At 33.5% G+C, this 142,164-nt stretch overlaps 14 protein-coding genes and 2 non-coding genes across 25 annotated transcripts; 6 read left to right on the plus strand and 10 right to left on the minus strand.

Moving 5' to 3' along the window:
* Window positions 1-6,104: 6,104 nt before the first annotated feature.
* Window positions 6,105-9,141, minus strand: LOC115992842 (proline dehydrogenase 2, mitochondrial-like). Its single transcript, XM_031117077.1, has 4 exons — window positions 8,458-9,141; window positions 6,766-7,411; window positions 6,430-6,670; window positions 6,105-6,316 (listed from the first exon to the last, which is right to left on the minus strand). Exons 1-4 carry the CDS (start codon window positions 9,052-9,054, stop codon window positions 6,277-6,279), a joined length of 1,524 nt encoding a protein of 507 aa, XP_030972937.1. The 5' UTR covers window positions 9,055-9,141; the 3' UTR covers window positions 6,105-6,276.
* An 8,041-nt stretch (window positions 9,142-17,182) lies between these two features.
* Window positions 17,183-19,879, minus strand: LOC115992113 (DNA oxidative demethylase ALKBH2). Its single transcript, XM_031116176.1, has 4 exons — window positions 19,531-19,879; window positions 18,311-18,427; window positions 18,010-18,199; window positions 17,183-17,678 (listed from the first exon to the last, which is right to left on the minus strand). Exons 1-4 carry the CDS (start codon window positions 19,768-19,770, stop codon window positions 17,479-17,481), a joined length of 747 nt encoding a protein of 248 aa, XP_030972036.1. The 5' UTR covers window positions 19,771-19,879; the 3' UTR covers window positions 17,183-17,478.
* Window positions 19,880-21,268: 1,389 nt separating this feature from the next.
* Window positions 21,269-24,888, minus strand: LOC115991813 (protein C2-DOMAIN ABA-RELATED 11). 2 transcript variants are annotated; one of them, XM_031115750.1, is made up of 4 exons: window positions 24,572-24,888; window positions 23,772-23,927; window positions 23,044-23,139; window positions 21,269-21,832 (listed from the first exon to the last, which is right to left on the minus strand). In XM_031115750.1, exons 2-4 carry the CDS (start codon window positions 23,880-23,882, stop codon window positions 21,536-21,538), a joined length of 504 nt encoding a protein of 167 aa, XP_030971610.1. In that variant the 5' UTR covers window positions 23,883-23,927; window positions 24,572-24,888; the 3' UTR covers window positions 21,269-21,535. The 2 variants fall into 2 exon arrangements, with proteins under 2 accessions (XP_030971610.1, XP_030971611.1); XM_031115751.1 differs by lacking the exon at window positions 24,572-24,888 and adding an exon at window positions 24,200-24,539.
* A 1,035-nt stretch (window positions 24,889-25,923) lies between these two features.
* Window positions 25,924-43,956, minus strand: LOC115991812 (sister chromatid cohesion protein PDS5 homolog A). Of its 4 annotated transcripts, none has more exons than XM_031115749.1 (33): window positions 43,568-43,956; window positions 39,954-40,157; window positions 39,652-39,833; window positions 38,647-38,773; window positions 38,284-38,502; window positions 37,975-38,191; window positions 37,710-37,855; window positions 37,469-37,614; window positions 36,707-36,856; window positions 36,519-36,567; window positions 36,244-36,435; window positions 35,145-35,327; window positions 34,892-35,058; window positions 34,672-34,798; window positions 34,364-34,513; window positions 34,181-34,240; window positions 33,828-33,964; window positions 33,569-33,686; window positions 33,299-33,424; window positions 32,967-33,163; window positions 31,998-32,160; window positions 31,488-31,634; window positions 30,711-30,791; window positions 29,950-30,615; window positions 29,732-29,842; window positions 29,039-29,118; window positions 28,693-28,744; window positions 28,456-28,542; window positions 28,306-28,343; window positions 28,054-28,116; window positions 27,814-27,965; window positions 26,578-26,999; window positions 25,924-26,488 (listed from the first exon to the last, which is right to left on the minus strand). In XM_031115749.1, exons 1-33 carry the CDS (start codon window positions 43,658-43,660, stop codon window positions 26,438-26,440), a joined length of 5,103 nt encoding a protein of 1,700 aa, XP_030971609.1. In that variant the 5' UTR covers window positions 43,661-43,956; the 3' UTR covers window positions 25,924-26,437. The 4 variants fall into 4 exon arrangements, with proteins under 4 accessions (XP_030971609.1, XP_030971608.1, XP_030971606.1 ...); XM_031115748.1 differs by having other exon boundaries at window positions 29,950-30,618; XM_031115746.1 differs by having other exon boundaries at window positions 28,306-28,349; window positions 29,950-30,618.
* Window positions 43,957-49,931: 5,975 nt separating this feature from the next.
* On the minus strand, window positions 49,932-57,937 carry LOC115990994 (SNF2 domain-containing protein CLASSY 3-like). Its single transcript, XM_031114752.1, has 4 exons — window positions 57,803-57,937; window positions 53,295-54,206; window positions 52,002-52,145; window positions 49,932-51,701 (listed from the first exon to the last, which is right to left on the minus strand). Exons 1-4 carry the CDS (start codon window positions 57,935-57,937, stop codon window positions 49,932-49,934), a joined length of 2,961 nt encoding a protein of 986 aa, XP_030970612.1.
* Window positions 57,938-62,757: 4,820 nt separating this feature from the next.
* Window positions 62,758-65,865, plus strand: LOC115988741 (tRNA (guanine(9)-N1)-methyltransferase). The gene is made up of 3 exons (XM_031112359.1): window positions 62,758-63,290; window positions 64,325-64,684; window positions 65,437-65,865. The coding sequence occupies exons 1-3, from the start codon at window positions 62,772-62,774 to the stop codon at window positions 65,755-65,757; spliced, it is 1,200 nt and encodes a 399-aa protein (XP_030968219.1). The 5' UTR covers window positions 62,758-62,771; the 3' UTR covers window positions 65,758-65,865.
* Window positions 65,054-65,135, plus strand: LOC115993433. The gene has a single exon (XR_004092973.1). It is a non-coding gene; the product is annotated as a small nucleolar RNA R32/R81/Z41 (small nucleolar RNA).
* A 1,453-nt stretch (window positions 65,866-67,318) lies between the features above and the next one.
* On the plus strand, window positions 67,319-67,390 carry TRNAT-CGU. Its single transcript has one exon. It is a non-coding gene; the product is annotated as a tRNA-Thr (tRNA).
* A 609-nt stretch (window positions 67,391-67,999) lies between these two features.
* On the minus strand, window positions 68,000-71,606 carry LOC115992918 (nuclear transcription factor Y subunit B-1). Its single transcript, XM_031117165.1, has 2 exons — window positions 71,501-71,606; window positions 68,000-68,787 (listed from the first exon to the last, which is right to left on the minus strand). Exons 1-2 carry the CDS (start codon window positions 71,550-71,552, stop codon window positions 68,168-68,170), a joined length of 672 nt encoding a protein of 223 aa, XP_030973025.1. The 5' UTR covers window positions 71,553-71,606; the 3' UTR covers window positions 68,000-68,167.
* Window positions 71,607-78,871: 7,265 nt separating this feature from the next.
* LOC115988786 (trihelix transcription factor GTL1) lies at window positions 78,872-81,232 on the minus strand. The gene is made up of 2 exons (XM_031112400.1): window positions 80,683-81,232; window positions 78,872-79,866 (listed from the first exon to the last, which is right to left on the minus strand). Exons 1-2 carry the CDS (start codon window positions 81,111-81,113, stop codon window positions 79,119-79,121), a joined length of 1,179 nt encoding a protein of 392 aa, XP_030968260.1. The 5' UTR covers window positions 81,114-81,232; the 3' UTR covers window positions 78,872-79,118.
* A 5,320-nt stretch (window positions 81,233-86,552) lies between these two features.
* LOC115992515 (nudix hydrolase 2) lies at window positions 86,553-90,967 on the plus strand. 2 transcript variants are annotated; one of them, XM_031116722.1, is made up of 9 exons: window positions 86,553-86,916; window positions 87,163-87,404; window positions 88,015-88,080; window positions 88,220-88,357; window positions 89,197-89,274; window positions 89,370-89,420; window positions 89,555-89,589; window positions 90,025-90,133; window positions 90,490-90,967. In XM_031116722.1, the coding sequence occupies exons 1-9, from the start codon at window positions 86,760-86,762 to the stop codon at window positions 90,700-90,702; spliced, it is 1,089 nt and encodes a 362-aa protein (XP_030972582.1). In that variant the 5' UTR covers window positions 86,553-86,759; the 3' UTR covers window positions 90,703-90,967. The 2 variants fall into 2 exon arrangements, with proteins under 2 accessions (XP_030972582.1, XP_030972583.1); XM_031116723.1 differs by having other exon boundaries at window positions 86,554-86,916; window positions 87,141-87,404.
* A 4,114-nt stretch (window positions 90,968-95,081) lies between these two features.
* On the minus strand, window positions 95,082-96,227 carry LOC115988619 (nuclear transcription factor Y subunit B-3). The gene has a single exon (XM_031112187.1). The coding sequence runs from the start codon at window positions 95,911-95,913 to the stop codon at window positions 95,323-95,325; it is 591 nt and encodes a 196-aa protein (XP_030968047.1). The 5' UTR covers window positions 95,914-96,227; the 3' UTR covers window positions 95,082-95,322.
* A 13,985-nt stretch (window positions 96,228-110,212) lies between these two features.
* LOC115992243 lies at window positions 110,213-112,778 on the plus strand. The gene is made up of 2 exons (XM_031116339.1): window positions 110,213-110,498; window positions 112,129-112,778. The coding sequence occupies exons 1-2, from the start codon at window positions 110,219-110,221 to the stop codon at window positions 112,467-112,469; spliced, it is 621 nt and encodes a 206-aa protein (XP_030972199.1). The 5' UTR covers window positions 110,213-110,218; the 3' UTR covers window positions 112,470-112,778.
* LOC115992244 (acyl carrier protein 3, mitochondrial) lies at window positions 112,660-115,340 on the minus strand. 4 transcript variants are annotated; one of them, XM_031116343.1, is made up of 4 exons: window positions 115,119-115,301; window positions 113,614-113,624; window positions 113,322-113,530; window positions 112,728-113,104 (listed from the first exon to the last, which is right to left on the minus strand). In XM_031116343.1, the coding sequence occupies exons 3-4, from the start codon at window positions 113,517-113,519 to the stop codon at window positions 112,913-112,915; spliced, it is 390 nt and encodes a 129-aa protein (XP_030972203.1). In that variant the 5' UTR covers window positions 113,520-113,530; window positions 113,614-113,624; window positions 115,119-115,301; the 3' UTR covers window positions 112,728-112,912. The 4 variants fall into 4 exon arrangements, with proteins under 4 accessions (XP_030972200.1, XP_030972203.1, XP_030972202.1 ...); XM_031116342.1 differs by having other exon boundaries at window positions 113,614-113,695; window positions 115,119-115,300; XM_031116340.1 differs by lacking the exon at window positions 113,614-113,624 and having other exon boundaries at window positions 112,660-113,104; window positions 115,119-115,340.
* Window positions 115,341-125,822: 10,482 nt separating this feature from the next.
* On the plus strand, window positions 125,823-130,216 carry LOC115992914 (SNF1-related protein kinase regulatory subunit beta-2). Its single transcript, XM_031117162.1, has 4 exons — window positions 125,823-126,087; window positions 127,924-128,102; window positions 128,208-128,370; window positions 129,695-130,216. Exons 1-4 carry the CDS (start codon window positions 125,860-125,862, stop codon window positions 130,019-130,021), a joined length of 897 nt encoding a protein of 298 aa, XP_030973022.1. The 5' UTR covers window positions 125,823-125,859; the 3' UTR covers window positions 130,022-130,216.
* Window positions 130,217-133,958: 3,742 nt separating this feature from the next.
* LOC115989806 (oligopeptide transporter 3) lies at window positions 133,959-138,565 on the minus strand. 2 transcript variants are annotated; one of them, XM_031113686.1, is made up of 7 exons: window positions 138,463-138,565; window positions 137,738-138,272; window positions 137,297-137,394; window positions 136,064-136,633; window positions 135,276-135,531; window positions 134,946-135,128; window positions 133,959-134,856 (listed from the first exon to the last, which is right to left on the minus strand). In XM_031113686.1, the coding sequence occupies exons 2-7, from the start codon at window positions 138,251-138,253 to the stop codon at window positions 134,242-134,244; spliced, it is 2,238 nt and encodes a 745-aa protein (XP_030969546.1). In that variant the 5' UTR covers window positions 138,254-138,272; window positions 138,463-138,565; the 3' UTR covers window positions 133,959-134,241. The 2 variants fall into 2 exon arrangements, with proteins under 2 accessions (XP_030969546.1, XP_030969545.1); XM_031113685.1 differs by having other exon boundaries at window positions 138,370-138,562.
* Between the last annotated feature and the right edge of the window lie 3,599 nt (window positions 138,566-142,164).

The raw sequence follows: 142,164 nt of genomic DNA on the forward strand, positions 1-142,164 counted from the left end.
TTTTAGTCTTATTTTTAATGTTGCACTTGATTTTGCATGTTGCCAATTAGGGGGTATGTAGCCAACCCACCAAAACCGACCCAACCTAACCCACCGGGTTGGGTCGGTTTTTAGGGCTTGGTGGGTTGGTTGGGTTACAAAATTTTTTTTTGATAATGGGTCAGGTTGGGTTCAAGTCATAAAATTTCAAACCCGCTAAACCCAACCCAACCCACACATAATTTAATATATGTTTAAAATATATTATATAATTAATAAATTTTTTAATTAATCAGTTCTCCCTATCTTATATAAAAGTCAATTAGTTCATACAAACCCTAGATCATTTTCTCTTAATGTGTTGCCTCCCACTCCCCTCTCCCACTTCACTCCCTTTTGAACCCTAACCCTCTCTCCCTCTACTGAGCCACTGTCATCCATCAGCTATCATTACTGCCTCGGCGATGGTTCTTGTTGGAAAAACATAGTTTGTAATGCATACAAAACATACGCAACGGAAAATTAATGAATCTACTTCATTCGCAATTGATAATATATACTATGTAAATTTCAGAATATAAGAACAAGAGAGTGAACCTTGGTGCGGTGAAATTCAAAATTAAAGATTAGAAGTACTTGGGTACACTTTTAATCTTCACTTCAATTCCACTTATGCCCAAGAAATATGGTCTCTCAATCAATTTATATGTATGTGTTCAAAAGAGAATAAGAGAGTGACTTACACTCACATACACACCATTTCATTCTCTTATAAAATTCTGTATGTTTCTCTCCTTATATATAACTGATTATCTAACTGGGCTAGCCTTTTGGGCCATTCCAATTGGGTTTTAATATGTGGCTTGGAGCAAGACCAAAATGGAACAAATTAGACACTAGCTCCAATGGGTTTTGGGTCTTTCTGCCAACTCTTGACAAGCCCAAAATTACCATGAATTATATTTAATACCACTATATAAATATAATTGCACTCTAGGCCTTATTAATAAATTATATCCCAAAGACTTTATTATACATACAACCCTTCATTAAAATATTCGTAGTAATATAAAGTTATGAATGTTGACTGTCACTTTGAAGATTATTACATCTTAATCATTGAATACCTGGTTTAATTCTTTAAGTTATTCATCATATATTTATGAAATTTAATGTCATAAATATATACTTTAGTAACTTCTTACTAAAGTGGTTAGGCCTAACATTCTGAATAACTAAACCCATTAAACTTATCTCAATAGAATATTTTATATCTCCGTTAAGAGATTATGAATTCCATCTTAAGAATATATGTTCCTTCAACACTAAATGTGGATGCCCAACATACTGAGGTTTTGATCGTGACTTTAGATCTCACTCCTGATATATCAAAGCAACCTACACTTCATGATTAAGTTCATTATTCTTTCAGGATTAAGAGTTGATGTAAATAGAAGTCGTAAGATTTATTATTCATTTGACAGTCATTAGTAGAATAATAAATCTCACAACAATCCAGTTCAATATGTCTTAACACCTAAAACATATCAACATATCAACTAAAAGTCTCCACCTCTATAATCAAGACAAATCATCTTAGTTGATATGTTATAGTCTTCATAAATGAAATGCTAAATTTCATCACAGACTTCGAACTAAAATTCTGTGTTTACAAAGAATTTATGATTTATATCTTCTGTGACTAAATTACATACTATGCATCTCATGAACTCTATGATAATGTTCAAATATTCATGTTACCATTATTTTAAATAATAATAAAACAACTTTATTAATCATAACATAATGTCATACATAGCATCATACAATAAGATTTAAAGTGCACATTGTGGTGGGCCTTTTTTGGTTAAAGTGGGCTAGGCTACCTCCAGTAGTATTGGACCCAAGTATTCTGAGTAAAGGATTTGAGACCGGTCCAACTGCAACTCAATTTGATCCGGCTTGTGCACAAACTATGCCTCATCTACCAAGAGCACACTTACGGCGAGCAAAACTATTTCAGATGGGTTGCGGCAGGCAAATATGATAATAACAAGATAAAATAAAGTACTTTGACATCTTTATTAAGGTAAACAGATAATCCCTACTTAAGAAAAGATAATCACAGTTTAACAACAATTATTTTACAAGAAAAGTAAGGGAAACAAGTAGCTAATATATGAGTTGATTGAAAGAGAAAATAAATCAAATTAAATCTGGTCCGCAGAACCAAAACCAGAGAGGGAAGAACACCTCTTCTCAAAATAAATAATCTCTCAGGGAGATCCTGCCGTGAAAATTAATTACTTTGAAGAAAGTAGACCTGAATGGTTGGTACACAAGATCACTCTTTGTTTCCAGCAAGAGAGCAAGATTTTGAGAGGGGGAAAGGGAATCAACCTATTGATGCATGCCTGTCGTTCTAATTCTCTATCTTTTTCTTTCCTTCTCTTCTAATGTTCCCCTTTCTTATTTTTTTCTTTCTATTTCTTTTTCTTAATACTTGTTTTCTATTTCCTGGTTTTCAAATTTCTAATCCCATGGTGCTTGTCGTCCCCCCTTTTCCTGTACATGGCAATGGCCTCTTTATAGTGCCTGCTGTGACTGGATTTTACTATTTTAGGCCTTAACCACCTTTGTCTGGTCTAGGTGTACCTGCCGACCACCACCGATCCGTCTGTGTGACACCCTTTCCTGCTATGGTGTGGGTGTCTTCTCTCTCCCTATCCCTCATGGCATGCACCTAGTGGTTCCAGCTCAGCTTTGCTCCTTTGAGTGGTATGTCATCCCAACAGGACACTTCCCCCAAAAGAGTCCTAGCAGGAACCTCAAAATATGTTTTCCCCTCTCCTCACCACTAAACCATACCCTCTCACCTCTGACCCATGACCTCACCATGTCCTCTATTGGCTAGGTACATACTAGTGAGGTCTGGACCTTACACGTGCTTTTCTTTCATGTATGTCCAAAATCTGCCTGCTGCTCATGCGTTTGCCGTGGCTGGCCTGCACAGTCTGTTGTTTGTTTTGCCTCAATCTAACTGGGCCTCTTTGGGCCTGCTGTTTATTCTTCTCCCAATGGCCCAGTACAGCCATTAGTTCTTTTATTATATTACTGGCGGGCTCCTGTGTTCCATTTGTTTTCCCTTGCGCGTTCCGAGCCCGATTTCTTTCCTTGGGCATCCTCGGCCCTTTTCTTAACTTTGCATTACCATGGGCTTTTACTGAATTCTTTGGGCTTCCTCGGCCCAATTACATTATCCCTCATCCTTAGGGTTCATAGGCTTGCCATCAACCCCTTACTTTGGGCCTGTCGTGGCCCAATCTCACTTTTCCACATCATATACTGCCCATGGTTTGTTTTTTCTCTCTTTCCGAACTCCTTTAAGCCTATTTACTCCCTCAAGGCCCATTTGTTCATCTCATGGGCCTATGATCCATTATTCCTGCTGCTTGGGCTTAATGGGTTTTCTATCCGTTTGCCAACTCTTTTCTGTCCGTGTTGTTGGACCTCTCCCTTCCCCTTGGGCTTCCAAAATGGCCATCAACACACATATCCTAATAGTTCTATCTTTCTGGTGGTAGCTCTCTCTTCCACTATTAGGTGAAGTTTCTCAATGTTTTCTCTCTCTCTCTCTCTCTCTCTCTCTCTCTCTCTCTCTCTCTCTCTATGTTTATCTCTCTTACCGTGGTGGATCAGTATTTATTTTTTTCTTTGTTGATTTTCTTAGTTTTCTTTCTACTGATTTTTAAATGATTTTGTGTTGTCTCAACCACAGGTCTCTTTCTTACTCTGGTGATTCTCTCTTCCGATGTTAGGTGCAGGTACTTGGGTTTCTTTCTCTTGCTCTATTTCTCTTTTTTTGGTTTCTCTTTCTCACTCTATCTACTTATCTCTCTTGTCGTGGTGGATCAATGTTTAACTTTTGCTTTGTTTATTTCTTAGTTTTCTTTTGGTTGAATTTTAAATATTTTTGCTTTGTCTCAACTTACAGGTCTATTTCTTACTCTACAATATTTTCTCTTGCCAACTTGTTGTGTCTCTTTCTCTCTATCTTGATTTGCAGGTTTGTCTCTATCTGGCCCTCTCCCTGTTGTTTTTACTATTGTTGTTTAGTCATTAGTGTTGTTTGCCTTCAAGAAGTTACATTGATACTAATCTTTGGGTTTTTTTAATATATTTATATTTATATTTTTTCTGCTCAATTTAATAATAATAGTAATAAAAAATATTGTCCAACCCATGGGTTCAACTCGACCTAACCCAACCCATATGGGTTGGGTTGGGTTGGGTTGGGTTGAATTTTTTTTTAACCCACCATGGTAGGTTAGATCAAAAAATCCCCTTAACCCATCCCAACCTGACCCATGCACACTCTTATTGCCAATTGTCTCCCAAAACAGTATAGTTTTGAAATGCCAAATGACCCAAATAAGTTTGCCACCACAAATTTGAAATAAAATTTAAATTGGGTTAGTTCAAGTGATCAACTCAAATTAAATTTTTTTTGGTCTACTTTTTTTTTTATAAAAAATTATTTTTAAAAAAAAAATTGATATTGGAATTCTGAAGGGATTTCTGATACTTTGTAGACTGTTTTGTAGTTAATGACTTGCTTATAGGAATTCTATAGATTTGGGCCAACCAAGCCTCTATATTTTGAAACAGCTTTGTGGAACCATGATCTTTTACATCTTCTATATAAAGAGCCTTTTCTGATGCTGAACCATATGGTGCCTAAATTCTGCTATTCAGATGAAAATTCAAACCAAGGTTTACCTACTCATAACAACCAATAGCAATATGTCACTTAAGATTTTTTGTAAAAGTATTGTAAAAATGTTGTATATATAACATTTCTCATATTCTAATGAAGCAAAACAGATTAAAATGAGTTAATGAGATACAAGATATTGTTACTTTAAAATCACTAATAAATCATGTTGACCGGATATTGTTTTGTCAAATGCATTTCTTAGCCTGCCGAAGTTTTTCAATTATTAGTATAGAGTAAACAAATCTCACAATTGTTGATGTGGCCAAGTGTGGCAACTTATTAATGGATAATGACAATGTGCCAACTCAAAAGTTGTGAAATTTGTCAAGCATTACTCGAAGTTTTGCATGGCACTAATTAGAACTTAATACAGGGCTATTGCACAACCCAATAGAGCAAACATAATTGACGAATATGCGAGTGAGGAGGTGGGCAAGCCGCCATTGTCTCTCCTGAGGAAGAGACCTTGGTAAACAGGCAGGTTGATTAAAACCAGCAGACCACATAAAAGAATCTGCAATAATGTAAATGATTCTGAAACCGAAGTTTGCACATCCGTAATCACCCTCTTCATTCCTCCAACAATACAGAATGTGTTTAGCAATGCAAGTGTTGCTAAAATGATTAAATGACAAACTTTGGAGAAGTACCACACTCCATGATCTCTTGCTCCATGATTCGAAAAAAGATTACTAAATTCGATGTTTTGTTTATTTGGCAATCACTGAGGTTTGCACGGCTGCTTGTTTCAAACATTCATGGAGTATGGAACTCATTCGACATTGGAAAGCGCAATACACATCTGTCCACGTGGCCATGGGGCCCAACTTTCTCTGTCATTATAACTATGTGATTTTTTTTTTTTTAATTATAGTAAATATCATTATCCATATCGGTATTTTTGAATTTTTGTAATTGATAAAATGCATTAAACCTTTACTATAATGAATGAAAAGTACTCCCTCAAGAAAAATTATAATAATGAATGAAAGCACTGTGCTTTAGAGAGAGAGACAGAGAGAGAGAGAGAGAAAGCCTCTAAGCACACGTTAATGTTAATAGAACTAGCATGTAGTCTTATGCATATCTATAGTTAATAAATATGATTGATGTCACATTATAAACATAATATTAAACAAATTTTTGAATTAACTTTTTTTTTTTTTTTTTGGTTAAAAACTGACACAGAAATTTGTAAGGCTTATGTAACATAAAATCTATAGTAGTTATAGTATCACTCAAAAAAATGGTTATTTATTGTGTTGCTGACACAACATCAATCATATGAATTGTTATATCATACAATACGAATTTCATGATAACAAATATAACTAGAAACACACACGAGATTGCTATTGAGAAGTGTCAGCTAAATATAACTAGAAACACACACTAGAGATATCATACAATGCGAATTTCATTAATGCAAATAAGTCAACGTCCATGATAACAATATTTGAAATTTGTACAAAATTGGCGACAAGTTGAGCTCGATCTTGTTCAAAGCCATCTTGTACACCTTAAATAACTGCTGCTTTTAGTCTCCTCTTCAATTCTTTCCTGCATGCAAAAAATAAAATAAAATAAAAATCAAACTCACCGTAATTAACATCATGATCAATTTATATATCCAACTTTTTGGCCATAAAATTTTATAGAGTACTAAAATTTACCTCATGAGTTGCCTGTCAAGGGATGAAGCTGATAAAAGCCCTCTATTCTCTTCAGCCCTCCTTAGAAGGTATGGTATAACTATCTCCACAGGGCCAAATGGCATGTACTTACTAACTTGAAATCCTGCATTTCTCAAACCAAAGGAAAGTGGTTCTGACATTCCGTATAATTGTGCGAATTCTAGCTTTTGGCTTACCCTTCCAATACCTAAATCATGTGCTTTTGCCACTGCTATTTTCCCTATTTATCATCAAAACTTAAATTAGATATAATGTGCCAAACAAACAGTGCATTATATTACAAATTCTTAAAAATTAAAAGTGAAAATTCTTCACCTGATTCCACATTATGAGTTGCAAGAACAAGTGCACCAGGACCATTGGCAATCTTATCAATCATAAAAGAAGCACATTCATTATAGCATGCATGTGTTTCTTGTATGCTATTGTGGATAGGAGATTCAAAACCTAAGGAAGAAGCTAGTTTTCTTTCACTTGACATATAAGCTCCTCTGACCAATTTGAAACCCATTGGGATTCCTATGTTGTCTGCAGCCTTTGATGCCAGCAACAATCTTTCTTTTGCATCTTTCAAGTAAGCTTGAATTGTCCCGTACATGACAATGTTATCATATTTGTTGTACATGATCGCTGAAGAGTATGTCAAATAATCAATGGCTGGTTGAACTGACGTATGTTCGGCGTCAATTGTCAAAGGGACATTGGCATCTAGACACTTTTGGCATATTTTAAGTAATCTCTGGTGCCCTAGTTGGAGATCATGTTCTTCTTCTAATGTTAACGGTTCTGGCCTTTTGAGGGTGTGATACGTAGGGCTAATATCAGAGAAAATGGGGAGGGTATCTAGCTTCCATGGTAGATTGAAAGAAGAGTCTTTGTATTGCCATCTCAACAAGTCACTAACCCGTTCAAGCAGCTTCATGGGACAAATAGCAGATAGTTTCACAATTATAAAACTCACCTGTTGAATGGGAAGAAAAAAAAAGGTCAATTAATCATATCAAACTTCACAAGAAAGTGACAAAGAAAGTAATGAAAAACACAAATCCCACTAGCCTTTTGGCAAGTCATCAATGAAAGTTTCTATAACACCCAAACCCAATGATTGCCTTAGTGCATCAAAGTAAAGCCTTTTAGAGACAAGTTCATAAATGTTTATAGTTTGAATTGAAAAGTAGTAAAATTTAAAAATATTGACTTCAAAATATCCTATGTATGTACAAAATTTAATCTTCAAATAGACTTCTAGTAGTAATCATAGATACGTCCACACTTAGCTTACTTTTCAACACATTCATCTATAACAAAGGATGGAAACATTACAATCCATATATACCCTAGTTCACTATTGTCAGATCATATTTGCAATTATTATTGACTTATTTCTAAGTAGACTAACAATTGCGGTTAATCTTTGTTACTGTCACTGCATCACAAGTTGAAAACTGGTACCACAGGTCCACGAGTGCTAAAGATTGGCTTTTTCCAGACATAGAAGTACTTGGGCACATATATTCATGACAAACATGTCCCAACCTCATCTCATATCATGTATCCTAAACTTATTTGCTTATTCGGTTTTATCTACTTGTGTTACGTCCTTCTCTTTGTTCAAGAGTGGATTACAATTTCTCCTTACCTAACCAAATTATAAATTCCAAAAACAAATTATGGTTAATGGGAAAAAAGAAAAGTAAGATCTTTGATATTTCAATTTCTACCATCTTTCTCTTCACATACTCATTAAAGTAATATCTCAAGCAGTGAAACAATTCCACGAAAAAAAAGGTATAAATCAATTATTAAAAAAATTAGAAAATTCTTTCAGATTATCTCACGCATATACAATTCACATACACATCATCAATCTCGTGTTAATTGTGAACTCATTCTTAAAAATACAAACACAGGTTGTGAAAATATAGATATTGTGTAAAAAGAGTGCACGTACATCAACATGTGTGAATCAATAATTTCCCATAAAAATAACCAAGAGAAATAGCTTACAGAAGATGGTGGAAGAGACTTGGCTATCTCAACGGTGTCAAGGAAGGCTTCCAAGTTTCGATCACAGGACTGATTGTCACTGGCATATTCCACAGCATAAACCAGCATGGCTCTAAGTCCAGCGCCACCACTGTTCAGGCTCCGCACGGTGTTTTCAGTAGCCAAAGCGTTCTCTCCTGCACAAAAATGCTCGTAAAACGTGTGCTTCACAAAAGCCAACACGATATCTCTGAAAACCTCCATGTCCATGAGCTTGGAGTTCATGACCCACATTCCCAAATCCACAATGGGTTCCATGGACGCCAAGTGCAGGTTGGCTGTGGCTCGTAGGAGCTTTGTGGTTGACACAGATGAGAATAGCTTCTCAGCATCGTGGAGGTTGATGTAGGAGGAGTTGTTTGTGTTTGCGTTTGTGTTTGCGGATAATGCAGCAAGTTGGTTTTGGAGAATGGATTCGGGCTTCTCTGTGAGGTTGATGGAGATGGAAGAAGAGGCTGAGGGTGAAGCGGAAGCGGCGGTGTTGAGAGGCTTAGGGGAGAAGTAGCGGAGAGAGAGGCTTTTTAGGAGTTTCTTTTGAGACAAGGCACGGATTGCCATCAAATTCCACAGTTCTCTCTTCTCTGGTTTGTTTTTCGTTACGCTACCAAGAATAGGAAGGAATGAGAATTTGAAGGAATCAAGAGAATCTCCACTGGGTCTATGGCTTTGGATGGGACTTGGAGAGTGGTTATATAGAGAATTATATGGTAAAACACTTTTAACTTCTTTCACTACTTTACTAGATGTCAAGTTATGAGTGGTGAAACATTATTCTCATTTCATCTTTGTGGTTATTATTAAACTTATTAATCAGTCAAAGATAATAAAAATTAAATTAAATTAAAATTAAGAAAAAAAAGGGGGTTACTTCTTCTTTTGTGTGTGTTAGGTGGGATAAGTGTGTAGGAGACATAATATGATTCAATTGAATAGTAGTTATTTTTATGGTTCATAGTTTGATGCTCTCTTTTTTTCAAAAAAATAATTCACTTTTCCTTTTTAGAAGATCTAAAAATGATTGTTAGAAGGGAAAAAAAAATGCTATTTTCGCATAGAAACTATAGTGGCAAGGTATTATTATTTTTTTTTTTTTTTTTTTTGATGTGATAGTGGCAAGGTAATTAGTTTAGTGCAAGTGAGTAATTTTATTTTAATTTTTTTTAACCTTGTAGGAAACTCTAGAATTAAATTTTGGGGGGAGTTATTAGTGTCAATGTGTCATGAGGGTTGGGTGTACCGAATAATATTTGCTTGCTTATGGAGTAGTAATTAGATGGAATCAGAGAAGTATGAAGTGGCAATTGTGGGACCACAAAAAAATTGTCAAAAGATAGAAAATTCAGGGTGGAACTTGCTAGATTTATGGGGTTATTGACCAGGTAACACAGGAGAATGGTGAACATGTTGGAATTAAATTAGAGAAAAGGGTCGGATACACACTACAGGCTTCATGTGAGCGTGATGTCCTAGTCTCCAGCCTGTCTTAAAGAGTGGATCAGTGGAAGATTATGTGGCTCCACGCGGTCTTAGATGCTAATCATTCTCGCTTAATAAAGTATGCCTAAAAGTGTGAGGTACTAGAATTATTCCACAATAAAACAATTAGATGGAATCTGAATCTCACACTTATTCTAGTAACTGAAAATAGGAATCTAACAATCCTAGTAGTTAGGAGGAATCTGTGTGTATGCTCCACCAAGAAAGCAACCAGCAAGTGAGGCTCTGGTTGGGACCAGTTGGCAGTGTGGTTATATGGGGAATTAATCAAGGTAAACAGTAAACTTAATTAAAGGGTGAACATGGTAAATTAGTCGAGGTTGAAGGTTAATTGTATGCCCATTAATTTGGTTAGGGCTTTTTGGGTCAAAATCACGTTGACTATTTGAAAACATGACTATATATAGGATAATTGGTAAAATTTTGAAATCGTGTAATTTTTAGCCTCATAAATATGAAAATGTGATTTTTTGCATTTTATTTTTTGAGCAACAATTATAAATCTTCACTTTTTTTTTTAAATCAAAAAGCAAAAAGCTTAACCAAACTCACTTTTGGCCATGTGTCAAGATGAGATTCTCCATACAATAGTCTAACTCGTTAGAAGCGAGAACTAACTACCAACCATTTTCGGGTCTTTATAAATCAAAATACAACAGAAGTAAGTATTTGTCGTTGTTTCACTCAACTCTAAATAAATAAATAAATAATCCAACCTTTGTTTTTAGATCAAACCTTTCGAAACCTTACTAAAGTCATCTATGCCAGAAAATTGGATAGACATTGAGTCTTAAGATATTGCTTTAATATCTTGACAAAGTAATCTAATATGTCATGGATAACTAATATTTTGTAAAACTGTGAAGAGTGTTTCATTGTCAAATTCCACTATATGGTGTTCGACCAATGAGGCGTGTTAGAAAACTAGAAGCTTACTTCTCGTGTATCTTGAATTTCGAATCTTATTATGTCATCAATGAATCTTTTTTTTTTTTTTTTTTTTTTTTTTTTGCTATTCAGCTAAATTTGAAAGCTAAACTAAAATTATGATGATATTAATATTAAATGGAAGCAAAAATTTAAGATCCTATTTAAGAGCCATCATATAGGATCTCGCTTCTCATCTACATTATGATACCATTTTTCTTGCGGCTACATAGAACTCCCTACTAGTCCAGACACAATGCAACCATTACGTCCCGACCTAGTCCAACTTACTTAAACAACCTAAAAGCTTGGCCCGGTCTTAGGGTGTATCTCACGCATTATACTACGTGGTTTTAGACTTTGAATAAAAGCTAACCCTTCCTCTCTTCTCCCCACTTGCTCTTCACGTCTCCATCGTTCCTCTCTCTCACAATAGCCTTTCTCCAACTCCCTTATCTTGGAGCATATAGAATATAGAGTATAAGTTGGCATATTGTAGCATCTATCTTAATCCACGTTGATGTTTGTGTAGCTCAATCAAGAAAAAAAAAAAAAAAGATCTTAGTTCAAACTTTACAAAAAATTTATTCAAGTTCCTACAAGATATAAGGTGCACTCGTTATTAGTTTCTTTCAATATTTTAATAATTTTTCTGACAAAAAATTGTAATATTTAATATTTTATTTTATAGACAAAATAGACGTAGTTTAGTGATTTGATCATACTATATTGTTTAAAATTTTAAAAATTGCAAAATATATTGATTGATATATAGGCATGTTTCATGCCTACTCAAGAATGTAAATATCATTTTGATAAAATAAAAATGATATTCTTCAAAAACAATATACATTTTGATTGTGTCATTATTTTTTTTTTCTCTCTCTCTCTCTCTCTTTTGTTGGACTTTGTTTCAACTATTGCAAGCAACTAAATTTGAGCAAGAATATAATATTTCAAATTAATTTTTTCTCATATAAATCTTAGAAAAATAATAACAAAATTTCATTATACTTAAATAATTAATGAATCACATAAAATAAGTAATATAACAAAATAAATGTATTTATCCTAATAATAATCTTTTTAACTACATAAAGTAAATACTACAATTTTGGTTTTATATATATATATATATATATATATTACATGTCACTTAAAGAAGTTAGGAAATTTAAATGGTTAAGATTAATTTTAGTAAATTCATAATTTTTTTAAACTTTTGTGTCAATTGTTGTCAAAACAACTAAACATGGGAAGAATGTTATATTCTAAATCTATTTTTATTATTAGGAGTAATTACACTCTCCTCCCTTTAGGTTTGGGAGAACGACACTCCACCCTAAATCTAAAGAGAAAAAAATTCCCCTCCCTTGAAATTTAAAGAAATTAACACTTTCCCCCCATTGATTTATATTAGTGATGAAATATTCTAAATTTTTATAAGAATTGTTTTACAAAAGTTTAACCATAGTTAGTAAAAAAAAAAATAATAACTAATAAATTTATAATAAAAATGCAAAATTTATCAAATATCAAAACATTTACATCGGAAAATCTCTTCATGATTTGTTGAAAAAAGAAAAAAAATATAAAAAGCAAAATTCAAACTTAATATTTTAAATTACACTATAGTTAAAATTTTAAAACAATGAATTTTAATTATGAATTAAGATAATTTTGAAAACCTGACCTTAAGCAAAAAGGTAGGTCAGTACACAACATTTTTAATATTAATTTAACAAAGTTTGGCTAATAGGTTGTCAAGAGAGGAGATCAAATTTGGGATGGAGTGTCATTTTTTAACATAAATAATTAATGCACAACTATAAATAGTTAATAGGATAAATTACAAATTACACCTCTGAAGTTTGAGATTGATTGGATTTTACACTCCAAAGTTCCAAAAACTTGATTTTACACTATAAAATTTGGTTCCATTAGCAATTCACCCCCTCTAATTAGTTTTTGGTGTTAAATGACACATCATCATGCTGATATTTTATCTTAATTTGCCAAATCAGCCTCAAAACCATGTCATTTCAGTGATAACTAGGTGAATAGTTAGCACAATCAAAACTACGTCGTTTTAGGCCTGAACTTAAAACACAAACGGTAGCTTAAGGCAAACCACAAATGAGGTTGTGCGTGCAAGATCTTCATTCACGAAATCACTGGGCCACAAACAAAAATGACCTCCACCTTTGTTGGTTAGCTTCTATACAGTGATGAAACTATATCATCCAAAAATGGGATTCTGGGGTATATTTACTTGGTACTATGAGTCTATGACTGAAAACCTTGATCCACTTGCTATTTATTCCATGCGCCAATGAAATGAGATTTGGGTTTGGCTTTCATTGAAACTTAAAACCGGGCTATAAAAAAAGGGCTCGTTGTTGTAATCGGCGAGTGCGAACTACAAAGCAAGGCTGTGTGTGCAAGCATAATAGCATCCTTATTTCGTCACTACTGGTCAAGTATAGCACAGAGATCTCCAGATTCCCAAAAAAAAAAATTAAGCATTTTCATAAATTCAATGAACATAGTCATAGATCAACTCCATTCACAATTCATGAATTTTGATTTGACGGAATAGCCCCTTTGTGAGCACAAATTATACATATGGTGGTCTGAGGTGAGCCTGGAGCCTTCACTACCTGCCAAGGTTCATGAGACGAGCTGATGGGTTTGGGTTAGAGAGGCCTGGGTTCGTGGGGTTTGGGTTAGGGAGGTATGAGGTCTTCCTTCTTTGTGGTTTTTGCTTTTAATTTTAGAGTTTGGCCTGCCGTTGAAGCTACAGTTTGTGTTTTAAGTTTAGGCCTGAAACGACGTAGTTTTGATTGTGCCAGCTATTCACTTGGTCATTATTGAAATGACGTAGTTTTGAGGTTGATTTGACAAAAATAAAACACATCAGCATGATATTGTGTCACTTAATAGCAAAAACTAACTGTGGGGGGGTAAATTGTTAATTGAACCAAACTTCAGGGTGTAAAATCAAGTTTCTGAAACTTTAGGGTATAAAATCCAATCAACCCCAAATTTCAGGAGTGTAATTTGCAATTTACCCTAATTAATATATGTATTTACTTCACTAGCTAATTCAATGAATCAATTAATACTTTGATATGAATGCAAACTTTGTTAAGAAGGAAGCCTAAATAATAAAAATTTCAAAAAAATAAAATAAAATAAGTACCACATGACAGAACCTCACTCCACACATCAATCTATGCACCTCTATCATCACTACTGTATAATGGCATTTCAGAATATATATATATATATATATATATATGTTAGGAATCCAATGATTCCTAATGGGGATAGATAGGAATTATAGGGAAATTGACTTAATTCAAAGTAGTTACCCTCCATAGAGAAAGAAAGAGATTAAGAGAGAGAGATGCACTAATGCACTTAAGCAATGAGTTGGTTTATTCTTCAGTCATGGAAATGTGATTACAAGTAGGTATTTATATAACCATAAAACTTTTCTATTGGCCCACATGGCCTTAACCTAATAGTCTTATTATTCTCCATGTACATTAATAATTCCAACATGTGTTAATGTGATTTAACATGTTTGGAATTGTAACTAACTAACCAACTAACTAAATACAACATCACAACAATTATTATCTGTATGCTTATAGCATTCCTAAAATTTCCTTCCCCTTGAAAACACCTTGCCCACAAGGTGTTGTTGTAATCTTCATGAGGGGTGATTGGCCACCACACCAATACCAATACCTCAAGACATTTTGACCGTTGAACACACCAACAACACCAAAGCAATTAATCACAGCTCAAAATTTGAGTAAACAGGCTTCATTTCAAATTAGACCAACAAATGGACACTCCCAGCAGGACCTTGACCCTTGATTTGTTGAATGATCGAAGTCATGCACAACAATCCCAACAGGGAAGTTTGCTAGTACACCTTCACATATGGGAGTGTGTCCCTCTAGACCAATAAGACCGAATTCTATCATTCTTTGTTGTCTGCAGTATACAGCAACTTCTTTTTCTGCGTAGACCATAGCCAAAGCACCAAGGAACTTGGAACATTCTATACCTTTCCACGTAGCCAATATTTCCTTGTCCTTAGAAACAAATTCACTCCATTTTGTAATTACAAAAGCCAACTTCTCAGAAACTTCATACCCACACATCATTCTCAATGCCAAGGGATGTTCAAATGAATGGTTAGTGAATGGGAAGTACATATCAATCCAAAACATTTCCATTGTACCAACTATATCGCAAGGTTCAAAATTTCTCACCTTTGGACAAATCTCCTTCCCATATAGACCAAAAGCACCCGATGTGATTTTGATCTCTAAGTGATCCGCATTGACAAAGAATGTTGGAGTTATACCAAAATGATAACCCATGAAGGAACTATTATTCAATTTTCTTTGTTCACTAAATGCAGTCAATTTACTATTCTCAAGAACCACTATTTGTTCTTTGAGCTTCTCAGGACTTTTGCTTAATGAACAACAAAGATTATCACATGGATGTTCAAAATCATGGGCAAGTTCAGTTGATTTAGGAAGCTTTAACTTGTTGCTTGTACCTTCAAGAAGCTATAACTCTTCTTCGGACATATTCTCAAGATCCTCCTGCACTCTTGAAAGTTCTTCCTTCATGGCCATGTTAGATTCAACCAAGTCCTTGACCTTCTCTAAAACGGCATTGTGAGATTCATACAAAGCCTTGAAATCCTCTAAAACTTTGTTCACATTTGCCGTAATTCTTTCCAAAATTCTCTTCGGTCACATTCATCCGTCTCAAGATCTACGACTTTGATACCACTTGTTAGGAATCACATGGTTCCTAACGGGGATAGATAGGAATTATAGAGAAATTGACTTAATTCGAGGTAGTCACCCTCCATAGAGAAAGAAAGAGATTAAGGGTCTGTTTGGATAGAATTTATTTCGCTAAAATTGAAAATTGAAAATACTATAGCAAAATAATTTTTAAATGTATGAATAGTACCGTGAGACCCTTTTTTAATAAAATAATTACTGAAAAGTGAAATTTATGGGTCCATGAACAGTGCACGGGTGCACTGTTCACCGTGGAAAAGTCAACAAATGCGAGCTAAAAAAAAAAGGAAAAACGCAGAAGAAGCAAAACATGGACGTGATAAGTTGGATCCAAACACATACTAAGAGTGAGAGATGCACTAATACACTTAAGCAATGAGTTAGCTTATTCTTCAATCATGGAAATGTGATTACAAGTAGGTATTTATAGAACCATAAAACTATCCTATTGGCTCACATGGTCTTATCCTAAAAGTCCTATTATTTCCCATGTGCATTAATAATTCCAACATGTGTTAAATGTGATTAACATGCTTGAAATTGTAACTAATTAATTAACTAACTAACTAAATGCAACATTACAACAATTAGTATCTATATGTTTATAGCATTCCTAACAAAATACAATTATTATATATGCCAGAGCTCCAACACCATAATTGTCATACCAAATGTGGTCTGCACTCATCAACCTATGCACATTTATCAAGTCATCAGCCTATAAACCTCTATCATCGCCACTGTCTAATGGCATTTCAGTCTTTTCAGACTATAGAAGCTCCATTCTGCATTGTTATTTTTGGCATAATTTGATCTTCCGCATTAATTTTTGCCATCGGGGACTGTGATTCAACAAACCTACACAATTATTGTTCATTGGATTGTATGGCAAATAAAAGCACTCAGACTGTATGATGTTTCCAATGCATGATTTCAGAGCCTTCTTCAAGAACCTAAAAGAGGTTCACTTACCCTGGTGGGCTAGACGGTTTATAAGGTATAGGAGTTCCCTGGAACACTGCTAGTAGACCAGCATTACAAGTTACTTGTGTAGACCCAGAAGAATTGTTAAATGCTAAACCATAATAACGTAAAAGGGCGACAAAATTCATTAGCAGCATAGACAGATGGGAGTAGTGGAGAAATGGAGAAAGGATAGGCAATTGGGAACAATAGAAGGGGATTGGTTAAGGGAACAAGAGTAATAGTGATCTGGTGGCAACAAATGGAACAACAGGAGGCATGTCCTGTGGCTAATGTGTGTTGCTGTATTGCTGAAAATTGAGCACTTTAGTATAAACCATGGCAACCAGCAGGGGAAGTAGAATAGATGAAAGCATGAATGTCGAATTCACTAAAATTAGCAATTGCATCATATGAGAGACATTTCAAGCCATTATCCATAAAGCCAACTTAGCAACACTAGCCACAGATTATTCGTGATGTTTACGGAGATGAATATCACAAAACCAAAAGCTACAAGCATCTTCGACCTTTTAGACTTTTAGTGATGCCTTTACAGAGATGCATGTCGCAATACCAAAAGCTAAAAGCATTCTGAACCTTTAATGTTCATATCAAGTTCTTTTAGACTATACGTTTTATCTCCTAACAGAATACAAGGCACCTTGTAACAGAAGTTTCTGCAAAAGCTGGCCAGAAATCAATACAACAAATAAAGCCCAAAGAAAAACCATACTCTTGGTAACATAATTAATCAAAGAACATGTCTGAAAGTGAGGTTAATACGAGTTGTGTCTACTTTTGCACGCTTAGGCACTGAGTGGATCCAATCCCGTTGAGTGTTGCCTCTCATCACCAACAGTGATCCATGCTTAAGTTTGAAAGTGTACTGATCAGCATGGCAGCTCTTCTTCAATCGCTTGCTTGCAGGTTCTTCATCATGCCTTTTTGACACTAGAACCAAAGGACAGTTGTAAACATAAAACTATAAGTTCAATAGAAAATTATTGCAAGATTAGTATAATGCAAAAAAATGAATTAACAGCATCCAGGTCTGTACTTCAGAGGAACAAGTAAACTTGATGCAAACATATGGCTATCATCAAGTTTGTAAGAAATATACAGTACAAACAGTAGTATATATCCTTGCTTAAAATAAATAAAACCAACAGTTAGTTGATGCAACAATATATAAGAGCATCCATGAAGTGCGAAGTCCAGACCCTCCAGAAGAAGGAAATGAACACATATAAAACACTTGCAAGAAGTGAAAAGACAATCATACCATTTGATGTCTTGCAGGGTTTCTTCTTCAAGAAGAAATCACGATCACATCCGAAGGATACTGAAGCAATCTCTGGAGTCAAACCATAAAGCTTCTCATCATCAGAATGCCAACCGACATAGTCATTACCACCTTTATACCTATTTAAGAGTAAGCTATTGAAATAACTCCCAGGAAGGGCTTTATGTACCTTCATAAATAAGTGAAGGCATCAGCTTCCAATACAAATACAACTGTATTGCACAAATAAAGATATCTTGTAGTACTGATTATAAGAAAATTTAGACGAAATTATCCTTACCGCATCCAAGATGTCCTTAAGTGGAGGATAATCATCCCAAGAATAGGCATGTGGCTGATATCCACTGTAAATCAACTCTGGCAATCCTGGACTTGCAACATAACATGTGTCTCTAGGCTACAGAAACAAATATAACATAAGAACCCACAATTGAGCAAAGATGTCCCAGTATAGCAAGAACCCACAATTGAGGAAGAAGAAGAAGCATTGCTTCTTACCTCACATCATACATGATCAATTCAGTAAGTCCTACTAAGTATGATTAAATCAAATTATTCAGCCAAGAAATGCGCATCCCATTATGGCATTACATATAAAACCAGAAAATTCATCCTGATAAGAAGATCAGCCCACACTGTACCACTAGGATGTCACATAACAATTTGAGGCACAACTCCAAACAAAAACATCCTTGAATTCACAACAATGGCATACACATTACAAGTCATACATTCCACAAGCTCCAATGCCTTTAATTGAATCACTCACTAAGTATGGTAAACATGTTCTAAAACTTCACAACGTGTACTTTAATCACATGACCCATTAAGTTATTTAAACAAGTCACATCACACACCTAAGGATTATTGAAATTCTTGCTCCTATTGGACTGTTTGTATATACATGCATTAGGATCTTGATTCATGGAACTTCCAATTCAAGAAATAGAGATACAAAGATCAAAACAATTCTTTCAGCATCATTTCCAAATCTAATAAATGTTGATTGGTATATTTTATTCTAGTTCTATAAATGTTGCAATCAGATCTATTCACTACATAGATCGATTCAACATTGTTATATTCAATTTGAATCAAATTTCAAATCAACTTATATCAATTGACTGCCTCCAATTCCATTATGCAGCACAAGATTAAAGATTTCAAGTCCCTTTTTTTTTTTTTTCAAACATTGCCACATAGTGGGTTGTACAAATTTTCCTCCAAACCATTTGGGACAAACTTATGTCCATTACAAAAAAATCTCCCTCTTCCACCTTACAAAGAAAATTGTTAACTTTTCTTGATTATAATTTTTTACATAAAAGGTTAGAACTTAATTGATTAAGTTGACCTCATTACTAACATGCTTGCATTACCAATTACAAATTTTCACAACCTGAAATAGAATTTCTGTGTGGGTGTATTAAATTTATCATTCAAATCACTAATTAACTAAATGGGACATGTTAAAAAAAAATAAAAGAGAATTGGGAGTACCTGAAGACAAGAGCGACCAAAGACACGAACGGTGGGTCTGGTCCAAGGAATGTGATTGTTAAGAAAATGGAACCATTTCCAGGATTGGTCGTAGGTGAAGAACCTTTGTATGTACAGGACTTCGCTTCCATTCCTTAAATCCACTATCTCTCTCTTTATTGTGTTTTCATTGTTGGGCTTACTGTTGGGGCTTTTCGGATCGGTGTCTGAGTCTGACACCGCTTTAAACTTCAAACTCATCGACTCAAAGGACCAGAGACCAGACACTAGTTACGCGCCAATACCAGGTTTTTATGCTTTTACGAATGAACAAAACTGGAGGCCCCAACCCAAGTCAATAAGTTATATAGAGTCACAGCAAAAAATAAAAATAAAAAATAAGTACAAATTACAAAAATTGTAGGAGGTGGCATGCTTATAATAACCTATCAATTCTACTCACTATTGCATTACTTGACGGAAGGTGACTTCCTAATTGGTGAAGCCAATAAGTTTAGGGTCAAGCCAAAATTAACTACAAATTACAACAAAAAAAAAAAATGTATGAGGTGGCAAAGTTACTAATGTGGATAATAAATTAATTAATACTAATAATATAGTGTCTATGATTTGCTTATAAAAGAATTAATAATAACCTATCTATCAACTCAAAGATTATAAAATTTGTTGTGAAAATTGTTACATTAGTAGCACTATCATTTGTTGATTTGATTTTTTTTTTTTTATCACATTATCAATAATTTTCATAATTAATAGGAGTACTTAGGAGATGATTTAATGTTGGTACAATTTTTGTAACTATATGGTTAGATAGGGTTACTTAATTTAGGTTACTTTTTTTTTAATGTGGTCAATGCAATTTTTATAACTATATTTTGGATTGGATTGCATTACTTAATTTAGGTTAGGCATAAATAAATGCTCCATCTCATTAATTTACATGTCAACTAAAATTTAATGATTGGATTTGAGGGATGCCCCTTCAATTCTGATGGACGAACTTATAAGACGAGGACATATTTAAATGATGTGTTATCACACTTAGGTCAATACCAAGCATATTTGATTCCAATACCTTTTGTAGTTCAAATCCCACCAACCCCTCTCCATCTATTTACCTAAATAATGCCAATTTTTTACATCTCTTTATGTTTTTCATTTTTTTTCTCAAAAGAAAAAATGATTTCATAAACCATGTCTACAATCAATTGCTCCTAAAAGTTGCTAAAGCAAATAATGCTAGGGATACCCAAAAAAAAAAAAAAAAAAAGTCTGTAATTTTTGCCACAACTCGTCACATGGAAAGCTGTAAGTGGTGAAAATATAAACCCACTATTTTACTCACAGTTCACCACGTGACGATTCACGAGTGGCAAAAATTATGGACTTTTTTGTGACCCTAGCATTTTCCAGTGCTAAATGTTGACTAAGGAATGCAAAGACTCCAAGCGTGTATTCGCAAAGTGGCATTAACTACCAGCTATCATAGACTTGTTTTTATATCAAGCCCGTCCATTCAATTGCTTGTTAAATTCTTAAATTGCAAGTCATGTTTATATATATATATATATATATATATGATTATTAGATAGTTTAGGATGAGGGATTTAAACTCTAGAAATCTCTATTGAAAACACCAAGAAGTGTTAGTTAAGTTACAAGACTCTTAGCAAAAATATATATTATATAAATAACTTTATAATATATATATATATATATATTATATAAAGATATATAATTAAAATGCAAAGACCACTGATAAAATTCATATCAAACCCCTGCAAACACTTGGCCTCCTATTTCAACATGCTTGAAAACATATAGAAAAAAAAAATTACACAAGCAAGGTTCCACTTGAGCCAACTCACAATTATACTAATTCTACACTGAGAATGCCTTTAACATCTCTAAAGGGGTTACATGAGACTGGACTAAACTACACACATATTGGACCTCATCCCCCCATTGTTAGAAATCTAAGCCTATGCAAAACATAGATTCTCCACTACTTCGAGGGAGTTTCAAGAGGATCAATGAACTTTATCTTTAGTTCGATCTCCCCAGACTCAACTCCACCAAGCCTTAACCAAACGCTCTGCACAACTTCACCATTTACACAACAAATAGAGCTCTCTCCAACAAGACAGTTGTCACCATCTGGGACTACCTTCCTTAATGTTGTCTCTCCAGAAGAAACCCCCAGAATCTTTCTCAACCTAGCGGCAGAGACTATTGGCTGAAGGCTGAGGTGAGCATTCCCCATCTTGTCATCTGCCTTGAAACGATCTTTATCAAACACTTCCTACAGAAAAATGCACTTTGGTCACATTCCAAAATCCAAAAGTATCATTAGCTTCACTAAGATTACTTTAGGAGCTAAATAATCAAACGACAACTACACAGTAAGATTTCTTATTTTAAGAGAAGATATTAGAATAAAATTGTATTTAAAATTGTATTTACAAAAATATGATGGGACAGATAAACAGGCCAAAACCAATAAATGAAAACCTTCTTTGTTTTGTAAGTAACAAACAAAAGAAAAATAACAGAATATTCCAATCATTAAAAGGTTGGAGATAAGTCAAAACAAAAGGTAAGGAAGCAATGCAAAATACTACAACAGAACCTTTCAGCCTTCTGAAGTCCTCAAAACCCTTTTTCCCCACATTGCCCAATAATTTTCAGACAAACAAGAAGCACAATACCAAGAATCCAAAAAATGAAGGAAAAGACGAAAAGTCAGCAAACAGCAGCTGATTTAGACAATAGTCTACAGACCATGGTCAAATGAGTACCAGACTACTCTTGCAAATAACAAAAGATTAGGGGTTATCTACCTACTTCCAGAAAATTACCAAAAGATTACAAGAATCAAATTTGCACCAACATAGGAAACCAAAATACTGAAGGTAGAATAATGAATCAATTAAATACTGAGCAGGGCATATTAAAACAGAAAAGAAGAAAAAATTTTAAAAGGTGTTGAATTTCCATCAAGCAAGCCCACTCTTTAAGGTTTTGATATGCAAAGCTCAATTATGTACTCTCACTACAGAACAAAGAATGTTGACTTTCATCTTATATTGCAAACAGCTGTTAGTTACGTGAAGGATATTATATGGTATAAACCCATCACTTAATAGTTACAAAAAGGTTTCAATCATCTCAAGGAGAGGAGTTTGAAAAAGGCTTTTTGAATTCACAAGTTGAATGTAGGAGTTGAAGAAAACTAAGAGACACACAATCAGGAACAACAAGAAATGATAATTCAAAGTAAGGATAAGCAAGAAGTTAGGCAAATTTGACAATTCAAATTACAGAATGAAACAAAACAATCTGCTGAGCACAGAATAAACTGTGTTTTTCACCTTTACTAAACACAATTGGAGATCATAGATCATTTTAGGTATGCATGCCACTGAACCAATTTGCAACTTGACAAAGGCAAGATTGAAGGGAAAAAATGTGCATATTTAAGAAACTAATAAATTCAAAATTTTAGGAACTTACAAAATTTAAAACTCCAACAGGTTCTGTGAGGGAGAAACTTAGTTCTTCATTCCAAACAGGATTAAGGCAACTATTGATAACCTTGGTCTTTGCAGTCTGATACAGATAACACAAATAAGTTAATTTAAAAACATAGGAGAGACAAACAACAGAATGCAATATGAAGGAAGTCATTAACAAGCCCAGTGCCCTAAGCATTCAAATAGGTGCCTAAAAGAAGTTATCAAGTGATATTCTATGATTCTTTCAAAAAATTTCAAACCAGAGAAATTAACTATTGACAACAGAATACTTGGGGAAAAAAATTATAGAAACAAACTAAGTAAAAAATCCTGGCAGATAAATATAAGTCCAATCTTGGTTTATAAATAATTCACAAAAACTCTGCTTGCTTCATTGTTTTTATTCGAACCATTAACTCAACCCATTAGATCTATCAATTCAATAGCTTCATCTCTCATACATTGATTAAGGAAACATACATGCGCTTTGAAATCATATGGTGTATACATTGCATAATAAGTGACAGCAAAGAATGTGTATCATCACTGATAATGAATCAAGTGAAAAGATAATATACTACTGAATATCAATAAACAAGCTTAGAGATCAGCAACGTAATTTCCGATAAGAGTAAAGTTAGAAATGCAAGTGCTATCAGATGAATATGATTGAATTCACTGCAGCTCAGATTTTCATGCTGCACATATACAAGAGCCTAGAATCACCTGATTGCCTAACTTGACTATCACATAAGGATCGCTACTCTTGAAATCCCGGATTACCAATCTTTTTCCTTGCACAACCATCACTTTTAGCTGCCCAAGCGGCTCCCCCATAATTGGCTTCTAAGGATTTGTCAACTTCACAAACACGCCCAACCACTGCAAAGCATTGAACCAAAATGAGTTTCAACTCTAAAATACAATAATCATACATCATATACTACATACATACACAGGCAATTTTATACACTAATGAGTTAGATAACTCAAGAGGTACTTAAAATACGCCTTTAACTCTAAAAAAATACCATTCTTTATACAAATCCCAACAAAACTATTTAGCTCCCGCACATACATACATACATTCATACGCATACATCTATACAATGCATACATATACTACAGAAAGGAAGGACCTTGTGAGATCTTACATGAGGAAGAGATAGCTTTAGATTAGAGAGAGGCTGTGAGATCTTTGTGAAAACGAAAAGAAATGAACAAACTTTGCATTAAAGTTAACAAATTTAGAAAGTGACAAACACCCCCCCCAAAAAAAAAAGCATGTTCTATTCATATAGTACACGCTTCAAAGCAAAATCCCAAGAAAAACAGAACCCAGAAAACGAAAAAAGACAAAAGAAAAACCACAAGTAACCACCGACAAACAGAACCCATATAAAATCACTAAAACTAAAACTATAGAGCAAACTGAAATAACTACCAGCAAGCATGTGTATCTCTAAAAGCAAATAAATAAACAGAAACCCAACAAAGAAAAGCAGAAGTAGCTGAAACAGACTTACCAAAAAAGACAAAGATTTAGGGGCTCTCAGGAGAGCTTTGGTTGCTGATCTGTTTGTTGGTTACTTTTTCTTCTTTTTCTTTTTTCTTTTTCTTTTTCTTTTTTTTTTTGCAGTTTCTTGATACTCACACAGCCAGATCAGTACATAGTTTATAACACCGGCAACTACAGGTCGTTGAGATCTTTAAGGCTTTTTTCGCTATTGAATTTGCGGGCTTTTGTTTCCGCGTGTCTATGTTATATAGTGTAACGGAGGAATTGGCAGATGTCAGTCTGCGAGTACATTGACGAGACTAGGTCTTTACTCGTTTCTAAAGTGAAGCAGTAGTACTAGTAATCCGGTCCTTGGCTCCTTTATGACTCTGACCGATCTGCTTTTTTGTTGAAACAATAATTTGTCAAAATTTTTATAAAAATAAATTATAAAAAAAAAATCCAATTTCTTTGGATTCTTTTTTTTCTATCACCATCACTCACTCATGACTCATATATAATACTAATTTATTTAATTAGACTAATTCAGCCAAATTAAAAATTAGTTAATAGTCTAACATATAATTTTATATAATTCATCAACCTTCTTTAGCTTGGTGATTAAGATATGTGTTTTGCTATCCCCCAAAGATCAAATGCAAATTTCTGATTTTATCAATGAAAACTTTTTATTAAAAATAATAATAATTAATTATACAGTAGGTGAAACAAAAAATGGTAATGGGAGACTGATGCTTTTGTCAAAGATTTTATGCTTAAATTTTTATACCCCTTGTAATTTGTTATTATTCAGAGGTAAGATTTCAATTCAAAACATATGAGACAACACTGCCCGGTCAAAGCTTTTTGATGTATATGTCTAAAGACAACATCAAGTATGCGCTTCTATCAAGGAGCTATTGATGGTGATGTGATTGTAATAATCAAATGTGGCCCTTGAAACGTAAGTTCGATAAAGAAAGAAACTAAAAACAAATAGAAAAGATTTATACTTTTTAAATTTTAATTGCAGTGGAAGCCCGTTCAGCTAAAAGATTGTAGCGAAGCCTAACATTTAATGAATATTGATGCAGTCCAAGGGAAAAGAGATTTGATTCTTAGACACGGTCATCCCAAGTTGCCTTTGACCCTCTCTGCTTGACCTTGACGGGAAATTTGGGCTGCGAGAAGGCTCTTGTTTAGGGTCTAACCAATATCTATTGAAATGACCACGTGTAATAATAAGTCTGGACACAATTTATCATAATCTTTTTTCACAATTACTAAGGTTGTATGTTTTGATTGATGTTAATAAAAAGTGATAAGTGAGTGTCAAAGTAATGTTGCTGCAATTACCACCTGCCACATCAACAATTGTGGTTAAAGAAAATAGAGAAGTGAGGAATACAAATTACAGAAAAAACTGTAGACAGAGTAGCAGTCAGATTATAACTTGTAAAGGTTTTGTTAGGAATCAAACATGAATATACTAACATACATCTATCCCCACGTATAAACTGTACATGTGGCCCATCAATTTATCAATCTGAGAGATCAAAAAAGATGCGCACCACACCTCATGATAAAATTATGTGCCAAACCTACTACCACCTAGCCACTAACACGGTCATCTGTTGGATCATCACCCCCACTTTCTAACACTGCACTGGTTACCTAAACGTGGGAACTTCTACTGTTATTTTACATTCTACACATGGCTGCCCACCCGGCAAACTACTCTGTACGCTTATTAGTCTTGTTTACACGATTGAATGGCATTCATCTTCTTTCACTCTTGGCGCCTATAACTAGACAGAAAGCACCGACATTGAACCTGCCACAGCACCACAGCTTAGTGAAGTATTGTACGTCACCGCTACTACAGCTACTTACCCTACCGTCTTGAGCCACTTTTCCTTTTCCCCGCTCGCCGCTTCCACTTCATCTGCATTTAATAAGAGTTGAACTTTTATAATGCAAGCTAACATAACTTAATACAAATCTATACTAAATGCAAAGGGTGGAGATTAGTACAAGAGGCTCATCATCAGAAATTTCAGCATCAAGGGCATCAGAAGGATCTAATGACCCTCTTCTAGGCTTCTTCTGTTTTGTGGGACTGCTTTCATTGGTTTCTTGATTCTCTTCTGAATCGGATTTGTCTTCTTCATTAGATACCTCTTTCAAGGTGCTGCTTGATTCATCTGCTTCTTTATCTTCTGAATGAGATTTCTCTTCAGGACCATTTTGACTATCTCCTGGGACAGTCTCAATATCTTCAGCACTTATCCCTTCAGAATCGGGATTTTCTTCTCCATCAGATTCATCCGCAAGATCTGGGGTCTTCTCCGTGTCTTCCAACTGTTTTGTTTTTGAAACTGGCTTCACTTCCTTCTCAGGTTCCTCACTATCTGTTAGGTTCTCGTCCATTTCAGCTTGTTCCCCTTCTGAATCATCTGGAAAGAAAAACAAATGAATTAAATACTAAGAAACATATATATTATCATCTACATGATGACTGCGCAAGTTTATACATCAGTAATGAAAACAAAGAACTAGAAATGAAAGAATTCAGTGATGTGACCACTCTCTCTCTCACTTATATTTAAAGGCAAAACACCTCACAACTACATATATAAGGAAAGCATTGGCCCCCATAGACTAGTGTGATATATATCATCAGATAAGATGAGTTGAATTTGAAGGTAAACTTGGCATGCCATGTTTTAGAGTTCAATTACCATTCTGCAACACAAGTGCAAAACTATACCAGACAATCTCCACAGCCAGCACCTGTGATGTTTGTCTACCAAAACACAAGTAAAAAGCGACCATCTTTCATTCAAAGAACATATGCCTGGGGCCAATTATGTAAATAAATATTGAACTTGTACATATTTTTGTTTCATAAGATGACAACATTTTACACAATCCTGTAATGGTCAGCATTCCTCATCTAAATGAATGATTAAATGGTTTTTAAAATATTAGAATTGATACATGTATGATACTGGGATAACATTCATTCAAATGCCACCACCAGCACCACCAACAAAAACCACCTTTTAACTCCCTAGCACATTGCATTGCGTAAATAAAGCAAACATAATTGGACATTCTTTTACAAGCAGTGAATACACAACTCACAACATGGGATTGACCCATGATATCACCATCCACTCCTGTATGCGGAGAGGATGCCAATTGGTCCAAAGTCCAACGACTATTGGCATATATTAATAACCTATAGAAATAGATGAGACACTTCACCTGAGTTCATTTCATCTGCTTTGGATGATGTAGTGGGTTCAGGATTTGGCATGTCAAAATTCCCTTTGTCTTCAGCTTCACCCAAGTCACTTTTTAATACACCCTTCCGTCCATGCTTCGGATTTCTTTTTGGAGTTCTTTTTCCTTTAACACTAGAAAATAATGATTACTTAATTAATTCCTACCTAAGAAGTAAACTGAAACTAAAAAATTGCACCTGAAATGCTTATTTTAACTCACTTCTTAACTGATTCCTTATTCCGATGAGAACCACCTGAATTTTTATTTTTCTTCCCAGGTGACCTGTAAAACAATGAAAGAGATGAATAAAAGAAGATGGCATACCAGTGCAGAACCATGTAATGAAGATGATAGAGATACACACAGATATTGCTGTAAAGCCAAACAGTACAAATTCTCATTTCAAAAAATATGAGTTGACCATTGGAGTATGAGGATACCTACATACGGTATCAGAAAGGCAGTACTTACACTTCTTTCGACGGGGTGCCCTTTGATGAATTTAACTTCTGTTTCTGGTGAAAGAAAAGGGTCAGAAATAAGTCACAACTCATTGCTCCGCTAAAAACAAATAATGGAATTTCTTCAGCTAGAGGAAGAATGCTAATGAAAATCTTAAACCTTTGAAGGCTTGCGACCATTGTCAACAAGCTCCCAGCGCTCCTTTTCTAAACGGAGAACTTCCACATCCCCATCTTCGTATAATACCTTCCATATGAAATTTATGAAACTTATGTGATAGATATCATGTAAAATAATCAAGACTAAAAGGTATTATTTGGTAGAAATTAAGTGTGAAAAGACTGTCAACTAATCTCAAGAATGTAACTGAGAGGGAGAGAACAAGGTGCAGCTTACCACATGCTTTCCTTTTAGAGGATCATAAGACTTAACCGTGCCTTGATAAAATCTGGGAATTTTGGCAAAAAGACATCAGGGAGAATATTTGAGCTAAAATTAAAAGGACAAAAGTTTGTCCCTTGAGAAGAATAAGGCACAGAATGGAAAATAAAAATACTGTTTTCAGCAAGCAAGTAGGGCCTTTACAAACAATGGCACAGGGTGGATATGTTAAAAGGTTTTCTGAAATCTCAATCTCATAGCAAGTATGATTGATCATGTGTGTTTGTGACAAAAAATGTATGGCCTCAAGCTTTCTTTTGCTTTCCTTGCTCTGCCTAATATAGATGGAAAGAGGACTCACTTCTTATCCATAGGCCACCAAACTTTTATTCTGCAACCACTCAGATCTTCGATATCTAGTCCACCAGCCTTTGATGTGCACTGTGGAGGAAAAAAACATCAGGTCATATAATGACATGTTCTAAGGGAAGTAATTGATTCTGTATACAGAGTACACCATGAAACCTCAATACAAGAAAAAAAAAACAAAGGGGTCAATGAGCTCTAACTCAAATGGCACCTCCTCCTGTGAGAATAAGATGGAGGATTATATGTGTGCGTGTTGTTGTTTGGGAGGGAGGGGGGCGCACAGACATGAGCACAAAAGACTGTTCATTATAGTTTGGTATATCATGGCACCTTTTAAAAATGCTAAAAATAGGAGATATAAGTTAGCTGCCAAGACATATTAAGAGAATCTATAATCAGAGATCATTTAATTACTGTCCTAGCTCTGATGTGTCCTTTGTATCATTCTGCTACACAATCACGATCACTATTATGACTGGAAAAATACTTTAAATTTTGCAATCACACCAATAGAAACATTTAACTTATAAACCTCATTATATTTGCATACTAAAAGGTTCTAGGAAGGCATCACTCCTTTTTGGAGTTGCTGGAAGTACAAATAAAAGCAGACTCATATATAGCAAGATGTGCATTAAAAGAACAACACTATAATATTGATCAGAAAGAATGTGGAAATATTGACCTTCGCCAATCCTGCAATGCTTCTCCTCTTCCGCTTCCTGCTAGACCCCATTGGAGACTTGACATTACTATTTATGTTAATTTTATCAGTCTCTGTCAGCACATTAGGCTTCTGCAAAGAGAAGTAAGAAAAGAAGTAAATATCTTCAATTTTAGACCACCAGGAGAATATTAGGTCTAAGTAACTCTTAAAGCATATTGACAAGTAGCAGAGCTCACCTCCACATCATGGTCATTGGCTTCTCCCACTTCATTTTCCTCATCATTATGGCCCCGGTCAGACAACTTGCCCTTTTGTTTTGATGAGGAGCTTTTGTTCTTTTGAATGGAAGATACCAACAAGTCTGTCTCAGCACCTTCAGCCTTTTTCTTCTGCGTAGATATTTTGTCTTTTACATCAAAGCCACTGTCTTGATCCATTTCAATGGATTGAAGTGAGGAAAGTCTGCTTCTATCTAATTCATCCCTAGAAACTCTTGAACGGGCCTTTGAAGTACTTGTTGGTGATCTGAAAGCACTGTGAGCTGGTGATGATCTCCGGCGTTTCGGTACTTGAACAGATGCTGTATCACTAGCGATTCTTTTTTTACCTTTTTCATGTTTAGGATCAACTTTTGCTTTCTTACTTGGAAAATGTTCATGACCATTGCTTGATTCAAACTTAGTGGAAACCCCCAAGTTATCAATATTAATTTCCCTCACCATTTTCAAGATATCAACATCATTTTCAGCCTTTTTTGCTTCAGCTGGTGAAGACTTGTTCTTTTTCACCTGTTTAGCCTTGGCCCCCTTAGATTTTAAGTGTTTTAACATTTTCCCTATGGGCATTTCATTTCCATCTACTTCACCATGTTTCTCTTCACCCTGAGCTCCTTCAGAAAAAACCTGCTATTATAAAAGTGGCACTATTTTAGTAAAGATGCATAAAATATCACCTAACATTACCATGTAGCTGAAAGCTATTGATCAAGAGAACTTACCTTTTCATCAGTTTCTAACTTAAGTGATTCAAAGTGAGTCAAGATGTTCTCATCGGCCAACCATGTTTGCCCCACATTGGCCTGTTGAATAGAAGAAAGGGAATTAATGGAAAAGATATAAAAAAAAAAAATATATATATATATATATATATATAAGCACGAATTAATGTAGCTGACTCCAAGAAGGGTCAAAATTGGGGTGATAAACATCAGTCCAAGTCATAACATATCTGTAGGTGCTAATTCTTTTTCCTCAAATTATCCTCATCATTTTGTTTATAGTAATGAAAACTAAAACAATCAAAACTTTCCTGCAAAATGAACACCAAGTCCATAAACTAAGCAAAGCTACATCTACAACCGACTTCAACTATGACATGCTATTATCCACCCACCCACAAATACACACACAAAGATCTGCCATCACTGCCTAATTGAAGTGATGAGACTTCGCACACAATGGAGCATCACACAAAAACTCACTGAACAGAATCATCAACTAATATAGATTACAGATTCAAGTAGTGAAGTAGTTGTAAGTCAAAATTGCCACATAAACCACCTTCTTAAATAATTATGATTACAAAATTACATATCAATAAATAAATTTAAATTAAAAATAAGTAATTAGGTAAGGTGTTGCATGAGCATCCCAACAATATTATATACAGTTTACTAAACAATATAGTGAAGAATCAGCAAGTTTTTCTTCTTCAGTTGTTCAACCCAATACATGATACGATAAACCAATGCAAATGAATTCTTTGCAGAACTTACCACAGAGTCATCCCCTTCTTGCTTTTCAAACGATTTATACACCATAGAGGGCAAAGGGATTGATGCAGTAAACCCCTGTAAGTCATCCTCCTTTGCGGCTAAACGCTTGGTGATTGACAACCCAAGGTCACAAATAGCATGCGAATTCTGACAATTTCAAATGATGATACAGATAAGATAGGAGTTATGCATCTATTTATCCAAAAAAAATAAAAGATAGGAGTTAATGCATCTCTTTTCATTGTTCTAAAATCTCTTGCTTTGGTTTTGATGAATTATACTCTAAGAGCCTATTTGGCATCTACTTCAGCTTTTAGCTTTTAGTTTTTATGTACAGCTTTTTAAAACCTCAAGTTTTTCCCCACATTTTCTCAAATTTTCAAATTTTTCTCAAAGTACAAGTATACTTTAGCACATTTTCAACAAAAGATTTTCAGCAAAAAGCTAGATAAGTTGTTCCCAAATGGACACTAACAATAACTGAAACAGCCAAGAATATGAGATAAGAACCTTTGATTTTGCTGCATCAACCACATCCTCGGAGCACTTGATACTATGAAAGATAGAGTTAATAACAGAAATAACTTCTTTCTCCTTTTCCTTGTTCGTACTAGCTTCTGACTTGGCATCTTCATCTCTATGCACCAGCATAGAAATAATTAAGTGCAATTGCCTGAAAAACATATAGTGTAAAGGTCAGCAAGAATGAGCATTCACAATACATACCAGATACAACACAATTATTTCAAGCTACAGTTAACATCCTTAAATTCAGAATAGTTCACCCTTATTTGCATTGAAACAATCAGTCATGTTTCAAAGCTATGCTGCACACATATATCCATTGATGAAAAAGGAAGAATCACTGACACAAAAGTAGAGACGCATAAGAAAAAACCATAGATAGAGTTTGCTCAAGGAAATTACTAAACAGAGTAGATAAAGTCTTCCGAAAATGCACATATTCAGTATACAAAAAATCTCCACATAATTTTGTAGCATATAAATTAAAAGAGGTTTTTTTTTATAGGTAGTATAAATTAACAGACTTTTTTCAAAATAAGTTTTGGCCAAGGACACTCAAGCCAGTGACTTCCTCTTTTATGAGACTTGGTCCCTAATCAATTGCACTACCCCTTGGGGTCTCATAAATTAGCAAACATGTTACGATGCCTGGGTTTAGTTTTCTTCTTTCTGCTGCTCTAAAAAATTATAGCACCCATTACATACAAAACTTCCTCATATGAAACAGTATTCAGAAATTCATCTAAGAAAATATAAAATGTGAAATAGCCAATGAACTCTAGCTCAAACTGGCACCTCCTCCCCCCCATAAAAATAGGCAGTGGATGAGGTTGTATAGGTTCAAAACCCACCGCGGGGGGCAGGGTGGGGTGGGGGGGTGTAAAGAAGGTAGTCCCAGTGCACAAGGATCCTGATTTTGTGAGTGTGTAACTTATTAAATATGTGCGTATATACCTGTATATTAGTTCAAATGCTTTGACATCCTTACATTCATCAATATTGGGACATGAATGATGAGCAAGAGCATGAACCAGGAATGGGAGAATGTATTCAGGATAATTTGTCAAGGAATTTCCATCAGATTGCACAGAGTGTTGTCGAGCCTTTGCTTGATGATACATTTGAATAATGTCAGCAAGGTTCTGTTTATCCTGCAAAGCAAACAAAACACAAGATTCACCCAACCATATCTCATAATCATAAATATAACCATTATGGCATACTTATATCTGGACTTGACTAGAACATGGAAACTAACATGAATCAATCAAGTTTAGCGTAGTTACCTCTTCAATCTCTAGCGGCTTGGATCCAATTAAGAATGCACAAGCATATTTTGCATCCAAATGTCGATCCTTTATATACTGATGGACTTTGCTCAGGAATAGTTTTTTAGCTTGAGGGAAACTAATCTACAAGATCAGTAGCAAGCAAAAGAAAGGCAATACTTTCAGATCTATGTGAAAACTTAACATCTTAAGTTTTCTGTTATTGAAAAAACAAAATAACAACAAAAGCATATATAGTAAAACAAGCATTAAAGGAAAGGAGTCCACCTCTGAGGTCCTCAAGGTTAAGTAGAAGATATCAACAGGAATCTTCTCATCCCAATGCTTTGACAGACGAAGAATCCCCTTTGCAGAAGCAAGCCTCAAATGGGCCTTATCAACTGAGCTGTATGATGCCAAAAACTTGTATGTATAATTTCAAATTTTATCGAACAAGCTAAACATTTAAAGTAAATGATAACACAAAAATCAACTGAGTATTTGATTATAGTGATGTTTGAAAATGATCCCATGTGGCAGATATTACCTTGATTCTACGTCTTTTGATATCTCTCCCAAAGAAAGTATGTTTCTGAGGATATCCAGAAGACCATTGATGCCAGGACGAACATGAGCATCTTTAACAGGCAAATAGCTTTTAACCAAAGTCTTGATGCCAAAAATCTGCCACACCCCAAAAAAAAAAATGGTAAACCAATCATTAAGTTACCGCATTACTGAAAATATCAGAAGATAACAATCCTGGACATACTGTCAAGGCAATACCATCAAAGTATTTTTTTTATAGATAATACTATCAAAGAATTTTTATCAATGCTGCTTTTATTATCACAAAACAAATAAAAGAATAGAAATACAATTCCCCCCAAAATAACCAACCTTTAACAAACAAAGTTCACTTCTGTCATCCCAAGATGTTTTTGAATCATCTTCTGCTTTCTGAAACAGTAAAACATTAATATACATCAAATGTCAGTGAAGCGCACATAAATGAAAGCTAAAAATGATTAAAGTCAAAATAGGAAATAATTGCACAAGTCCGGTGGATCTTGGAAGCCATACGTTACTGCACTTCAGAATCTTGTTTATTATGAAATCTTCAATTTCACTCTCTCTGGTTTCAAAAACTGGCATTGCAGTCTGTGCTATACACCCTAGAGATTGTAGTACAGCAGGCAAATGTGTCTTCTCCTCCAACATATCCACAAGCCTCTGCAAATTGAGGAAGAACTCAGCTTTCGCAAACATTATATACAGACATTGAATTTGCTAGGGGCTAAGGAGATCTACCAGTTATGTATGAGAAAGTATCAATTGCCTAATAAAAAACTAATTGCACCAGTGTTTCCACAGCCAAATAAGAAACAAACCTTATATAAAACAGAAAGTGACTTAAGTCCATCATCCTTTGTTATGGCAGCCAAGGCATGTACAGCGTACTTGGCCTGTCTTCGACTCCCTTCTAAACATAGCCTCTCCAATATAAGGTCTATGGAACTGCAAGTAATCAATAGTGAGATAACAAACATAATACTAACATTAATATATGAGGGACTTGGCATCACAAGTCAAAAAATTCAAGAGTTGCACCTCAATGAATCAGCCAGGGAATCTGCCAGTTGTTCTCGGATGGTACCACCAGCCCTTGCTAGAACATGCAAGACACCTTCTTTTATTATTTCATCATCATCTTTAAGAAAATTCAATAATTCCCCTTCAGAACCACTGAGCAGCAATGGACAGAAGCGTGCAAGGATCTGAAATTGTGAAGAAAAGAACTAAAATTAAGTTACTCTTAAGGAATCTCTGTACAGGAATAAATGTAGGAATGACATGCTTCTACCACTAGTATATTCATGCATGATTGAGTATATTGTGTATTCCCAGCGGATTTTTGTGTGGCAGCCTCCAAAATTATTTCTTTCACATGCTCCTTGTTGAAAAGTAAATAAGAACACTTCACGGAGAGATTGCTCAGAAAGTCATAGAGTCGATGTTTCTCACCAAGTATTCTAAGCAAATCATCCTACAAGGAAGGAAAATATCATATGAAAACCAGCACATAAAAAATTAGAACATGCAGTATCCCACTGCTATTAATAAAGAAATATAAAGGTGCATTACGTTCACAAGATTGAAATTATTCCTTGCATAGAATTTGAATTTGAAGATCCTGAAAAAAGTATTTAAAGTTCAAACTTTAAATGATCATCAGAATTCCAATTCTTCTTAAAATTGAACAAAAGTCTGATTCTGGAACTATACAACCAACAAGTTTACAATGGATGTGCAGGTGTTGAGGATGTGATTCTGATAGAGGCAACAAAATGGCACCTTGAGTGGCAGAATGGTAGCACCATATTGCTGAAGCTCGAGCTAATATTAGTGGTAGTGTTCACAGTTTTCTGAGGTAATTGTGGGGTCTGTGCCTACAAAAGTGATGGCAATGGTGCTGATGAATGTAAATATGAAGCCTTTGGGCCTTTGGTGGTGATAAGGGTTTCCAAGTATGCATAACATTGGTATTAAGAAAGTTGTTAAAGACAGCACAGGTTTTTACAATTACTATAGTGTCTGTAGGGGAGGTAATATGCAGGTGGTGGTGATGAACAGTCAATAAGATTATGACAAGCTAATGTAGGTGATCATGGTAGAAAGAGCAGCATAACTTATTAAGTGTTAAAAAACATTATTAAAAAACTACTCTCAAAGTTTATATTCACAGAATTTGAAATCAACACCTAAATTCACATTTGTGAATCCCAACGCATTATGGATTTTCCGCTCTTATATTTTAGGTGATATATCAAGTTCAATCAAAACCCAAACTTTGGAGTTGAAACAAAGAAACCCCAAATCACTGACTTACCTATTTCCTTCCAACATGTGATCTAAACAAAACCAATTTTAAAATTAGATGGCATTAATCAGTAAATTCCTACCCGAAAAGTGTAAGCTTGATGGAAGTTAGTGTTTGGATCAACAAGATTTGTCAAAATCTTCCAGATATTAGCATCTTTCAATTGATCAAGAATCAGAAAATTCTCTTCAGCCTTTGTAGGGTCAGCAAACGAGCGAGACATAATTCGGAAGCAGAAAATCACTTTTTTTTGGATCTCAGGAGCATCACCATCCTGTGTTTGAATGGAAATCAATCTCTTTGATTTTGATAATTCTCATAATAGTTCAATATGTGTAACTTTCAACATCTGCAAACCTGATTCATTTGCCTAAGAGATAGGTATCTCTGCATCTCTTGTTGTAACCTGCAGCCCCAGAAGACATCCCCCAAAATCAATCCACAAATCATCACATATCAAAAACTGAAAGATTGGGAGATTCATAAAAATCCAAAAGTCAAATGGAAATGCCTGGTGCTAAAACACCAAACGGTTATAAGCATACCTTTGCTTCTGCTCCAGTATCCTCTCAAGGGCCTTCACCTCAACTTTATCAAATCCTGAGAAAACTCTTACCCAATGCTTAACTATATCTTTGACCGAGGACTCAATTGGGAACAAGGACCCACACAGAATAGATTCAATTGTATCTGATCTGCATAGTTAAAGTAATTAAGAACATGAACACTCAGCAAAAAGAACCAAAATTTACAAAATCAAAGTGCAGTATTATTACTGGAGTTGGGCCAAACTAAATGCAACCAAATAACAGACTCCAATGAATATCAGCTGCATCTGTTTTAGTACAAATTCCTATATTCATCTGGAGAAGTTTAGTTTATTGTCAGTATGTAACAAATATCATACTAGACTTTTCTCTGGAATTAGCTATAATTGTTAGAGACCCATGAAATGATATTATTGTTTTAAGTTTTCCTGCTTCCATTAGACTTTTAAAACTGCAGGGCTTTTTTTTTTTTTTAAATAGAAGCAAATTATGCAAGCCACTGCCAACTCAAGTTTTTTTTTTTCATTGTTGAACAGCTCAACTCATATACAACTAGTTAAGTTTCTTAACAGGTCAGCTATACAACCCATCATCTTTGAATAATAAAAAAAGGTATGAGGCTGCCATGCAGTGCTTCATTCAAATCATCTGTAAAAATGGCAAACCTAATGCCTTTCGCTTTGCTTGAAGTCAAATACCATGAAAAGGCATAAGCCAAAATATAATTAAATCTTGTGCAGCATGGATTAAAATTTTTACCGGAAATCTTTATCATAAAAACATCTTAAAATCTTCCCAGGAATCCAGTCAAAATCATCGGACATAATTGAGCCATCAGAGCACTTCAAGCAATACACCCTGTATATCTCAGCCAATCTCTCCATGGTATATTTTTTAACAAGGAGCTGGAAATTCAGAGCAGAACAGATATTAGAACAGAATCACCGGCTGGTTAATGAAACAAATAAGCACAAACAGAGAGAAAGGGAATCATATGTACAGATTTGTCCCGAACGCGCTCAGCTACAAGCTTTACTGTTTCAAGAGGGATAGCATTTAGAGCCCGACATGCCACATCGCAGATTACAGCAACAACTTGTTTTCGTACATTTTCGTCAAAGTCCAACAGCCGGTCACAAAGTGCATCTATAAAATGTAGACCAATATCAATATCAGTAGATGTTACATCAATGGTATTTGTCTGGTACATTACATTAGTAAATGTTACAGAAATTTATATTTGTATATCAATTTCATTTGCTTACCAATTATTTGAGCAGCTTCAGCTCTTAACGGATTAGAGAGCAGACAGCTCTTGACATGTTCAAGAACACACATTCGAACCTCAACAACTCTGTCAGTCAACCTCTTCAAAAACTCTGAAAAGATAGGCTGAAAGGCTTCAGGGATAGCAGTGCCTGGCAGAGAAAATAGGTCTCCAACTAACCCCACTGCTTTCAACCGAGTATCTAGCTGATCAGTCTGCAGATGAAGAAACCGAGAAGCCTTTTATCATCATTAAATACCATTCAAAAGGGGAAGCAAAAAAAAGAAGTCGCTGAATCAGTAATTACCAGTAGCTCTCCTGTCAGGTATGGGGCTACTCCTAATAGGATCTGAGGAGCACAGCGATATATATCAAAAATAACTTCATGGTGGTCAATTTGGCTATTCAGTGACCTATTATCTCCTGAAATTGATGATACAAGGAACTGTTTTATGCCAGCTTCAAGTTTTCCCGCACAGTGCTCTACGACATTCATCGCAAGCCTCCTTGCAGCCATAGTAATATCCTGGAATTCAAGTTTTATAAAGTCAGTTCCCTTGTAAAGTAGTATAAGATAAACTTAATGTTAATGCAGCTAAATACATGTTACTTTTACTCAAAAAAACGTTTTAATCAATTGCAGATGCCAGCATTAAGAAGATATACTTACACTTCTATTACGACCCAGTATAGACAATATAACAAACAAAAGATCCTCCCTGACATCCTCACTCTCCTCTAAGAGTACAACCATAATTGTTTGCATTGATGACAGAACACTTTCTGAATGATCATCACTGCAGACATGACAAAATTTAGAATAGCAGTTATTAATTCTGCAAACCAAAAAATAATCCTTCCTTCAGTCAACAAATTGAAAGGAAATAATAAGTAGGGAAAAGCTAACAAACAGTGCACAAATACCCACTAAAACTCTATGCAGAACATGTTAGCCAGCTATTGCATAAAAACTTTAACTCATAAGGGAGCTCATAATAAAATTTCAGTTTCAAGTTTTAGCAAATTACTAACAAATAACCTCTTTTTTTTGGCTACAGATAAGCAGGACCGATGCCTTAAATAGAACCCAGTCACACCCATGTGGGGCGAGCTGGAGATGCCATCCCAACTAAAGGTCAGGTGGTTACTGACAAATGACTAATTCATAGCAGTGATAATTCAGTGTTGTAGCCTATCAATGAGCTCCCAGTCAAAACTATATCATTTAATTCATAAGAACAATTTATTGACTATATTAGTACATGAACATACAACATGCCAAGTCTAGTAGAGAGAATGAAATATAGCTCTTTTCTGGGCCTTGTCATGACTTAACAGAGTTTCACATCTCCCATTCCAACTGTAACAGAGTTATAAAGTTTCTAGGTTACTTTTCATTATGTGGGACCAAAAATGAAGATCAAAATTGCAAACTACACAACCATATTGATAATGCCCAACATTTGCACTGATCTGCAGATTTTATTTCGGGAATAAAGCTTAAAATAGATAATAAAGATGAAGTGACAGAATAAAAGCTTACAGCCTCAAAATAATAGGAACAGAAATTACTATATTTGTAAAACTGACTTTCAGAAATAAGGATTGTAATACTATCAATATAAGCACATTCATCAAAACTAATTTGAAATTTAAAAAATTGACGAAATCAAACCTGGCAACAGCAAAAAATGTACTGAACATTTCATTCACCAGATCATCACATTCAAGATCCAACATCACAACACATGACCTATATTTTGCAAGAGTCTCCAAAATGACCACTCTCCTACCAAATGATGGACCACTAGTATCACTTAACCCACTAAAAGTGCTCACAATCAAACGAAAGATATCCTGCAAACAGATCCAACAACGACCAGGTTTGAGTACAAGTACACAGAAAAATAAATAAAGTTTATTTGGAAATGCACAACCAACTTTGTTAAAACAGTATCCCTGATAAAAGATATGCACCTTTAGAACATCATCACTGTATGGAGCTTCGGGTGCAGTAATGCGGGTTATCTCACAAATACATGTTGCTACTAGAAGCTTGACATCCCTATCTTGATGCCTCAGCAATTCAGGCTTGACGATTGCATTAAGAAAAGGCTGCATTGACTCCATGATTGAAGCCGATGGTGATTGATCCAACTCAGAGAGACATGTTGCAGCTTGCTGCAGGTTGATAGGAAAAATTGCTTAATATTACTAACAAGAAATTTAACTTTTAAACATAATTTTACAGGCTTCAGCATCTAACAGCATCAATTGAATATTGGATAATGATTACGTTTTTTAAGGTTTTCTTAAATAAAATACATACTTGGAAAGTGTTTCAGTACTAACGGTTCAACATTAAAAAATAAAAATTAAAAAAAAAAAAAAATCTATTGACAACATTGATAATAATATAGTGCAGGTAATAATGATAAAAACGATGGCGATTGCTTCTAAGAGGCACAAATAGGAACAAAAGAATTAAATAAAAAAGGGTAAGCATGTGGAAAAGAGGCAATCTTGATATATGTGGTTTACGTGCAACTAGTAGGTCTTAGTTCAACATGTCAGATCAACAGAAGTTCAGACAGCTTTCAGACACTAATTTAGTTAATTGTAAGATTCAGTTGTTCAAGTTAAAAAATAAGAACTTTAATTCTGCGTGTGAGTATGAAACATCTTGTAATCATCCGATAACTATCCATGGTTAAAGACAGGATGTAATTCTGCATATTTTGCACTTGTTAATCTGAATTTTTTACATCATCACTTTTGCTCTTAGCTATCACATCTTGTTTGTCAATATAATGATCTCAATTGGGAAATTCAAACCAGTAGCATTTTCCTTTTTATTATGGATCTCTATTATATCTTTCAACCATCATTCTGGTATTCGAAAACAACGAATTCCTCAATCAGAAAAGATATGGTTAAGATCACAGATTATTTAGCTTTTAAATCCAACAAATAAATCTAGAAAACACACACACGCACAAAACAAACAAACTGAAAAATTGATATTGCAATCGAGACTAAGAACCGATGAGATCAGTAGGACATCCACATAAACCCCAGCCAACTCAAGCAATCCAATAAAGTAAAAATCAAAGCAGAACTATCACAAAATGTCACTAATCTATTCCCAAATTAATTGATATTAGAGAAACAGTAACCCACTGGCCCTGCTCCTACTTCAACCAGAAATACCGAAAATCCAATAAAAAAATTACAACTTTCTAACCCCAAACAAAAGCCAGAGTTTTTTTATGCCTTACCCTGAAGAAAACAAAAAACTTCCATTCAGCCTACCCCAGTACAACTATTACCCTTCTGGGCTACTTTGAGTTGAGCACCTCAGCCCTTGGAAACCAAAACAATGTATCACATAACACTCACAGTTCTCTATTTTTCTTTTGTTTTTTTTCTTGACACTCTACCCAATTAAACTAAAAACGCAAAATTTTACACCACAGAATTCAAAAAAAGGAAACAATTCATCTACAAGATTGAAAACTAAGTGTGAATTAAGCCCTAATTTAACCAAATTATCCTCAAAATTTGACCAAAGCAATGAATTTCTCGACATTTCCAATTCTAAAACTCCCATACCACTCTGTTTAAGCTAAACATCTATAAACAAATTCAAAATCTCAAATTCGTTGCCAAATTAGCCCTAACCATAACTAATTCCCACACTTCAGCTTAAGCTAATTCAGGTTTTTTTTTTTTCCTTAAAGAGAAAAAATAAAAAGTCCACACGAGAGTCAAATTTGTAACTTTCTTTTGTCTTCATCTTTCCTTAAGCTTTCTCAGCAACCAAACAAAGCCAAACTTTCACAAAACAAAAACATTTCCCGACACTATCAACTCTAAAACTCACAAACCACTCCGCTTAACCTAAAAATATAAAAACAAATTCAAAATCTCAAATTGTCGCCAAAACTAACCCTAACCATAACTTATTCCCTCACTTGAGCTGGCTAATTCAGTTTTTTGTTTCACATGAGAATCAAATTTGAAAATTTCTTTCCTTAAGCTTTCTCGGCAACCAACCAGTCACCAAAGCAACAAATTTCTAGACACTACCAGCTCTAAAACTCACAAACCACTCCGTTTAACCTAACATATAAAAAAAAATTCAAAGCCTCAAATTCATCGCCAAATTAGCCTAACCATAATTAGTTCCCTCACCTGAGCTAGCTAATTCAGCTTTTTTTTTCACATGAGAGTAAAATTTGTAACTTTCTTTCCTTGAGCTTTCTCGGCAACTAAACAGTCACCAAAGCAACGAATTCCTCGACACTACCAGCTCCAAAACTCACAAACCACTTCATTTAACCTAAACATACAAAAACAAATTCAAAACCTTAAATTGTGGCCAAATTAGGCCAAACCATAACTAATTCCCTCACTTAAGCAGGATAATTCAGTTTTTAGTTTCACATGAGTCAAATTTGAAACTTTCTTTCCTTAAGCTTTCTCAGCAACCAAACAGTAACCAAAGCAATGAATTTCCCAACCCTACCACCTCTAAAACTCACAAACCACTCTTTTTAACCCAAACATACAAAAACAAATTCAAAATCTCAAATTTTCGCCAAATGAGCCCTAACCATAACTAATTCCCTCACTTGAGCTAGCTAATTCCACAAGAGAGTCAAATTTGAAACTTTCTTTCCTTAAGCTTTCTTGGCAACCAAACAGTCACCAAAGCAACAAAGTCCCCGACCCTACCACCTCTAAAACTCACAAACCACTCTTTTTAACCTAAACATACAAAAACAATTCAAAATCTCAAATTTTTGCAAAATTAGCCCTAACCATAACTAATTACCTCACTGGAGCTAGCTAATTCCACAAGAGAGTCAAATTTGAAACTTTCTTTCCGTAAGCTTTCTCTGCAACCAAACAGCCACCAAAGCAACAAATTCCCCGACCCTACCACCTCTAAAACTCACAAACCACTCTTTTTTACCTAGACATACAAAAACAAATTCAAAATCTCAAATTTTCGCCGAATTAGCCCTAACCAAAACTAACTCCCTCACTCGAGCTAGCTAATTCCACAAAAGAGTCAAATTTGAAACTTTCTTTCCTAAAGCTTTCTCGGCAACCAAACAGTCACCAAAGCAACAAATTCCCCGACACTACCAACTTTAAACCTCACAAACCACTCCGTTTAACCTAAACACACAAAAACAAATTCAAAACCTCAAATTGTCGCCAAATTAGTCCTAACCAAAACTAACTCCCTCACTCGAGCTAGCTAATTCCACAAAAGAGTCAAATTTGAAACTTTCTTTCCTTAAGCTTTCTCGGCCACCAAACAGTCACCAAAGCAACAAATTCCCCGACACTAGCAGCTCTAAACCTCACAAAACACTCCGTCTAACCTAAACACACAAAAACAAATTCAAAACCTCAAATTGTCGCCAAATTAGCCCTAACCAAAACTAATCCCCTCACTCAAGCTGGCTAATTCCACAAGCTTTTTCTCGGGAACCAAACAGAGAGAGCAAACCGAAAACTGAAAAAACAGAAGCAGTTTGAAAGAAAAAAAGGCAAAAGAGGAATGTAGGTAAAAGGACCTTCAAGAGCTTGACGAGAGAGTCTTTGGTAGAAGGAGGAGTCTCGAGCTTGGATCCGACCTCCTTCAGCTGAAGCTGAAGCTTCTGAGCCATTCCTTCCTTCTTTCAAAACGGCGTCGTGTTTTTTTTTTTCTCAAAGCTCTTCTTCGTCTTCGAGCTCTTCTCTCATCAGCCTCTCTCTCAACAACAATATTGAAAATCCAAAGGGTTTTCGGGTTTTTCTCTCTCTTTCTCTCTCTTTTTTTCTTTCTCTCTCTCTCTCTCTATCTAAAGCTTATTTTTTTAATGGGTTTTGTCCGAACAAGTGAGCGAAATAAACTCTTGAAATGAAACCGAAGAAGTGTGTGTTTGTGTTTTTTTTTTCTTTGCCCGAATTGCTGACTTCACAAGGCTGTGCCTACTATGTAAGAAATGTCTCTCTCTCTATAGATGCTATGACCTTTATATATTATTTTGTTTTCCCCTTTTAGGCTAATGTTTGTTGATTCTTATAAACAAATACTATAAAGACACCTGTTAATCAAATTTTAATTTTTTTTTAATGATGCATCCAAGAATTGTTATTGTTGTACTTGTGAGACTTTAATGAGCTAATAAACCCAAGTTTAAGTTCCATTATAGATAATAAATACAAGAAATTTGCATAACTAATTAGGTTGATAATGTCCACTTTATGATAATTATGTAGAGTAATGTTACAGTTACAAATTATTTTACAATATTTTTACAAACTATTGATATAGCTAGTTTCTTATTGGTTTTCATCTAAACCCGCCATTAGCATTACTTTTTCATTTACCAATAACTACTCACCATATCAACAATTTATGAATTTTTTTGTAAAAAAGTTTGTATCTCTAACATTACTCAATTATGTATGCCTAGAACATTTGAATAAAATCATTAATGACTTCTAGGTCAAATGATATTTTTTGGTATTTTTAATGGTAACGTTTAGGTTTGTACTCTCTTTTCCTACTTAAAATGTATTAATAAAACACTTAGAGAAAATATATGTTTCATTACATTGCTCTAATTGGCTCTTTGTCTTCGAGCTTGATAACCACTTCTCTTATTAGCATCAACAATATTGAAAAACCAAAGGGGTTTTTTCACTCTCTCTCTCTCTCTCTCTCTCTCTCTCTCTCAAGCTTATTTTTGATCTGTTGGGGCGGTTTTGTTTAAATAAGTAAGCGAAATAAACTCTTAAATGTAACCGAAGTTTTTTTCTTCCAAATTGCTGACTTCACAAATTGTGCCTATTGTGTAATTGATATCTATCTCTCGATAGATGCTATGGGCTTTTTATATGATTTGTTTTTTTTTTGGTGATGCTCGTGTAGGTTGGATAACTTTTAGGGAAAAGTTAACTAATGTATTAAAACCATTGGTTTAAGAAATATTTTTTTTTTTAATTTTATTAAAAGAATTTTTTTTTACTTTTTTTTATTTCTCATGTAAGTAATATCAAAATTTTCTTAAAATGATCTATTAACAAATGCTCTAAAGGCATCCATTAACTGACCCCTAATTTTTTTAGGGAAATGCTAACGAGTACCCTTAGGGCATTAATTAATAATTCATTTAAATAAAATTTTTATGGAAAATGAAAAAAATGTAATTAATACTTTGACAGTTTTTTTCATTTTCTATAAAAGTAGTATCAAAACTTTCCTAAAATGGATTATTAATGGGTGCCCTAAGGGCACTAGTTAGCATGACCTATTTTTTTATGATGCACCCAAAAATTATTGTATTTATGAGACTTTAATGAACTAGTAAAGCCAAGTTCAAGTTGCAATGTAAATAATAAATACAACAAATTTGCCTAACTAATTAGAACAATAATGTCCACTTTACGATTATTTATGTATAACTAACACATTTGAGTAAAATCATTAATGACTTTGACTCAATTGATATTTTTTAGTATTTTTAGTAAAAACATTAGGTTTTAATCATTTTATCTCACTTAAAATGTATTAAAAAAAAAACACTTAGAGAAAAAAAATTATTTCATTACAATTCTCTAATTGACTTTGGTCTACGCTTTGTACGTTTTCCTCATGTTTGTTACTTTACAAATGTCTCATCCCAAATTTGCCACTTGTCATATTGCTGGCAAGATAGAATTTTTTAATTTTGTGACCAACATATTATGCTATGAAATTTCCCTAGTTCATTAAGCCCTAGTGCCCTACAAGGTTTAGGTTTTTTTTTTTTTTTTTTTTTTCTTCATCTCAAAAGAGGATATACAACTATTTTAAATCACACATTATTTTTTGCCTCACTCATTTTTTTAAAGTAAAATAAATCAGTGAATTAACTATATCAAACAAAAACATATCTCATATTTAATCTATATAATGAGATGATGAGTTAGCACTAAATCATAGATCATTAGAAGAAAGAGGAACAAATTTAACTCATAAGAAAAGAAAAGGGAGGATGGTGGCATAAGAGCATTTGCAGCAGTGGAGCTAAAAAGCTATAATGCTATTTTAGCTCTACCAATATACCAAAAAAGCCTTGTAGCAGTGGAGGCAAAGTCATAATTTTTAGCTGATTTACTACAGTGCACATCTATAGATGTGTAGTAGACATCTAAAAAAAAATTTATTTTTTATTCAACCTCCGATTAAAATAATGCAACTTCCTTTATTTTTTTTCATTTCTTTTATTCTATCTCACCGTGCTCTCTCTCATCATCACTCTCAAGCTCTCATCAGTTCTCTCATCAAGCTCTTATCTCTCTCATCTGTCAAGCTCTCATCTCTCTCATCTCCCAGCCCACGCCTCAGCCCACGCCATCCTAGCCAATCCACTTCAGATTAGTGCTCTCTCTTCTTTTGTAGTGAATTTTTTCATCTGGGTGTTTGTTGTTTTGGCTTAATTTTTATGGGTTTAGTGTTTTTTTTTTTTTTTATAGGGGGTTTAGTGTTATTTTGTGGTGAAAAATGGTGTTGTTGCTATGTTGTTTTGGGCAAATGATGTTATTTTTTTGCTGTTTTTGCTGGGGATAACAACAAACACCCAAAAAAAAAAGACCAATGAAACAAGATTCCACAATCCACAAGCAAGCAAGAAAGATTCCAACTAATGCAGCAATTTTTTTTTTTTTTTAATTTTATAAATCACATACCCATGGTATGCAATGGTAACCTCACTAAATGTTGGGTATACAAGTGTGAGTGAGTCTCACATAAAAAAATTAATGATAAGAGTAAATGGTTATTATAATATAGTTAAGCCCAAAGTCATAGGTTTAAGAATTTGGGTTGAATAGTGTCCATATGTGTTATATTAAATACTTAATCTGAATCTCAGCAAGGTGCTATTCCCTTAACAAGTTGTATAACCTTGCTCATGGTCACGATGGCACCCACCAAAAAACAAATCATAAAGGGTGATATCCGATTTGAGATAGAGATTCAAAGATAGAGTTTTGAGAGAGAATTATAGAAGAAAGAGAGCATTGGATTTCAAATCTTGATTTATTTATAGGTAAAATATTTTTTTTCTTAAATTTTACAAAAAGTTTGTTTTCGTCTCTAAACTTAAATTTTTTATTTTTCATCTCTAAACTTTGTAAAATGATTTTTTCAATAGTTTATAGACAAAAATATAGACAAAAAAGGAACTTCTTTTAATAGTTTAAGGGTGAAGAATATAATTTTTAAAATTTAAAGACAAAAACTGAAAATTTTTCAATAGTTTAAAGATGGAAAATGAACCTTTTAAAGTTGAGATTAAATTATGTAAGGATGCGATATAAAACTCATATTTTACCCCTCTAATGCCACATCATTTTATCACATATTTAAGAATAAGTCAATTTTAATACTCATATATAAATCTAACCAAATTAGGAGTTTATTGAGATGTTATTAGGTGTAGTAGGATGTATTGAATTTTATGTAAAATACTTATATGGCAATTTCAATTTCTCATTGGATGGTGTAAAACATGGGTATTACACCCTATCCTTACCAAATTCAGACTCTTTAAAGTTTAGAAACGAAAAACAAATTTTTGATAAAGTTTAGGGACCAAAATAATATTTTAGCCTTTATTTATTTATAATACTATGTTTTATTTTATTCTATGTTTGTAGTGATGAAAGTGATAAGATGGGTAACGAATGCATAACAAGTTGATGATGCTGAAAAAGTCATTAGTGAGCCACAGGTACTTGCACACTCGAAAGGGCACCTGCACAACACAAAAGAGAAGACCTTGCAGAGAGCACCGGTGTGGTGCCGGTCAAGTACCCTCCGAAGGTCAAGTTAGAACTTCTTCCAATTTTAGAGTGCTAGAGAGGAGTGAATTATGCGTACCTTGGCTAGTGAGGGTATTGAGACTTTTATAGTAGCAAAGGGTTGACATCTCTTCCTTGGTGCGGAAGTCTTTTCCTTATAGGAGTCTTCTTGGACATATCTGGCGGAATCCTTTTCTTATAGGGATCCTTTGAGTAGCATCAAAAGTGAAGGATAAGGCATTTCCTTATATATGCAATCATGGGCAGCAAGTAAACTTGCATCAGGGTCGTCAGCTTATCTTATTTCCTTCAGTCTTACTGGCGTCAATTTGTTGATGTCGTCAGCCTTTAGGTGTGCCTTGCGGACTCCCCTCATTGCCCCAATTTAGAACATCGTTCATTGACTCCTACAAGAGGAAGCTGACGGTTGTAACTGTACTCGTCAGCTTGTGCCCGATGGCTTTATTTAAAACCATCAGCTTTATGTCTTATATGAGTAAGTACTATTTTTATCCTTATCACAGGTCTTAGGTAGGAAAAGTAACAGTTTTTAAACCATGAGTATATCCAAACCACGAGTGGATAAAGTATAGTTAATCTTATTTAAAATTTAACCTAGTACCTAGTTCATAGTTCATACTAGTGCCTCAATAATAACTTTTTATTGTCCTTCTCAAAAAAAAAAAAAAAAAAAAAAAACTTCTTATTGCCATTGTACATGTTGCCAAATAATATTTGTTTCTAAAATAAAAATATTTGTAAAAAATAGAAATGTTTTTTTTTTTTTGGGAGAAAAAAATAGTAATGTTTAAAAGTTATTTAACAAGATAATTGTATTCGTATATCATTTATTATAGAGATGAGCTCAACACAGAAGTTCCACCTCTATGCTAGACACCATGTCCATGTTGGCGAACGATTACATAAAACTCATCTTTAAGAAATATCAGTTTATGCTTTGAGTGGAACTCGTCTTTTAGGAAAGACGGCTACACTTGGGCTCTCTTATCTAGTCAGTCACGAGTTTACAAGAAATGCTGAGGAATTTGGTAAGGGTATTTAAATAACAGTTTTCATTGTTTAAACAATACAACATGTATTTGTACAATACTTTTTCACTTACACATATTTTTAAAAAATTTAAACAACGTTATTAGAATAATCTTACTGATTAGACTATTTTCTTAAATAATTTTTACAACGTTGCAAATTCAGAAAATAATTTTTTTTTAAATGTATTATTTAACAAAAATATCTGCACATTTGGGTTAAATTGCCATGAAACTGGAGGAGGAGGCTGATTTGTTTGGGACATCAGTATGGCTAATTTTATAAATTTTACTCTGTAAAAGTAAAACGGAATATTTTAATTTTTAGGGTCACACTCATATGGCATGCACACGACTGATGGGTGTATTTGTTGTCTCTAACGAATAAATTGAGGGTACTTTCGTTGAAAAGGGAATCACAATTCATGTTGTCATTGAAAGACAAATTTCATATTTTAAGGCTTTTTTTGTCAAATAACTTTCAACAATTGTTAATTTGACACCCAAAAAAAAAAAAATTAATGGTGAATTGGTACTTTATAAGCAAAAAAGCAAAAATGGCCCACATTTCATAATACATTTTATGAAAAATATATTACATTTTTTTGGTTATTGAGAATACTTTTAACTTTAGCAAGTCAATTTTCAAACTTGTGCACACAGCACTGCAGTGACGGAACCAAAGCTTGTTCAAGCGGGCCCAGATAAATATATAAATAATTTTTAAATCCACAAAATAACACTTTTTTTTTTTTTTTTTAAGAATCCACAAAATAACACTTATACATTGTTCATAAAAAAAATAAAAAATAAACCACAAATTCTGAAATCCAATCAATGAAAATAAATAAACAAAACTCACAATTACTAATTGCAAACTGAAACATCCGAACCATAAATTCTGAAATTCAAATAATAATAATTACTCAAGAAAAAGAACTCAAAAAGTCAAATTAAGTACTATGCACACTACATACCATTTAAGTATCTAATGCAACTAGACTTTTTCAACCAAAAAACAAGTTGATTTCATATTACTAGTTGCTTCTCCAACAAGCTAATAGTCAGTCGATCCAGACTTCTTTTGGTGTCTTATCTCTTTAAACATATATTTAAGTTTCTTACATTCTACCAATCCATCCAGAATCTTATCTTCTAAGACTTTAGGTGAGATTTTCTGCTGATCATCACTCTGACTCGAAGAAGAGAATAGTAACTCAGACAACATGTCTTTCTCAAATTGTAGATTATACTTTTCCTCTTCCTCTGCCCCGGACGCAATAAGATGATAGATGTACACAACTTTTTTCTGCCCAAGCCTATATGCACGACATACTGCCTGCCTTTCCACTGCTGGATTCCATACCACATCCAGTAAAACAACCCTTGAAGCCCCAACCAGATTTATACCTTCAGAGCAAGCCCTTGTTGATGCAAATAATACCTTTGCTTCACTGATTGGATCATTGAAAACGTTAATTGAAGATTGCCGCTGCATAATTTCCATCTTTCCATCCATATACAATACCTCATTCCCTTCAGTCCAACCAAAGTGAGATTGAAGTTGGTCCATTATTAACGATAATGGCTCAAGATGTTGACTAAAAACCAAAACTTTTTCTTTCAAAGCCATAGAAAGCCGGATGAATTCAATTAAAAATTTTGTTTTGACTCCAACCTCAGCGTTCAATCTAAGTCTTTCTAACTTCTTATGCTTGTTAGAAGGAAACTCTTCTTTACCACACTTGAGCAACAGTGAAGGATGGACAGAGATTAGAGATTTATAATGATCATATTTTAAGTGGTTCTTTGTAGTACCATAATCATTCTTGAGATCCTGCAAGAGACTCTTCTGCAGCTGGGTTGGGTGTAATATAACCAAAGAGTCCCTCGATCCAGGAAGTTTTTCTTGTAGTATGGAACCTTTGTGCACATGCACGAATGGGTCAATCATATCTCTTACCCTCTTCAGCTTCTCTTTTTTCACATTTTCATTAGTGATGTTGGTGAAAGAACTTGTAAGAGCATCCCATTTACCTTTTTCGCGTGCAAACTTTGGCCTTGCCAGGCAGAGTGAATTATATAGCTCCTCAAAATTATTTTGGAAAGGAGTTCCAGAAAGGATGATGCGCTTCTCTGTTTTGATATTTGACAAAACCTGAAAGATAAGACTGTTCTCATTGCGAGGGATGTGACCTTCATCAAGGACTACAAGACCAGGATCATCAAGAAGTATTTTCCTGAAATTGTAGTCACGTGCTGTAAGTTCTTCATATAGTGTGTAACTCATCCACAAGATGCTTTTTTCATGTTTCCAAGAATTCATCATTGACTTACGAATATCATCTTTGCCAGACAGCTTAGGGTGACTCAGATTGTGAAATGGTATATCAAACTCCCATTTCTTAAACTCATTTTCCCAGGTTTGGAACATGTTACAAGGAGCAATAATGAGTGGTCTGCATGTAGGGTATAGTTTCAAATATGTTTGAAGAAAAGAAATGGTTAAACGAGTTTTTCCTGTCCCAGGAGCATGTGATATAATGCATCCACTTCCGCCAGCATATGTTGTTTGGTTTTTTAACTTTTCAAGATGGATTCCTCCAGCTATATTTTTCCAAATAAACTCAAAACCTTCACATTGATGTGGATACATATAGGTCTTTAAATTAGGAATGATGTCCCACACAGTGCCTTCAGCAGGAACCTCAGGATCACAACCAGAATTGAAAGCATATCCCGAATCTTGAGACTTTAACTCATCAGAGTGGGAGCGGTTCATTTCACGTGAGTCTCTCCAGCCCAATTTTCTAAGACAAAAATTACTCTGCAATATGCAAAACCAAGTTTAAAGAAAAGAAAAAACAGATGATAGTTTATACAAAACTCCTCCATTATCAAATTAATTGGTATGGATTTCCAGAACTGAGAGATGTGTAAAAAAGTAGACTATGATCTTAAAACAGTAAAATTAAATAAGCAACTAAACTCAACTAAGCCTTAACCAAAATTTGGTTTGACATAAATCACCAACCGTTCAGCTAAGTGGAAGAGAGAGATAGAAAGAAAGTAACATAAAAAATGTCGATTAATTTAAATGGGAATAAGACAAAGTTGCATGACTTACAGAAGGTAATGTGATATCCTTAATCTCTTGTGCCACATAATTGCAATATCTACATATACGTCCGATTTGTTCATCAAGAATTAAGTCATGATCCCCTCTGGATGGACAAAGGGTAGCTCTGTCAACTTTCTCATTGTCTTCAACCTATTGATCAACATTAAACAATAAAGTTTCACCAAAAACAAGTGCACACACATAAGTAATAAGTTGCTAACTATGTGAGGCAGATGTGTTAACAATACCTTAAAGAAATTAAAATACATTGAATGCATCCAATCCATTTTGTTCACCAAAAGACCTTACAAACGGGTAATTATTGGATACTCCCAGAGTATTATAAATGCATACTCCTTCCTCTCACATAACTGTGAGTCCCACTAATTAAATTTATGGTGGGATCCACAATTCATATGAAAGAGGGGAGTATGCATTTATGGTACTCCCGGAGAATTTAATAATTTTCCCTTACAATAACAACTCTAAATTTAAAGAAACTTGCAATTTTAGGTTTTATAGTTAATGCTTAATACACATATTTATATACATGTCATGCACATATAAGACAGCAAGTTACTGCTCTCCTCTGTGAGTACTTGAAACCAATATGTTCAAAACTGCAAGATTTGAATTAATTATGTACCACCGTCCAAGTTCAATGATCGAAAATACAAGCAAAATGATATTTAAACAGACATTAAGCAAAAATATAGGCTAAAATTTGCTCTAAAGATAATAAAAAATTAATGGATCAATTTGCAATTAATCAATACATGAATTTAATTGCATCCCCCTTCTTTCAATTAGAAACTATTACATGCATAATAAATGCTATAAACATATTTCTTCAAACTCATTGAATTATGTAAAACAATTATTCCAATTTTGATATAAAAAAACCTAATAATTGAAACTCGGCTATTTATTAAGTGTGGTTTAATTATTGTCCATCAAATTTATAAGACATTTGGTTATTAGAATTTAGAACTTGATAGGCAAGTTTTATTCCGATATATTTCAACAAAACACTACAAACTTATAGTCTTTGACTTTTGGGCTCCTCAAAGCAACAAAGTTAAGCAAGAGCACAATCAAAATGGGATACTCAAATTTACAATTTCAGCAAAACTGAAGATTCTTTTACAGATAATACTTGACAATTCCAGTTTCTAAAATATGTAAATTTTCAAAAATTGATCATAAGATAAATTTTAAGGCAAAATAGACAGAAAACAGAAGTCACTGTACGTGGCTCACTCACAGCTTTGAAGCATGAAAAGCTTTAAACCAACATACCTTATCAGGATCATCTGAATCAATTTCAGTCAATCTAAGACAATAATCAAGCTCATCCCACAGTCTATCCAGTTCTTTCTCCTCTTCCGTTTTCTCTGGTGGCTCTGGCTCTTCTTCGACGCCAAAGGTGAACTTCAAAGGCAGAGTCATCTCAGCAGCCGGTGGATTGCTGTCAGCATCTCTAGAAGGAGCTGACTCTTGAATAGGATTCTCTCCCTTATCATCAATCTTTTCCGCTCGCTTTCCTTTGCTTTTGTTTGTCTTTAATTTCTTTCCAGTTGAAACCACTTTGAAATCACCAACATCATCACTAATATCATCACCTTCATCACTATTATTTTCCTTAGATGCTTCCTCGTCATCAACAATAATTGGACAACTTAAAGTTCCCCACTTCGTTTCCTTCTTATCCCATTTTGAATGAAAATGTGAGCGAGTTCTTTGTGATACACATCTAAGATTTGCATTGTCATCAACAAAATCTAAGTTAATCCACATGTCCAATCCGTCTATCCTCCTTTTCACTCCAAATACAGCTCCTTTTGGTCTACCACTTCCTCTATTCATATCCACATTTTCCACATCTTCTCGCCCACCATCATGAACATTCTTAGCTTCTTCTCCCAAATCAGCCACCGCATCCGAATCATCACAAAGAAGTTTGTCACCTCTATCAGAATTCAGAACACAGCTTTCCTTCAAATCTTTCTCATCACTCAAATCATCTTTTTCATTACCATCAATACAAATAAAATTTGTGTCACTACTCTCCGCCCCCAATCTCAGCACTTTATATTTTTTCCTATTCCTACCAGCCCAGTCAACCCCATTAATCTCCTTCCTTTTCTTCCTCTCGCTTGCTTTTGCCTGGTTCTGCTTGCTATGGTGTCCATTACTCGTCCAAGTCCCAATCTAAAAAAAAGACAGAGAAATAAAAAAAAACCAGTACACAAAAAAACACACACATATACATATAACAATACAGAAAACATTCTAAAAAAACACGTACCAAAAGTAGTCCTAATCTTTCTAAAAAAAGACAAAGAAATAAATAAATAAAAAAACCAGTAAAAAAAACACACACACGTATAGAGACTGCTTCAGAGACAAAAAATAGGTAGCATTCAATATTGAATGCGAGTTGCTTCACTAACTTATATAGCGAGAGGAAGGAAAGAGAAAAGTGACGAAACTGCTTTTGCTGCAGGTATTTATTGTAGGTAAAGGAGAAGAGGAAAACAATCAGAGTATTTTTCTTAATCTTCTAGTTGTTTAGGATTCAGTCTGTCTACTAGTTAGATCTTTTTGGTTTTTGCTCTACTTCTGATAACCAAGATTACCGACTTCGTAGTTCGAATAAAATAATATTAAAAAAAAAATAATTGAAATACTTATCATGAAAGATATGCATGGAAGGTATAATTTTTTTTTTTTTAAATGTTAGAGATATATTAGCTCATTAGCATAGTCCAAACTTAATTATACTTTGTGTGCAAGTCAAGTCTCCTATTTATATTAGAAGTCTATTAGTTTAGGGTTTAGTCTTATATATATATTAAAGATTTAGCCCTTTAGAGTTTTCTCCGTAGACGTAGGTTGTAAGACAAAACCAGGTAACTCTCATGTTCTTGTATTCCTGTTTAAAAGTTACATTAGTTATACTTCCAATCTAATTATATATACTCAGTCATATATATACTTCTTCTAACCTAAACTAATCAGTAATGTTTTAGGGAGTTAGGGACCCTATTTTTTATTTTCGATGCCCACAGAATGTGACATCTGAGGGTTTATGAAAAATAATGTACAACTTTTACTACATGGAGCTTACAAATTAATATGTTACCAATTACCATAAATATTACCATATTAGTTTGCAAGCCTTGTATAGTACAATTTGTAGTAACTTAATGGTGAAATGTTTACAAGTTGATGTAAATTTAGGGTTTTGTGTCATTCGCTTTAATTTCAGTTATGATTTTTATTTGTGCTATATGTTTTGTTGCATAGTAAGCATAGGATGTGGATGAGCAGAACTAACGTCGATGGAAAGTTGCAAAACTAACAACCCAATGAATACCACTTTTTCATAAATACCACAATTTAAATAAATAAATAAAAAAGTTCTCTCAGTCATTCTACTCTTTTCACCTTATAAAAAATATAGAAACATTGAAAGGCACTATAGCCAATTGGTAAGCTTGGTAAGCTTGATTAGTTTGAATTACAATGCACTTTTACATGTTTGAAATCTTGAATTTTATCTCAACACAAAAATTTGTTATCTGTTGCGTATGTAACAATCTCGAATTCTACCTTAACACCTAAATAACAATTTTTTTTTTTTTGAGAACAGATAGAATTTTATTGATTGTAAGTGTAACCGTATACAACAAGGTAAAAAACAAGCCAACTATGCTTGTTTCAGAGAGACAGTAGCAAGCTCATAAAACGCAAGAAACAAAAACAGAGGATGCACATTTCAAACTGCTTCTTGAGTTGCAGAGACCCGCTTGTAAGTTTCGTGTTCGTGTTTCGTATATGGCCATCGCCCCTTCCAAAATCACCTTTGGATGTGTTTGGAGTTTCTCAAAGTAGAACTTATTTTTTGCATTCCAAATTGACCACGACAGCACTGCCCATTGCTCAAGCTCCATCTAATTAACAAAACCTTAACACCTAAAAATTTGTTATTGGACTACTTCACGATGAGTTTAGACAACCAAATATAGATTAGTTAACAATATGTAATTAAGAAATTATAATTATTTTAATTTATTGAGAAATGCATGTCTACAAAATTTACATAACTCACAACAAATCTTAGGCAATAGATTATTGTGGGAGGAGTAAGATCCGAGCACAGAATAGAGCCCGTGGACCTTGTCTAAGGAGAGGGAAGGACCCACCCGCATGTCAGTCTTGGTCCGACACGTAGATGAGAATCGAAGGAGGAAAGGTGAAGAGGCCGATCCCTCCCTCGGGGAGCCCGAAGACCGAGCGTTTCTTGGGAAGGGTCGAGCAGGCTACTTGCACCAAAAGACAAAGTACTAAATAAGAAGGTAGATATGTGCAAGCAAAGAATAAAGGAAATGTCCAGATAAATTACTCATGACCTTCGCATTCAATGCACTGCATCAACTCAATTGGCCGCATTAATGGTGGAATGACTCTGAACAGTACCCTCATAGCTTTTAACACCTTCAGCAGAGCCCTAATGGGACAAGTATCTAAAGAAAAATCAGTAACTGTACAAATGGAGGGTTGGGATGTAATTCAGCTGGATATATAAAGAGAGGAAACCCCTCTAGAGTGGGGGACAAAAAAGGGAAAAAAGGAATACTGAAATTGTACAGCACTATCCTGTGATTAAGACTTGAACAATATATGAACAACTGCTCTTTGGTCAAGCCCGAGAAAGTGTTAATTCCAAAAATTTGTTCTTCTCTCTCGAATTATCTAACTTTTTCCCATCCATTAAGATTAAATCATATTAGTACATTAAAGTTGACATTGGAAGCCCACCCTCTAACAAATTAATTGTATTGGGCCATCTAACCTAAATCTACTATTCTAAGTGGGCTTAGCCTATTGGACCCACTTACAATTATTATTGACTAACTGCTATTAGTTAAAAAAGTAATTTCAGTAGTGAATTTAAATTTGAACTAATAACAACTTATCACCTAGGATTTTTTTTTTTTTTTTGTGAAAATACACTTTTCCAATTCATTAGCTATGTTAGAATTTAAACATGAATTTTCAATGAGTTAAAAGGTAAAATTCAACTCACCAGAAGTAGAATTTATCGTCAAAGACAAACAATATATTTTAAAAAATAAACCATTACTTATACCAATCCAAACTTTTTTTAATAATCCAAACTAATTTATTAGGCATTATGCATTCGCTATATAAGAATTTATTCATGAATTTTAAATGAAAATCTATAATTATGATAGTCATTATTAGGCATTTATTATGATTGTATTTGTATATGGATTATATATTCTAAAATTAAAATAAAATATGATATGCCAAGATTTTAATGGAGATTTAAAATATAAAATGAAATTTAAATTCAGTTAATATATATATTGTGGGGTCCCATTTCTAAACAAAGTGAATGCAACTAATTAAAATTAGGCACATGTAATAGTAAAGAGCCATGCATGGTGACACATGTTCAGTACATTAATACTACACAACTCCTTGAACATTTACAACCACAGGGTTCTCTATAAAAGGGGGAGAGACCATTTGGAAAAGAAGATGCTCTCTCATTCTTTTTAATTCTCTTAGAGTTTTGAACCTTTGAGGGATTATCTCCCTTTGGCTAAGGAGATTTTCCGGAACACTTTCTCAGGCCCTCTCAACTTCAGCATTCCTGTGAAACTCTTCTAATAATAGAACCTCTTCCTTTCGTACTTCATTGTGAGATTTTCCGGAACACTTTCTCAGGCCCTCTCAACTTCAGCATTCCTGTGAAACTCTTCTAATAATAGAACCTCTTCCTTTCGTACTTCATTGTTTGAAGAGGATGCCCCTGCTTGCATTTCTTTGCCCTTAGCATCGACGCAGGCATACCACTCTTTTAAAAGCTGCTTCTTGTCTTCCCTGGTAGTATTAGCATCACTCAACATTTCTCTCATCAATTTGACTGGGTAATGGCGTTTGAGTTTCTGAAACTTGTGTGTATCTTGAGGTCGAAAAAATTCTCCGAAACAACAATTATCTTTGCAAGTACTCTCTTTGACTTGGTTGAGGTGCATCAAGCTGAGGACTCCCAATCTTTGCCCCCAATCTCATCTCATTCTCACTAACAAGCCCTTTATATTTCTTCTTATTCCTACCAGCCCTATCAACCCCTTTAGTCTCCTTCCTTTTAGTCTCCTTCCTTTTCTTCCTCTTATCCTCCTCAACCACAAGAAACTCATTTTTTCAAAACTTGATGTTTCGGGTTTTGATGTTTCGGGTTTGGTGGAAATCGGCAACCATAGTGCTTGCCTTTGCTTAGTTCTGCTTGCTATGGTGTCCATCAGTCCCAATCTTTCTAAAAAAAAACACAAAGAAATAAAAACTAGTACAAAAAAAAAGTACCAAAAGTTAGAGACGGCTTCAGAGACAAAAATAGTTAGCATTCAATATTGAACACTGGTTGAGTTGCTGCACTAATTTAGAGACAAAAATAGTTAGCATTCAATATTGAACACTGGTTGAGTTTCTACACTAACATATATTGCGAGAGAAAGGAAAGACAAAAGTGATGAGACTGCTTTTTAGGTGTTTATGTAGGCAAAGGAGAAGAGGAACAACGACCAAAGTATTTCTCTTAATCTCTATTACGTATGTAGGTTTATCAAATTCTAGTTGTATTAGGATTCCAGTTAGTTGTAACTTGCTGCTAGCTAGCTCTTTTTGGTTTTCTGCTCTACTTCGGATAATTATTAGATATTTCTCCAACCAAATAAAAGTCATTTAGTCTAAACTCTTTTTGGTATCTAATCTCTTTAAACATATGATTAAGTTTCTTATGTTAAATTCATCTAAAATCTTATCTTCTAAAACAGATTTTATGCTAATCACCCTATACATCCTTCTTAACTTGTCAATTATACTTTTCCTCTTTTACTAATCATAGATGTACATGATCAATTATATTCAAAATCTTGAGTACCAATATTGGAATTAGATTCTGAATGTTGATGCTTTAACTTAGGAGCTCTCCAGCTTGTTTTTTTGAGACGAAAACTACTATGCAATATTGAGAACCAAGTTTAAAGAAAATAAAAAACAAATACTAGATAGTTTATACAAGCGTACTCTATTATCAAATTAATTAGTACTATTTTAGTTCTCGCACGGGGTGAGGTGCATTTTGTTGTTAGTTTCCTCCAATATTTCAATAATTTTCCTTGTAAAAAATCTTAATATTTAGTGCTCTATTTTATAGACATAGAAAGACCATAAGAGTGGTGTAGAGATTTGATCTTACTATATGTGTTTACAATTTGAAATTTGCATGATATAATTACTGATATAAATAGGCATATTTCATACCTACTCAAGAATGCAAATATTGTTTTGATGGTGTGTTATTAAATTTATTTATTTTTCTTTTGTTAGACTTTGTTTTAACTATTGCAAAAACAACTAATTTGAGCAAAAATACCATATTTCAAATCAATTTTTTCGCATATAAATCTTAACAAGAAGACATCAAAATTTCATTATATTTAAATAATTAAGGCATCACTTAAAATAAAATAAAAAATCTAATAAAATGAATGTATTTATTCTATTAGTAATCTTTTTAATTAAGTGAATTCATTTTTATATATATCACAGTATAAATTATAGATTATAGATTATTATAGATGATATATTATGACATGATGTGTTAATTTTTTTAATAAAAAATCGAAATACGAACTTTTGATGTATGATGTCAAGAGCTTTGTAATTCAACTAGTTGACACATTCTGGTATTTTCAAATGAAAACATCCAGTGTTCATATAAATTTTAAATTTCTTGATAGTTTTGTTTATGGGAGGCAAAATCCGACATGACCTATGAACATTACACGACATGACACGAAGTTAGCAAATAAAAGGTTGAGGCTTAATGAGTTTGTATCATATTTGGGTTGATATGACTGACTTATTTAATAAATGTCTCGTTTTTGAATGTTAATTATTATTATTATTTTTTAAAACCATTGTACACATAAAATACATGCAATGAAACTCTTTTTTTTTTTAATAATAATTCATAGTTTTTTGAGTTGAAATAATTGGATAGTTACAATGCAATGAAGTTAGTCTACTTCATAATGAAAGTAAAAATCTTTGTTTGGGGGGGGGGGGGGGGAGGGAGAGAACTAGGAATGACAATGGGTCGGGTTCAGGTCAAGTATTTTGATACTCAGACCCGACCCGCGGGCCCTCCCCTATTACCTGAATCTGACCCGTTTAATAAAAGGGTCTTTTTTTTAGCCCCAAACTCGGCCCTTCAGGTCTCTGCGGGCCCCGTCCAGCCCCTTTTAGGCCTAATCCGTGGCCCAATTCGACCCAATCTTATTAAAAAAACAAAAACAAAAACAAAAACTCAAACACAAACAGCAACACAAATCAATCAACATTGTTATCAGTCTTGTTGAAATGAGATTCTTAGACAGAAAATAAATAATAAATAAACACAAAAAATAGAAGAAACAAAACTTCATTTATCATTTATGGACCGATAATCACAAAACTTCGATCATCACATCTCTAATCATCACAAAACTTCGATCATCACATCTCCGATCATCACAAAACTCCAATCACAAAACTCCTCTATTATCAAATTAATTAGTACTATTTTAGTTCTTGCACGGGGTGAGGTGCATGTAAAATATCTTAATATATAGTTCTCTATTTTATTGACATAGAAAGACAATAAGAGAGGTGTAGAGATTTGATCTTACTACATGTGTTTGCAATTTGAAATTTGCATGATATAATTATTGAAATAAATATGTATGTTTCATACCCACTCAAAAATGCAAATATCATTTTGATGGTGTGTTATTAAATTTATTTATTTTTCTTTTGCTAGACTTTGTTTCAACTATTGCAAAAATAACTAATTTGAGCAAAAATACCATATTTCAAATCAATTTTTTATTGTATAAATCTTAACAAAATAACATCAAAATTTCGTTATATTTAAATAATTAAGGCATCGCTTAAAATAAAAAATATAACAAAATGAATGTATTTATTCTATTAGTCATCTTTTTAATTAAGTGAATTCATTTTTATATATATCACAGTATAAATTATAGATTATAGATTATTATAGATGATTGATGTGTTAATTGTTTTTTAAAATTGAAATAAAAACTTTTGATGCATGATGTCAAGAGCCTTGTAACTTAACTGGTTGATACATTTTGGTATTTTCAAATGAAAACATTTAGTGTTCATATAAATTTTAAATTTCTTGATAGTTTTGTTTAGGGGTAGCTAAATTTGACACGACCAATGAACATTACACGACACAACACGAAGTTAGCAGTTAATAGGTTGAGGCTTAACAAGTTTGTATCATATTCGGGTCGATATGACTGACTTATTTAATAAACGTGTCATTTTTGAATGTTAATTAATATTTTTTTTAAAACCATTGTACACTCAAAATACATGCAATGAAACTCTTATTTTTTTTAAAATAATAATAATTTAATAATTTTTTAAGTTGAAATAATTCGATAGTTATAATGCAATGAAGTTAGTCTACTTCATAATGAAAGTAAAATCTTTATTGTATCTTTAACAGGGTTGAGTTTGTAGGCCCAAAGGCCAATTGGGAGAGCCTGATAAATAAAGGCCTGACCAATTTGAGTAGAGTAGGTCCGACCTTGAAGAACCTCGAAGACACACCAAGGGGGAAAGAGATAAAGGCATAATGATCTAAAGGTCGACCACTCTCGACGAATCTCAAAGGATCACCTTATCCTTTGTTGCATGTCAAGAATCCCCCCCCCCTCCCCCTTCACGATAGCAACAAGAAGGCAGACAAAGGATTGTATGAGTTAAATAGTGAACAAATCTAGAGGCCTAAAGAAAAAAACATTTGAGCTAAGCAACCATCCCCTCCACATTAAATGCGATCCACCCACTAGCAAAGCTATATTTATTATTGAATGATCATCAGAACAGGGCCAGACACCCCATTTTCCACCTAGTTTTACCTTAAAAGAATGGGGGAGGGAAGTAGGGAATGAGACAAGTATCTACCCTACGCCATATACACCCTATAGGTGGATGGTAAATGATGAATAGATCCTAGTATAAATAGGGGCAAACTCCCTGTGAACAAGGGCCCGAAAATTTTGAGTAAAAAAATGTTAAGTGTAATATCAAGTGAGAGGGAAAAGTTGTATTGATCATATTCATATCCATTCTCGGGACTTCCAAGGGTATATTTTTTAACCAAATATTAGTCTTTTTCATCATTTCTATCGTATATTTTGTCTCAATCCATTGAGCTTTCTTTTACTGGTTAAACTCTTAACCCATACTTACTAAATTAATTCTAACGGTTATTTAAGTAATTCTTCCTAAAAGGTATTTTTTTGACCTACACATTTATTTATTGAAAAATTATATGGTAGCTCTCTGTTATATATTTTTAAGTGATTTAAGCTCCATTATTTCTTATCATTGATTATATAAATAAGGATAAAGTTTAGTTATAAAATTGATTGTAGTTTTAAACTACAACTTTACTCAATAAAATAAAAATTAATATAAATAATTAGTTTAGCAATTAGTTTACTTCTCAAAAAAAAAAAAATTGTAGTTAAATTTTATCCTATAAATAAAAGGAATTTATTTTTATTAAAAAAATTAAAACATTAATATAAATAAACGAGAACAATAGTAATGGATCCAAATTTGGTCTTAAGAAAAGGGAGGAAAAAAAAGCGCATGAGGACGACGTCGTTCCACTCTTTTCCTTGTCATTCGATTTCCCAAAGAAACGTTAGTGCCCTAACCCCAAACACACTCGCGCTCAAATACAGAGAAAAGAGAATAACACTAATCAGAGCAACAATGGAGGCCACGCAAAATGACGAAAATGCCCTCTCACAACCACAACCACAAACTCTCTCGAAGAACGCTCAGAAGAAGCTGCTGAAGCAGCAGAGGTACGAAGCGAAGAAGGCGGAGAAGAAAGCGCAAGAGAAGCGGCAGAAGAAGGAAGACGCCGAGCGGAAGAGGAAGGAGTGGGAGGAGACTCTGGCGAGCGTCACGGAGGAGGAGCGAGCGAAGCTGATAGAGTCGCGGCGGAGCTTGAGGAAAGAGAGGATGGAGAAGCGGTCGGAGGAGAAGGAGAAGAAGATGGAGAGGCTGAACAAAGCGATGCAGTGCGGACACAAGATCGTCGTCGACCTCGACTTCGCTCACCTCATGACTCCCTCTGAGATTCAAAGCCTCGTTCAACAGGTCCCTCTCTCTCTCTAATACGCTGTCGTTTTTAGCAGTAGGTTTTATAATTCGCTGTCGTTTCATTTTTTGCTGTGTTTATTCATGAGACGTAATGCTAAAGTTATCACCAATTGTAAAAAGTTTACAAATTGCTTTTTGTGTGTGTGTGTGTGTGTTTAAAAAATGAACACGTTAGTTTGTACTGCTTGTGTAGTAAAAATCATATTTGTAATTTTGTAGAATGAGGGGTGCATTTGGTTAGTTTCCAAGGCTTATGAATTTTATTTTATTAATCATTTGTTACCTAGATATGAATTTTTCATGTGATTTTCTAGCTCAAAACAATTTCTTTTAATTGCTGTTTATCGTGTTCACTATCGTTATTTGAAGTTCCTTATATTTGTTTTTATTTTTATTTTTATTTTTTATTTTATTTAAATTTTGGTTCATCATTGAAATTTAGTGCAGGTTTGATTTCTATCCTTTAAATTTAAAAAGGTGCAATTTTTTTATTAAAAAAGAAAAATAGAACTTGTTAATTTTTCTCACATAATGAAAGGTATGTTAGTGATGGGTCTATGTGGAAGTAATGTTTCATGCCAACTCTAGTTTTCTCACATAAGCAATTCCTTTAATGACGATAAATGAAAGGGCGAAAATTGCATCTTTTCAATTTTACAAGGATGAGAATTGCGGCTTTTTAAGGAACAGAAATTGAAACTGGACGAAATTTAGTTTTGGTTGAATCTTTGTTCAAAATTAATAATCTTACATAAGGGTCTCTAATAGTTGAGGTCCAACCTTATCTCTTGGATGTCTTACATATACTGATATCATGGCGCAGAGGGTCACTCCTTTTGTAATTGAATCCTTGCAACTTAGAATTGATATTTGTACTGATCTCATTGTCAGTCTCTGTTCATAAATCAGTGCATTCTTCTTTAATGTTATTGGTCCTGTTAATGGGTGATTTGTTTTGTTGGAACAGTTCAATATTATTATGTTTTTTTTGGTAATTTATGGAATAACTTTATTATTGATGAAACCTGCAGATTATGTATTGTTATGCAGTGAATGGAAGATGTACTAGCCCTTGTCATCTCTGGTTGACTGGATGCGAGGGAGAAATGGGAAGCCAATTGAAAAGACTCCCAGGGTTTGATAATTGGATAATTCAGAAAGAAAATCGACCATATATTGAAGCATTGCAAGAGCAAAAGGAAAATCTGGTATATCTCACAGCAGATGCAGAAACTGTTCTGGAGGAACTTGAACTGAAGAAAATATATATTGTTGGTGGATTGGTGGACCGTAATAGGTGGAAAGGGATTACCATGAAGAAAGCAAAAGAGCAAGGAATCCAAACGGCGAAGCTTCCAATTGGGAATTACTTGAAGATGTCAAGTTCCCAGGTATAGTTAGTCTCAAACTCTCAATACTTGCTTTTTCATTCTCTTGGAAGGTTGACTACCATAGCACTAGCGCTTGTTATAATAGAAATATAATTTGCAAGGATTAAGTTTCAGTCAATCTGGAATTGGCATATTGACAGCAAACATTTGTTACTGTTCCAGTTTCTATGGGGGAATATATTCATAATTTGAGAAGTACTCTCTGTCTCAATTTATGGTCATTACTTAGCTATGAAATTAGGAAATATGCATTGGCAGATATGTTCATCCAAAACTGCATATTTGGTTCTTATAGGAGTTATTCAAATACTCTCTTTCTCTCTCTCTCTCTCTCTCTCTTGTGGTGTGTGTAAAATCTGATGTGTTGAATTATGAACATGATGAGAGTAATGCATGAGTGATGATCTACATCATGTGATTACGATCTTGCTACTTTCTTTCTGATTCTTGTTTCTGAATATTTTTAATTGTTTCCTTTTATTTTATTAAATTGTTAAACTTATAAGAAAAGGGAGTAATTCAAATTATGGTGTATCATTTAGCTGAAGTGACCTTTGTCTCAACCTTACAATTAAACTGGGGTTTATCATGTTCTCTTTCAAATTTATTTGTAGTAGAACTTATGAAATATTGCCATTACATAATGTTTGGCTACAACCTGTTGGTCAATTCTTATGTTGCCTCTAGCAAGTTTGTGATTGTTTTCCTTCTCTCAAATCTCAACACTTCACATCTTGTTTATTTGAGTGCAGGTCCTTACTGTGAACCAAGTGATGGAGATACTCCTCAAGTTTATTGAAACAAAGGATTGGAAAGTTTCTTTCTTTCAAGTGATTCCTCAAAGGAAAAGACCTGAAGCTGATCCAGAAGGATGTCAAGTAGAAGGGGAAGAAAATGAAGGGATAGATGATCAATTGGATAGCAAAAAGAAGTGTGTTGAAGTACCTTCTCAAAGGAAAAGACCTGAAGCTGATCCAGAAGGATGTCAAGAAGTAGAAGGGGAAGAAAATGAAGGGAAAGATGATCAATTGGATAGAAAAAAGAAGTGTATCGAAGTCCCTTCCCATGGATAGAACTTGAATGGGTCCAAGTTCCCATTAATGTGTTGAATTTGTAAAAGGTAAAAGAAAAATTTTGTCACATAATTGATTTTTCAACCAGAGCTTCACACTTTGCATGCACATACCATATCTTTTGCACTTTTACTGTAATCACGAGTGCTAGAAGCAGTAGACAGTAGCTTGTTGGTTTTAGTTGCCTTTGTTTGAATGCGCATGCACACCAACGCTGTTTTGTTGTACAGTCCTTGTGCAAGAAAACAACTAATCATGTGCATCAAGCACTGGAAGTTTGAGGCCCTTATATCATTCTTAATGATATTGGCCTATTGCTGCTCCTGCTTAAACCAGGGATCTCTACGCCTCCACCCTATTAGTCTATTACACTAACATCTCCTAGGCTAATGCCCTTTATCAGAGGTAATTTGCAGGCTAGCATAGAGAGGGGAAAGAATATAATAAGTTAACGGGCATTTGGAAGAATTTTGCAAACTAGCATCTCGAGTTTTGTAGACTTGATTTCAGTCAACAACTCGAGGCCTAAAAACTCAATTCCCACTTGCTGAGTTGGAAGTATGATGCCACATAGATCTTGAGTCTTATAGACTCAAGTTCTAAAAGCAAAACCGAGTCTTTGAGACTCGATTTTTGTCAGGGAAGAACAGATCTGAAGACTTGAAGAAGAACGAAGGAAGAGGGAAAATTATCTGAAACGATTTGGAACTCCGAAGAACAAAGGAAGGCAATTTGGTTGGAGAAGAACAGACTCTAGGTGGACGATCTGCAGCGCCAAAGAAGAACAAGGAGATGTTGGGTGGGTGCTAGCTGGAGAGGAACTCTGGGTGGACGAAGAAGAACGAACAAACATGAGGAAGAAGATGGGAAATAAAATGGTGGAACTCGAGTCTTAAAAACTCGAGTTCCATGTGGAATTTTTTCCACATCAGCTGTCATCACTTACTAATCGAGACTTAAAAACTTGAGTTTTATCTTAGAACTCGAGTTTAAACACTCGAGATGCTAGTTTTTTAGATTGTTTTGAAACATGACAACTAACGAAATTGTTTGATATTTAAAGTTAAGTGGAAAAAAAATTCCCCTTTATTATCTCAGTGTGAAGGCATGCTAGATGGCTGTGTGGAACCTCCCCTATTTACAAATAGTTTTCTGCATTTCAGTTTACTCGTTTTCTCTAAAGTTAAGCCAAATTATCCACTCATGAGATTGGTTCTGTAATTTTAGCTGGCATTCGGGATATCAACCTATTGATGAAAAGCAATAATGTTAGCTTATCATAGCTGATTCACTATAAACATAAAGAACTGGTGCTTCTTGTAGAATTTGAGTGTTGTTAAGGAAAAAAGAAAAAAAAAAGAAAAAAAGACGAGGAATCTTGTTTGGATGTTGGCCAAAAAGTTTCAAATTTCAATTATAGCACACTCTAAAGTTTGTACAACAATTAACAATTACCAACAGTGTACAAGATGTGAGAGAGAAGGTACAGTTGTAGTCCTTGCATTGGGTAAGAATCTAAAAGTGTTAAATAATAATTGTCTCCAGGACCACCAACAGCGTGGCTTCCATAGCATAGTGGTAGTGCGTTCGCTTCGTAAGCGAAAGGTCGCGAGTTCGATCCTCGCTGGGAGCTCACCATAACTTTCCTTTACTCGATTGTCGTTTTTCATAGGCCCTTCAATAGTAGTCGTCTACTGATACCATTTGTCGTTTTAGGCAACATTTTCAGTATGTATTAATTTCACCGATTCTATCCTTGCTGATGTTGCCATTTCCATTTCAGAATTCTAGTCAATTTATTTATCATAAAAAAATCCAATTGGCTTTGTTACCTCAAAAATTTAGTTTATTCCAATCCATTAATTCTTGTTAGGTTGGCATTTTTCCTTTCTTTCCTTATTCATACATTTTTTTTAAGAGAATTTTAATCTTTGATGTCAGTTTTTGATAATAATTCTTTATCATCAGATCAAAAGGTTAATCATTTTTTGTGTAAGTAGAGATTGAATCTCAGATCTCTTATTTAATCATTAAAGATTTTACCATTTAAGCTAACTGGAACTCACTTTTTAATACATCTATAATGACTTTACAATTTTTTCCTAGTTCTTTAAAAAACACATGGATATTATTATATTTTCTTTTTCTTAGAAATTAAGCACCTGAAAATTGCAAACTAAAATTAAGCAATACCTCAATATAGAAACCATGTTATTCACTTTTATTCCACTGCATGATAGATTCAAAGTTTCAAACCCCCAAATGTCTCTACGTTAGTGCATTACATAATCATAATTATCAGCATTCCATAGCATATATATATGCATCGATCCATGCACACACACACACACACACACACACACACATATATATATATATATATATATATTAAACTTCGGGTGATCTTATCTCACTTATACTGCCCAAGTGGTTCACCACTGGCCACAGCAGCCTGAGCGGAAGGTCCAGCCACATTTCCATTAGGTGCATCCTTCAAGTTCCACCCACCCATTGCAGCACCAAAAAACCCATGGTGATGCCCCATATGAAAAGCTGGTGCAAATGCAGCAACCCCAAGTGCCCCAAAATCAACACTGCCACCGCTACCCCTTTTTCCTAGCGGTTCACCTCTAATGGAGCCACGGTCACCTTCCATCTCGCGGTAGCGGTGGAGGTACAATGTGAGTGGCTCAATGTAGTCATCGAACCCGAGCTTGCTCATGGCCCAAAGCACATCCTCGGCAGTGATAGTCTTGCGTTGCTCGCGCTGGCAGCGCTCGTTGGCTTCCCCAGTGATGAAGCTGATGTACTCGGACACACATTCTTGGATGGTCTCTTTGGCATCATCAGAGATCTTGGCGTGTGGAGGGAGGATCTTGCGCATGATCCTTATCACGTTCGCGATCGGCATGAACCTGTCTTGTTCTCTCACCGTGCATTCGTTGTCATCCGTGGTGGTTGTGGCGGTGGTGATGGTGGTGTGGTTCATCTCTGCTAGCTGCCTCATGCTGATGTTTGTTAGCTTCAGGCCTGGGACAATGTTAGAAAAGCAACAATATAGCTTATGTTACAACTGTTGGAAATTTTTTTTTTTTAAGCAAATAAATAAGTTTTGAGAGATCGTGGTTTGTTTGATAATATTATTCTAGTAAAGTTGTTTGTATTTTTTGAAAATATGTATAGATAAAAAACATATAGAAATACGTGTAATATTGTTTAAACACTAAAAATTATTATTCAAAATATGTTATCAAATAGCATCTAACACTAGCTTAAGAAATATATATGTTTAAAGTGCGTGCAAGAAAAATGTTAAAACTGTTATCAATTTTATTACAAAAATACTGTGACATTACAAAAAAGGCACATTATAATGCAGTGAGGCGAGCATCTCAAACCGATCAACAGAAAAGTTAAGGTGATGACATGAGCATCCTCTTTATTTAAATTTGAGAATGGCAATGTGCACAATTTAGGCATGGCAAATGGAAACTCAATATTTTAATTTAATTGAATGTGCTGTGTAACTGTGTAAGGTGTGAACTACATTATTGTGTGGAAACTATAGCTTCAATGGGCCCCCCCGCATAAGAAATATGACACGCAAGGTTGGGCATAAATGTGATGTGGCTTTTTCAGAGGGCGACCAAGTGGCCCTTTTATTCTCCGCATAAGAATATATGAATGAACAACAAATCTAATATTTAATTGGACGACTCTGCAAATAATAATAAATAAATAAAAATATTATTTATTTTTTTAATAAAAAAAAATCTAATATCTAATAAACTACATTATTCATGTTTTTTTTTTGTATTCATCTATCATAACTTAAAACGCACCTCGAGAGCTTTTGTAGGTCTTCTGAGCAAACGAGTTAAGAGCATCTTAACTCTGCTAGCTCAGCTCCTAACTAAATCTAAAATTTATGAGATAACTAGTTTAAACAATTAACGATACTATATTTTAAGAAAATGATATATCTACAATATTTTTACAATCTTTTTATAATAAATCTTAAGTGGTAGATTGTTATTAGTTATTATTGGTGGGAAAAAAAAATTAAGTTGTAGATTCAAATTAAAACTAATAATAATTTATCATTTATGATTTGTTGTAAAAATTAATACTATGAATGTAGCATTTCTCATGTTTAAAGTAATTTTTATCGATCACAACTTAATATGTTAATAAGTTGGAAAAAAAGAAGAAGAACTTTTTTGTGTCTCTTAATTTTGACTCAAGTCTAAACTATCTCTAAATGAAACATAATTGATTAATTGGAGACCTAAGAGCAAAAAGAGTATGAGTGTTGGTATTAATTGTTACGTGAAAATTTTAAATTAATTCCTAATTTTATTAAAAAGATTTACAAATTGATGTGATAATAAATATAATTGTATTATTTTTTTAAAACAATGTTTAAAATTTGAAATTTGAAATATTTTGCAATGGGTAACACGTTGGTTTATAAAAAGTATGCAGAAAAGTTATAACATCCCTAGCATATTCATTGAAGGTTGCAGTAGGTGGAGAATAAAGTGGGGGTCCCACTTATGCTTGCTTATGCATGAAAGACACATGGTGTTGTGGGGTCCTAGATTGCATGCATGATACATGCCACTTGTACAACAAACCCTATTTCAAAGTTTCATCAGCTGTTACCTTTCCACCAACATCTTATAGTCCACAACACTCAGATGACAAATACTAAGTCACGTCTGTATAATAGTGTGTGTAAAGCATTGTGTGCAATATATTTCCCCCTATTATTATTGAAGTGTAAGGTATCAAAGCAACAGATCAATCAAATAATAATAAGTATCTTTGTTGCAGATGATCAGATATATTTAGCCCACTGTAAGTGAATAGATAGTCGGAACATCCTGCAGAATTTAATAATGGAGAGAGAGAGAGAGAGAGCAAGAAACAGTTTATCTGCATATTACTGTAGAGAACTAAAACTTTCCCAAAAGCAAAAAAGAGTTACACAAGCAAATATAGTTGCATGAATTGAAAGATCAATAGAGAAACCCATTGAAGTGAAAATAGAGAGAAAAATTATGCTAAAATATCAAATAATTAAAGAGCTTGAGGGTTATTAAGCTTGAAGGTCCTTGCTTTAAGGTCTGTTTAGATTGAAGTGGAGGGAGGGAGAGTGAAGGAGGGAAGAGTATAAAGTTGGCTTAAATTAGACCAATTCTATTCTACTTCTCCTCCTTCTCCCTCAATCCAAATGGACTTTTAGGGATTTGTGTTCAAATCATTGTGCCAATTAGGGGTTTGTATTCAAATCGTGGTGCCAAGAATTTGTCACATGAAAAGGTCGATCTGGATTTGAAAGCTTAAACTGCAGCTAACCTATTACTTTGCTAGCTAGCTAAGAGGGGCTAAGCTTGATGATACATTCCTTTGTAATATTCATCAAAAATGATTTAATTAAAAAAAAAAAAAGAAGAAGAAGAAGAAGGAAAGGAAGAAAGAAAAATACATTTGCATGCAAGAGAAGATGAACATTAAGATAATTGCTTTCATGCAAGAATAAAAAGTAAGATCTTCGAGAAAGAGAAGGTCAAAAAAGATCACAGATAACAGAAAATGTAAGCATATTATAAAATGTACACAACACACACACACATATATATAAAATGTACAACACATATAGCTATAGCAAGAATATATATATAAGAAAAATAAAAATTACAGTGACAAGTAGTTGTGTTCGTGTAAATATTGAGTTTACCAGAGTTTGTGTTGGGGATCTTGCGGTAGCCATGGAAGCCTCCACGTTCCATTTCTGATATCCCCACTAAAGCTAGCTCCTTCTCTCTCTGAAAAATTTTGATCAATCTGTGGTAGCTAGTGGCGTGAGAGTGAAGTTGAAGCTAATAGTACTTGGCAAGTGTCAAGTTATATAGTGCCAAATTAAGTATATAAAACGTCTATCAAAAAAAAAAAAAATTAAGTATATAAAACGTGCCAGAGGCGACGTGAACGAGGAACCCCCTTGTAACCGGTCGCATTAACAAGACAGCACTCAGTAGTCAGTAGAGGCAAGTTGATATGACCGGCACTCGCAGGTTGCTCCCTCATCCTCAACCTACACTTGCACAACCCCACAATTCAGTCACGTGTGTGAGGCTCACATACATAGAAGCAGGCCTTTCAACTTGGACCACCCCATCTTATGGGGCCGTGGGCTCGTGTCAAAAGTGGGGACTCCAAATTCTAGAAAAAAGTGTTTGAATAATTAAAAAAGCAATATGTTTTTGTCAACAAATTCTAAAATTCTAAAAAAAAAAATACCTTTCGTATATGTTCTCCTCTGTCATAGTTAGTGGGTTTTATTAAAAAGTGAGATCTATCAATATTTTAGTCAATAAAGTCTAAAATTCATAAAAATATACCCTCCATCAGGTATGTATTTCTTTTCTCATAGCTTGTGGATCCCATTGAGAAGTGAGGCTCACCAACTATGAGTGAGGAGTAATGTATACTCGATGCAGGTTATACATTCTTCTAAAATTCACCCACATATCAGGTTATGTATAATTGTATAAAAATATATGCTTATTATAGTAATTGTGTAAATTTATATTGACATTATTTATAAAATAATGTCATTTAAAGGGGTTATTTTACATTTAGTTATTTTAATTCAGCCATTTAAAGGGTTTTTTTTTTAAAAAAAAAAAAAAAATCTTTTCTAATATAGTCATTTTTCATTCACTTCACATTATTAAATTTATCAAAATGATGTTGTTTTGAAAATAAGATTCGTTAAAATTAATAGTGAGATTGAATGAAATTGGATAGAATAACTAGATAAAAAATATACTAAAATTAAACGAAGGAAGTGGAAAAATAAAAACTGAAGTATTGAATTAAAAATAGGTTAATGTTAGATAGTGTGGTTTGTAAATGTATCCAAAATGCTATTATTTTTTAATTCTCATTTACTCTAAAAGAGTAATGATGGAGACAAAAACTTTTACTTTTGTTAAGGTGATAAGTTTTGATTGGAAGTTATTTTTACATGGCTCCATTATTGACATAATTTTTTTCCTTGATAAAATTGACACCAATTTTATTATGTTTTGTTAAAAAAAATATAATCATCATAACAAGTCATTTTTGTAGCTCTAAAATTTTTTGTCACTAGAAATTATTGTAGACTAAAATTCACTTTATACCCTCCATATAAGTTTAGAGTCACTTCTAAATCGATTTCTCAACTTTCAAACTTACAATTTACACTATCTAAAATTACAATGAAGTCAATGCACCTCTTTCGTAATGGTTTGTCACATTTTCTTTGTTAACCTGACTAAAAGCAACTCTTTTTTTTTTGGTCTAAGAAAATATTGTTTTTGTGTGGATTAATGATGAGATTCTAACAAATTTTGACATAAGGGCACATTTTATATTAATGTAATTGTAATAGTTGACCATTTAAATTGTAAAAGTTGACCGTTTAAATTGTAAAAGTTGATGCATCAATTTAGAAGTGACCCTAATATATAAATAATTATATATATTTTACAAGTACATTTTTTTTTTGGCAAGTCAAGTTATTCATATGAACACTGTGAACTCAACATAAAGCCGCCCATGAATCTAACAAACACATTATAAAATTCTCATTATTTTGCCTCTTTTTATTTTTATTTTTTATTTTTATTAATCATGTTTAGAAAATCTATGTTTTTAAGGGACATTATTAAATGCCTTATCCTATACCTAAAAATGGAAAAACTTTTCAAAAACTTACCAAAATAAATCTAATGAAAATGGTTTTTTTTTTTTTAAAAAAAAAAATGAAGAAAAAGCTAGGAAAGTCATTGATATTTTGTGGATGATTTTTTTTTCTTCTAAAAAGACGATATTTTAAGACACTTTAAAAAAATGGAATCAAATAATCAATAAAATGGACTGAATAAATTAACAATATTTTCTATTTGTACAATGCACCATCCTTTAAATTAAAAAAAAAAAAAAAAAAAAAAAACCTAGAACGGGCCTTTGATTTATTTATTTTATATAGCAATATTATTCATGTCTTTTATAAAAATTAAAAAAAAATAAAAAATATTCATGTCTTGTTAGCGTCAAACCTTTGTTGTTTTGATACATGTTCCGAACCCCATGGAATTAGCATATCTGTCCCATATGATATATAATCTCAATTCAAAAGTAAAACTTTGGCCGAAACGTCATGTTGGTACAATTTCAAAAACTTAGCATATATGCAAACTAAGCCAACCGTTGTGACCCCCTGCCAAGCAACACCATGCAAACTATTTGTATATATATATATTCATACGCCCAAAGATTGCCTAAATCTGCATGTGACTCCCCCACACATTTTCACACAACCCATTTTGCTAAACTTATTGACATTAACCGTTCTAATATTCAAGGTTTTGTGAGGGACTGAACAAGAAGTTTTGATCAAGATGGAAGAGTTTGGTTGGGGCATTGGTTCGATAGTGGCGATGTTGGTGGTGGCCGCGGTGATTTTCTTTTTCCCATTGGTGATGGGTCCATTGCATCCGCCTTCTGCTTCTGTACTCCTTATCTTCCCCGTCGTGTTGGTCGCGGTTTTCATTTTCCTTCGTCAAGCCTCTAAGTGATGCATGTCTTTTTTATTTTTGTTCTTTTTAATTAGTGTGTTTTCACTGTTTTGTGGTTAATTAATTAATTAATTTTGTGATACACATTTTCTGTTTTTTGTTTGATGAGAAGAGTGTGTAATGTAACATTTGGAATAGATTGTGTCCCTTTATTATGAAATGTACTTGAAGCCCTTTATATATAATCATAATTAAATTCTTTTTTTTTTGAATATTAACTACTTTTTCTAATGTTCGGTTTCTTTTTTTTCTTTTTCTTTTTTCTTAAATTTATTCTTTCATTTGAATATTTTTGTCAATATTAACTGTTTTCTATGTTCTGTTTATCTGATTCTTTGTTTGATTAAGGCTTATTGGAGTATTGTAAATTATTGAAATAAATAATCGTAGTGGACTTACGATGTTAAATCTACAACCCAAAAAGAAAAGGTCCGTGTGGATTTTAGATACATCTGGTGGTTAATTTAATTCAATAATATGATACTTGCGATCTTTAATTATTGGACAATGAAATTTTACATGTTTGTTAGGTTTACATGAATGAATACTTTTATGTACAAATTGTGAAAAACTGAATGCAAATCAATTTCAATGAGCATTCAAGACTTTTGAATTATAATAAGACATGGTGTACTTTGAGTAGCTCTTTTTTTTTTGGTGAGAAAAAGGTTTTCTGTACATCAATTAGTTATTGCAAATATGTTACCCAAAGAATTTGTAGAGGCAAAAATAAATGTGTTTGTATAATGTACGTACATACAATTTTTTTTTTCCCCCTTATAAAACTATAAAAGAGGTTATTGAAGTGTCTTGCTTAGGGACGGCTTGATGTATTTGGGGTCTAAGGCAAAAACTAAATTGAGGTATTTATATTTAATGACTTAAAAAAAAAACTAAATATTTCTTAAACTCTATAATCTTATTTTAGATGCAAATTACTAATTAAACATGAACCACAAAATTTTATTTTAGAAAATTTAGACAAAAAATTTGATAAAATTTTTCACATTTGTGGATGTGGCAGATTGATAATAGTAAGTAAAAAAGTGATATTAGTAGTGAGACCTAGATAAGAACTAGTAAAAGTTTGCCAACTTAATTGTTGTTAAAAATTGTTGTGAATTTTTTTGTATTTTGATCTTTTTTTTAGAAGTGTTATATTTACAATATTTTCACAACAAATCTTAGATTTTAAGTTGTTATTGGTTTTAATTTGAACTTACCACTGAAATTACTTTTTTTGCTCGCCAATAACAACTAGCTAGTAATAATCTACTACTTAGAATTTATTATGAAAATGTTGTGGAAAAATGTTTTAGAGGTAACATTTCTTTCTTTATATTTTTCTTGCTTTTCATTTGATAAAAAAACGTTATTTTATTTATTGGCTATTACTAATTTGAGTTTAATTAATACTATTACAATAGAAGAAATAACTCTATTAGTTAAAATTTGAGAATCTTTTTTTACTTGAAGCCTTATATGACTGTCTCATTTGCCTATACTACAGAGCCAACCCTAGTCTTGCTAGAAGACCTTACCAAAAGTTTTGTAAAGTTGGTTGTGTCGATTTAATAACAGAAAATGTTGACACGGTCTTTTATTTGGTAAAACTCCACCTTCAATTTAGCACACTGTTCATAAAAATTTATTCTTCTTCTTTTTCCTTTTTTATTAAAAAAAAAAAAAATTTAATCACAATTTTTAATAATTACAAGGTGAACAACAATGGTGATTTTTGTTCAATGTTTTTCCATGTAAAACTCATGATATTGTTCTAAATCTAACCATTACACCGATTGTTTGGCACATGTCTTATTATAAAAAGCTATGTAATCTCTGATAATGTTTATAATGTGCGGTGCATGTATGTCATCTTAAACAAGCAACTGACTTCTAATCGAATGCACTTGTAAAATGTTAATACCATTGGTCAAATCACTTGATAAATGCAGAAACATAAAAGTAAATAAACATATTTTGGTGTGCTGTATTTAGGTCAACTAATAAAAGATGGTAGATTTGAATCTATCTTATATCAAAAAGAAACCAGTGGATATTCATGATAATCACGACTTAAAGTATCTAATACCCATTAATTAACAGTATGTCGTAAAAGAATTATTATTTTTTATTAATATTAAATTATAAATAATAAATTAAACACAGTAGACCAGTGATAAGAGTATCTGCATTGGATTGGGCAATTTTGAGCCAAATTTAACTTTAAAAAGTCATTTTTTCTGTTTTGTCTAGTACATTTCATATTTCTACTAGCATTAAACTATCTATCTTTTTTACTAGTCTATTTAAATATTATTTATCATTTATATTTTATTCACACACAAAAAAATTGGACAACATATATCTTGCGCATGATTTGATAGCCCAAGACCAAGATCGATCACTCAATGGCCAAGATATGACACCCCACGACCAACTCGACCCATTCATGCCCAACTGGACACCCAACAATGAACTTGCTCCCACCAGAGTTAGGATTAGTCACTTACAACCTAGATCAATAACTCAATGGCTAAGATTGGCCATCTCACAATAGATCAATCCAAAGGAATTGATTGACAATTGTAAGGGAATCGACTTGATTTGAGATAGTTATCATTCAAAGATTTAAGAGGGAAAAACATTAAATCAATCTAAAGGAATTGATTGAGAATTGTAAGGAAATCGACTTGATTCGAGATAGTTACCATTCAAAGATTTAAGAGAGAAAAACATAGAAAGAATTAGCTAGAATAGTGAGATTTAACCTACATTTAGATTGCATTGAAAATATTTTAGTGCCTGCTGTTGGTGTTTTTAGTGAGTCTTGTGTACTGTTTACGGGACCTGTAAATATTTTTTTCACTAAAAACAACTTTAAAATTGGGTCCTATGGCATTATTCACACATTTAAAAATTATTTTCATTACAAGTGTTTTCAATTTTCAGCAATAAACGATATCCAAATAGACCCTAGTATGCATAACGTACACTAGCAAAGCCATAAAAGAGGCTATCAAAGTACAAGTACTAAACTCTTCTTAAAATGAAAGAAAGCTAAACACGTGTTTTAATTCAAAAAAACGTTTGACTTTGAATTCTTATAAGCCTGCGTCATTACACACAGTTCAACAGAAGGAAACTTCAACCCAGCAAAAGAAAACAGAAGGAAACTTCAGGGAGTTACGTCAACTTCCAAGTTCTCTTGAATTTAGTGTCTATTTTTGCCCGCGCTTTAAATGCAAAATTCATGCACTTGGAACATATTTTTGCTCATACATTGCATGTACCAATCAATCTTAAAATAGAATTGCAAACTGAATTTTATGAATACATTTTACTTAATTTGACTTTCCGATTTCTCAAAAAAAAAAAATTGACTTTCGGCATCATCAATATATTTAGTGAAAACCCAATGCTCTCTCCATTCCATGTTCTACCCTCATTCTTCTGAGAATAGGATGAGCAGAGACGGTGAAAATAAAAGTTGTGCTTCGCTCTTCATGGGGTTGCTCCTGATATCATCGTTGCTTATGTTCCCATACTACATGAAGCCTGAGCCACCTCTTGTACCGTTATTGTTATTTTCAGCCATCCCTATCTTCATCTTTGTCTATTTCCTCATTTTAGCTGTGTTTAAATGGTGATGACGAGTTGCAATTCATGCTTTTTTATGTTGAATGTAGCTCTAGACACCTTAGCAGATCCTCTGCTTCTGCAGGCCCGAGCTTAGAGGGTAAAGTGCCACGATAGTCACGCTCAGGTGGAAGATGCCTACTCAAGTCGTTCCCTCTCTACCCATTTTTTTTCCATAAAAAAAAGAGACCTCAGCTGATCAACTTTAGTCCATGTACAAATCGGACCAACTTTCCCTTCTACTTATTATTTTTTTGTATTATTGATATTATTTTATTGTGTTGAGAGTTAAAATAAAATCACTGATGTTGGATGGTTTGTAAAGTGAGAAGGTAAAATAAATAAAGTAGCTTTTAGTAGAGCCAAATAGCTAAAATTATGGCTCACCAATGTAGATGCCCTTACATGAGCCCAATGGAAAGAGCAACTTTGTGGCTAACCACATAAAAAATTGTACACTAGTTTATGCTGGAATTGCCAGCAGCAGTTGTGAGAAAAAAATTTTGAACGTTTTTTTGATAATCAAGAAAAAATTTAGAACATCTTCATATTGTACCTAATCTAACTATGAAAAGCAAAAATAGAATAAAGAATCAAGCCCTCACATAATATTAATGAGAACTCTTGTTCGGCAATTCTTGCTGACAAAACTGCACACTTGGTATAGGCACTAAATTCAGCATCCACCAAACCCAAATAAATCTGAAGATGATTTAAACATCTTTGAGCTAGCATGCCAAATCATATTGTCAATTGCCTACAAAAACAAGAATGATAAATATGTACTGTGGGCGAAGGATAAGAGAAGACATGAGGAAGCATAAAATGGAACACCAACTTCAGATCAGCACTGGACTTCAGCCTAACTGCATCCCTTCATCTGTTTCAGTTGGACAAGAAACAGCATAAAACACTGCCCTCATACAACCAAATTAAAAACAATATCATAGGCATATATCTAAAAGTTCAATGCTAATATATACAAGAAAGCTCCACTGAAAACATTGACAAAAAAGGGTATCAAGGCCCATAATATTTAGCTCTCAGCTGCTTCTTCAAAGTCTAAATAAAAAGCTTTTCCAACATTTACTACTTTTCACTCTTGGCCTCATTCTCAGTAACATTATTTCCTGGATTAATGATTCCATTTCCATACAGGATGTTCAAGTCATGAAAATATTGGCATGCCTTACCATTTGCAGCATGCTTCTTCCCACTTTCCATTGACCTTCTGAAGTACTTGTTCATGTTATCCCATTTCTCTTTACACTTCTTTGCAGATCGGTTGTAGCCCATATTGTACAACTCAACAGATATCTCCTCCCATATAGATCCTCTGGAGCCTGTTGGGCGAAACTTATGTTCCAAAGTAGTTCGAAGTGCTATCAGTGCTTGTACTTCAGCTTCTAGCCATTTTTTATTATTTGGATCGCACTTGACCTCATTCTGCATGCCAATTTCACCTCCATCTTCTTCCTTGCATCGGGTAATTAATGGTTGGGGAACTTGAATTTCGTCACCCAAAATATTCTGTATCAAGGAAATGAGGGCTAGGCTACGAGACATCTCTTGGGTTCTTACCTCCTCTTCCCTTTTCATTCTTTCCATCTCCTGCTGCCTCCAAGCTTCTTCTCTGGTTCTTCTCTCCTGCTCCCTCTTTTCTATTACCTCCATCAACTCCTTATGCATCCGTTCTTGCCTCTCCATTACTTTACCTACCAAACTTTCCAGAAAACCCTTAAGTTTTTTACTTGGTTTTCTCTTTCTCTTCCGGTTTATAGGTTCATTGATGTTTGCCGATGTATAATCATCATCGTCATCCTCATCCGAAGAAGTGCTGACAGCAGAAAGGAATCCATTAAATTGGTTAAACATGTCATACAAGTTTCAATGTCCTAATATCCAAAGACTATGACTTGAAACACAAAAAAATCAGCCACCTATAGTTGATGGGATGATGTTACTTCAAATAAAACACTTCAATAAAGCTATTGAATAGTGCATAAACAAACCAAAAGGGTCCAATTACAAAATCCAAATGTGTCCCTTCTGACCCTACACATAACAACAACAACAAAAGTAGTTAACACTTTTAATCTACATCACCTGCCTATGCCCTTATCACACCACAAGAACCCTTCTCAACCCCAAACCTAATTCCACCAGCCATTATTATCCCAAAAAGTCCCATCACCACCAACATCCAAGATCCCCCATTACAACAAAATTGCAAACTCATCATGCACATACATTATTATAGTTCACTACAACCCAAAAAACAAAAAAACTAATACAAACTCATACAACCATTGCCATTTCAAACACAACCACACATACCCATCTAACAATTTCATCTTAAATTTTCATCACATTTCTACTACACCAAAAGTCCAACATTCCCCACCTCATAGTGTGAAAGAAAAACCATAGAATTCAGCCTATTTTCTCCATATGTAAAAAAAATTTAACAGTCTAATTTATTATTTGGGTGCAAAACTTAACTTTTTCCAATAAACAATACCAAAGGGACCCTCACAATAATTGTAAATCCAAATTGAATAGTGAAAACCAACAACAACAAAAAAACTCATTTTTTATAACAAAAGAAAGCTTTTTTAAGAGAAAAATTATATAAAAAGCATCAAAAGCTCACCTAAATTCTGCTTCAAGTTCATCCAAAACCCGAACCTCATCATTCGGACCCCAGCAACAAGTCCCCGACCCGACCCGCTTCGGAGTCTCAAAACACTCGCCATCGCCGTCGCCGACCACTCTATTAACAGCACAAACCTCCTTACCGACGACCAGAAACCCCGAGTCCTCCTCTTCCGCCGAGCAAGTCGCTAGGGTTCCGGCGAGCGTCGGTTCCGGAAGCTCGGAACTATCTGGCGGAGACCGCCTGATCGGGCGGAGCTTCTGCGGCGGAAGGCTATGGCGTTGAGGGATCAACTCTACGGGAGAAAAGTTAATCGCAGGCGGCGGATTGGCGTAAATCAGTTCGGCGGTGTCCGGAAATGGCGCCACGTGGCCATGGAAAGGCTCCTCCGGACTCGGAATTTCACCGTCGCCGGTGAAACCCTCCATTAGAGTAGAAAGAAAAAGCGTTTAAAAGTAAAAGGTAAAAAATAAACGAATGAAATTTATGCGGCGGGGAAGTGAGGGTTCGTTTCTTTCTTTCTTCTTTTTTTTTTTTTTCTTTTCTTTTTTAAGTTTGGTGAAATGGGGTTAGTAAATAAGAGTAAAAACTTACAAAACTACAAAAGAGTTTAAAAAGTCCCAAATAGGTTTTTTTCTTTGCACATATTTACCTTCCTGTCCTCCTAGCTGATGTGTCACTTTGTCACCATGCCATATTTCCCTTTTTTTATTATTATTATTATTTTTAGATATTTATTTCCTCATTCTCTGGTGTATAGTATAGGGTTTTTTCTTGCACTCAAAAAAAAAATTTTAATTTTTTTTTTAAAGGGTTTTCAAAGCAAAATATTTTAACCGCGTGCATTTCATGCAAGCTACGCCTTCTCGCAATGCTTCTTATGCATGGGCACGATGTTGTTGAAAGAGGTTCTAATCAAAGAATTTTCATTAATAATAAAAAGGACGAATTTTTCATATTGGAGAATAGGTAAAGTTAAGATATGGCATGATAGGTGGATTCCCAAATTTTGTCATGTCTCCATGCAAGATTTTGCCGAACGATGCTCAATCGATGCTCAATCAATGCTCTTATTGATCCATGAAATCATTTTAGGAAATTTTTTTATTCCTCATGATTCATGAGACATGAATGATTAGTGGTATCCCTTTAAGTTCTAGGGCAACAAAAAATGTTTTCATTTTGGTTGGGATGAAGTTTGGCCAATTTGTGTTGAGGAGTGCTTACTACATGTTGATAAAGGTTTTGGGATTAAAATATATTGAGACAAACTCTCACACACGTGCGTCAAAAAAAAAATTCAATATTTTCTATCAAAACTATGCTTCATAACTGTGGGTGTCCGAGGATCAAAGAGGGATCTGAAGGGTTGCAATATTACTATGAGGATGTCACAGTCCATAGGCCCAAGGAGGAAAGATGCCCGAGGAAGAAAGGAGATGAACTAAAGTATTCTAAGGGGTTCCAAGTGGGTACGAGGTTCTGGAGAGAGAGAGAAAGAGAATCAGTGGCTATAGGGGAAGTTTCTAACTTGGGGTAGATTGTCTCCTCCGCATTAAATGGTGGGTAACAGTTTTAGTAGTTGCATTGATGAGTGATCTGAACAGTGCAAGTCACAGCTAAGCAAGTTCCTTCCACCATCTTCTTCAAATGTAGAAAAAGACAAGTGTCAGGAGAGGAAGCTAGTTAGGTAGGAATGGACGGTTGAGATAGAAAGAAGGGAGACGTATATAAGGAAAGGGGGTGTTGATAAAAAGAGGGATCAAGACACAAGTACCAAAAAAGAAAAGAATAGAGATAAAAAGAAGACAAAGAGAAAAGAGTAAAGGGTGCCATTTTTTCTGTGTAATATTGCCTTCCTCGGGCCAACTTAGAAGAGGAGATCGGTTTATCCATTGAATAAGATTAGTCCTTTCCCCTTATTTTTCATCCTCAGGCTAAGCTCCCCTCTTATTGTTTGTTTCTCTCTCTTACAAAATTCATTGATTTGGGCCAATGTTGGACTGTACAACTCACTAATCAAAGTGGGCTTGGGCTTTTGGTTATTTCGGTCCTTACAATAACAATTTTTCATAAAATAAAATTCATCTTTAACCATTTTAATAGTGAAATTTTTAAAATTTTCATTTTCAATATAAATTACCAAATTGTTTACCAAAGTGAGTAAATTTTTTTAATTAATCTAAATAAAGTGTCTTCTCTATAACTATTAAACCAATTAACCAATTCTTCTTTTAAAAGCATCATTGGACAAACTCAAATTTTTTGGGGGTGGGGAGGATTCCTATTTTTGTAGACTAAAATTTTCAAATGTTAAATATTTGGAAAAAAGGGGGGGGGGGGGGGTGTTGTGAATTGTGTGGTGAGGAAGTTGAAATGGCCTCTTATGTCTTTGGGAGGTGTCAATATTCTATTGATGTTTCGAGTGCTTCGATAGTGCATTTTCCTACTATCATGGATATTGCAAAGGAGTTTAAAGATGTTGTAGCTTAAGTTCAGGATGAACATGCTGGGATGGATAAAGCCATTTTCTGTACAACTGCGTGGTTGATTTGGTGGAGTCGAAATGATCTCTAGTTGATGTGGGAGTTTAAGGAGTTGTAGACTATTCAAAATAAAATAATTTTTTTAATTAAAAAATAAAAATAATAAAATTGGCACCAACCTTGGAATCCTTTCTCCAATCATTTCCAATTTTCCATGGGGCAGGAATTTGGTGGTTGCGGAGATTGATTGTCAATTGGGGATACGGATGGCTTTCAACAATGGGGAAGCCGACGAGATGTCACTTGTCAGCTTGCTGATTAGGCATTTCCATGGGTGAGTCATGAGTGAGTTTGCCAATTGTGTTTGCTGATCAAGGGTAGAGGGTTCTGGTGGGATATGTGGGTTTAGGCCATGCTTAATGGCAGTACAGGTCTTGATTTTGTTGACAACATGACATTTTGGGTGAATTGCTTTTTTTTAAAAAAAAAAAATAAATTATATATTTAAATTTTATTGTATTGAATTTGTGATTCAATTATGATGTTTTGGTGTTTGTTGTAACATTGATTTTGTTTCGTGGTGATTTAGGCTTGAAAATTGGCATTTCGTTTCTTTGGTAAATCAAGTGTTTATCAAAATGTCTATACCCATTTGTAAGCAAAATAATTTTAGTTATTAAAAGTTTTTATAACATCAATTTTTTAAAAATTGTTTTTGATTCATATCATACCAATCACATTATTTATTTGAAAACAACAGCTATATTTTTGTTTTGAATCTTCAAAACAAGTTTTTTTATGCTTTTAAAAACAATTTTGAAAATGCAAATTAAAGTTGTGTGTGGATTGTGTTGGAGGGGTTTTTCAATCCAATCCAAGCTTGTTGGGTTGAGGAATATCCCATCTATCATTTGCTTATAGGAACAGAGGCAGAACTTAGAGTTAAGGAGAGCGGCTTTGTTGCCAGTTGTGTATAGTGACTTCAATCGTCCTTGACTTTGCTGCTGCTTAGCTACTAAGAGGGTTTTTTTTTTTTTTTTTTTTTTAAATTTATTTATTGGTAATTTTTTTGGGCTTGTATATTTTGTTTTAGATTTTAGATCTATAATTTTTTTTTTTGTGGTCTTTAAAATAAGGAAAATGGTAGAGCTACAAATTTTTTTACAAATTGCTGATGTGATGAACGATTATTGGTAAGTAAAAAAATAATGTAAGTAGTAGGCCCAAATGCGAACTAATAAGAATTTGCTACCTTAATAGTTCATATAAATATTGCAGAAAAATTTGTGACTATATAATAATATATTTGGACAAAAGTGTAATTTTATAAAACAAAATTACTAAAATTAGTAACAATATATATAATAGTATTTAAAAAAAAAAATTGGGGGGCAAGTCCAACCATTCCTCTGTCCATGCTTGCGTAGAAAACCTGCCCAACCCAATTGGTATATATGTTAGGTTGAGTTAGATTAAATTGAATTTGTGATTCAATTATGATGTTATAGAGTTGTTGTAACTTTGATTTTGTTTCGTTGGTAATTTGGGCATGTACACACTCATTTTTTTATTTTTTTTATTTTTTGGTCAATCTGATTGTTTATCAAAATGTCCGCACCCATCTATCTGTAAGCAAAATAATTTTGGTCATCAAAAGGTTTTTTTTTTTTTTAAATCGTTTTTTTATTTATATCATACAAAAAAAAAATTTATTTGAAAAGAAAATTTTTATTTTATTTGAATCTTAAAACAAGCTTTTTATGCTTTTAAAAACAATTTTGAAAACACAAATTAGAGGCGGGGGGGTCTTTCAATCCAACCTGAACTTATTGGGTTGGGAAATTCCCAACCCATTACTTGTGTAGAAAGTAGAAACCAACCCAATTGTAGGGTTAACATGGGTTGAATTGGGTTAGGTTGGGAAATTCCCAACCCATTACTTGTGTAGAAAATAGAAACCAACCCAATTGTAGGGTTAGACATGGGTTGAATTGAGTTAGTTTTTTCATAGAGGAAAAGAACACAAAATGTGAAGTAATGGCGAAGACTTACTTAGATAGAGACTCTGAGAAAGAATCTGTATTTTTTTTTTTTTTAAAACCAGTTTGAATATTTTTTAGAAGATTTTAATCTACGACGTCCATTTTTGACGATGCTCTTTATTATCAGACCAAGATACCAATTGATTTTTAGTATAGATGGGAATTGAAACCCAGATATTTTATTCAACTATCAGAGACTTTACTAATTGAGTTAACTGGAGCCCATGATATCAGTTGAATTGGGTTAGTGAGATGTGCTTGTATGTCTTATGTTTTAAAATTAGACTTTCATTAATCATATAACTATTTTTAAATAAAATTATTACAATTTACACAATATTTCTAAATTATACAGTAAATTTTTTCAAATTCAATAAATCAAAAATAAACTTGGTGACTCAACCCACCAGCTCAAGAATAATGCTAATCTCGTAACAAAATCCATATCTTTTGCTATAGTTTGGTCTATAATTCTACTATTCACAATTTGTCAAATAATGACAAAAGTTGTGCGCTTCCATGTGTTTCTATTTATTCCCAACTCAAGCATCAGACTGGGTCGAATTGAACCGGTTTCTCACGCTGAAGAGACCAGATCCATGCATGTTTCTCACGCGGTAACATTGGCTAGAGTCTTCCACAAGTAACAACCTGAGACTGAGAAAGCATGACTTACTCTAAATCATATATTTTTTTGCAACTTTTTATTTTATAATAATTTACCCTGTTTCTTTTTCTTGTTTAATTTATACTTTTGTTTCGATAATAATATAAAAAATCACCATCATTCTCTTTGCTTCAAACTGTATCTTTCATTTTTTCAACTATATGGTCAAAGGTTTAATTTTTTTCTTTTACAAATTATTGAAATTAAAAGGTCAACCAGCTTATTCGATGTATGGTTACAATAGTTTTCAATATTTAAACACTGAAAATTATAGTTCAGAAAAAGAAAAAAATAATGCGTTTAGTAAGAGTTTTTTTAAAGAATGTTTGAGTTAAATTGCTCATTTTAGGATGCTTAAACGTTGAATTTAGAAAACCCTTCTTATTAATTTTCAATTTTCAAATAAGGTTACTCCATGACACTTTTGTATAAGTTGAAAACTATGAGCCACTTGATTAAATGACATATAAAACTTCATTTTTCAATTCCAATCATGGGCCCACTTGTCAATTTTTTTTTAAAAAACACACACATATTAAACACACAATTATTTTATTTCACACGTTGAAATATTTTATTAAAAATACGGTACCAAACACTTTTTTTTTTTTTTTTTTTTCCTCATAAAAACGTGTTTTCACACTTCATTTTAAACCACAATTTTCTCGTTATTTTAGACAATATACTAAAAATCTCCAACTAAACGGCCAGATTCCCCCCTGAATCTAATAGGTGAGACTGTGTGTTGAAACGAAATTATGAATTACGTTGTTCAAATCAAACGGTCTTAGGCTCTTAGCGAAGAATCAAAGTCACAGTCAGTCATACACAGCCCCTGAACCCACGGTGTGTATCTGTCACCGTTTAAAGGAAAATGCAATGATAATTTCACCTTCTTATTCGACTCCCATTTTGAAGGGTATAAAAATGATCAGAATCAGATGGTTTTCCAAGCATTGCGGATACCTTCTCTTACTGTCTACAACCCCAAATCGCTCTTATTTTGCAAACCCCATTTCTTTTTTACCTTCAAAAGGTACATATTACTATAAAATTTTTAAGATTTTTTTTTTTTTTTTTTGGGTGGGGTTGTGATAAAGTTTTGTTTTTTGTGTTGTGGGTATTATTAACCATTAATATTAAGGCTGGTGTTGCTACTAATGTTGTTAAATGTTAATTTTGTTATGTGGGATTTTGGGAAAGTTTTGTGTTTTGTGTTGCACTAATAAGGTTGTTAATTTTTGTGGGATATTTGTGAAGTTTGTTTTTGTGGGTGTTGTAGATATTAAGGTTAGAGGAGCAGGTTGTTTGAGCGTGAGAGCAGCCATGTCAGCATCTGGGATAGCTTCATCACAAGCCGTTGAGCGAGTTGTTGTTGGCAATGAAGAAGGGCAACGGGGAGTTGAGATATTAAGGTCGGTTAATGATGAACATGAAGGTGTCATTGTGGAACTGGTTGAGCCTATGGACGCTGCTGTGTATGGTTCCTCACTAAGAGCTTCCATTTCTCATTGGAGGCAACAGGTATTCAATCATTGTTCTTATCAACTTCTAACTAAATATTTGTTTTGCTTATCAAAAAAAAAAAAACTAAATATTTGTTTTGTTTTCATAGTTGAAAGATCAGGCTTCATGGTTGTGTAACTTGTGTTGTTCTGTAATTGTTCATTATGGGTTTTGAACCGATCTTGGTGTGATTTAGTATGGTTATTACAAGATGGGAATAGTAATCATGGGTATAAGGTGTTTGTATATATGATTCTGGTTGATTGTGTTTTGTCATTAATTGGTGGGTTTATTTTTTTTATTTTTGGTGCTCAATTGGTGCTTTCTAGTATCCATGAGTGTGCATTTCCTACTTGAGCTAATTGCAAGGAAGCTTGACTTGAATGTATTTGTCAATTTGAGCATGTTTGGTAAACTGGAACCTGTACATGCTTCTTCTTGTTCTTCTACTTGTTCTCTCTCTAAGGAGAATTCGAGTATTCCATTTGACTTGGGATCACACCCTTATACACGCTCATTTATTTTTTGCTTACTTGTTTACATTGGTTAATGTACAAAGTTCTATGTCTAAAAAAAAAAAGGTACAAAGTTCTGCTTATTTTATTTGATTTTAAATAAACGCCTGCAGGGTAAGAGGGGAGTTTGGATCAAGTTACCTATTGAATTAGTCAATCTTGTTGAAGCTACTGTTCAGGTGATTTTTTTTCTTTTTTTTTTTTGGGTTCAATTTTGTTTTATTGACTCCTCAGGAAGCTCATGTTTAAGAAAAAAATTGAAGTCTGGCTGGTTATATATTGCCCATTGACCTTATCCTCTGTTATATGCTTGTGCAGCAAGGCTTTTGGTACCACCATGCAGAGCCAAATTACTTGATGCTTGTATATTGGATTCCTGAAGTTGAACATACTCTTCCTGCAAATGCCACACACCGAGTGGGTATTGGTGCATTTGTCATGAATGAGAAAAGAGAGGTATTTCCCTGCAATGTATCATTAGAATGCCATCCTCTCTTTATAACTGGTTTTGCCTTGCTTTTTGATATAATCCTCATAATCTAATTAATAGCCATCTTTAGGCTTGATCTCTCCAATGCTTGCCAGCATTCTATGATAGCCACCCCATCCCCTACCCTGAAAAAAAAAATGTTCGGGAAAACTTCCATAGGAAAGTGAAGCCTGCTATGCCCTTTAACTATGCTTTGGTATTGGGAGACAATGTGCATTTAAAACGTCTATGCAAAGTTGCAAACATACTCCAAATTCATACTGCTGCTTCTTCTATCAAAATTTTTGGTTCACACCTGTCCTTCCTAGAGTGTGTTCTAGATCTTGTCAAATTGAACTTTATGATATAGGCTTGTGTCACTCTAACTGTCAGGACTCAGGAGATCCTTTGCTATGATTTTAGTTATTTTACATAGCATATACTCATTCATCCAACTGTTCTGGATGTTTTTCTTTTACTTTGTTATACCTATGGCAGGAATGAAGGGACCGTCGCAGTTATTCTAACCATTCAGATTTATCCTTCTTTTTTGTGTGTGTGTGTGTGATCTATTCTAAATCCAATCATATATTACTGAACTTTTTCATTTGACAAATTTAAGTGCTACTCTCTCTCTCTCTCTCTCCTTCATGAATCTATTATTTCTTGACGGTAGTTTTCACATTTTAGCAAGCACTTATGCTTCTTGCTTCTGAAGTAATGCAACAGACCCGGGTTCATTATATTGCGTACTCAAATTGAGAGAATTACATTCTATGACTCTGGAGTCATGTATTATAGTTCTTGTTTTCAATTTTTTTTTTAGGTGTTAGTGGTCCAAGAAAACAGTGGAATTTTCCGGGGAACAGGTGTCTGGAAGTTCCCTACGGGAGTTATTGAAGAGGTAAGTGCATAAAGCTGAGCTCCTCTTGTTATTTGTAAATTGTAGAACGATGTATTGTGTATATTCTCTGCTTATTGAACTTTATCATCTCCAAGGGGGAAGATATCTTTGATGCTGCAGTAAGAGAAGTTAAAGAAGAGACAGGAGTAAGTGACAATTGCATGAATTTGATATTCAATTCATTTCTAGTTATTACAAATATCAGATGCTTAAGCCTTGTGAATACTAGTTTATTGGTATAATTTTATTTCTAATGTTTCTGGGATTTCTGCTGCTTCAGGTGGACTCAAAATTTGTGGAAGTACTAGCATTTAGGTATGGAATTTGCTTAAAATCAGATAATTTTGTGTTTGTTCATTTTACGGTAATATATTCTATGTGTCTAGGTGGTAAGTTGTCCTTGCTAGAATCCCCGAACTTGGCCAAACTTCTGCCTCTATCTCCTCATAGCCAGGCCACGGTCTTTATTGTAGTCATGTGCGTCATGTCTGTATAGGTTTGGATAACAGAACACTACACTAATGCTCCTCCATCTTAAAGGAAACTATGTGCTCTCTTTGCCCTTCATACTTGCTACAAAGTACTAATTAGTAAACATCCATGACGTTCCCAAAGTTCCTGTGTTCAAGACAAGGATATTAATCTTGTTCTTCATCTCTGTCTTATTGTTTTTTTTTTTTTTTTTTTTTTTTTTTTTTTTTGCGTCATATTTTTTTTCATTAATTAATCACTCTTTGACATGATTTACAGACAAAGCCACCAGGCATTCTTTCAGAAGTCGGATTTATTTTTTGTGTGCATGCTGCAACCTCTTTCTTTTGACATCCAGAAACAGGATTCAGAGATAGCGGCAGCTCAGGTAATTTTTAATCAAAGTAGAAGACAAGAAAAAAATATTTTTCACTCGACATGGGTATGGAAGCATCCATTCTCAAAGAAAAGAAATGCTTGCTTCCCCCCCGCTAATCGTAGTATAATACCATGTTATCATGGCATCAACTAACATGCCCACCTCTTAACTCTATATTCTATTCCCCTTTGATAAAGATTTTCTGTACTACACATCAAAGATAACGTACCTGAAGCCTGAAACTAGTCCAATATATCAAATATTTTCGATTTTAGTGTTGCGTAAATTTAACATAGAAAAGAATTAAATTCAAAACCTAGCATCTGCTCTAACTGACAAACACTACTCACACGTTTTGCCTGCAGTGGATGCCAATCACGGAGTACGTAGCACAACCATTTGTCCAAAACCATGAACTCACAAAGTATCTTATTGAAATATGCTTGGCGAAGATTGATGGGGTGTATCCTGGGCTTTCTCCAGTGCCAACTGCAACTCCTATGCCAAGAACATCAAGTTCTTCTGATAAAAAAAGGGCCTATTTGTACTTGAGTAGGCCAGGCCTCAATAGGGACTAAGATGTTTGTCAGCCCCTGGAATTTTTCTCTTACAGGGATTTAATTCTATAATTCTATTTCTAGAAGTCTACATGTATTATTTATTCATTATGTGAATGATGCTGCTCTACATGAGGGGAAGCCAAACATTAAAACAAATAATTTGTTGCTTATCATCTTTCTTTCAAAAATGTGAAAAGATGATAGCTTCAAGCTGAATTTTGGTTGTTATACAATATAGAAGTGATGATAATAAAGTTGCATTGGATTTTGTAGTTGTTTCAAAGTTGATTTCTTATTCCATCCATGGACAGTAGAATTAACAAATACCGAAAAAGTGGGTTTCAGTTAGCTCAACTGGTAAAGTTTCTGATGGTTGTATAAGAGATCTGAGATTCAATCCGTGCCTACACCAAAAACTGATTGGTGTTTTGGTCTGATGATAAAGAGCTATAATCAGGAGCGGACGCCATAAGTTGAAACTCTCTCTCTAAAAAAAAAAAATATATATATATATATATATATATCGAAGGAGAAACTGTCATTGTTGAGGGGCTTTGTTATATACATTTCATTGCAATCCTACTAAAGCTTTGTTTGGATAGCGTCTCTCATGCCCACGTTTCGCCTTTTTTTTTACTAGCGCTTAATGCATTGTTCATGAGACATGAACAGTGTATTTAGGCCAATGAACAGTGCTGAACAGTAGTGAACAATAATAAATAGTAACTAGAAATTATTTTTTTATTATTTTCAGTTTTTAACAAAATAAGCGGTATCCAAATGTACACTAAGAATATCCATTAAGTTGCCTGCAACTATAAACCAAATCTCCATATGCTATTTGAATAAGGGTGCGGCTTGTGTCTAATGGTAGTTACCATGTTGGATTTCGGACATGTGTCCACAGTGGCAACTGCCACTGTATACAAACCCTTCCCTTTGAATAAAAGAAATGAAAGCTGGAACCCAGTTCAATGTTGGGTTCAAGTAGCAGCTAACTGCCACTGGACACATGTCCTTCTCTTTGAATAAAAGAAATGAAAGCTGGAACCCAATTCAATATTGGGTTCAAGTAGCAGCTAGAGCATTGAATATATTGGGCAATATTTTTCCTTTTGGAGTTGGCTATACCTATATGTAAAATATCTTTGGTATACATTGAAGTAAATTTATTTTATCAACTGAATCTAGTAGGCTGGTTTCTGATAAGAATACCGTGGCAAGTTATGCATCACTAGGCGGATGGACTCAAGCTTAACCACATGAATGATTCTAACTCTATATTCTCTGTAGTCACTGGTCGTTCTCAACCATTAATGAGACCCAAAAAGTTGTTTACTACACATCTATGTCAAGTTGTCAACGATCTCACTTGGCTTATTAAAATGCAGCAGTAGCGTATTTTGAATGAGATATTTTTGTAAAAATGAAAATGCTATTACAGCTTTTGACAAGCTAATGAATTTGAAAAATAACATTGCTATAACTCACAACTATTTTCTTTATTTTTTTTTGAGAGAGTTTTAACTTATGACATCTATTCCTGATGATAGTTCTTTATTATCAGACCAAGATACCAATCAGTTTTTGGTGTAGGCGGAGATTGAACTCTAGATCTCTTATACAACCATAAAAAATTTTACCAGTTGAGTTAACTGGAATCCACAACTATTTTCTTTATTTTTTAAAGCAATAATTAAGTTGTGATTGGTATAATATTGTTTTCATGGCATTTCATTCCAGTTATGTACACCAATTATACTTTATTATCTCAACAATGGTGAAATAAGTCCTGAATTTTTTTTTTTTTTGGTCGCTTTGAATTGTAGTTTGAAAAATCTCCTACTTGAGAAACTTTATCAATTACCTATGGCATACGATTAAAACCACCGACTTTTGATGTAGACAACGCCAGGCCATGAAACACCTAAAGGCTAAAGCTAAAAGCTGTCAACACATCATTATCACCTCCCTTTTTCCTCAAGGACAGTGCAAACTGTATCTGCCTCCTGCTAGCTGCAGCACTCTTGCCATGTAGAAAGGAGTTAAGAGTGTCATTTGAAAAGCATCCAATGATATACAACCATTTATCCTTAGTATTTTCAGTTACTTTTTGTTACCGATAATTGCACACACTACTGAGGGAAAATCTTGTTAAACACTTGTTATTGTACATTCTATATACACTTTCTTTGAAATTGTGTTTTTAAAAAACGATTTTAATTAGAGTATATACGTAGTGTACAATAACAAATGTATGATAATCATTACTTTGCACCTGATTAGTCTTGAACTCACAAACTAAATCTATATTTGCTCTTACTTGGAGTGGATGCGTGGTTTTATCTAGAGCTTCATTAGCAAGATATTCTCACACACACACATAATGAGGAAAAGATCAGTTAGTGGTAAGAGCAACTGCAAATGTGGGCGTTTTATTTTGATAAAGCCTAGCACCAAACCTTAACTCTTGATTGCAGGCTTGAACTCGCAGGATGAGTAGCTAGCAAGATAGCCATTAAAGGCACCGTGTGTAACTAACACTGTATCTTTTTCAGTAGCTATTAAAAATATTTAACAAAACCAGTGGGTAGGGGGAAGGCTAAGGATTAAGCTAGCTAGCTATCATGGACTTTTAGAGCACTAATGAATGCTGTTCTTCTTTTTAATTCAAATTCCTCATCCATTATGACAAAGTTTGAGCCAAAAGATTTTTTGAACCTTTGGGTTGCTATAAGGAGTAACGACTAATGACCATATATTTGCCACAGTTTTATGATAGATATCATATAAATGTTGAAAGTTTGTAACTCTCTTCTCAAAAAAAAGAAAAAAAAAAAAGAAGAAGAAAGTTTGTAACTCTGGACCTTAATATTCAAAGTACCACACCGCCCCTTGATTCTCTGCAAAAGGCCCGACCTCCCAATACTAAACAACAAAGCCAATTGGAGCATTGACAGCAATATTGTTCTTTTATATGCTAATCATTTTTATCAATTATACATTGAACTCTGACCAGGGGTTATGGACAAACCTGTTTCGTACATTTTGTCAACCACTCAAAAAGTTGACAATTGGGCATTTTATTTTGAAATGAAAAGGCAGAAATGATTGCAATTATCCCTAATTTATAGGTCCGAAACAAAGAGATCATCTTCATACTTGAAATAAAGAGGATACGTTGCAAAGTTAAGATTTTCAACGGTGTACATGATATGAATTCATTTAAATTTTTGAATGATATAAGTCATATAACACTAATTGCACTTTTAGATTTTCAATAAGTCTAATGACACAACAAATTTTACAATATTTTTTCATAATTATTAATTTGATAAATTGTGATTAATGTACAATAAATTTATGTTAATAGTCCAATGGAAGAGATATCGCATTGAACACAATTTCTTATCTCAATAACTTGTAAAAAAAGTTGTAAATATTTATTGTGTTTATAGTATTATTATTATTAGAGTTTTAATATCAAAGCTATATCATGAAAGTGATATATTTCAAATGGAGGCAATCTTTTTCTAAAGAAAAATAAATAGAGGAGAGGTAAAGGAGGAGGACTCCTCTCCCCACCCCCCCATCTACCTTATCCAAGTATAGGGTAATTAGGATTAAACTGATACAAATATATAGAGACAACTGTTTTTTTGGTAACTACATATATGGAGACAATTATTCATAGAGAAAAAGTAGTGAAAACTATTAAGTTGGAACTAGCCAAATTCAAATGGAAATAAAGATGCTTCGTCGATCTCTTTTCCTATGAGGGGTAATCGCTAGATATATAAACAAAGCAGTCGACAAGTATAGTAGCAAAATAGGATCTACATTACTCACTCAAACAACTAACTCTAACCGGTCCTTCTATCCATTTCTTGTGTACTGATCACCGACCCCATAAATAGGCTTTGTTATGATAGATTTTGCTGAACTGCATATCTGTATTCTCAAGCCAAAAGGTGTTATACTATATATATATTCTACCTTAAATTTGAATTATGAAGTTTGAAAATAATAAACAAAACCTATATATATATATACACATACATACATATATATATATATATATATGAATTATGAACTAAACCATCACTTGCTTATCTAAAAAAGAAAATCACTTTGCTAGGAATTATATATAGCAAAGAAAACTATTAAAATTTACCACAAATATGATTGATATGGAGTCATTGCAATTTACAATGCTCAATGGGAAGATCTAACAAGAGTGACAATATCCTAGTGTTAATGTGGTTAGGCATTTTATCTATCTTTCTTAATTCTTCCCCCAAAAACTCCTGCATTAGCTTCACACAAGCAATCTCCTAATTAAAGGCACAGTGAGAAAACAAAACAAATTATATAGAAAAAAGAAAAGAAAACAAGCATACCATCATAATCATCCACAATCCACACTATAAAGCAAATAGAATCAACAACACCATTCCATTATACAAACCAAGAAAACAACAAAATCATATTCTTCAAACACTTATGGTTTGTTTGGTTTGAGGGGAGGGAGGAGGAATAGATTTAACACCAAATTAACTTATTTTTAACCAATTCTATTCTACTCCCCTCCACTCTCTTTCCTTCCCCTCTCCATCCAAATAGACCATTAACAAAAACCTACCTTGGCCTTCCAGAAGAGGCTCCACTAGCACTACCAGATCCATACATATGGCCCTGATGATAATTGTTCTGATGATAGTTATGCTGCTGCTGATGATGATTATGGCCCATCATCATCATAGTTGACTGTACCCCACCATACAATATCCCACCCCCAGAATTCCCACTATTCCCAACAACAGTAGTACTACCATCTCCAATACCATCTCTACTATCTCCAGGTCTTCCTCCCATGGCAGCTGTACTTCTCTCTCCTTCCATTTCTCTAAACTTCTGCAGATAAATCTTCAAAGGCTCAACATACTCTTCAAACCCAAGTGTAGTCATGGCCCACAGAAGATCATCACCGTTGATTGTCTTCCTCTTCTCTCTCTGACACTTATCAGAAGCCTCCCCAGTGATGAAGCTAATGAACTCAGACACACACTCTTGTACAGTCTCTTTAGCTTCCTTTGAGATCTTTGCGTTGGCTGGTAAGGCTTTCTTCATGATCCTACTCACGTTTGCTATTGGCAAAAACCTGTCTTGCTCTCTCGGTGACAAGTTTGTGTTGTTTTGCCCTCCAGAATCATTGTCTGAGTCAGCCATATATGAACACTTTCACACACACCCAACTAGCTAGTAGTGGTTAGCCCAGAATATATATATCAAACAAATACAAACTTCTTGAGGTTGATTCTATATATACACAAAACTAATAAGTTGGGCCTAAATGTCACCAAAAAGCAAAAGAGAAAGAGAAAGAAAGAGAGAAACTGTACTGCATGAATAGAATATATATGTGTGACTGAGTGTTTAGATTATAGTTTGGTTTAGGGTTTTAGTGAGAAAGCTGAACTGGGAATGTTGAATATAGGTGGATTTTTTTAAGGGTGGGCTGTAGTGGATTTGTGACTTTGTAGGTATAGGGGGGATATTTTAAGTTTAATTATGGTATTAATGTTGGATTAAATATTAAATCCAATTTGACAGGTGGGATGGTATTGGACCGTTCATTTTTATGATAAGATTATGACACGTGGACATGGGATGTGCCGTTGGATGGAGATGGAGGAGAGGATATCTGGTTCTGTTTGAGGTTTTAGCACGTGATCCAGGCCTTTAGTTTGGTTGGCTCAGCTTGGCTCTGGCCTCTACCTAGACTATCTTTTAAGCCAAAGCTGGTTGCATGGAAAAAAAAAAAAAAAAAAGAAAAAGAAAAAGAAAAATAGAATATAATTCCTAATGGTGCAATTGCAAATCATAATTGTTAATCATTCCCTAATCAATTAATTATTTTAAAAAGGTACGTAAGAGTTCATTTATATTGGACGAAAAATGAGGTATAAAGTTTTATAATGACAAGTTACCATGATTAGTTTTATTAACTTAATAGTTAGGCGAAGTTTGTGATATTTATGCAATGATTTAGTGAAATTAAAGCACTTAATTATGGAAAAGAATACTTATTGAATTTCTTAGCTTCACTAGTGATAAATATATTGTTTCTTTACTGAACAAGTTATACCGGTGATTTCGTTGCTCAGCTTAGAGAATCCAAAATCATATGATATCTATCATGCATTTACAAAACTCCCCAAATAAAAAATAATAATAGACCAACGTTCCTTAAGCTTAATAACACTATCTTGAACCAAAGACTTTATAATTGAATTGATACATCCCTATATACAAAGTGTTTGGGGGTCTAAGGAGAAAATTGTTTGAACTGCGGAACTAGCAGCATGTTGTAATTATCTCTAAAAAAATAATAATAATAACACTATCTTGTAATTAGTAACAATACTTTTTGGAAGCAAAAACACTGTCTTATAAGTTATAATTTTGTCTAATGACATTTATTCTTCCCTGCATATGAGGTGATAAGATTGTGAGTTCGAATCACAATGAGTGCATAAATATATGAGGTGATAACTAAGATTGAGTTCAAAAACTAGAATGCATATCCTTTGCACTCCACTTAGCCAAAAATATTATACGTAACAGTATGAGAGAAAGGACTAACCTATAAAATGCGTATTGGAAGTTCTCATTTATTTTTGAGCTTTGTCTATAAGAATCCTTCTATTAAAGAGAAATTTTGGGATTTCACTTCTTCTTCTAGAAGAGGTGGATTGGAACTATATGGAAGCAATGTATATTACTTCTTTTTTTTTTTTTTTTATATAGAAAAAAGAAAAAGAAAAAGTGGGTTTTCGACGTGGATCGAGTCGTCAATACGCCTGATGATGACAATAGATAATACCACATGTACTATCGAGACATTAATAATACTATTATTATGGATACAACATATCCGTTGAAACATCACTATTCACATAACTCAACTATCATGTGAATTAGTACGAAAACTCCTGCCTGGAAGCTGCAACCACATATGACATATTGTGAGGGCTCAACCTTCTCAAGCCAGTGTTGTTGGCAAGCTGCCATGTTATCCAGTGAACTTATTTCGTCATCCTTACAAATTGATGATGTCTAATTGGTTAATTCATTGTGGGACCTTCTGTCAAATCCTAGACTTAGGATCAAATATTCGATAGAAAATAACCTATATGATCATCCAATGGCCTGAATAGTCTAGGACTTTTTTACTTAATTGTCCACTTTGGCCGGTTCTGATCTTAAGCAATAAGCAATGAATTTGTGGGGTCCTCCCCTTGATGTTAAAACATGCTACGTGGGCTCATTGATGATTAGGATTGGGGCCACTTCATCACTTTGCTTAATTAAGGGTGCACCACCTCATTAATTCATAATTTAATGGTTTTTACAATGATTCTATTGGCCATGTTCCGATGTTGGAAGCACGCAGGGGTTCCACTTTACAAAGTGGTGTGTTTTATCTGCAACAACCAACAGTGATTCAGTTTAGCAAAAGATATAAAGAACTAATTATTTGTCAAAAAGTTCATTATTTCATTACTTTGTGTCAAAATTTACAAAAGAATATTTAAATATTTATTTATTTATTATATTGTTGACTATTAGCTCTAATACTATATGTTATCCTAAAATATATATGGAAGATGAAGTATAAATAAAGTAAAACAAAAATATAAAGAGTTACATAGTTCAGTCTGATGGCTTATGTCCATGGAAGAAACACTAACCATATACCAACAATGATTAACAGATTTCTAATACAAGTGGGAGACTTAGCTTACACAAAAAGTAAGACTAAGCTTGAACTTATACTATTGAGTTAATATATCTCTAACGGAAAATTATATAAAGGACATGCATTATCATGTTAGTTTATGAATATTTTTTAACAAAATTGATAGTAATTTAAACATTTTTTTCCCCATGTTTTTAAGGTCATGTTTCAGTACAAGACAAGTGGCCAATGTCTAAAACTCTTTTCCTATATTTTAGGCCTTCCCAATATGCATTCTGTTTGTTAAAGTATCTGTTAGATCACAAAGAAAGAAGAAACAAAAAGGTGTAAAGTTATAGAGGCAGGGTTCTAAGATAATTTAGATGATTAGAGATAACAAAAAGAAGCTATAGGTTGGAATCTTATTATTAAGAGACTTAATGCCTGTGGTAAAGCAAATTTATAGTAAAGAAAAAGGCTTAAGTTGGTAGAGCCCCTACTGACATTGCTTGAGCATCACTGGGTGTGGTGGGTCGCACCACTTTCTATTTGACTGGAGATCACCCCGTAGCACCGTATGGTGGTCACTGCACTGGTCATTACCAACTCACCTTTTCTAACCTTTATATCCAATAATTAATATTGGCATAGCCCCACGTTTGGGCCTGCAACTCAACTGATGTATTATTTAGTAGGACATAGAGCAACAAAGTTGTTCTTTTTTGTTTTTTGGTCTTCCCCTTCTTGTTGGTATAAGGTTTCAACTATCGTATAGAACATTAGAACCCCTAATCCAAACAATCCATAGATAGATGCATGGGTGTATATGAGTCGGTTTGAGAGATTTTCACAATCCAAACCCAACCTAATCCACCATGGTTGGATTGGAAAAAAAAAACCCAACCCAATTCACATGGATCAAGTTGGAGTTGGACCCATGAATTAGATAGTTTACTTTTAAAAAAAAAAGAATTAAGTATTATATTAGAACAACCTATTTATAAGATTATCAACATAAGGAATAGTAGATTTATAATTTTATTAATGTTTGTTAATCAAACCTGAACATAGCATCAAACTAACATAAACTATTTTATTAGTGCATTAAACCAACACAAATAACAATAAATTTATAAAATTTTAAATATGTATTAAATATATGTGGGTTGGATCAAGTAAGCAGATTTGTGAATCTCTTGACTTGTACTAGACTCAAAACCGTTATAAATTTTTTTTTTTTTTGGCAATTCAACCCAACCTATTGTAAAAAAAAAATAATAATAAAAAAATTGGCAACCCAACCCAACCCATCAACCCTCTAAAAACCAACCCAACCCAATCCCTTGAGTTAGATTGAATTGGATTGGTTTTAGCGGAATGGTGGGTTAGCTGCACTCCCCAAAGTACCCTTCTATGCTGCTTTCAATGTGTTTGGGATATCAGTGTATAATATAAACAAAAGGGATTTGGGTAATGTTTGGATAGAAATGTTGCGTTTGCTGCGTTGCGTTTATTTGTTTTCTCCTTTTTTTTTTTTTTTCCACGCGTTTTCTCCCTCACAAGCGGCTACTGTTCATGTACTGTACATGAACAGTAGCCGCAACATTTGACCAGTATTTCATGAACAGTGCATCCGTGCACTGTTCATGAACCCACAAATTTTATTTTTTATCAATTTTTTCATTAAAAATGGGTCTCACGATACTATTCACACATTTAAAAATTATTTTGCTACAGTGTTTTCAGTTTTCAATTTTTAGTTTCAGCAAAATAAGTTCTATCCAAACACACCCTTGACATGAGTTATTAGCGAATTGATTTTTGATAGGTAGTTATTAGCCAATTTGAAAAAATTGTTATCATGTAGGACTGTGTATAATATGTCTATGGCAAAACCTATTATTGAATTTGACGTAGACACTATTTATTTTATATAAAAAAATTCGAAAACTTTGGAGTTATTGTTTATGAGCTTGAATTGAATTGCTAACCATTATTACAAATTAAAGCTGCTATCGTGTGTAACTCTGTTACTAGCATAAGTAAAAGTACCATATTATAAAATTTTTTAAAAATTTTATTGTAGATTTCCCTTTAAATATGGGGGCTATAAGAAAAAATATTCTCAAAATAAAATGGTTTGAACAAGTAGGTTCGACTTCGTAACACATTTTTCAGTTATTAAACCCTATGAATTTGGCTAAGAATTTTATAGCTTAACTAGCACTTCTTGGTGCTTTCAACAACGATATTCAAAATTCAAATCCCCACACCCCTAATTATTAATGTATTAAAAAAAAAAGAAAAAAAAAACATATGAATTTGTGAATCCCATCATCTGCTCTTGGTATCAAATATAATATTTTATGACAAGTGGAAATGGGTTGAGGTACATACAAAATTAGAAGAAAAAAAAAAGTTAAATATTTTATTTTAATTTTCTCATTGGTACTTATTTAAATTTGTTATTATTAACCTTCAGATTTATCTTAGAGCATTTGATGGAACTCATTCTAGTAACTACGTAGGTTGATGACCAACCTAGATATTGGAAAGAAAGGGTAACCTTTCTACTAATTTGGTAGGAGTGTGTGATCCAGATCTAAAATTTGTTTATGTATTTTCTGGGTCGGAGAGTTTTGCATTTGATTAAAGGTTCTTCGAAATGCTTTAGGTGGGAGTAGTTGTTATATTGTTCCAAGACAAAACTTAGATACAGTACTTTAGGTGCTGTTCTTTAAGTTCCTTTCTTAAGATTCAGCCATGTAGCTATTTAACTAAATAATATACTTTTATCTCATGAGAAAAAATCCACATCGCAGAATCTTAAAAGGAAAATCTAAGGAATAGTACCTAAGTACTGTACCTAAGTCTTACTCATTATTCCAAATGGTAATATATAAACAGTACATATATGACCATATGAGTTGATTAACTTATGCTCTACTGTTATATAGATTGGTATTTTGTTACTTTTTATTATACATGATTACTACCTTGGGCATGCATGATATCCTAATGGTCCAGGCTTTTTAGATCCTAATTGTGGAACTATATACCACCCTTCTTTTTTTTGATAAGTAGGAGCTATATACCACCTAAATGATTGGACCTAAAAATTCTAGATAATTACATAGAGCTATTTATCTTCGTCATTTTGGATTGTTAAAAAAGCAGTGGAGTATATTGCACACACCATCTTTTTTCAGCATCAAAACACAAATTATATTATCTATGCATCTTTTAAACTTCATTATTTCGTTTAAGTCCAACAATTTGTTGATCCTGCTTTACAATGGAAGAAAACAGGATCAACATGGAAGAAAGCATAATTAATTCTCAAGATAGGATTACATGCTTTCAAGTTACTACTAAATGGTTAACACTTCGTGATATTTTAGCAATGAATATGTTTTATGATTATCAGGCACAAAAAGGTCATGTGGATCCTCCACAGCTCTTTGTAGACTAGTTTGTAATTATTAGAACTTTTTATTATTTTTGGGATTTTTGTATAATTTTTCTTTTTATGTTGGATATATCACTATATCAAAATTTATGGCGTTGATGTTTATTTCACAAGGTGATCCAAGGGGGGCTACCATGGGCATGCAGCATGCTTAAATGAGGTTATTTGGGCATGTTGGGATGCCCAAAAGAGGTTATTTAGATAGACCAGCATGACTAAAGGAGGTTATTTGGGCATGCCATGGACTTGGCAGGGTACATATAGGGCTAGCTACCATGGGCATGTGAGTATGCCCAAAGGAGATTATTTGGGCATGCCCACATGCATGCTACATCGCCTATTCCCACTCCCAGCCAAATTGGCTCGTGCCTTTTTCCAAATTATGTTCCTAAATTTATTCTATAATTTTAGTGGGGGGTTTCCAACAATTGGATGGGCATTCCGACAGTTTTTCTAATTTTTATGATTTTTCCTAACTTTCAACTTCCAAAAATCATTAAAAAAAAATGTTGAATCTGGCCTTGAAAATTTTCCTACTTAAAGGTTGGATTTTACTTAGCATGTGTGCAAAAAATTAGATCAAGATTCAAATATTTTCCCTAAAAAAGGTCATTATGTTTTCTCAATAAATCAATGTTTCTTGGTGCCAGGCAAGATTTGTTCCTAAGTGCTCTTTAAGGGAGGAAGATTAGGAGGTGTCTGAAGAGGTTATCTGGCCTTGGCAGTAGCGTGCCCCCCAAGTGCTGCCATGGCCTTCGAGGGGTTGTAAAGGCATGCCATAGCCTTGGCAACCCACCCATGGTGCATGCCATGGCCTTGGCTGTATGCCCATGCTGGCTTGCCATGGCCTAAGCAACATTCACGCAAGCATGTCATGGCCTTGATTGCGTGCCCATGATGACTGTCATGGCCTAAGTAGCGTGCACACAGGCATGGCTTGGGCTACGTGCCAATGTTGGGCTACCATGGCTTTGGCAACATGGACGCGAGGCTTATGTATGTACATACACACATATGTTGAATTTGGTCTTGAAAATATTTCTACTTCAAGGTTGGATTTTTCTTAACATGTGTGCAAAAAATCATGACACGATTTGAAGATTTGCCCTAAAAAAGGCCATTATGTTTCCTTAACAAATCTATGTTTCCTAGTGCAAGGCAGGATTCATTCCTAAGCACCCTTTAAGGGGAAAAGAGTAGGAGATGTCTGAAGAGGTTATCTGGTCTTGGCAGCAACGTGCCCCCCAAGTGTTGCCATGGCCTTCGAGGGGTCCCAAGGGCATGCCATGGCCTTGGTAGCCCGCCCACGGCCATGGCCTTAGCTACGTGCACGCGTGTGTGCCATGGCCTAGGTAGTGTGTAGGCGAGCTTGCCACGGCCTAGGTTGTGCCCCCACGCTGGACTGCCATGATGTTGATGTTTATTTCACAAGGCACATAAAATGGATCTAATTTCATATTGCTACGCTTTTGTTGTTATCTTGTATTATATTATCATTGTTGCCTTCTTGTAATTGCAACTTTTTATTTATTTATTTTTACTCAAACCTTAACCAAATATGAGATTCAATAAAATAGAACCTCAGAACTCAAGCCTCATTTAATGGTTGTGTACCCACACGGGGCTGCCATGGTGTTGATGTTATTTCACAAGGAACATAAAATGGATTTAAATTCATGTTGCAACGCTGTTATTGTTGTTATCTTGTATTATATTTATCATTGTTGCCTTCTTGTAATTGAAACTTTTTATTTATTTATTTATTTATTTATTTATTTTTGCCTCAAACCTTAATCAAATATGGGATTCAATAAAATAGAACTTGAGACGTCAAGCCTCTTTTAAAAGAATAGGGAGCTATAAATGTCTTTCTAATCTTATCTTCTTCATCTTTATCTTTTTAGAATAAGGGGTTTCTCCATGTTCAAGAACTTGAAGCTTCCATCTTCTATGCTTTTGGACATGGAGCCCCATGCTTGTTTATGTGACATTTGTGTATTTATTGTTTGTTTTATCTATGTTCATATTGTTTAGCATGTTATATATTATGTCTATGCTATGTTAAGCCCTCTATGCTTACACACCATTTTCCACCATGGATGAAGCTTGAAGATTTGTGTAAAAAATATGTTTAAGCCTAAAGTTTCCATTTTTTTTATTTATTAAAACTCTCTTTTTGCAATCAAAAGCTTCTAGCTTTACGTTTCATTTAGAGTCTTGAATATCAAAGAGACATTTTTATGGTTAGAAGTTTTGAACTTCATGAAAGTCTAAGCCTTTTTCCATTAAATTTGCCCCTCAAGCCTTCATGAGACTATCATTGTAATAGAGAGCTATTAGGAGCAGAACCTGAGATCTCAAGCCTCATTTAAGAACCAAGGCCAAGGTAGACATTATAAACAACACACCACTTAGGCTCTTTGTGAACAACTGTGAAGTATTATTATATTGATTTTAGATTTACATAATTTATAGTTTTTCAACTTATTATATTGACCACCTCTCTCTTAATTTATTAAATATTAATAAATTAGTTTACTTTAATAAATTTGCTTGTGATTTAAGTACAATGTCTTTGCATGGGAATTTACTAAAACTAGTCGCTAACCCGTGCGATGCACGAGATAGTTAAACAAAATTTATACACATTCACTTTTATTGGTACAATCATTTGAAAATAATTCTAACTAATACCCAAATGTAAGAGACACATTGATTTACTATTTAAAGTACCTTTCTGAAGAATTTACACATATTGTGCAACTGAGCCTTAATTTCTCATCAACAATAAAAACATGGAAATTCAAAACATGGAAAGAAAATAAAAATTACAACAATTAATTCCATTATCTTTCATGCTATACTTTGTAATTGTACGGAATTAAATCAACTCAATTTAAATAGTTGTAACAAAATTGGCTTCTACTATTCTCTATTCTATAGAGATATGAACATATTGGATTTCTCAAACAATTATCGGTATTGCAATAAAATGATTTATTATTAAAAATAAAAAACAAAGAAAATCTGTCTATAACTTAAGAAACACAATATAATAAAATCAAAGAGATAAAATTTTCGGAGGACAAAATATTATAGATAATTTTAGAAACAGATTATACACTTAAAAGGGTTAGTAGTTTACAACACTTACCCCCCACTATTAGTATACAGATACCAAGTGCGGTCGTCATAACCCTTTGAAAGAACCTTCCCTAATTGGACCCTATCAAAAAAAAAAACACCTAATTAACAAAATTGATCCAAAAGGGTCTAAAAAGCACACAAAATCAATTCAAAAAACAAAAATATGAGACAAAGTAATTACTTTTCGCTGCCAATGAAATCGTCTTATGTATTACTGTTCCAAACTACAACACTTATCTCTCTAAGACCTTCAATTAACGAAAACACAAATTTTTCTTGGAATACCGGAGTATTATGACCATCTATACACACACACAAAAAAACAAAATCAGCATAACTCACTATAACTCTATAGAAGCCTCAAAAATATAAAAAGAAATTAAAGGGGTTGAATTTGATATTTACGTTTGGAGAGAGAGAGTTTGCAGAAACTGTGGCTTTATATTTCTTAACTTGAGAGAGGGGTAAGGTTGCTAAAATATTAAAGAGATAAAATTTTCGGAGGACAAAATATTATAGATAATTTTAGAAACAGATTATACACTTAAAAGGGTTAGTAATTTATAGCACTTACCCCCCACTATTAGTATACAGATACCAAGTGCAGTCGTTGTAACCCTTTGAAAGAACCTTCTCCAATTGGACCCTATCAAAAAAAAAAAAAAAAAACACCCAATTAACAAAATTGATCCAAAGGGTCTAAAATGCACACAAAATCAATTCAAAAAACAAAAATATGAGACAAAGTAATTACTTACCGCTGCCAATGAAATCGTCTTTTGTATTGCTGTTCCAAACTGCAACACTTATCTCTCTAAGGCCTTCAATTAACGAAAACACAAACTTTTCTTGGAATACCGGAGTATTATGACCATCTATACACACAAAAAAAAAAAAAACAAAATCAGCATAACTCACTATAACTTTATAGAAGCCTCAAAAATATAAAGAGAAATTAAAGGGGTTGAATTTGATATTTACGTTTGGAGAGAGAGAGTTTGCAGAAACTGTGGCTTTATATTTCTTAACTTAAGAGAGGGGTAAGGTTGTTAAAATATTAAAGAGATAAAATTTTCGGAGGACAAAATATTATAGATAATTTTAGAAACAGATTATACACTTACAAGGGTTAGTAATTTATAGCACTTACCCCCCACTATTAGTATACAGATACCAAGTGCGGTCGTCGTAACCCTTTGAAAGAACCTTTCCCAATTGGACCCTAAAAAAAAAAAAAAAAAAAAAAAAAAAACACCCAATTAACAAAATTGATCCAAAAGGGTCTAAAAAGCACACAAAATCAATTCAAAAAAAAAATATGAAACAAAGTAATTACTTTCCGCTGCCAATGAAATCGTCTTTTGTATTGCTGTTCCAAACTGCAACACTTATCTCTCTAAGGCCTTCAATTAACGAAAACACAAAATTTTCTTGGAATACCGGAGTATTATGACCATCTATACAAAAAAAAAAAAAAAAAAAAAAATCAGCATAACTCACTATAACTCTATAGAAGCCTCAAAAATATAAAGAGAAATTAAAGGGGTTGAATTTGATATTTACGTTTGGAGAGAGAGAGTTTGCAGAAACTGTGGCTTTATATTTCTTAACTTGAGAGAGGGGTAAGGTTGCTAAAATATTAAAGAGATAAAATTAAAGAGATAAAATTTTCGGAGGACAAAATATTATAGATAATTTTAGAAACAGATTATACACTTAAAAGGGTTAGTATTTATAGCACTTACCCCCCACTATTAGTATACAGATACCAAGTGCGGTCGTCGTAACCCTTTGAAAGAACCTTCCCTAATTGGACCCTATCAAAAAAAAAAAAAAAAAACACCCAATTAACAAAATTGATCCAAAAGGGTCTAAAAAGCACACAAAATCAATTCAAAAAACAAAAATATGAGATAAAGTAATTACTTTCCGCTGCCAATGAAATCGTCTTTTGTATTGCTGTTCCAAACTGCAACACTTATCTCTCTAAGGCCTTCAATTAACGAAAACACAAAATTTTCTTGGAATACCGAAGTATTATGACCATCTATACACACACACAAAAAAAACAAAATCAGCATAAATCACTAGAACTCTATAAAAGCCTCAAAAATATAAAGAGAAATTAAAGGGGTTGAATTTGATATTTACGTTTGGAGAGAGAGAGTTTGCAGAAATTGTGACTTTATATTCCTTAACTTGAGAGATGGGTAAGGTTGCTAGGGTTTTAAGGGTAAGGTTGCTAGGGTTTTGAGGTGTTATAATGTTTTTATTTTTATTTTTTATTTTTTAAATATTGTGCTGACGTGGAAAATTGTGGTACCAGCAGAGGCTTCGGTTTTATATAGATATATAGATAAGTAAAAATATTTGTTTTTATTTAATCAAAATAATTTCTACTTGAAAGATTATTTTAACATATTTTTTCATGCTTATTTATGTTGTACTATTTTTTTATTAATGTTATAATATCATGAAAATTTATTTGAAAGTTTGTTTCAATTTTTATTAGATAAGTTTAGTCAATTTTGCTAATATTTACAAATTTAATAAACCTTTATTTGTATTTTCCTTAATTACTAAATTTATTATGACATCATCACAGTTTGTCCCGATCGAATTTTGGTCCTACCTTAAATAACTTGAACCTCTCTCTCTTTTTCAGTTCTTTGAATGGTCCGATTTTGAAAACAATGCATTATCCTAATCCAAGATCTTATACTAGGATCTACATAATCCAAATTCTACTTGTAGTGTAAGTAAAGTAACCTTAGGGTTAATTTATGGTTTAATCTACTATATAAACTTTAATAAATTTTTTTCTAACACACAATTCAAGCCATTAAAGTTAAGAGCTTTCGTTTCAGATGTAGGTTGTTAGGTTAAATCCTATAATTTCTATGTGCTTTTTATTTTCTCTTTCCCTCTCTCTCTCATTCTTAATCTTAATATTAATTCTAATATGGTATCAAAACTTTGTCTCACCTCTTCTAATAGATATTTTTTGTGGAAAAAAAAAAATCTCCTTTTTGACTTTTGAAAGCAAGAAATGAAATTAAGAACCAGATATTGCATTTGATGTGTTATTTTCAAAATTAATGTTGAATAATTCTTAGAGAAAGGAGCGTTTTCAAGAATTTTTATTTTTATTTTATACATTTTAAAAACATGGGCCCATTGTCCATTGAAAACAACATGAAAATAAATGATGAACTTTGGAAATTTGGATTTCATTTTCACCACCAAATGCCATACAACCTTCCAAAATCACTTAACTAAGATGTTAGCTAGTTTTGTCTGTTTGTATAATCCAATACTTCTGAACAACACCCAGATGTCAAGTTAAAATTATTTTATACTAGAAACAGTTTCATGAAGTTTCTTAACTTTTACAATGCAAGAGAACTCTTTCATCTTAAAATATTTATGTTTTGAAAGGTGGATAAAAGGATGAATTGTGAATGAGAACTTTTTAGTTATTGTTCCCTATTTGTTAGAATGTTGTTCTACTTGACTAGATTTTTTGTTCCTTAGCTTGATTAGTCATGCTTTATCCTCCTGCATGGGTGCTACGTGTAACTAAAATGCTCTATTTAGATCATTGTGAAGTGAGAAAGAAAATACAAAAAATCCGTAGATGACAAGTTTGTATAACATTGTGCTTTTGCAGATAGGGATAGTTGGGGCAGGCTTGAAAATGCAGAGAGAGAGAGAACTTGTGCTTCTCCGCCAAGGTTACAACTTACAAAGACGTGGCTGTGCTTAAAGCTTGGTAAACGAATTTGTTTTGCTTATACAAACTCTTTTTTTGTTTTAAAGTATGAGATAAGAGTAGGCTACCAACCTTACATTTAACTTCCTTTCCAACTTCCAACTTCCAAATCTCATTTGCCTTCTGGACCAAGTGAACTTAATGACCAATCTATCCCTCTTTTTCATATTAATTTTCAGAATTGTCATCATCATGTGTTTTGGGTGTTAACTATTTTGCTAAATGACCAAAAACACCATTAGCCTCTTGTAAGTGTAAATTCATTTAAAATATCATGCATTATAAAATGTAAAATTCATTTCCAACGTACTTAATTGAAATCCAATATTCTTCAAATTGTCATGGTTTTTAATTTCCATGAAAAATTATTATCATAAACATCATCAATATATCAAAGTATTACTCAATTAAAAAAGTTGTCAATTGCTTAGAGACAATGCGTAGAAAGATCTTCGAATGGATCTTATAAGATGATTGAAAAAGAGAATTTCAAATGGCCCTCACCCATTTTTATAGGCAATTGTAACTAGAGATGTTATTTTTCACTCTTCAAGGAATTAATGCAAGTATGTTGTACAATTTCGTGACATTTTTTTTGGTTCATAGTTATAGCCAATATGAAAGAATAATTACAAGTCATTAATCAATTGAATTTCAGTACTAATCCTTTCTGCATAGCACAAACTCTTATGTTCGGACATGCAAACTTCACATATTGATTGGATAAAACATTGTATAACGATCATCCATTTTCGATTAATTGGCTATTATTTGATTATTAGCAATAATTTTCATTGTAGCTCCCTGAATCAATCTATTCACCCAAGTGTCAAAATTAATTCAAAGGTAAAGCAGTCATAACATATACTTGAAATTTTTGCGAAATTTTACCGAACACTCACCAATCAAATTTCACTAATCCTCGCTAGTTGTCAATAGACCAATAATCTAAACTTCCTTGTTTCTAGACATGCAAACATAACATACAGATTGGCCAAAACATTGTATATCTATTACCCCTAAGTCAATGAATTGGTAATAATTTTGTCATTGTCAATCGCCAATCGATGACTAAATCATGTATGGAACTAATTTGTATATTAAAGGGGCAAATAGATACGAATATACGAGTCTAATTTTTGGCTGAATTCCATAAAATACAATAAAATAAAGGAAAAGAAAGTAAAACAGTTAATTAGCAAATTATTTTTAAAAGCACACAAAGGTAATTTTACATGAGTGTGAAAAGGAAGAAATCTTGACCTTCAAATGTCGACAACAAAAAAGTTTATGGTCGTAATATATGTTGCTTACAAGGGTATAATAATAACACAAAACCTTATATAAACCAAAGGTGTGGAGTGGAGTCTCATCTATTGGTACCCAAATCTAACGTACATATTACATGTATTTAGAAACAAACACAAAGAAGATGAGCAACTTTTGCGGCTCCCACAATATTGTGATGTTCACAATTTGCTTCATGATCTTCACGATCACTGCAACTTCAATGGCCACCGACATCGAGGAAGACCCAATATTCGAACTGAATAGCCAAGAAGAAATGGTGCATTTGGCTGGATATGGAGAAGAGAAGCTCTCCACCGTGCTAGTCACTGGTTCGGTTCATTGTCAGGCTTGCCTGCATGGTCATGAAGCTCAACTTACTGAATGGCCCATATCAGGTTAGTAAAAGATCATTATATTGCATGCTATGTTTGAGTTATAATTTGATCACAATCTTCCTCTTCCTTTTAATACTTTCCCTTGTAAATGGTATGCTTTAGTGCTTTGTGAAGTTATATTTATCACAACTTTTTGTATTGTTCGAAGGTCACATAATGGAAAATTAGGCTAATGAGCAAAACTTCTTGGAACCTTTGATATTTAATGCACTACAAGCTAGTTAATTTTGACTCTCTAGTATAATTCCTTCAGTTCATGTTTTTCATGCTTGTCCTCATATCATATTACAATGATTTCCTGTTGCTTTTTATATATTGGTTAGAGAATGCAAATTTTACATCTTTTCCTAGCATTTTATGTTAGGATAAGAGGATGTAGGAGTATGAAATAGAGCAAGTACTTGAAAAATGTTTTAAGGTTTACTGAGTTTTGAGTGCTTGTTGTACTGAATTGTTATTGCTTCCAAAATATTAATAATGATAGTAATAATTTAGGGTGTTCCTTAAGGTCACATGCCAGCCCGACTAAAACCCAGTAGTTTGGTAGTTCCATATTTTAGTAAAGGCTTGTGCCCAAGTAATTTGCTCCGCCAGATTGTGCAGAGAACGGTTCTTTAAAGCGTTTAACGTTGAATCTTCATATGCATGGATTGGTTTATAAGTAATTATAACATTTATTGTTGTAATTTGCAGTGTCTTTCTTTTCTTTTCTTACTTCTTCTCTCTTTTTCTTTTTCTTTCTCTTTCTTTTTCTTTTTCTTTTTCTTTATTTCTTTTTCTTTTTCTTGTTTTTTTCTTTTTCTTTATTTCTTTTTTAAAATTCGATAGTTATAGAACAATATTGAGAATGAGAATTTGAAGTTTGATATATCCCTCTTCCCTCTCTTTCTTCTTTTTCCAAAGAAGCCAAAAAAATGTGTACTTAAAAACGGAGATCCCACATCAATAGCAACATCTCTCAATAAATACTGACACATAAAATAATTCTGATTTAAATGAAAAGCAGAAACATTATTTTGAGTTTATGATTTCTCGATATGTATATAATTATGCTGAAAACAACCACCTCCCTCTCCCAAAGAATATAAAGAATAAAATGAAGAAGCCACATTCGTAGGGGCCTCTTTCAATAAATTTTCAAAAAATAAAGAATAACACCCATCTAAATGAAAAGCATAAACATAATTTGCATGTATGATTTTTTGTCAAGGATTAATTATTCTGAAAACAACCATTCAATTTGTAGGAGTTGAAAAGGATGTATTAGTTGAATTTAATATAAGATTATTATAAAATTAAAGTTGAGCATACATATTGGGTCCCAGTATACTATGACCAATGAAAGAGATTTATAAACGAAGGTCCCAATATTTAACTTTGCCCTTTGTACACAAATATTTAACTTTGCCCTCTGTACACTAAGATAATGTGCATTGTCAAGAACCTTGTAGCTTAGTAATTTTGTAAGATTTACAAAATGAGAAGAACTAGGTTTAAATCTCCCTTCCTTCACTTGTCATAAGCCCCACACACACACAAGGACAAGGTGCATTCTTCAATGCATCATGATTATGGGTGCACACATCATTATAATCATCATTATCACCATCATGTGGTTTAAAATCTGCAGGTGCTTTGGTCGGTGTTAACTGCCATAACAGTGGAAAGAAGAGCAGATCAAGATGGGAACAAGCTAGAACAGATGAATTTGGAGATTTCACTTTTGATCTTCCTTCCCAACTTCATTCAATTCCCAACTTGGAACAAAAATGTTCTGTTAAAGTTCTGAAAATACCAAAGAACTCACCCTGTCAACCAACTTACGTCAAGAAACAAAAGGGACTAAAACTATTATCACTTGGGAATGGCATCCGTACTTACAGTGCCGGAACGATTAGATTCATGGATTTGACTTCTAGACCTTTGCAAGCATGCATGAAGAAGAATGGTAACAAAGAGATGCAACGATAGATATCTAATTGATAAGCAGATAGGGATCAGAACCATGGCTCATTATTTTGGATGGCGCTTTAGTCACAGCATTGAGTTAACAAGAGTTTCATCCCTCTCTGTCGGTTGTATAAGATGCACAGGTATAGAGGAAAACAATAACATATGTAGCATGTGTGTACAGTATGTTCTCATAAAGCAAGCTATGAGCTGATAAATACCATGTGGATGATACTATTAGAGTTCTTCCAAAAAAGAAATAGAAATAATCGAGTTGTAGAATCAATAAGAGAATTACTTGAGAATAAAGAGTTTCTAGATTTTCTGCAATCATTACATTTCTAAAGAAACATCAATGTAAACCAACCAGAGAAATTTTGCACCCAAGACTTATTAATGGGAAGAAAACATGGCAGATGCACCCACCAGTAAAATCTTGAATGCATTACAAATTTAAAAACCAATCAGGACTCCTCCACAACCTTTTGCTCAGCTCCAGAAACAATGTACTTTGCAACATCAGCACAGCAAGTTAGCTTATCAGCTTTCTCGTCAGGGATATCAAGGGAGAATTCTTGCTCAAAAGCCATTACGAGTTCTACCCTGTCTAAACTGTCCAGGCTTAAGTCTTTCTGAAAATCCGCTGTTTCAGTAACCTGTTTCAAGTGTCAAGTGAAAATAACATATTCCCTCTAACTGTTAGCCCTTTTAAAAATAAATCTATGTCAAACATAGAACATTATTGAACAAGCACGGTTCTGTATATACCAAAGCAAACAATAGACACAGCATAAAAAGTGGTTTATTGTTTAAAAACATTTTTAAGATGGACAAATAATACAGTCTATAGTAATATAGGATACCATTCATTACCTTAGAGGCATCAATTTTATCAAATTTCTTAACCAGTCCAATCACTCGATCCATTATTTGATCAGGACAAGTTACTGTTGATGAGCACATCTGGCGGCTTAGTCGCTTGAGCACATTCTGTTTCTCAGCTAACAACCAACTTTCAGCTGATCCACTCACCCTAACATGCCTCAAAACGGAAATTCTTATGCTTTGCATGTTCAGGAGAGCTGAAAAAGCCAAATGAATAAACTCATATAACGCTATATCAAGTAAAGGCACACAGATTGAATTGGATAAAGGATATAGGTACCTGAATAATAACTGTTTATCACCAAGATGGAGGTCAATCAAGGAATTAGGAAATCCAAACCAGTTAGGAAGGTTCTCAACATCTAAATTATGCATATCAGTTTTAAGGAATGAGTTTAGCTTGTCTTAACTTGGACTCATGCAAAAACTACAATGTTCTGGATTCAAGATTAGATCAAATATATAACATAGACTCAAATGCAGCTACTAAGGTCCAGCATGTGAAACTACTTGTCTACTTCATCATTGCAAAATACAAGAAATATTCTCTGAAATGGAAAATACCAAGAACTAAAGAAGAATTTTGACTTCTTGTAGTTTTTATGCAACTGTTTGGTTACTGGGACCGCAAACTGTATCGTATGCCACTGAGGAAACTTCTAGGAAAAGTCCTAGTTTAAAAGTGAAGACAAGCAGAACAATCATGTGAAACTTGCAGAGTAAAGTCTAGTCTATGCTCAAGAAACTTGTATAATACGGCTTACTAGTAGAAAACCTTGCATTTTACAAGCTGATCAATGATGCCACGCATGACATATGCAAACTATTTGACACTATCCCAAGTTTCTATTCCAATGAAGGCAAAGTAGAAATTGTGAAAAATCACTTAGTTCTAGATTTCTTTTATCAAACAGTTGATGGTTCCTAAATCCTTTTTCCTTCTTATTTATTTATTTTTTATTTTTATATAAGTAAGATTTGTTATATTGCAAAAAGACTAACATGGAGTAGCCTAAAGAATACACAAAACTAGAATTATGCATAAAGGGATGACTCTTTAAATCCAGGGATGGAACTAGTGCTAATGTATCCCCATGCTCTAGACCAATAGAATAAAGAACCACAAATAAAGCTACCAAAGGGGTCCTCGTTGTTTACACGTCCTCACACAAACACGATTTTGCTCCCGCCAAATTGTCTACATCAAACACAATGGGACTAAATTCCAAATGTCCGATAAATGCTTACCAAACCAAATTCCTAAATCCTGACGTGCCTAATTTGTTGATTACTATCTTCTCACTTTTTTAGCAAATAGTACAAACACTTGGTGCGCATAGAACATTAGAGCCTAAATTTGAATTCACCTACACAATTTGTGTGGAAGTGGGTGAAAAATTTGATCTGGGTTTAGGACCATAAGCCAAAGATTAAAGCAAACTACCAATAACATTTGTCAAATATTTTGAAGAAACAACCAAATTTTGCTGTCAAAAAAGCTTAATTCAATATACAAATTTAGGAACTCAAAACAAACTACAGAGCCCATATTTGACATAAAACCAAGATGGGTTTTCCAATATTAAGCAAATGAAGTCACACGAGCTATCTACACTACGATTTCAAAAGGCCATTAGACATTACATAAAGAGAAATATTGAAGTTGATAGAAAACTAGTGCTAGTTACTACTAGGTAGCATTATTGGGTAACATGGGTGTGTCAGAATGAGGAACGCAAAGGAACAAACATAAGGAAGCAAAGCAAGAAGTGATCGAACACTCACGAGTCACGAGAATTGGAGCTGTGCTTGGATCGTTTTCGTTTGGTCGATAAAAATGGTCCTTAGTGCTGTTTAGGTGTTTGCTTTATTGTCGCAAAGAAGTCAAAATCAAATTTAAGACACCTGTCGGCTTTCCTCGTCGTCCAAGTCCCTTCATGGGTGAATTTTAAGGTTGGCAGCCTAGGCCCAACCTATCATTAGGTACCTACCCAGTCCATATCAAAACTCAGTGTCACCAAATTTTTTGACAATTTTAATCGGTGGGTAATTTTATTTTTTAAAAATCGGTCGGTAATTATTAAAGACCGGTATATAAATATATATATATATATATTTTTTTTTTTTAATTTTCCTTTTATCATTGCGTATCTTTGACGTAATGATCACTTCATAAGTATAAATACATGTAGGGTGTGGGAGACAAATGTCAAGATTTAAGTATCTAAGAAAGAGATATACACTTAGGGAATGTTTGGTAGAGTGGATTTTAGGAAAATTAAAAAATATATATATGAGGAGTGAAAACTTTTTGGAGGGTGTTTGGTTGGAAGGAGAGAAGGAAAAGAGATGGTGGGACTCAGGTGTTTTTTCACCGAACCCACCAAAAAAATTTCTCCCCAGAAAACTAGAGGAGAAAAAATGAAGCACCTAGGGGGGACAAAAATGCTTGTGCAAGTGCATAGGGGTTTTGTCCGTGCCTAGATGCTTTTTTTTTCTTCGTCCACTTGCTCTTTTTTTTTTTCTTCGTTCACTTTAAAATATACATTTTTTTTTGTTAAAAAGTGTATTACTTTTTTTTTATTATCACATACACAATTTTTTTGCTAAAAAAATGTGATGCGTTTTTGTTTTATTTAATGGGGACATAATTGAAAATTTAAACCAACTTCATTCTTCCATCCTCTCATTTTTCATCTCAACCAAACAAATAAGTTTTCTATCTCTCCACTTTTTCAACCTCCCATCTAAACACAAATAGGAGAAAACTAAATATTTTCTATCCTCCTATTTTTCTATTCTTTCCCAATTTTCTATCCTCTTACTTTTCTACTCCTCCAACCAAACATACTCTTAGATTATTTTAGAATACAATTTCTATCTTATATAAAAAAAAAGGACTAAATAACCTTAATTTTTCAACTATATAGCAAAATACTCATGTTTTGGAAATGTTGAGTTCAACCTAGAATTCAACATAAATAATGTTGAGTTCTATGCATATTTTGCCACAAAATTCTTTTTTTGAAGGTTTTTCATAGACACTTAAAAATTTGCATAGAACTCGACATCATCAATATCAAGTTCCAAAATAGTAGTATTTGGCTGTATAGTTTGAAAAAGTGACTACTTGACTACGTAGTTAACAAATTAATGCTAAACAACCATTTTCCCCCTACAAACTATGTATATTATAAGCTTAAATGATTTATTGTAGGGTCCTGTTAATGGGTGCCCTTAGGCTATTTGTTAATGGACCATTTTAGAAATGTTTTAATATCACTTTTTTGAGAAACATAAAAAGGCTATAAAAAAATCAATTACTTTTTTTCCCCACAAAATTTTCTAAAAATACTTCCTAACCTAATGCCCTTACAACATCCCTTAACTTTTTCCTTCATTGTAATAAACTTAAGCAGAGTAAGTATGTATTTGTTAAGAACTTTTCTTTGTGGATGTATTAGAGCCATCTTGTGGCCTTTAATAGATCCGCACTCCGAACATCACCAATGACAGTTACAAGATTGTTAAACCTCTATTTAACATCATCAATCTTGTTAAATCTTGAAACAAACCTCACAAATCCATTTCTCTTTACAAGATTAGTCAAGTGACTTGAATCTAAGTCAAACATTGTTTTAAAAAGTAGCCAATACAACAACAAAAGTCATAGTTCTAAAATTTTTAAGGTTACTAAGGATGAACATGATGAGTTCTTATTGCATTACTTTTTTTTTTTAAATGAAAATTCAAACATATCTATCTTAATCTTGTGGCAATTTCCTTTTCAAATCACATCAAGATGAACTTGGAAGAAGTAGGGATTCTAGGGAAGGCTACTTCGGGAATTCGGATTATGGTAGGGTCATAAGAGCTGGCAATGGTGCTATCATGTGGAATTGAACAGGTCTCCTCTAAGAATCAAAGATACAACCTTTGCAAAAGCAGAAACTCTCCAGCGTGGCCATTGTTTTGTCCAAACTATTGATTCTTTTTCAAGTCATCATATCTTCATAATAACAATTCAATAGATTAGTTAGGATTGGCCATATGTGTATTTTTTTTTTTTTTTTCCGTTTATTATATTATATCCAAAGTCATACACTCTATTAATTTCTTAATTTACTTGTCATTTGTTACTACTTTTGTTAATATTATTTTTTGTCTTCTATTACCTTTTTTTTTTTTGGTTCCCTTAATTTGAATAAACTCACCATTTCTCATTTGTTTATTAATTGCTCTCCTCTTACCATGATCGAACCATTTTAACAGATTTTCCTCCTCTTTTAATCAACAAAGGTTTTTTTTTTTTTTTTTTTTTGAGCAAATAATCAACAAAGGTAACTCCTCTCTTTAGGCTATTGTTCTCATTTCTATTAGATAGAACCCTAGCCTCACTTTGATACCCATTTGAATAAATGAAACCTGTATGTATTTTTATAACTAAATAGATATCAATTGACAACAATTTGAACAATGTTTATGCAAGTTTCTAAACAAGATGATAATAGATGAGTTATTATCAATCCATATAGCTTAAACCAGTTCTTCAGAACAACTGGGTTTATAGGATGATTTGTGAAGGTGATAAAATAATCTGATGGGCCGACCTTAATGGGCCGGACGGATTAAAACTGTTGGGCCTGTGTAAAGATGGTCCCACGCACCTCAAAGGCCCATCGCTCACAGGTGTAGTAAGGGCCCATGATCCGAAATCTCTATTGCCTAGAAAAGCCCTAAGATCCAATAAGGGAAATTGTATCAGAGTCCCACATTGGAAAGATCTGGAAGTCAAGAAGAAAAACCAGCTCTCTATTACTATAAAAGGAGTAACATTCACGCAAATCAAGGTACGAAAAATTGACCCTCCCTAACACTCTAGAGTAAAGAGACGAATTCTGACTTGACCTTCGGAGAGTATTTGGCCGGCCCCACACCGGTGCTCTCTAAAGGTTTTCTTTCGATCGTTTTTGTCGTGCAGGTTCGATTTTGAGCCGCGAGTACGGTGTGACCCATTGGTGACAATTTTCGACGTCATCAATTTGATTATCTAATATATTTACACATGTATGCACGCAATCATGGGTCAAAATGTGTTGACAATTTTTTTTCTTCAACTCCTATTCATAAAAAAATAACGGTAAAACTTATTACGTATACCATTTTGCACGCATGCTCATACACACAAGTGAATTTAAACTGAAATTATGAGTTTATGAATACATGATTTTAAATTTTCAATTGCCTGTGTGGCTATGTCACTGTGTGTAAGGACATGCGTGCAAAATGGTGTATGTAATTAATACTGTCCAAAAAATATATAAAATATTAATAATTATATTTGCATAAAACAAATGGTACACAACATATCTAACCATAAAGAGGAGAAATTAGATAAATTGAAAACCTTAAAGTTAATTGAATGATACTTCATCCATTTCCAACCTATATAATAAGCTTTGGGTTTAAATAAAAATATATGTCTTACTTGCATTTGGAACGTGTTATAACACAGTTGGAAATCCATACTCAAACAAATTGTTTACTAATTCTTCTCAAAAAAAAAAAAAAAAAATCGTTTACTAATTATAATATTGGTATGGATTTAATTTTTACAAATCTCTTCACAATTTGAATGCTAAAGTACTTTTAAAGTAATTTGATGAGTTTCATCTATTAAAAAAAAACTCCAAAATCCATCTATATCAAAGGCAACCTAAGTCTAGTTCAATGTTGCCAATACAAAATAAGAAAGTAAACAATACTAGTAGCAATCTGGAATATAAAAATAAATAAATAACCCACAAAAGGTGTTTTTACTTGTTTTGTTCCTTTAGTCAAATCAATATCCGTAAAAATACCATTCATACCTTTAAATTTGAGGATTTTTTTTAAAATTTTTATTTTTAATCTCTGAGTTATGAAAATCTCAAGTGGTACAATATCATCAATATTTTTTTTTTCCATTAATATATGTTAGAATATTTTCATTAACCCACCATTTTTTTAAAACATAAAAATAACGTCATTTTTAGGCAAACTGACATTGAAAATATGATGGATCATATTAAAATAGGTATATTATATAATTGGTGAGAGTAAGGGTGTCAAAATCGGAATCCTACGTAAGATCGTCGGAAGTAGGTGGGATTGTGGATTGTAAGATCCTACATATTTTTGGATTTAAAGTAAAAAAACACATTGATAATGACTTTGTATGTTGAATAATCACGTAAATTGTGAATTTATCCATGAAAAAACAAAGATTTGCATAATATGATGCAATTTGCATGCTATATATCGCTATGTTTATACTAACAAAACAAATATATTTAAATTTTGACCAATATATCTAAAAAGTCCAATAAATGTTTAATTAGCAACCTCTGAATCCAAACGCTTACTAAGGGTATGTTTGGTAAAGTGAATTTTAGGAAGGATGAATATATATATGAAGAGTGGGAACTTTTTGGAGTGTGTTTGGTTGGGAGGAGAAGAGGGAAAAGAGAAGGTGGGGCCCGGGTGTTTTCTCATCAGGCCTACCAAAAAGTTTTCTCCCTAAAATGGGAGAAAACTAGAGGAGAAAAAATGAAGCACCTAGTGGGACAAAAATGCCTATGCAAGTGCATAGGGGTTTTGTCCATGCCCAGATGCTTTTTTTTTTCTTCGTCCACTTGCCCTCTTTTTTTTTTTTTTTTTTTTTTTTCCTTGTCCACTTGCACATAAACAATTTTTTTGCCAAAAAAATGTATTACCTTTTTTTTTTTATCACATACACAATTTTTTTTGCCAAAAAAATGTGTTACTTTTTTGTTTTATTTAATGGGGACAAAATTGAAAATTTAAACCAACTTCACTCTTCCATCCTCTCATTTTTTCTTCTCAACCAAACAAATAAGTTTTCTATCTCTTCACATTCCCAGCCTCCCATCCAAACACAAATAGGAGAAAACTAAATCTTTTCTATCCTTCCACTTTTCTATCCTCTTCCAATTTTCTATCCTCCCACTTTTCTACTCCTCCAACCAAACGGACTCTTAGATTTTTCTAGAGTACAATTTCTATCTTGTATTAAAAAAAAAAAAAAAAAGACTAAATAACCCTAGTTTTTCAACTATATAGCAAAATACTCATGTTTTGGAAATGTTGAGTTCAACCTAGAATTCAACATAAACAATGTTGAGTTTTATGCATATTTTGCCATAAAATTCTTTTTTTGAAGATTTTTCATTGACACTTAAAAATATGCATAGAACTTGACATCAGCAATATCAAGTTCCAAAATAATAGTATTTTGCTGTATAGTTTGAAAAAGTAACTACTTGACTACGTAGTTAATAGATTAATGCTACAACCATTTTTCCCCTACAAACTATGTATATTATAAGCTTAAATGATTTATTGTAGGGTCCTATTAATAGGTGCCCTTAGGTTATTTGTTAGTGAACCATTTTAGAAATGTTTTAATATCACTTTTATGAGAAACATAAAAAGGCTATAAAAAAAATCAATTACATTTTTTCCCCCCAAAATTTTTACAAAATATTTCCTAACCTAATGCCCTTACAACATCCATTAACTTTTTCCTTCATTGTAATAAACTTAAGCAGAGTAAGTAAGTATTTGTTAAGAACTTTTCTTTGTGGATGTATTAGAGCCATCTTGTGGCCTTTAATAGATCCGCACTCCGAACATCACCAATGACAGTTACTAGATTGTTAAACCTCTGTTTAACTTCATCAATCTTGTCAAATCTTGAAACAAACCTCACAAATCCATTTCTCTTCACAAGATTAGTCAAGTGACTTGAATCTAAGTCAACCATTGTTTTAAAAAGTAGCCAATACAACAACAAAAGTCATAGTTTTAAAATTTTTAAGGCTACTAAGGATGAACATGACGAGTTCTTATTGCATTACTTTTTTTTTTTTAAAAAAATGAAAATTCAAACATATCTATCTCAATCTTGTGGAAATTTCCTCTTCAAATCACATCAAGATGAACTTGGAAGGAGTAGGGATTCTAGGGAAGGCTACTCCGGGGATTCGGATTATGGTGGGGTCATAAGAGCTAGCAATGGTGCTATCATGTGGAATTGAACAGGTCTCCTCTAAGAATCAAAGATGCAACCTTTGCAAAAGCAGAAACTCTCCAGAGCGGCCATTGTTTTGTCCAAACTATTGATTCTTTTTCAAGTCATCATATCTTCATAATAACAATTCAATAGACTAGTTAGGATTGGCCATATGTGTATTTTTTTTTTTTTTTCCGTTTATTATATTATATCCAAAGTCATACTCTCTATTAATTTCTTAATTTACTTGTCATTTGCTACTACTTTTGTTAATATTATTTTTTGTCTTCTATTACCTTTTTTTTTTTGGTTCCCTTAATTTGAATAAACTCACCATTTCTCATTTGTTCATTAATTGCTCTCCTCTTACCATGATCAAACCATTTTAATGGATTTTCCTCCTCTTTTAATCAACAAAGGTTTTTTTTTTTTTTTTGAGCAAATAATCAACAAAGGTAACTCCTCTCTTTAGGCTATTGTTCTCATTTCTATTAGATAGAACCCTAGCCTCACTTTGATACCCATTTGAATAAATGAAACCTGAATGTATTTTTATAAACAAAATAGATATCAATTGACAACAATTTGAACAATGTTTATGCAAGTTTCTAAACAAGATGATAATAGATGAGTTATTATCAATCCATATAGCTTAAACCAGTTCTTCAGAACAACTGGGTTTATAGGATGATTTGATTATCTAATATATTTACACATGTATGCACGCGATCATGGGTCAAAATGTGTTGGCAATTTTGTTTCTTCAACTCCTATTCATAAAAAAATAACAGTAAAACTTGTTACGTATACAATTTTGCACGCATGCTCATACACACAAGTGAATTTAAACTGAAATTATGAGTTCATGAATACATGATTTTAAATTTTCAATTGCCTGTGTGGCTATGTCACTGTGTGTAAGGACATGCGTGCAAAATGGTGTATGTAATTAATACTGTCCAAAATATATATAAAATATTAATAATTATATCTGCGTAAAACAAATGCTACACAACATTTCTAACCATAAAGAGGAGAAATTAGATAAATTGAAAACCTCAAAGTTAATTGATGAGTTACATATAGTCCGTCACTCTCATCAAAAAATGGTTCTTGTTGAATGATACTCCATCCATTTCCAACCTATGTAATAAGCTTTGGGTTTAAATAAAAATATATGTCTTACTTGCATTTGGAAAGTGTTATAACACAGTTGAAAATTAGTACTCAAACAAATCTTTTACTAATTCTTCTAAAAACAAAAAAAAAAAAAAAAAAAAAAAAAAAATCGTTTACTAATTATAATATTGGTATGGATTTAATTTTTACAAATCTCTCTTCACAATTTGAATGCTAAAGTACTTTTAAAGTAATTTGATGAGTTTCATCTATTAAAAAAAAACTCCAAAATCCCTCCATATCAAAGGCAACCTAAGTCTAGTTCAATGTTGCCAATACAAAATAAGAAAGTAAACAATACTAGTAACAATCTGGAATTAAAAAATAATAATAATAAAAAATAAAAAAATAAAAAAAAACCCACAAAAGGTGTTTTTACTTGTTTTGTTTCTTTAGTCAAATCAATATCCTTAAAAATACTATTCATACCTTTAAATTTGATGATCTTTTTTTTTTATTTTTATTTTTTTTTATTTTTTTATAAATCTCTGAGTTATGAAAATCTCAAGTGGTACAATATCATCAATATTTTTTTCCCATTAATATATGTTAGAATATTTTTGTTAACCCACCATTTTTTTAAAACATAAAAATAACGTCATTTTTAGGCTAATTGACATTGAAAATATGATGGATCATATTAAAATAGGTATATTATATAATTGGTGTGAGTAAGGGTGTCAAAATCGGGATCCTACGTAAGATCGTCGGAGGTAGGTGGGATTGTAGATTGTAAGATCCTACATATTTTCGGATTTAAAGTAAAAAAACACATTCATAATGACTTTGTATGTTGAATAATCATGTAATTTGTGAATTTATCCATGAAAAAACAAAGATTTGCATCATATGATGCAATTTGCATGCCATACATCGCTACGTCTATACTAACGAAACAAATATATTTAAATTTTGACCAATGTATCTAAAAAGTCTAATAAATGTTTAATTAACAACTAAATACCAAAATATTTATCAACACATATGGAAATATTTTCCAAGTTCTAAGTTTAAAATTCAAAATAAGTTATCAAATGGAAACTAGCTAACTAAATATGAAATCCAAAAGTAAGATGAATATTAAGGTGAAGTGAATATTTAATTATTCCCATTCTAGAGTTCCTATAACCACCGTCCTAATTATCATCATCCAATTCATCATTTATGTAGATATTGTATATTTGTATACTAGAGTTGCAAAAAAAGATCAAGATACAACTTCACACTCAACTATTCAAGTTATACCACTCATGAACAGTTATAGAGCATGCTCAAAAAAAATCAATCAATCAATATACAAATACAAGCATACTAATAAAATTATATACAAGAAAAATATTTTAATAATATTAGAACACAAATTAGTATATTGATCAAACAAATTTAACTACATTATAGCTTAAAAGGTAGCAAAGCAAGTATAAAACTTCATTTAGAAATGATGAAGCATTTGCTTAGGTTAACATAATTATATAAAATAATTATAATAAAAAAATTCATACCATCACAACATAGAAAAATAAAAACCCTTAAAACTTCATCAAAACTAAAAATTTATACCATTAAAAAAAACCAAAAATTGATATTTTGGTAGGATCGATAGGATCTTATACAATCCTACAAGATCCTATTTAGGATCCTACAATTTTTACGATCCTAGTATGATTCTAAAAGTTTTGGTGAGGTGAGATCGTAAAATCATGCGATCCTATGATCTAGATCATGATTTTTATAACCATGAGTGAAGAGTAAAAATTGTAGTCTTCAAAGTCTAGAAATGTCAAGAGCATTGGAATTTGGAAGTTTGAACTCAAGTGACAGCTTCAGAGTTTAGACATTTAAAAAAAAAATTGCTTAGGGTTCTAGGAAAAGGTTTCCTTCAAACTCCTTTTATATATATTTTTTTTATTAAATGTGAATTTTGAAAATCTCATCATTAAATTGCATGTTCTTATTATATCCTTCATGCTTGTAAAATTTCAAGAAGATTAAAGATCAATAACTATGCCATTTTTTACTTGTTTAAATTTTAAGTTTTTGTGGTAAAAAATTATGTATAAAAAATAAATTTATTGACCAAATAGTAAATAACATCTGATTTAAACTAAATTTGACATATGTGTGAAGAATATAAAGAATATTAAATCCAACTGTTAGATTTTCAAGATACTCATCTAATAATATAAAATATAAGAGGAGTTTAAAATGTTTATTTCCAAATTAATTTGGAGTGAAATTTTGTCCAAGGTTCTAATCATCTCACTCTCAATTATTTTTTTAATTATAAAAAAGTCTAGAGATTAATTTAGAAGGGGGCCTAAACTTAGAGGAAAAGTAAAATCTAATTTTTAATAAACAATTGAATATACCTTAGGAGCAACAAAAAAGAAAAAGAAAAAGGCAAATTGAGGACACTAGTTCTAGTCATGTCTGCAATCAAATTCATAGAAGTCATGTCATGAAATGAAATAATTTACAGAGGTGGGAAAAACAATAAAAACGAAAAATTAAAAAAAAAAAAAAAAATCATTGGTTTACTGTCTTTTTCACTTTCACTGGTGAGTGCAATTTACGCAAATCTAGAATATAATAATACAATTTTAATAATGCTATATATTTGAGAAATAGTTAACAATGATGGTGAATGTGACGTTTTTTAAAAAGCTCCACCTCAAATTCAATGGCGTTACATTCTGAGTCGTTGAAATGACACATTTTTTTATAAAAAAACAAAAAAAAACAAAAAACACTTGGGTTAAAAATAAAAAATAAAATAAAGCAGTAAATAATAAAAAGCAAAGCAAAGGACTTTGTCAAAATGATGACGTGACGACCATCCCCCCACTAACCAAAACATCATATTCATTGGGCCACCATTCGATCTTCCAAACTCATCGGAGATTATAATTAAATTAGCAGTATTTTTTATTTATTTTGTATAAATTAAAAAAAATAAAAAATTTAACTTTGCCTTTCACTTTCTCATTTTGCGCTTCTTTTGGGTGCTTCAAAAAGCCTTATTTTGTGATATATGTTTAGTGTTTTAACATTTTGAAGAATCTCCAAAATGGGGTTATCTATGATGGGTTGGTCTTGAATTTTCATATTGTTTTGAGGGTAAAAGTAGAATTGTAGTGTTGTGGGGGAATCATATTGGAGATTCTGCAAGTGGGTTTTCTTTCCTTTTTTTTTTTTTTTTTTTTTTTTTTTTGGTGGGTTGGGTTTGTTGTGGGGGGGCTTGGGGTTGGGGGTGGTGGAAGGTGATAATAAAAAATGGGGAATGTGAATGGAAGAGAAGATGGGGATGAAAGCCCATCTGGGGCTGAGGAAGATGGTGTGGAAGGTGGTGGTGGTGGTGTTGGTATTGGTATTGATGGTGGTTTGGATGAAGGCATGGCTGCACCAAGTGTAGCCCTTGGTGTGTCTCCTCCTGACTTGATGGGTCAGTCACCTCCTCATAGCCCTAGGGCCACCCAGTCACCTTTGATGTTCACTCCTCAAGTGAGTTGCTTTTCTCTCTGTCTCTTTCTCTCTTTAATTTCTGTTGGCCTTTTTTTTTTTTTTTTTTTTTTTTTTTTTAAAGTGTTGTGAATTTTAGGCAGGAAGATTTGGATTTGATATCAGTTATTTCCAATTGCAGTTTTTTTTTTTTATCCTTTTTTTACTTATTGGGTTTTCTGAATATTGGGCAAGTTCATAGCTTTTGATTGTAATAACATTGTGTTTGGGGCTGGGATAGTGATGTGGCAAAAGGAAATTTGATCAATTGGTTAAAAATGGTGTTGAGAAGGTTCTATACGTGGATTATTTTCCAGAAAGTGAAATTTACTTGTTTGTGATCTTTTGGAGAAAACCCCAAATTATTATTTTTCCCTGCCGCTTAATGTTCTGTCTGGAGTCTCCGTACACTTACTACTTGTTTGATGCAAAGTCCAAAAGGAATACTGGTGTTTCAAAACTCAACAGCCTTTAATTATACATTTTTCCCATATCTTCTGCTTTGTTTGACAGACAAAAAGTTCATTGCTTTTGCCTCTTGCAATGTGTTTTTATGATTAGGTTGTACTTTTGGTCTTTGAAATCGAGGGTGGATGTTGAAATATAATCATCTGTTAGGAGCCACACAGTCTTAGGTGCAAAAATAGCACCAATTGCCGAGTTTTGATTATTTATTATGTGGGAATTGACTAGCTGATTCGATCCAGCTTAGTAGAGAGGATCTTATTTTCATTAACAACTTTTGACTAAAGCATGACTTTATATCCCCTTTGTTTTGGTGGGTTTTGTGTGCATTTATTTGTTTGTTTTTTTATTTTGGAGGGGAAGGCTTGCCTGTAGACGCAGTGCTTGTAGAAGTATTTAGAGGATAACAACTTCTAAAACTGCTACTTTGTTAGATTCTATGCTTGAGATTTATTTGAGTTCCCTTGGGAAACATCTTGAATACCATTGAATCACTTTTGGTAAATTCATTTCTATTGTATATATAACCTGCTCTACCCTGAAATATGTTGCTATTAACCGCACATGTATGTGGCCTGTTTTTATTCGTATGTGTGCGATAGGGCTTAGCTTGGGAAAAAGGTTGCTTATGTTTGTTTATTTAGTAAGCAAGCCAAGCAAAAGCAATGTTTAGGCTTGACAATTAAACAAGCCAAGTTCAAAAATAATACCGTGTTTGTAAATTAGGTTGTGAGTATAGAGCATATATAATATTGTATGTTCATATGTATGCATGTGAAAAAAATATACTTACATGGGCGTGAGATTGCATTGTGGAAGTTTGTAGATAAGTCCATAAGATATCAAATGATTATTTCTAATTTATTAATAATATAAACAATCTATTTTTTAGTAAAAATATATATAATTTTTAACATTACAGGGTTGGTAATTGTAGTTTTTATAAATTTTTAAATGAGAATCATTCTCTCTAATCAACTCAAATATTTATATTTTCGATTGGTAAATTATACTCAGTCTCAAATAATATAATTGCAACTATAATTTCGTTATTATTTATTAGCATAGATTTGTCAAAGGGGTAAAAAAAAAAAATCTAATCATGGTGTTTGCCATCAATGGGGAAAGGATAAATTAATTAAGTAGTTTGTGAACCAGTTCCAGGTTGTTCTACAAGAAACTTTTTCATGCTAGATAATGTAATCTAGCTTGGTGATAAGATCAAGGTCGGTTTGCTTTTGAAATAAAATGAAATGATCCAATTTTATCTTTTAATACTAGGTTTGGTTTATTTACAATCCTAGCTGTTCGATGTTCCTATACATATTCCATCCAAGTGTATTTTTGCATATTTTACATTTTTATTCTTTCCAGGTCCCGGTGGTTCCACTACAAAGACCAGATGAGATGTATGCTTCGAGCCAATCATGGACACCAACTGCTTCAGGGTATGAAGACATGTGCACTGAGCAAGGAATTCCTACAATGATTACATGGAGCTATGATGGAAATGAAGTAGCTGTGGAGGGATCGTGGGATGATTGGAGGACAAGGTTCCAGAAATTTGGTGCCTTCTTTTTACATTTTCATTTTCTAAATTGCAGTTGTGCTTAATTTGCTGTCTAAACTCCTAATATCCCTTGTACCTTGTTGATCAGACTGCCCCTACAGAGATCAGGAAAAGACTTCACCATCATGAAAGTTCTACCATCTGGTGTTTACCAGTACAGGTTTATTGTTGATGGACATTGGAGGTATGCTCCTGAGTTGCCCTGCATCCAAGACGAGGCAGGCAATGCTTACCATGTTTTGGACTTGCAGGTTAATATCTTCTCCACTTTTCTGGTTTATGCCAGTGTACCAGATGAATGTGTGAATTATAGTGTAGATAACTTGTGTAATAGTTAATCTCAATGAGTTTATCAAAAAAAAAAAAAAAATCTTGATGAGAAAGCTAAAGCTGGATGCATGAGTTTTGATTTGTCCTAAAGATACAACCTAGGGATTGTATATGAACTAAAATCTTTGGTACGAACTAATTATTGTTTTAGCAATTCAACATTGCTATTGTACATTGTAGAACTTGTAATGTTTTCTTTCTAATTATGTCAACCCAGTTCCTTTTTGCTTTAGTCTTGCCTCTATCTTTTTTCCCGCTAAAATGGTTTAATCTTTCCTAATATCACACAATGACACAAAAAACTACCTTCTACTTCATTTTCCTCTCTCTTGCTCTTTCTGGGATTTGAAAGGATGATAAAGTTTGGTTTTTCTGTTGAATTCAATGAACTAATATTAACCTCTGGTGCTTCATAATCCATATGAAAATACAAAACCTGTAATTGTCTGTAATTGATTGGCTGTGGGAATTTCTTTCTCTGTGTATTATTATAAGTTTTATTACTATTACCTGTTTGGCGCATGGATGCAAGATTAGCTTGGACTATCAATGTTCAGAGTAGTGAGAGAACAACATATGGTGTGGGCCTAGCAAAGTGATTTGCACAAAAATTTGCTTCTCTCAGTCAATTATTTAACCAATACTGGTCAAAATGCCTCTTTAGAAATTTCTAGTCAGCTATGGTAGCTCTGTTAGGATAATTGTTATCCCGGTTGTTTGTCTGCATCAAGATTGTGGCAACTTCTGATTCAGCCTCAATTTCAACTCTTGATGCCTCTAATTGTTTAATGTTTTCTTCTCAAATGTTTGGTTTGATTTTGCTCGTGTTTTTCTCTAGGAGTGTGTTTCTCCTGGCAGTTATTCTTGTAATTATCTTGCTTATATTTATTTTAGTAATGCAATACTGCTGATGTCATTCAATTTTTTTTTTTTTTAATGTTTTCCATTTATTACAACAGAATATATTAATGTTTTTTTGTTCTTTTTTGTGCATGTGTGTGTGCTGTGATTTGATCATTTGACTATGGCATAACGTTTTTGGTTCTTTTTTGTACATGCATGTAGTCATCATACATCTTTCGCTTAGGTCATCTTTATCTTAGTATGTGGTTTTCATTTAGGAGTTTTCCAGACATACACTTAACTTTCCATTAGTCAAAATATGTTGGAAAGGCTTGGCTGCTTTAGGGGTTTTGGTTTTATAATTGAGACTGAGTAGTTTTTGTTTATTGTTGTAATGTGCAGGACTATGTTCCCGAAGACATTGAAAGCATTTCCAGTTTTGAACCTCCTCAGTCCCCAGAGTCAACTTATAACAATATGCCACTTGGATCAGAAGATTTTGCGAAGGAGCCACCATTGGTCCCACCACACTTACAAATGACTTTACTTAATGTGCCTTCGTCCCACATGGAAATTCCACCTCCTTTATCAAGACCTCAACATGTTGTGCTTAATCATCTTTACATGCAAAAAGGGAAGAGTGGGCCTTCAGTTGTAGCACTTGGTACAACTCATAGGTTTATAGCCAAGTATGTGACAGTGGTGCTCTACAAGTCCTTGCAGAGGTAAACATACACATCCATGTCAACACTGTAATCTTAACACTTTTATGTAGTAATATATGTTGAGAGGTAATGTTATTCCGACAGAGCTTACTCAGGAAGGAGCATCAAATGAGATTTAACTGTTGTATTTCACATAATAGAATTACTTGATGACCATTGATCTGAAAATTTATTGCTTGTTCTTTCTGTTTGCAATGTTCAGCTGCTCTTTCGCTTGATTCTTTGATGAAACTTTGGATTCTTAATGGTAATCGTTAATGAATTATATAGGTTTCCTGCAGTTGAGAAGTGAAAGCCTGAATTGAAGTATATACTGAATTTTTTTCCCCTTTTGGCATTGTTAACTAAAATTTTCTCTCATAATTTGGTTACCTTCTGCTCCTTACATATATAAGGTCTTCATTCTTTTATCCCTCCTTAAAGGTATAAATGGTCTTGACTCTTGAGGCTGGATTATCACATTTTTGTTTATGGGGTTGGGCTGGGCCTTCAATTTTTTTAAGCCTTTTTTTTACACAGTAATTTCCCATATTGTAAAAGACAAGTACAAGCCCAAAAGTATAAAATTTATTTAGGGTGAGTGGCAAAATGACTTTTCCTTTCTGATGACTGCAAAAAATTTATTCCAACAGCAGCAAAAAATTTAAACATCTACAACAGACAGGGCCTCTTCCATGATAAGATTAACAAAACAAGGAGGGCAATTACAAAGATCAAAATAGCCAGTAGCTTTAGATCTTAAACACCATTTTGCTAAAGAGTGGACTGTCCTATTACCATCTCTAGGGGACCAACAAAAGAATGGATTTGGGATAGATTCAGCCAATTTTAATGGCCTACTCTAAAACATTTTTGATCCTCCAGTGAATATTCAGCCTATTACAACGAATAGCTTGAATGCACCCCTGTGAATCTTCTTCAAAAATAACCTCATTAGAGCATCTCCAATGGTCTATACAAAAGCAAATTATTCTCTATAATAGATAATGAGACCAAAAAAGGCCACTCCAATGGATTCTCTATACCCAAAATTTTTTTTGGCTCATGAACAGTAGCTCATCAAGTCTGATGGGTTACTGTTCATTCTTCTAATTTTTTTTATTATTATAATAATTAGGTGTTGAATAAAAAAATCTTGGAAGATGTGTAGTTGTTAAAAAAAGAATAAATAATGAATGAAGAAATAATATTTAAATGAGATAGAGAATCTGTTAGAAAGTGTATTTGAAAAAGTAGGTAGATATCATAGTTCTCAGAACCGGACCGAACCGGGAGGTCAGACCGTGAAAACCGAGAATTGGGATGAAAATCAGTTTTTTAAGCATAAAGAATCGGGTATGTGTGGCAATTCCGTGAACCCCTAAAACCTGGGTTAGACTGCACGAACCGGTGGCAAGAACCATGCGGTCCAACCCCTTAGCAATATATATATTTTTTTAAATAAAAACAACTTAACACAATTTTGTTCTACTTAATTAAATTATCCATCTCTTATAAGGAATAAAAAAAATTATAATTAAAATCCTCCAAAGATATTCAACTTTATTTAAAAAATTAATCATAAATTTTAATGTTTTCATGGTTATTATTTTATTTTATTAACTTTCTTATTTAATTATTAAATATATGCTTGAAAATCATTAAATTTCCCTCACATATATAGATATATTAGTCAATTTTGCTAGTTTTATAAATTTAATATCTATATTTAGGCTTTAATTAATTATTGAATTAATTATGATGTCATCACGGTTTGACTCCGGTTCGACCTCGATTTGACCTCAAAAACCTTGAACCTCTCTCTTTTACGATTCAATGAACGGTTCGGGTCTGAAAACCTTGGTAGATATAGGTAAAAGTCACAGTTTATTTTCCAAATAGTACAAAAATTTGATGAATTTGCTGGAGATACTCTTAGAGTATCTTCAGCAGATCAGCCAAATTTTTGTATTGTTTGGACAATAAACAGTGATATTTAGCTTTTGCCTACTTACATTTTCAAATACACTTTCCAACATATTCTCTATTATTTTCTCCATCTCATTTAAATATTATTTTTTCATTCATTCTTTATTCTTTTTTTAATAACTACACATATTCCAACATTTTTTTTATTCAATACCTTATTATTATAATAAAAAAAAACATTTTGAGAATGAATAGTAAAAGTTACAGTGTTCTCTATTTGTAGAGAAGTACGGTAGCAAAGCTAATCTAAAAAATGAAGATGAAGAATCTGTTAGATGTGAATGAAGTGTGAACAGTGGTCTTTTTGCCCCAAAAAATAGATATAGAGCATTTATTGGAGATGCTCTAACATGATAGTGCCGCTGCTAATGACACTGCCCATTTTAGGGCTTCTGCTTCTGTATGAAGAGGATTGCTGGTGTTTACCTTTTTTGAGCAGACAAATAACAGTGTTCCTCTCTAGTCTCTAACAACCATTGCTACTGCAGCATAGACCAACCCACCGTTGCATTCACATTGAATTTTATAGCTCCTGCCTCTGGCCTAACCCATGATATTGACCTTCTAGGCTGTTGCTGTAGCCTTGGAAGGGAGATTTTTGATGAGTGCTCTGACATTGTACTAGCCAGCATAGATTTGATAGATTTAAAACACAGCTCCACTCCCTCAAAACTTTCTTGTTCCTAGCTTGCCAATAGCTCCAAAAAGCACTAGCTCCTTTATTGGACACATTCTAAGGAGGATTCAAAAGTAGGCATATGAATTGGTCTGGGCTTTGGAAAATAAATTCATCAATTTTAATTCCCCATTGGCTTCCATACCACAAAGCTCTAGAAAGACGACATGAGGTAAACAGATGAACTGTTGATTCCACTTCCTCATTGCATATGAGGCAAAATGACTTTTCTGCTCATGCATAAAATCTATAATCTATAAATGTAAGACTAAAATTTGAATAGGTTTAAAGCATTTAATTGACAGCCAAACTGCACATTATAATCGTTGTCCTGCTTCTTTCTTTCTTTCTTTTTTTTCCAACCACCACGGTCGATGCCTTCGGTGATCGCTGTTGGTGGCTGGTTTTGATCGGTTAATTCAGTTTTTATGGCTTTTGTGTACACTCTACTTGCCTGTACCAGCTCATTCATGCCAAACAGAACACACCTTGTGGTCAATAAGACCTGCGGTACATTGCCAATAGTCTGATCAATGTACTGCGTACCAATTTGTTTATGCTCTATTTAATGCTCGCCAACACAAATTGTGTATTCAAAACCACATTCTTTTTTAAGGCCATGCTGAATTAAGATAGTAACAAGCAAGGTAATTTTGAAAAACAGATAAAGAAAGAAAGTAATATAATAGAAAAATAGGTGTGTTATGGCTAGGAACCTAAGAATGAATAATGGTCATTGCTAAAAGCCTTATAGTTCAACTGATATCTCTTAGTGTTTCCAAATCGAATATAATAATTAAAAAAAAAAAAAAAAATTGCTATATCCGATTGGCTGTTCATAAGGCCACTTCTTGACAGAATTTGCCAAGCCCATCTTTCCCAAGACTTATTCCTTGGAAAAGCAAGCACTACATGCTTTCTGTAATACAGTCTTCAACTCAAACTACCAGCCCCTAGAAAAAGGTCCCATGGTTTTAAATTTTAGAGGTTGAAAGAGAAGTTCTATTTAGGAATTAGATTCCCAGACACTAAATTATCATCTAGGCTTCTCATGCCAAATGTCTAAAACGAACACCAGCTAATAGAACTGATATTAGATTCCACCTTAAAGAGTGAGCACAAGAGATAGAAGTTGCTCTCATTTAGTTGTAACCTGTGGACTGCTTTTTCTTATTTGATTCTGGCAATGCCTTTTCCTGTTGCTTTTCTTGGTCCTCATAGCTACTAGAATATGAATGAAGAATTACCAAAAAGTAAATGCAAAAGCAATCTAGAATCTAACAAGAGGCTCAGAGGAGAGTAGTAGGGAGAAATTTCAAATGCAAACATCTTAATTAAGGATGTGAAACTATCAAACTACTAACAAAAACATTTCATGGGAATATCAATTCCTACTATCAGGCACAAAGGGGAAAACCCTCATTCACCAACCCTAGAGATAACAAGCATGTACAAAAATGCAAAGCCATTGGTTATTCAATGTAATCTATACGTCCAGCTTTTAACATATAAAATTGGCTCCTCTTCTCAAACTACACCATTCCCACCTTGTCTTTGGATCTTCAAACAAGCAGGACTATTTAAAAAACTGGACATCCTTCAACGACAATGCCTGGTGCAGTTGGGCATGATGCCAAAGGACAATGGTCAAGTTTAGTACCCCACCATTTCAAATTTTTGCCTTCGTTTTGCAAAGCAAAGAACAATAGGACACCCATGAAAGCTGTCCCAGCATCCAATGCAGCAGATAGAACATAGTTATATTTCTGCCACCAGCCTTTATGGTATTTGAACACAAAGTAGTTAAAGATGGTTCCCGTGATAAGCCAGCTTGCAATATTGGTGGGAGTTGCTGGTGGCATTCCAGCGAAACCATAAGATATAACTGGTATGTTTATCAATGGAATCCATTTCTTGTCTGGATAGATTTTGCTCAATACCCAAACAGGAACTGGCAAGAAAGCTCCAACGAGGTACAACCATACCAAGTTACGGTACATCCCCCCAGGTCCAAAGAGCCGCTTTGGTCCAATCAGACCCCATATCACAGAAGCATCAAAGGTCACTCGGAATTTAGGGCAGGTCCAAGGGCTGTCAGGATGAAGTGCTTCAACGTCGCAGATGTTCTCAATGCTCTCCAGCATCCACCATGCAACTGCAAGGTTCACTACACCAGAAACTAGAGTTCCCACCAGCTGGAAAAAGAAAAAGGGTAGGTCAGGAACTAACATTCTAAGAACAAAATTCAAATTTCTTAAATGACCATATTTCCAAGCTGCAGAACCTGAGCTGTGTACATGCACCGAGGTGGAATTTTCATGTAGTGCCCAAGTTTGAGGTCAGACAAGAAGGAGAGAGCATGGACAGTGCTGATTCTTCCATATATCTTGAAAAGCAAGTTTGCTATGGGCTTTCCAGGCAGTACATAACCGATCATGAACTGTGCTATTATGTCATATCCAGGTTGCTGCATAGTAGTTGCAAAAACATTGAGATGTCAACATTATGAAATCTACAATTTAGTCCTTCCAGCTATAAATCCAAATTAGATTCTTGGATTTTAAACATAAAAAGACAAGAAGAAAACCAACAAACCAGAATAAAAAATTTATACCTGGTTGGTAGTTGCTTGAATGATCCCAATTGGGAGAGTAACAATAAAAGCCAAGGCAAAGGCAAAGAGCATCCCCCACCATGGAAGCTGCACGTCTTCTTTCCACACAAAACATAATAAAAGAGAAACAACAATGCTCCCTATTAACAAAACAAGGAACCACCATTCAGGCACTTGTTTGTAATTTTTCATTAATTTTGCATGGATGTCCAACTTTGCATTCTTAATTGCTGATCTGCTCTGCTTCCAAATATCACTAGACAACAGAAACCGGTTGTAATTTAGTCAAACAGGATAATAATCATAAAGCAGCTAATTACACTTGAAGTTGTGAATTATATGGGGGGAAAATGACATTTTCATCCAGTTCTTTCCTGTGAATTGTACTTATTCCAAGCATTTGGAGAGAAACATGAAGGGAAATAGGGAGTTAGATTCTACAATTCTTAAAACTAGTTTTCACAAGCCATCAGTTTGGGGAGAATTACAAAAACAGGACAAAGCTTAGTATTCATAATTGTTAAAAACAGATTTATAATATCCTTCTTTTATCTTCTGCTTTAAAAAGGAGACTGGTTGGAGCATCCTGTACTTCTTTAATCTTACCATACCTTAGTAGCTAGCTCATCAGATATGAACAAGTATAGTACTTGATAAAGTTTCCTATACTTTAATGTTAAATGTTGATGCCCTAATCTCAGTTGATTAAATGAAAACTACCAGAAATGATGGTAATATCTAATAAAGTGTAATTGCTGTACATGACTCCAAGTTTGAAAGCAGCCTACCTGCCATGAAAGAGTGCCACATGAGTGAGGGTTGCTGTAAACCTTGCAAATCCTGATCCAATAGATAGGGCAAATAGAGGACTAAGATAGAGCTTCCCATAACTATCATAAGCAGCAATATTAAGATCGTATTGCGGAGTCAAGATCTTAGTGGTATCATATTTTGTCCCACTGTGAGTGAAGAGCTGATTAGAAAATATAGGGAATTTCCGAGCATCAAAGGTGTCAAACTTCCAGTAACACAAAGGGACAATTATGTAGATGAACATAATAAATCCAACCCCAACATTGAGAATGGAAGAGAAGGGTGCCACAAGTGGGCTGCCATGATAAGCAGATATCCCTGCCCAATCAATAGTGAAGGCACCAACTCCAAGTCCATGGTAACCAGACCCAATTTGCTGAGCTGTGATACTATGTGGCCATGCCCAGCAGACCCACGAAAAGAATGTCAAGATTGGAAATAAATATCCTGGGAGTGCATAATAGGCAAAGCTTGCTGCCATGGCAATGTAGAAAAATCGCATCCGGGTCATTCCACTATTTTTAGGCTCCCTTTCATGTAGTGCTCTGTAACAACAAAGTAAATGATTTGATGAATGTCAAACTGATGGAAATAAATAACAGCTAATCAAAAAATATAATTCAGATTCTCTAAGTTATGCTGATGCATAAGTTCTCTTAACCTGGATTACTTTTTGCTTTGTTCACATTAAAATTCTCCGTTACTAACAATAACAAGTAGTAAGTAGTCCATCATTCAACTTGACCCAATTTTTATAATTGGTATTCTTTGTGTCATTGAAGCGAATATTACACCAACCAGGCAAAATAGCCCAGGAAACAAATTCTCAACCAGTGCCCCATATCTATGTTATATGCAAAACTTATTCAACTTATAAATTGAAAACATTATAATTGTTCCAGTTAAAAGTCCATGACAGAATAAGCTGATGCTCTGCCACCAAAGCACTTGTTTTGCCTCATTTGGTTATTCTCTTATGCTCTTTATGTTGCTTTCACTTACCACAAATTAAAGTATCACCTCTATTAAGTCAAACAACTAAACTCATGTCAGCTAAGTGGAGGTTTCTGTTGTGTTCAATCTAAACTATCAAAAAATATATGGTCCTCTCAAAACTAAGTTGCCGTTTGCTTTGTCTCACAGCCTTTCTTACTAAACTATCAATAAATCAAGGGACCAAAAAAAATGGTAGGCAGAGAAAAACAGACCTAAACAGAGAAACTTGAGCAAGATTTGCAGGCCACCACATCTCAACAGGATCAACAAGGTATCTCCTAAGCATTCCAGCCCATCCATATCCCAAAATCTGCACACCAAAAAATTAAATAAATTAACCAAACACACATAAAATATCTTAAAAATTACACTTTTCAGAACTGACAAGTAATGGTAAAAAAAGTTATTTTCAGAATTATTATTATTTTTTTAGATAGGTATCTTCAGAAATTCTGACCAGTTACAATTACTGACCCTTCGGTTCTTGAAATCATCATCCAAATCCCACCCCCCAAGAAAAAGCAATTAAGAAAAAGACCCTTCATTAATGACAATACTAAACAAGGAAACTGAAATAGTAAAACATATTAAAAATCCCACAAACCCAAAATAAATAAAGAATTCAAGAAAGATTAAAAAAACAAAAACAATACCTGAGTGGACAAAACGATGAGAAGGCTACAAAGGAAGCTCACGCCTTGCTTATAATAAGCCCTCATGACAGTAATAGCACCAATCGAGTAAGCATCACCACCACCATAAGAGATACCACAGTTGGCAAAGATGGTGATGATCACATGCTCCTTCATGTTGAAAGGTCCAGGATTCAAACTAAATCTCCACCCAAAAAGGCTGTACTCGTTCCTTGGAAGCGTGGCGGCCATGAACTTCCCAATGGGCAAAACAGCAATTTGCATGAGAATGGCTGAGATAGCCAGTGGCTGTGTACGGTAGGTGAAGAAAGTGTTGAGGAAGATGAGCAGAGTGCATGAAGTTATGCCCAAGAACCATGCCCTGAAAGTCATCACTGGGATTGATGGGTCATCAGTCTCTGGCACAACCAGTGCCACTTCCTCAATGGGACACCTTTCCTCTGAAGCCCCATTAACACCACCACCGTTTGATTTCTCTGGGTCTGTTTGATACTCACTTTGATTCTTGGATGCCATTGATAATAGCTAGCTAGAGCTTTTGAAAACAAACAAAGAAAAGAGATATATAACAGTGAGTTACACTTATCCAAAAAACAAAAAATAAAAACAGTGAGTTACAGAATAGTGAGTACCATAACAGTGGCTAATAAAGACTCAGTTTTTGTTTCTGTGTCACACTCTTATCCGAAAGAAAAAAAAGAAAAAGAAAAAAGTGGGGGCTGTACTTATGGACTGAGAGAAAGAGAGACTGTGTATGTTACATAATAATGTCTGAAACAAACAAATTTTTCTTGTTTTTGTTTTGTTTTTTTGGGTTTCAAAGTGTCAAAGAGAGGTGGTGGTTATATAAGAGTTTGTGTTGTGCGAGCAGTTTGGGGGTACTGTAATTTGCCGTGTGACCACAATACCCTTCACTGTGAGTTTGTTTTACGAAATGGGTATGTGACTTTGATTCTGTTCTGTGGTAGATTTTTGCCTTTCTGGCTGCAGTGCTGACTGCTGGCTTAATCATTGACCTCATTTCCACAAAGGAGTATATATAATAAATAATAAATAAAAGCTAACTATATTTTTATCAGAAATATTTTTTTCCTCATAAAAATTATTAAAGTAACTGCTCCGTTTATTTTAGTCAAACTTGATGTGAATATAGTTTTTTTTTTTTTTTTTCTAGTATTTATTAATATCATTAAACAAGAATTATTTCTTAATTTTTTTTTAATCTAACTTGGTATAAAATAGAATTATTATTATTTTTTTAAAAAAATAACTTTAATTCACATGAAACTAATAAGGAAAACAATATTATCTTATACAAAGCTAAATTGTAGAAGTTAAAAGATAATTTTACAACTCATTTTAAGGTTTTAATCAAATATATAAAAATAAAATAGTTTTCTATAAAATATTTTTTGAAAAGTAATTCATTTCATTTAAAACCTTATCAAAAGTCTTAAAAATATGTAACAGAAGGTGATTTTATTTTATAACTTTTTTTTTTTTACAAGATAAAATTTCTACTCTAGCCTAATTTAAGTATATATGTGTGTGAAGCTCCTTCTAGGAGACTTGAACCCCGACCCTTACTCCCCACACCTCACAAACACTTATACTTGTGGAGTGATCACTGTGCCAAAGGTGCGTGGTGGTTTTTTTTTTAGTATTTTATAATCTCAAACTCACTAAAATTGTATTAAGGTAAATGAATTTTCACGTGTATTTTTTTTCTTTGTAGACTATTTTCTTTTGGGTTAAATTTTAAAGACTAATTTTTTTGAAGACTAAATTTCATGCATTTATGTCAAGTATTTTTAATTATATTAATCTTAACAGTTTACATCTCCTAATTCCTTTTAATGACATGCTATATTTATAATTTGTTTTAATGACATGGTATGTATATGTGTGTGGAGTGGAACAACATGTTGATTACATGCATAAGACAATTAAAGTTTAAATGAACAAATGAAAATCTAGTAAAATTAGTGGAACACTATGTATGAAAGAGAATTTTTGTACGGTGATTGTTGTTGATTTAAGCAATCTAATAGCTTCTTAAAGCGATCATAGATGGTATCCTTTCACATCTTAGTTATTACATAAGGTAATGATTGTATCATCCAACCATAACATTGTAAGATGTTATTGTTTTGGTATGCTGTCAAATTCTAATAAACATATAAGAGATGCGGATTCATGTATAATATGCGCATAAACATAATTTGAGGGTTGTTTTTTCTTTTCTTTGCTTTGTTCTTATAGTTTTATAAATAACAATGTTACATGGCACAACAATTTTTACAACGTTATGTATCTATTATTAACATCACCATTTTACTTATTTATAAACTTTTTATTTTATAAATTATGCGGAAAAAAAGTTATTTTATTTATTGGAAAAATACTTTATGCAAAAGACTGAAAGAACATTAAATGGCTTTAAATAAATGATTTTTTTTTGAGAAGTCTATAAATGGCTTTAAAAGATGTTATAAATGATTAATGACTATTCTGCAACAACTGTAAATTACAGAAATATCAAATATTGACCGTTTCTTACTAAAAAAATACGAGTCCACGATGGACATGGTTTGGAAAATTCAGAAATCATTTGATTTTAATGGTAATTAAGCAATCAAGTTGTCATGTGTCATTTCTCAAAAAAAAAAAAAAAATGTTGTCATGTCACGATTTACGAGACTCACCGTGAATAGTCTTGTCATGCAATGCAACAAGTAAGACAGAAGTAAAAATTTTAAAAATATTTTTTCATCTAATTTGTTTGAAATACACAACAAAAATATCACAACAATTTAAAAATATTCTTTCTACCATTTCAGTCAAAAAAAAATATATATATATATATATATATATTCTTAAATCCGCAGTCTCCAATTTAAATTAAAATTCTATATTAATTTGAGAATATTGAAAGACATTCCTAGCATTACTCAATTTCTTCACAAATATGCTACTACAATCTCCAATTAAATTATTTTCTATATTAATTTAAAAATAATAGAGCAAATCAAATACAAAAAAAATTTACTGGTAACTAGAATAGCCCATAACTTAGTTAAACATGTTAGATATGTTAGAAGTTTGTCAGTGTGGGTAGAGGATGTTCCACCACATCTATATGATATACTCTTTACTGATCCCAGTTGATTTTTTTAATACAAGAAATTGTCTGCATTCTCAAAAAAAAAAAAAAAAAAAAATACAAAATACAAAAAAAATTTACATGGTTTGTTGGTTACTAATGCAAATTGCTAAAACATAATTTTTTTAATCTACATCCGTTAACTATTCTGAGTGTACCTGGGGTATATTCACATTTTTTTTTTCTTTTGAAAACAATAAATCATGCTTTCATTGAATAGGTAATGTAATATTATATTTGTCCCGGGATATAAACTCCAACCATGATTATGGCTCTTCTAACCAAATTTCCAAATCTACAAATACATGTAAATGGGATATTTCCAATTTGTTCCTAATTGATTTTAACCTAAGCTAATAACAATATGACAAGTTAATGCAGTCAAATGCAATAACACGAAAGGGAAAAAAAAAAAAAAAAAAAAAACCAATTGACAGTTTTTGTCATTATCATTATAAACAATATCTAGAGATTAAAAAAAGGTTTCATGAAAGCTTACCGTTTGTTTCGGTTTGAGTCACAAGCTTGGTATAATGGAAAAAATATAACGTGGTAGCTCGACACAAAGTTAGGACACAACCTTTTTCCTTGCTGCTTTTCTTTTTGGCTGAATAAAAAAGATGATTTTCAGTATAGATTCGATCACTCACACCCACCCAACATCTACCATCGGAGTCTTGATTGTAATTAATAATTCAATCTAGTCAAAGTGGCTGTGCATTCTCATGATGGAGAATATCTGTGGTGGTGATTATATTTATATACTACATGAGATAACCAAGCATTAATTAGAGTCGGGAAATTTGGCTGCTTTACTTAAGCCTGTGTAATCACGTGCTAAGATGAGTTTGACACACTTTGTCTCGTTTAGGACTAACACAAAAAGTGTAGGTCCACGACCTTGACACGTCTCTTCTTATACAACTCTCCTACGTGGCATGCCACCTCATTAATGGGCCCACCAACTCAAAAGCAAACCACACCCCACAACTTTTTCGTCTGGGTCTCCCTTCAACTTTCTCATTCTGTCTCACTGTCTCTCTGTTTCATCTCGTGCACTATAGATTAAAAATGTGCCACGTGTCTATTAATTCCTAATTATATGCTGATTTTTTTTTAGTAACTTGAAAAAAATGAAAGAGTAAAAACCATTAATTAGTTCATCCCAATCCAACTATTACTGCCGTCAAGGTTTTCAAATCAGGACCGTTCAAAGAATCGGAGAATGGAGAGGTTTAAGGTTTTTAAGGTCGGACCGAGGTCA

The sequence above is a fragment of the Quercus lobata genome, chromosome 5 (assembly GCF_001633185.2).
Source record: "Quercus lobata isolate SW786 chromosome 5, ValleyOak3.0 Primary Assembly, whole genome shotgun sequence".
NCBI lineage: Eukaryota > Viridiplantae > Streptophyta > Magnoliopsida > Fagales > Fagaceae > Quercus > Quercus lobata.

Bases quoted from the DNA above. Each gene is read 5' to 3' on its own strand.
- LOC115991812 (XM_031115746.1), bottom strand. From the start codon at position 43,660: ATGGCTCAGAAGCTTCAGCTTCAGCTGAAGGAGGTCGGATCCAAGCTC. The intron at 40,158-43,567 runs GTCCTTTTACCT...ATCAACCTGCAG, and splicing joins CTCTCGTCAAGCTCTTGAAG to CAAGCTGCAACATGTCTCTC. The intron at 35,059-35,144 runs GTAGAAGCATGT...TCACAATTTCAG, and splicing joins CATGCATGAATATACTAGTG to ATCCTTGCACGCTTCTGTCC.
- LOC115992914 (XM_031117162.1), top strand. From the start codon at position 125,860: ATGGGGAATGTGAATGGAAGAGAAGATGGGGATGAAAGCCCATCTGGG. The intron at 126,088-127,923 runs GTGAGTTGCTTT...TATTCTTTCCAG, and splicing joins CTTTGATGTTCACTCCTCAA to GTCCCGGTGGTTCCACTACA. The intron at 128,371-129,694 runs GTTAATATCTTC...TGTAATGTGCAG, and splicing joins ACCATGTTTTGGACTTGCAG to GACTATGTTCCCGAAGACAT.
- LOC115992842 (XM_031117077.1), bottom strand. From the start codon at position 9,054: ATGGCAATCCGTGCCTTGTCTCAAAAGAAACTCCTAAAAAGCCTCTCT. The intron at 7,412-8,457 runs GTAAGCTATTTC...CCCATTCAACAG, and splicing joins AGTCTCTTCCACCATCTTCT to GTGAGTTTTATAATTGTGAA. The intron at 6,317-6,429 runs GTAAATTTTAGT...TTTTGCATGCAG, and splicing joins CTTGACAGGCAACTCATGAG to GAAAGAATTGAAGAGGAGAC.
- LOC115988741 (XM_031112359.1), top strand. From the start codon at position 62,772: ATGAGGACGACGTCGTTCCACTCTTTTCCTTGTCATTCGATTTCCCAA. The intron at 63,291-64,324 runs GTCCCTCTCTCT...TGAAACCTGCAG, and splicing joins TTCAAAGCCTCGTTCAACAG to ATTATGTATTGTTATGCAGT. The intron at 64,685-65,436 runs GTATAGTTAGTC...ATTTGAGTGCAG, and splicing joins TGAAGATGTCAAGTTCCCAG to GTCCTTACTGTGAACCAAGT.
- LOC115991813 (XM_031115750.1), bottom strand. From the start codon at position 23,882: ATGGGGGAGCCGCTTGGGCAGCTAAAAGTGATGGTTGTGCAAGGAAAA. The intron at 23,140-23,771 runs GTGATTCTAGGC...TATCTGTATCAG, and splicing joins TAGTCAAGTTAGGCAATCAG to ACTGCAAAGACCAAGGTTAT. The intron at 21,833-23,043 runs GTAAGTTCCTAA...ATTTTTCTGTAG, and splicing joins CTGTTGGAGTTTTAAATTTT to GAAGTGTTTGATAAAGATCG.
- LOC115992515 (XM_031116722.1), top strand. From the start codon at position 86,760: ATGATAATTTCACCTTCTTATTCGACTCCCATTTTGAAGGGTATAAAA. The intron at 88,358-89,196 runs GTATTTCCCTGC...TTTTTTTTTTAG, and splicing joins TCATGAATGAGAAAAGAGAG to GTGTTAGTGGTCCAAGAAAA. The intron at 89,275-89,369 runs GTAAGTGCATAA...ATCATCTCCAAG, and splicing joins CTACGGGAGTTATTGAAGAG to GGGGAAGATATCTTTGATGC.
- LOC115990994 (XM_031114752.1), bottom strand. From the start codon at position 57,937: ATGTTGAGTGATGCTAATACTACCAGGGAAGACAAGAAGCAGCTTTTA. The intron at 52,146-53,294 runs GTATGTTGGTTT...GTTGATCAATAG, and splicing joins ATTCAGATGATCCTGATAAG to GTTGAAGACAATGAGAAAGT. The intron at 51,702-52,001 runs GTAAGTCATGCA...TGCATATTGCAG, and splicing joins AGGATATCACATTACCTTCT to AGTAATTTTTGTCTTAGAAA.
- LOC115988619 (XM_031112187.1), bottom strand. From the start codon at position 95,913: ATGGCTGACTCAGACAATGATTCTGGAGGGCAAAACAACACAAACTTG.
- LOC115989806 (XM_031113686.1), bottom strand. From the start codon at position 138,253: ATGGCATCCAAGAATCAAAGTGAGTATCAAACAGACCCAGAGAAATCA. The intron at 135,532-136,063 runs GTAGGCTGCTTT...TCTGTTGTCTAG, and splicing joins GTGGCACTCTTTCATGGCAG to TGATATTTGGAAGCAGAGCA. The intron at 135,129-135,275 runs GTATAAATTTTT...ACTACTATGCAG, and splicing joins TTCAAGCAACTACCAACCAG to CAACCTGGATATGACATAAT.
- LOC115988786 (XM_031112400.1), bottom strand. From the start codon at position 81,113: ATGGAGGGTTTCACCGGCGACGGTGAAATTCCGAGTCCGGAGGAGCCT. The intron at 79,867-80,682 runs GTGAGCTTTTGA...TTCTGCTGTCAG, and splicing joins GAACTTGAAGCAGAATTTAG to CACTTCTTCGGATGAGGATG.
- LOC115992243 (XM_031116339.1), top strand. From the start codon at position 110,219: ATGTATTTAGAAACAAACACAAAGAAGATGAGCAACTTTTGCGGCTCC. The intron at 110,499-112,128 runs GTTAGTAAAAGA...TAAAATCTGCAG, and splicing joins TACTGAATGGCCCATATCAG to GTGCTTTGGTCGGTGTTAAC.
- LOC115992113 (XM_031116176.1), bottom strand. From the start codon at position 19,770: ATGAGTTTGAAGTTTAAAGCGGTGTCAGACTCAGACACCGATCCGAAA. The intron at 18,428-19,530 runs GTACTCCCAATT...TTGTTTCTGTAG, and splicing joins TTGGTCGCTCTTGTCTTCAG to CCTAGAGACACATGTTATGT. The intron at 18,200-18,310 runs GTAAGGATAATT...TTATTTATGAAG, and splicing joins TTAAGGACATCTTGGATGCG to GTACATAAAGCCCTTCCTGG.
- LOC115992244 (XM_031116340.1), bottom strand. From the start codon at position 113,519: ATGCAAAGCATAAGAATTTCCGTTTTGAGGCATGTTAGGGTGAGTGGA. The intron at 113,105-113,321 runs GTAATGAATGGT...CACTTGAAACAG, and splicing joins ATAAAATTGATGCCTCTAAG to GTTACTGAAACAGCGGATTT.
- LOC115992918 (XM_031117165.1), bottom strand. From the start codon at position 71,552: ATGGAACGTGGAGGCTTCCATGGCTACCGCAAGATCCCCAACACAAAC. The intron at 68,788-71,500 runs GTAAACTCAATA...ACATTGTCCCAG, and splicing joins GATCCCCAACACAAACTCTG to GCCTGAAGCTAACAAACATC.